The following is a 144,179-nucleotide window of genomic DNA, read 5'->3' as shown; positions in this document are numbered from 1 at the left end:
TGAGCCTTAATCAGTGGGCGAGGCATTCACCCAGGCCAGGGCTTTATAAAGCAGCGCACAAGCGACCTGGGAGCTTTTGCGAACAGGGGCTGCTAATAGGGAGTTTCGCAAGGGAGTTAGGAAGGGAGCATGGGTCCCTTGCCAGTTCTATCTTATACCCTTTATTCCCCTTAAAACCTACAGCCCAAACTACATTCAAAACTTCTTGCTTTAAACAACCCCTTCATTAACTAGGAGACAATGCAGGCAGAAGCCCAGCTGCAGAGTGGGGGCTATCCAGTTTATTGCACTGAGTGTAGCATGTATGATTACCTGCCCCGTGGGCGGGTGGTGTATGTGTGCATTCGGTGCAAGGAGCTCCTGGCCCTCAGAGACCACGTACGGACTTTGGAGGCCAGGGTGGCGGAACTGGAGGAGCTAAGGGAGGCAGAGAGGTATGTTGATGAGGCTTTCCGGGACACTGTAGAATTGTCCCACCTCTGGTCAGACAGCCCCTGCGCTGTTGAGGAGGATGAAAGGCCCAGGGAAGCAGAGCAGTCAACGGGAACAGAGGGAAACCTTCCCATAGTTGGGACCCTCCTTCCAGACGGTGCTGGAGTTGGCTCTCATACTGAGGTTACCTCTCCAGGGGAGGGAACTCCAGTTGCTAGGAAAAGGCAGGTATTAGTATTGGGAGGTTCGATCATTAGAAACATAGATAGCTGGGTTTGTGATGACCGGGAGAACCGTATGGTGACTTGCCTGCTTAGTGCAAAGGTTGCAGATCTCTCGAGGCATCTAGACAGACTTATGTGTAGTGCTGGGGAGGGCCCGGTGGTCGTGGTACATGTAGGTACCAATGACATAGGGAAGGGTAGGAGAGATGTCCTGGAGGCCAAATTTAGGCTGCTAGGGAAGAGACTGAAATCCAGGACCTCTATGGTGGCATTCTCAGAAATGCTCCCAGTTCCACGTGCAGGGCCAAGTAGGCAGGCAGAGCTTCAGAGTCTCAATGTGTGGATGAGACAATGGTGTAGAGAGGAGGGGTTTACATTCATTAGGAACTGGGGAAACTTCTGGAATGGGGGAAGCCTATACAGGAAGGATGGGTTCCACCTAAACCAAAGTGGAACCAGACTGCTGGCACTTGACATTAAAAAGGCTGTAGAGCAGTTTTTAAACTAGGAGATGGGGGAAAGCCGACTGCTGCAGAGGAGCATGTGGATTGGACAGAGACTTCTCTTAGGGGAGAGTCTAATGATAGAGAATCTCCAGGTTATAGTCAGGAGCAGAGGATGGAAGAGGATAAAGTAGGGGCCAGATCAGATGATAAACATTCACATAAAAAAGAATCTGATACATCAGAAAAGGGCAGACAAATAAACAGTGGCAAATTTTTAAAGTGCTTGTACACAAATGCTAGAAGTCTAAATAAATAAGATGAGTGAACTAGAGTGCCTTGTGATAAAGGAGGATATTGATATAATAGGCATCACAGAAACCTGGTGGACTGAGAGCAATCAATGGGACACAATCATTCTGGGGTACAAAATATATCGGAAGGACAGAACAGGTCATGCGGGGGGGGGGGGGGGGGAAGGGAGTGGCACTATATGTGAAAGAAAATGTACAATCAAATGAAGTAAAAATCTTAAGCAAATCCGCATGTTCCATAGAATCTCTATGGATAGAAATTTCATGCTCTAATACGAATATAACATTAGGGATCTATTATCGACCACCTGACCAGGACAGTGATAGTGATGATGAAATGCTAAGGGAAATTAGAGAGGCTATCAAAATTAAGAACTCAATAATAGTGGGGGATTTCAATTATCCCCATATTGACTGGGAACATTTCACTTCAGGACGAAATGCAGAGATAAAATTTCTCAATACTTTAAATGACTGCTTCATGGAGCAGCTGGTATGGGAACCCACAAGGGGAGAGGCAACTCTAGATTTAGTCCTGAGTGGAGCGCAGGAGCTGGTCCAAGAGGTAACTATAGCAGGACTGCTTGGAAATAGTGACCATAATACAATAGCATTCAACATCCCTGTGGTGGGAAGAACATCTCAACAGCCCAACACTGTGGCATTTAATTTTAAAAGGGGGAACTATGCAAAAATGAGGGGGTTAGTTAAACAGAAGTTAAAAGGTACAGTGACTAAAGTGAAATCCCTGCAAGCTGCATGGGCGCTTTTTAAAGACACCATAATAGAGGCCCAACTTCAATGTATACCCCAAATTAAGAAACACAGTAAAAGAACTAAAAAAGAGCCACTGTGACTTAACAACCATGTAAAAGAAGCAGTGAGAGATAAAAAGATTTCCTTTAAAAAGTGGAAGTCAAATCCTAGTGAGGCAAATAGAAAGGAGCATAAACGCTATCAAATTAAGTGCAAGAATGTAATAAGAAAAGCCAAAGAGGAGTTTGAAGAACGGCCAGCCAAAAACTCCAAATAACAAAATGTTTTTTAAGTACATCAGAAGCAGGAAGCCTGCTAAACAACCAGTGGGGCCCCTTGATGATCAAGATACAAAAGGAGCGCTTAAAGACAATAAAGTCATTGCAGAGAAACTAAATGGATTCTTTGCTTCAGTCTTCACAGCTGAGGATGTTAGGGAGATTCCCAAATCTGAGCTGGCTTTTGTAGGTGACAAATCTGAGGAACTGTCACGGATTGAAGTGTCACGAGAGGAGGTTTTGGAATTAATTGATAAACTTAACATTAACAAGTCACCGGGACCAGATGGGATTCACCCAAGAGTTCTGAAAGAACTCAAATGTGAAGTTGCGGAACTGTTAACTAAGGTTTGTAACCTGTCCTTTAAATCGGCTTCTGTACCCAATGACTGGAAGTTAGCTAATGTAACGCCAATATTTAAAAAGGGCTCTAGAGGTGATCCCGGCAATTACAGACCAGTAAGTCTAACGTCTGTACCGGGCAAATTAGTTGAAACAATAGTTAAGAATAAAATTGTCCGACACATAGAAAAACATAAACTGTTGAGCAATAATCAACATGGTTTCTGTAAAGGGAAATCATATCTTACTAATCTATTAGAATTCTTTGAAGGGGTCAACAAACATGTGGACAAGGGGGATCCAGTGGATATAGTGTACTTAGATTTCCAGAAAGCCTTTGACAAGGCCCCTCACCAAAGGCTCTTACGTAAATTAAGCTGCCAAGGGATAAAAGGGAAGGTCCTTTCATGGATTGAGAACTGGTTAAAAGACAGGGAACAAAGGGTAGGAATTAATGGTAAATTCTCAGAATTGAGAGGGGTAACTAGTGGTGTTCCCCAAGGGTCAGTCCTCGGACCGATCCTATTCAATTTATTCATAAATGATCTGGAGAAAGGGGTAAACAGTGAGGTGGCAAAGTTTGCACATGATACTAAACTGCTAAAGATAGTTAAGTCCAAAGCAGACTGTGAAGAACTTCAAAAAGGTCTCACAAAACTAAGTGATTGGGCAACAAAATGGCAAATGAAATTTAATGTGGATAAATGTAAAGTAATGCACATTGGAAAAAATAACCCCAACTATACATACAATATGATGGGGGCTAATTTAGCTACAACAAGTCAGGAAAAAGATCTTGGAGTCATCGTGGATAGTTCTCTGAAAATTTCCACGTAGTGTGCAGAGGCGGTCAAAAAAGCAAACAGGATGTTAGGAATCATTAAAAAGGGGATAGAGAATAAGACTGAGAATATATTATTGCCCTTATATAAATCGATGATACGCCCACATCTCGAATACTGCGTATAGATGTGGTCTCCTCATCTCAAAAAAGATATACTGGCACTAGAAAAGGTTCAGAAAAGGGCAACTAAAATGATTAAGGGTTTGGAACGGGTCCCATATGAGGAGAGATTAAAGAGGCTAGGACTCTTCAGCTTGGAAAAGAGGAGACTAAGGGGGGGATATGATAGAGGTATATAAAATCATGAGTGATGTGGAGAAAGTGAATAAGGAAAAGTTATTTACTTATTCCCATGATACAAGAACTAGGGGTCATCAAATGAAATTAATAGGCAGCAGGTTTAAAACAAATACAAGGAAGTTCTTCTTCACGCAGCGCACAGTCAACTTGTGGAACTCCTTTCCTGAGGAGGTTGTGAAGGCTAGGACTATAACAGAGTTTAAAAGAGAACTGGATAAATTCATGGTGGTTAAGTCCATTAATGGCTATTAGCCAGGAGGGGTAAGGAATGGTGTCCCTAGCTTCTGTTTGTCAGAGGATGGAGATGGATGGCAGGAGAGAGATCACTTGATCATTGCCTGTTAGGTTCACTCCCTCTGGGGCACCTGGCATTGGCCACTGTCGGTAGACAGGATACTGGGCTAGATGGACCTTTGGTTTGACCCGGTAAGGCCTTTCTTATGTTCTTATGTTCTTATTAGAAGGGAGTGACTACAGTGGGAGCAGGAGGGAAGTCATCCCAAATAATCATTCAAATTCTAAATTTTGATTTGAGTATGTTCCTGGCTCCTTTGAGTTAGCTGACCACAGGCATTTGAGTGCCTTTGCTTTAATAGCATGCATATTTGTGTATAGCTAATATTTGATTTGAATGGTTAAATATTCACTGAAACCAAATTGTAATTTTATATCTGATTGTAAAGGACATAGTTTAAATAATCTGCAGACCAAGAATTATTCAGTGAAGAAATTCACAAATAATTTCAAGTGAGGAATATATTTGACAATTTCTTTATATTCCACAGAAATTTGCAGACAGAGAATAGGTGAACAAGAGCAGAAAACGGGAGTTTTGAAGAGTGTAGCTGCAGATGCTGTGTTTGGAGGTAGAAGGGCTTAATGAATGGTATGTGTCACAGTTCAGGGCAAATGTACCAGTATTTCCCTGTCTATGGTCCTGTATGGGCACCTACTCTAAGCTTCCCAGATATCACTCTTGGTCAGAGTCCAGCATCTCTCTCCCTCCCAACTGAGATATTTTCAAATTGCACAGCTTCCTGCCTGTACTGTGAATTCCCCAGTAAAGTCAGATTGCCTAAGCATGCCTGCTTTGCTTTCTTCTTCAGAGACAGTAAACAGTGTAATTTCCACAGTTAAATTACCACACAGATCTTTCTAACAAGCACATTCATTCTTAAGGTAAAAGCAATACAGAGAAAACATATTAAAAACAATAAAAAGAAAAAAGTACATGCATACTACTAAGCTTACCAATGATCGCTTCCTCACTCAAACAAGGGCTCTTGTTAGTGGTTAGTTCTTCCAACACAGGGGTTTCTCCTGTGGTCACAATTTATCACAGCTTCAGGTCAGAGCAAGTACCTCATGAAACAATGAGTCCCTCCTTTATCCAGTTTGGGTTTTTGAAGAGACTATGAATAGGTAATAAGTAGGGCTGTCAATTAATCACAGTTAACTCATGCGATTAACTAAAAAAAAATTAATTGTAATTAAAAATTAATCACACTTTTAATCACACTGTTAAACAATAGAATACTAATTGAAATTTATTAAATATTTTGGATGTTTTTCTACATTTTCAAATATATTGATTTCAGTTACAACACAGACTACAAAGTGTACAGTGCTCACTTTATACTATTATTTTTATTACAAATATTTGCATTGCAAAATAATAAATAAAAAATAGATTTTTTCAACTCACTTCATATAAGTACTGTAGTGCAATTTCTTTATCAGGAAAGAGAAACTTACAAATGTAGATTTGTTTGGTTACATAATTGCACTCAAAACCAAAACGAGGTAAAACTTTAGAGCCTACAAGTCCACTCAGTCCTACTTCTGTTCAGCCAATCACTCAGACAAACAAGTTTGTTTACATTTACAGGAGATAATGCTGACCGCTTATTATTTACAATGTCATCTGGCACTTTTGGGGGGAGAATTACATGTCTCCTGCTGTTTTATTCTGCATTCTGCCATATATTTCATGTTATAGCATGACCGAGCACATATTGTTATGATGATGACCCAGCACGTTATTCATTTTAAGAACGCTTTCACTGCAGATTTGACAGAACACAGAAGAGATACCAATGTGAGATTTATAACTCAGGGATTTAAGATTTAAGAATCTGAAGTGCCTTCCAAAATCTGAGAGGGAGGAAGTGTGGAACATGCTTTCAGAAGAGTTAAAAGAGCAACACTCCATTTTACAGAACCCGAACCACCAAAAAAAAAATCAATCTTCTGCCGGTGGCACCTGACTCAGATAATAAAAATGAATGTGCATTGAACCTCTCAGGGCCGGCTTTAGGCCGATTCCCCCAAATCGGGCCCCGCGCCTAAGAGGGCCCCGCGCCCACGCCTAAGAGGGCCCCACGCCCTAAAGAAGAGCGCCTAACTTAGGCACCTTTTTAATTTTTTTACTCACTCGGCGGCGGTCTGGGTCTTTGGAGGCACTTTGGCGGCGGGTCCTTCACTCACTCTGGGTCTTCAGTGGCATTTCGGCGGCAGGTCCTTCAGTGCCGCAGAAGACCCGAAGCGAGTGAAGGACCCGCCGCCAAAGTGCTGCTGAAGACCCGGACCGCCACCGGGTATTCGAATCGGGCCCCGCAGTTACTAAAGCTGGCCCTTGGTCCTCACTGCTTTGGATCGTTATTGATCAGAACCTGTCATCGGCATGGCCACATGTCCTCTGGATTGGTGGTTGAAGCCTGCTGGGACGTATGAATCTTTAGTGCATCTGGTTACAACAGTGCCATGCAAACACCTGTTCTTACTTTCAGGTGACATTCTGAACAAGAAGCGGGCATGTCTTATTTACGTAGCTGAAGTTGCGTAACTTAGATCGATCCCCCCAGTGGAGACCAGGGCAAAGAAGTGTAAAGTGTATTACTGTGCACTCAGACTAATTTACTCCTATGCTAATAGAAATCAAAGGACTGTCAAAAGGTATTGTAGTGTAATCAGGCCAATTCTCTTGTGTCTTAGTATAGTTCAAAGGTAATGTTAATGGTATTGTTTTTAGTTATCTATACCTTGTTGATTGGTATCACATTACTTTATGTATATCCCTGTAATTAGATAACCCTAGATCAGCTCTCTACATGTAATGTAGGATGCATCCACACAATATATATACTACCTCTATGGTTCTGAGGATGTCACATGGATGCCAGCTCTGTGCTGATTGGGCCACAAGTGGCCCGTAGGCTGTGGGTTGAGAACCACTGCCCTTGGTCAAAGTGTGTGTTAGTATTAAGAAGAGAAGATGTGTAAACTTCATGAAAACTAATGCAAAATAGTTTGCTGTTACATTACATTTACATTGTCTGTACTCAGTTATTACATTTACATTGTGTGACTAAAATTATACATCAAAGGAGATTGGAGCCTTGGAAATGTAAATGAAGAAGAGTGCTAACTTCAAACAATTAGCCATTTTGATTAGCCATCAGATTGTTGTCTGGAGAAGAAGTTATAAACACTGATTCCAAGGAAGATCCTTTATCTCTGGCTGTTTAGATTCTTACAGGGAAGATACCATATTCAAAGTGGAGATCCACAGAAACATCTGGGTTCCCTGAAAAGACTTTTGGGAAACTGGCAGATTACTACATCTCTCCTATCATTTTGGATTTACAAACTTTGACTCACCCGTTATTATATTTTACTTGCTTTAACCTCTCAATAACTCTCATTTCTTTTTTCTTAGCTAATAAAGCCTTAGTTAGTTTACTAGAGAATTAGCTGCCAGCCTTGTTTTTGGTGTGATATCCAGAGTAGCAAATTGAACTGGGGTAAGTGACTGATCTTTTGAGATGGGGAGTAACCTGATGTGGTGTGATTATTGGTTTATATAATCTTTTATCACTAAATCCAGATTACCTGGGTGGCAAAATAACCTGGAAAGTCTAAAGTGACTGTCTGTGACTCCATGGTAAGACTGGTATAGTGATCCAGGAGTTCACATTTGTTACTGGCTTAGTAAAATCTAATTGTAGAATATATCATCTGTTTGGGGTGTCTGCCCTATTTTCTAACAGTCTTAACTAGGATTGGGACTCATAGTTATGAGCCACACCAGACAACATGACAACCTGTTTCCCTGCTTAATTATCCTTATGATTAGGTTGGGGGGAGGGGAGGAGAAACTGTCTAAATCTCCCTTGCAGCAAACTAAACTGCTTACTTCTTGTCTTATTTTCATAGAATCATAAAATTGTAGAACTGGAAGGGACCTTGAGAGTCCAGTCCCCTGCACTCAAGGCAGGTCTAAGTATTATCTAGACCATCCCTGACAGGTGTTTGTCCAACCTGCTCTTAAAAATCCCCAATGATGGAGATTCCACAACCTCCCTAGCCAATTTATTCCAGTGTTTAACCACACTGACAGTTAGGAAGTTTTTCCTAATGTCCAACCTAAATCACCCTTGCTGCAATTTAAGCCCATTGCTTCTTTCCTAGCCTCAGAGGTTAAGAAGAACAATTTTTCTCCCTCCTCTTTGTAACAACATTTTATGTACCTGGAAACTGTTATCATGTCCCCTCTCAGTCTTCTCTTCTCCAGTCTAGACAAACCCAATTTTTTCAATCTTCCCTCATAGGTCATGTTTTCTAGACCTTTAATCATTTTTGTTGCTCTTCTCTGGACTTTCTCCAATTTGTCCACATCTTTTCTGAAATGTGGTGCCCAGAACCAGACACAATATTTCAGTTGAGGCCTAATCAGCATGGAGTCGAGCAGAAGAATTACTTCTCATGTCTCGCTTACAATACTCCTGCTAAACATTTCAGAATGATGTTTGCTTTTTTTGCAACAGCATTACACTGTTGACTCATATTTAGCTTGTGATCCACTATGACCCCCAGATCCCTTTCTGCAGTACTCCTTCCTAGGCAGTCAGTTCCCATTTTATATGTGTGCAACTTATTGTTCCTTCCTAAGTGGAATACTTTGCATTTCTCCTTATTGAATTTCATCCTATTTACTTCAGACCATTTCTCCAGTTTGTCCAGATCATTTTGAATTTTCATCCTATCCTCCAAAGCACTTGCAACCTCTCCCAGTTTGGTATTGTCCACAAACTTTATAAGTATACTCTCTATGCCATCATCTAAATCATTGATGAAGATATTGAACAGAACCCACTCATTATGCCCTTACGGCATGACTGTGAACCACTGATAACTACTCTCTGGGAATGATTTTCCATCCAGTTATGCGCCAACCTTATAGTAGCTCCATCTAGGTTGTATTTCCCTAGTTTATTTATGAGAAATTCATGCGAGACAGTATCAAAAGTCTTACTACAGTCAAGCTATACCACATCTACCGCTTCCCCCTATCCACAAGGCTTGTTACCCTGTCAAAGAAAGCTAGTAGGTTGGTTTGAGATGATTTCTTGACAAATCCATGCGGATTGTTATTTATCACCTTATTATCATCTAGATGTTTGGAAATTGATTTCTTAATTATTTGATCCATTATCTTTCTGGGTATAGAAGTTAAGCTGACTGGTCTGTAATTCCCTGGGTTTTCCTTATTTCCCTTTTAATAGATGTGCACTATATTTGCCTCTTTCCAGTCTTCTGGAATGTCTCCCATCTTCCATGACTTTTCAAAGATAACTGCTAATGACTCAGATATCTCCTCAGTCAGCCCCTTGAGTATTCTAGGATGCATTTCATAAGGACTTGGTGATTTGAAGACATCTAACTTGTCTAAGTAATTTTTGACTTGTTCTTTCCCTGTTTTAGACTCTGATCCTATCTCATTATGTTAGATGTCCAATCGCCACCAACCTTCTTGGTGAAAACCGAAAAAAAGAAGTCATTAAGCACCTCTGCCATTTCCACATTTTCTGTTGTCTTCCCCTCTCATTGAATAATGGGCCTACTCTGTCTTTGGTCGTCCTCTCGCTTCTAATATATTTGGAGAAGGTTTTCTTGTTTCCTTTTATGTCCCTAGCTAGTTTGATCTCGTTTTGTGCCTTAGCTTTTCGAATTTTGTCCCTACATATTTGTTATATTTTATATTATAAAATATATTATAAAGGATGTTTATATTCATCCTTTGTAATTTGACTGAGTGGACATGTGAACATGTCCTTCAGTGGACATGAAGAACGACTGATCACCATCCTCTTTATAAAAGCCTTTAACATATTTGAAGATTGTTCCCCTCAGTCTTCTCTTTTCTAGACTAAACATGCCCAGTTCTTCCAGTCTTTTTTCATAGGTCATGTTTTCTAAACGTCTTATCATTTTTGTTGCTTTCCTCTGGACTCTGTCCAATTTGTCCAAATGTTGATCATTCAAACTCTTGGTGTGAACTGTTTCCAAATATGAATCAAAATGAATACCAGACCCCTGAATATGCATATCAGAGCCTGCACTCAGCTATGCAAAATGGCAATCTCAGATCAGGACAGAATGAAAACTCTGATGAGTAAAATAAAAATTCATGTATTGAATGTAGGAATTGTTTCTAACAGACATCTTACATTTCTTAATATCGAATCTGTTGGCTTTTTGTCTGCCATGTACTCAGTGCAAGTGATCCTATTTTTCATTTCAGTCAAGGACTTAGTGATATATAGCATGCTCTTTGTGGTATATAGGTACATGTGATGAATCATGTAGAATCATTCAGTCTTTCACTGATAGTACTGTTGCATCTGTATGATACTAGAAATGTGGGAATGAATTGAACAACCTAATAGTCAAAAATGCTTTTGAAATGTGCTAGCTAGATGGATGTTAAATCAGGGATCAAATTCATCCTTTTCTGTGTGCATCTTGGTGGTATTCAGGTGAACTGTTAATGTTCAAGGAGATATTACTATAACGGGAACCTGACTGAAAATGAATGCAGCTTATTTCTCTCTGTGTTCCAGGTGGTTGGTTTGCTTAGTTCTTTGCTTTCCTGCTATAGTTGGGAAAAACCTGTGAAGAGTGCAATTAAGACTTTCTGATGCAGTGATTTTCTACACCAAAATCACCTGATTAGAGATAATATTTCCCATCATTTTTTATTTTCACAAATCTGTATTAAACATAACTGTAGTACAATAAGTCATTTCACTTATAGGCTAGCTCATAAATTTGTTTCCAACATCTTTATGGCCCTAGAAAAGCAGAGATGAATTGAACACTGTGGGGCTGACTTAATTGGCTGAAACGCTTTTGAAATGTGATGTGAGGTGATTTAATCAGCCTATGGCACTAATGGAGTTAAGCACTCTGTCCACTAGGAAATGATATGATCTTTCACTAAGTTCCTAAGTGCTTGTTTATGGCTCTTTTGAAGGTGCTCTATTGCAGCTCATATATTGCCATCCATCATAGGGGTTACAGAAATGAAAATAGCAGGACTACACAACATGTGAGACATGTCTAGAACCATAAGTGGAATATAATTCCAGTGATGACATATCAACTGGTTAAAAACTTGTCCATAATCAGTCAAGTGTCAAATATACATTCTGAAGTAAATGGTATCAGTGATGCCTGTATTCTTCATGTCAAAACAGGAACAGTCACATTGTTCCATTAAGAGTTAGCACCAATTGTCAGTGCTTCCTCAAACTTTTCTTAAAAACAGAACTGATGGGCCAAATTATGATGTTTGAGACTGCACTGATACATAACACAACTACAAAATGGGTGAACTCTCTCTTATACATTCCCTCTTGAGCAACCAAAGTATCTGTATCTGCCTGGAATGTAGAGTAATTGTTGGGACTGAACAGGCTGAATCCCTGTCTTGCACTTAATAGAGATTACAGACCCTAAAGAAGACCCTCTACCACAGACTTCCTGTGTGACCTTGGGCAAATCACTTAAACCCAGATTTGTACAAGTGTTTAAGCACCTAAAGTTAGAAATAGGCCCCTTGTGGAATTGGTTATGTTGTGGCATTGTTTATTTTGCTATCAATGAAGTGGTGAGTTTGGACACTAATTTTATGTATCTTAAGTATTTATATGGTCCCATTAACATAGTATCTGAGTGTCTCACAATCACATTTTTTTTTAATCTTCACAACACCATTGTGAGGAAAGGATGTTCCATTTTACAGATGAATACCTGAGGCATAGAGAGATGATTGGCCACATAGGCCTTACCAAGACACAAACAGACCTGTCTCACTTGGCCTGTTCAGAGGCCCACAGCACTGCCACACAATCTCCACAGCAAACAAGCAGACAGACAGACCAAACACAGTGAAAGGCATTACAATATCCTGTAATATCCTGGACAAATCTTATTGAATAAGTACTCCAGAAGTTCACTGTATTAAAAAAGCAAATGTGTGCGATTAACTTCTTTTAAAGGCCATGCAAATACATCTATTCCAGTTATGCAAGAACTTTTACTTTTGAAGCATTTTCACACAAGCAATCTACCAAATTACATCATTGACTGAATTTCAATTTCTGCAAGTAGAGAAATAAAGAGTTAAATAGTGATACTGCTGCCAGGGCCCAATCATTATCTGGCTTATTACTAGGGCTGCCAAGCGATTAAACAATTAATCACGATTAATCATGTGATTAAAAAACTAATAATGATTAATCATGTGATTAATTGCACTGTTAATAATAGAATACAATATATTTAAATATTTTGGATATTTCGTACATTTTCAAATATACTGATTTCAATTACAACACGGAACACAATGTACAGTGCTCACTTTGTATTATTATTTTTATTACAAATATTTGCACTGTAAAATAACAAAATAATTAGTGTTTTTCAGTTCACCCAATATATGTACTTTAGTGCAATCTCTTTATCATGAAAGTTGAACATATAAATGTAGAATTATGTACCAAAAAAACCTGCACTCAAAAATAAAACAATGTAAAACTTTAGAGCCTACAAGTCCACTCAGTCCTACTTCTTGTTTAGCCAATCACTCAGACAAACAAGTTTGTTTACATTTGCAGGGGATAATGCTGCCTGCCGATCCAGTGGGTAGTGAAGACATACCCTTAGATATTCACATACAAGTGAATTGGTCTGTGGCACTGATCTGTCAGCATCACACAGGTTACCTAGGGAGGCTGTGGAATCTCTGGAACTGGCGGTTTTTAAGAACAGGTTAGACAAACATCTGTCAGAGATGGTCTAGGTCAGTGATCTCCAAACTTTTTATGCCCAAGATCACTTTTTGAATTTAAGGGCAACGCAGGATCCATTCCCCGCTCCCCTGAAGCCCCGCCCACCTACTCCAACCCCCCTTTGCTTGCTCTCCCCCACCCTCACTCACTTTCACAGGCTGGGGCAGGGGTTGGGGTTCGGGAGGGGATGCGGGTTCTGGGCTGGGGCCGAGGGGTCCACAGTATGTGAGAGGGCTCTGGTATGAGCCTGGGGCAGGGGGTTGGAGTGCAGGAAGGGGTGAGGGATGCAAGTTCTGAGAGGGAGTTAGGGTGCAGGAGGGGCTCAAGACTGGGGCAGAGTATTAGGGTGCAGGAGGGGGTATGGGGTGCTGACTCTGGGAGGGGGGGACAAATTCTAAGGCTGTTAGGAACAGTGCTGGTAGCTCAACTGGGTGGGCCCTGGCAGCAGTATCTCCTTATTTAACTCTTTATTTCTCTAATTGCAGAAATTGAAATTCAGTCAAAGATGTGACTTGGTAGGTTGCTTGTGTGAATGATATATTATAAAATTAAATAGTTTTGTATTATACCTTCAGCCAAGCTTAAACTTCTTGAAAAGATACTTTTGAGATCCGCAATATCATTTCTTGGTTGACCTTCTTCCTTATAATACATCTGCTGGTCTCAGTCTATGTCTGGTCTGTCAGTCTTGGCCTGTGTTTGCATGTGACAAACACAAAAATACATTGCATGCCCATCAACTAGTGTACCCTCACAAAAGATGTGGTATTCAGCATAGCTGCAGATGAGCATCTAGTTCCTCCTCTGTACATGCTGAACACTAAAATATGAAGCACATTTGTTTGCAAAGATTTGCTGCTGAGTGTGACAGTGTACCCCATAAGGCTTTATGGGGAGGGGGTGCTTATAAATGTATGTATGACATAACTGGAATATGTTTTGTGCTGCCTGTGCCATGTAACATATCTCCGTAAGGGTTATGGTCTACTATATCTATTCATCCTATTTGTACACATATATCATTTTCTACTCGAGGTTAAGAATATGGGCTGTATGCTTGCCTGATTTCTAAGTAAGCTTTGTGAGGCATTTGGTCAGCTTCTTTAGGAAGGAATTTGCCAGGTTAAGTACCTGATCAGGAGACACTTAGGGAACAATGCATCTTGGAATGCTCCAATCCACATGAGAAGTCTTCCTGGAGACATGCAAGATGCCATGTGGACAATGGCATCGGCCTGCAAAGACTGAGTCATGCAGGGGCATGTGACTTGCCCAGGTGACTCCAAAACTCCATCTTGGAGCTGGGCTTTGCATAGGAGGGAGGAGGGGGGTCTCCACCCACAAGAGAGAGTCTACTTAAGCCTGTGGGAGACCCCTCCAGGTTGTCTTCAGCTGGCTAAAGAAGGAGCCTCTCCACCCCCCCCAGGATACTTGAAGGAGACTGAAACAAAAGACAGTAACTACAGGGGGTGTGAGTGATTGCTGGACCCAGGCTAAAAGGAGCTTAGCCTGTAAAAGGGAGCACTCTGGAACTGGTGAGGAAATTATCTGTATTCAGTTTGATTAGGCATAGATCTGCGCATTTTATTTTATTTTGCTTGGTGACTTACTTTGTTCTGTCTGTTACTACTTTGAACCACTTCAATCCTACTGTCTGTATTTAATAAAATCACTTTCTATTTAGTAATTCACTCAGAGTATGTATTAATACCTGGGGGAGCAAACAACTGTGCATATCTCTCTATCAGTGTTATAGAGGGCGAACAATTTATGAGTTTGCCCTGCATAAGCTTTATACAGGGTAAAATGGATTTATCTGGGTTTAGACCCCATTGGGAGTTGGGCATCTGAGTGCTAAAGACAAGCACGCTACTGCGAGCTGTTTTCAGGTAAACTTGCAGCTTTGGGACAAGTGATTCAGACCCTGGGTCTGTGTCTGGAGTCAGACGGGAGTGTCTGGCTCAGCAAGACAGGGTGCTGGAGTCCTGAGCTGGCAGGGAAAACAGAAGCAGGGGTAGTCTTTGCACATCGGGTGGCAGCTCCCAAGGGGGTTTCTGTGATCCAACCCGTCACAGTGGCGTAGTCGAGCAGGGTCTGTGCACAGCTGATTGCTTTGAGATACTGGTAGTGATTTTAAGTGAGTTTTAAGTGTGGTGGCTGGAGAACAGACAAAGTGGTTACTGGTTTGTTATTTTCTGTTTGCTTATTTCGGGAAAGGGAAGTAGGGACAGAAAAGGAAGCAAAATAAGTAAGAATGAAGATCAAAAGAAGCTAAAACTACACAAGTTGCAAATTGCCCAGAAAGACTGAACAATGGGCGCTGGGAATGTCTCTGTTAACTAAGAAGCCCCTGAGCTGAGTGCATCTCAGTTTCAGTGAACTGCAGATGGGTGTGGCCCAACCTCTGTCTGTGCTGAAGCTGACTGGGGTGTCTAATTTAGCAAGACAGGAGTGGAGGGGTGCCCGTCCTGGCAGGAGGGTGTTCTCTGTGGTATCCCAGCTCATCAAGTGATGGTCTCAAGGGAAGACAAATGGAAATTGATGTACAATTTGCCTGGGGAAAGCCTTACCTGGAAAAAGAAAAGGCTGCCCACCAGCCTGGACTTAAGAGACAAAGCAATTAAGACCCAGAAGCATGACCTGGCTGTAATGGAGTGGAAGAGGTGCACAGAGACATGTATCCTGGAGCTGGAAGTTGGGGTCCTGGTGACTGCTGCGGTGGGAACAAACCCCAAGGACTCTAGCTGGAAGCAAACCCAACCTGAGTGAAAGGGGGGGGATTTTGCTGGCCAGTGAAAGGTCCCTCATAGCTGGAAGCTGTGAGCCTACAGCTGGGTCAGTGTCTCTTTCCCTTTTGGGGGACACAGGAGTGTCTGCCCCATAGGGGAGCCCAAAAACGAATTTTAGGTATACTGCCTCCGCCATGGTCAGTGTCCAAGTCTCTGGCAGTAAGTTCAGGAGGAGGGTGTGACGTTGTGCAGTCTATATGGTTTTATAAAAAACTTGATAATAAGTCAATATAATGTAACTGAGATAGTTTTAGAGAAAATATGGTAATAAGTGAATGTAAGTAACTGGGATATGCCTCATGCAAAAGGTCTCTTGTAAGGTATCATTACAAAGCTTATAATCTACTGAGTGTGATCATCTGATTTGTATAAATGTACCACTCTTGTATCTAAAACTAGAAATATAAAATGTAACTCTGAGGGCCTATTGTAATTGTGTAAAGTGTGGACCATTAATGATGGTTTGGAATCTTGATGACTCCCATTGTTTGCAGATGGCTGTATTTACCTGTGAGTCTTCCTGTATATGTGTGGGCTGGCAAGTGAGTAATGAAGTCTTGCAGTGACATGTGATCATGTCACCTGAACTGGAATCCATCTTTAACCTGGTGCTTTTCCAGTGAGGGGGGGTGGAAACCCAGAGAGACAAAGAGTTCCTGCCTTATGCAAAAGATATATAAAGGGGGGAAGAGAACAGAGAGAGGGAGAAGCCATCATGAAGAATCCCCTAGCTACCACCTGAGCTGCAACAAGAGCTGTACCAGGGGAAAGAATTGTGCCCAGGCCTGGAAGGTGTCCAGTCTGAGAAAAACTTACTGAAGCATCTCTGAGGGTGAGATTATCTGTATTCAGTTTGATTAGGCATAGATTTGCGCATTTTATTTTATTTTGCTTGTGACTTACTTTGTTCTGTCTGTTACTACTTTGAACCACTTAAATCCTACTGTCTGTATTTAATAAAATCGCTTTCTATTTAGTAATTCACTCAGAGTATGTATTAATACCTGGGGAGCAAACAACTGTGCATACCTCTCTATCAGTGTTATAGAGGGCGAACAATTTATGAGTTTGCCCTGCATAAACTTTATGCAGGGTAAAATGGATTTATCTGGGTTTAGACCCCATTGGGAGTTGGGCATCTGAGTGCTAAAGACAAGCACGCTACTGCGAGCTGTTTTCAGGTAAACTTGCAGCTTTGGGACAAGTGATTCAGACCCTGGGTCTGTGTCTGGAGCCAGACGGGAGTGTCTGGCTCAGCAAGACAGGGTGCTGGAGTCCTGAGCTGGCAGGGAAAACAGAAGCAGGGGTAGTCTTTGCACATCGGGTGGCAGCTCCCAAGGGGGTTTCTGTGATCCAACCCGTCACACTGAGTTATTTCCAAAACCAATCCCCTGGCTTAAAAAAAACCCAAACCCTGACATGGGAAAGACAGCATTGCTATAGAAATAGAATTTTCCAGATTTCTTGCTGTTTTAAAATTTCAAACAAATTGCTGTATAGAGCCATATATTTCTTGAGCTACTTAAATAAAGTGAAATATTGTTTAGAATCCTGTGCAAAGTCTGCCTGTCTGTTTTCACTATCACATGCCCCTGGAGAGAAACTGTAAGCCCAGGGTGTTCACATGGCTGATGAAGTTCTATGGGGTTTAAGCTACCAGGAAGGCTGTAGCACTAATCATAAGAACTAGACAGTTAGCCCCTATGACTAGTGCGTGCCTAGAGACCCTAGCCATGTGCAGTGTTTTGATTCTCATCAGAGTCTGGAGGCTTAAGGACCACTTGGAGCCCAACCTCAATAGCCTGGAGAGTGTCCAGCCAGCAGAGGAGCTCTAACAGAGCTCTGTGTTTGTGTATGAAACAGCATAGATCTTTATTTTAAATCAGACAAAACTTTAGCTGTGGACACTGTTAAAACATATCCAAGGCTCTGGAACTCTAGGTAGAGGACATATCTCTTCAGACATTTAAAACTAGACAGAACAAAGAACTAGAAAATATATAGTAGGGAATAGCTCTTTCTTGGAAGGAGGCTAGGCCAGATACCATAACGCTGTAGAGATGAAATCCTAGGTCCTTGAAAGTCAATGATAAAACTGGGATTCACTTCAATGAGACCAGGATTTTATCCAAGATCTTTTTCATCTCTAATTTTAATTATTCTGATCAAATATTATGAGAGCAGATGAGCAGAGAAAAACTGACATAGTTTGGTGCTAACTCATGTGTGCTGGAAAAATGAGAAGGGTTGTTACCAGAAGTACAAGTAATGATATCAGTTTACAAGATCTATGGTATCCTTGGCAGTAATATGATATAACAATATGGTGCCTGAGCCTGATAACATGTATATTGTCTAGCTATGTTGAAAGAAGGACAGGAGACATTTGACATGGGTTTAATCAGGCCGCAATGTTATTATTAGATGTCTGGGACTACCCAGCAGATAACAGTGTACAGTGCAGGTAACCCCATGTTTATTCTGTAATTACCCAGGAGGCTTTTACCAGTGCCCCCTCTTTGTCCCTCCAGGTCCCTCCAGCAAATCCATTGCTGGGACCATAACATCCACCCTCCCCTAGTAGGAGGGTTAAAGTGGGCTATATGAATGGGGGTTTGTCTCCTGACTGTACGAATCATAGGAGTCCCCAACCACCCCCTTTGGTTCCTTTAATGAACACCTCTTTTTAAGTCCTTTTCCAAGCCATTTATCCGGTCACCATATACCTTCCTTATGGAGTACCTGCACTGGACATCCGCCTTACACTTAAATAATGAGTTGCAACATGTGGCCTGTTGCACATCATGCCATGCATGAGCAGAGCCCTTCCTGAAACGCGCTGTGGGGAAGGTGAAAACCCAACTGCACCCAAGCCAATATGGTGGTAAGGGAAAAATTCCTTCCCAGCCCCCCTAAAAAAGGGGCAAATAGCATAATGCCCACAGCAGATGTTGACCAAACCTGGTATTTTACCACCTAAAAGGGGATGGAGGGTGGGTCCTGCTTCAGTCTTGGTCCGTGTAAAAAGGGAGGCTTCAGGCACAGAGCTGCCCCTTTTAAACCCTGAATTCCCAGGGGATGAGTCAGCGACCACACTCACTCTTTTTGCAGCAGTTTTCATCTCCCCCGCCCCCCACCAGCCATGAAGCACTGTGTGACATTCTGTACCTTGGGGGAGGACTCTGTAACCCCATAGTCCTCATTTATATATAATTGTGATCTTGCATATAAAGCAGTCCGTGTGAGGTATCAGGGGAAAGGTTATGATCTGTTGAAAGTCATTTTTTATCAATATATTTATATCATTAATGCATATGGAGTTATGAGAATTGTGTTGTATGGTTGTCACTAAAACATGCTGTAAGTTGGGGAATCAGCCAGATATTAGCCCCCCAGAGACAACAGCAAGGAAAGTAACCCATGTCTAGGCGGGGTGTCAAACAACCCATCAACAGCCATTCTCCAGCAAGAGAGCTACAATTCAATTACTAACTTTCATGAGTCCATACCAAGGAAATTGCTCAGTGTTGTCTGGAGACTCAGTAATGCCAACCAGACATGTCTGGACTTATGTTCTCCAAGCACATGGGACTGATGGTATAAAACAGAACACAGCAGACCCATGCTTCACCTTTTTCCTGTCCCCACCTATGCTGCAAGCAACCAAGACACTTGGAAGAAGACTGAAGACTCCAACAGAGGAGGCTGGCCCAGGTTTCAGGGACAAACCTGTATATTAAGGACTGCAATATCCAGTGGGGTGAGAAAAACTGCTCAGGTTTGCAAAGGCTGGTGTATATCCACTTTCCATTGATGAAGTGGTGAATCAATTAATAAATTTGCACTGATCATCTTGAGCAGTGCAAGACAGTATATTCCTGAGGTACAGTGCTGGGAGCTGAGGGGATTTGGCTCTGGTGCCTTTCTCTGTGTGATTCATGAGTGGATCTAGGAGCATTCATGCAATCTAGCTGGGAATGGGGCTGCACATGCGCAGGGCCGCCCGGGGAGGGGGGGGGGGGCAAGTGGGGCAATTTGCCCTGGGCCCCTCAGGAGCCCCCATGAGAGTTTTCAGGGGCCCCCACCAGAGTTTCCAGCGGGTCTTCGGCGGCAGGTCCTTCAGTGCCGCCGAACACACCTGGATTGAGTGAAGGACCTGCTGACGAAGACCCAGAGCTTCTTCCACTCAGGGTCTTCAGCGGCAATTCGGCAGCGAGGGCTTCTTCCACTCCGCGTCTTTGGCAGCAATTCAGTGGCGAGGGCTCCTTCCGCTCTGGGTCTTCGGCGGCAGTTCAGCGGCATGCCCCGCCAAAGTGCCCCGAAGACCTGGAGCAGAAGGACCCCCACCGCCAAAGATCCCAGGCCCCCTGAAGCCTCTGGGCAGCCCTGCACATGTGTTTGTGCTGAGCGATAACAGCACTTGAAGGGATTTGCTGCTGGTCACTAACAAGGCATTGTGAGAGACAACCCAGGCTGGAGATAGTTAAGGGTGCACATCAGTACCACAGTCCCAAGCTGCAGTCCGGGGATCCCGTCACACACTGTTCACTTCATTCGGCCAGCCAGCCAAACATCCCCCTCACCCCACCCTTACAGGTTCAGGGCAGTCATTACCTGGCTATGCCAAAAGAAGTACTGGAGACATTTGACATGGGTTTAATCAGGATGCAACTTTATTATTAGATATCTGGGACTACCAGCAAATAATAGTGTACAGTGCAGGTAACCCCATGTTTACTCCATAATTATCGGGGGGGGGAGGGCTTTTACCAGCTCCCCCTCTTATTCCCTCCAGGACCCTCCAGTACATCCATTGCTGGGACTTTACCATTCACGACCCCCCGTTAAGGTGGGCTATAAAAATGGGGGGTTGGCGCCCTGCTATACCAATCATAGGAGTCGTCCCCCCCCCACATTCATTCCTTTAATGAACATCTCTTTTTAAGTCCTTTTCCAAGCCATTTATCTGGTCACTGTATACCTTTCCTATGGAGTACCTGCACTGGACATCCGCCACAAGGAGGCATCAGCAAATATCTTGTCTGCCTCCTCCCACACCTAGTCAGGTTCCCAGACATCTCCTAATGTTGTCTTTTATATCAGTTAAAAACAAGACAACAACTAAGTCAGACAGGTGAACCCCAGCCTCCCAAAACAACTCTGCTGCCCCATATACTATGCCAGGATGTGAAATTACTGCGCCTCCTATGGTCCCAAGGAATTTGGCCACCTCCCTGTTCACATACCTCCTTGCCTTGTCCACCCTGGGGGAACTCATGGCTCCCTGCCAGACCCTGCACTGAAGCATCTCTGACCAAACAACGTTAATTCCTGGAAAAAATTCAAGGATCAGCCCCAAGTCCCTCCTTGCTCTGAGCATTAGTTCAACCCCTTTAAGCATTCTCAAATCGTTTCCCTGAAGATGCACCACAGTTATATCTGGTCGCCACTGACAGGCCAGCACAGCATTGGAAAGATGAGAAGGGTCGTTACCAGAAGTACAAGTAATGATATCAGTTTACAAGATCTATGGTATCCTTGGCAGTAGTGTGATATAGCAATATGGTGTCTGAGCCTGATAATATCCATATTATGAGAAGTTTGAAGGGAATAGCCTGACAAACCACCCAACATCAGCTGCATTAGCATGAAAAGATGTATGCATCTATCTTTTAGTTGCTGCTAAGGAGATCTTGACTTAATCAGCAAGAAATGCTAGATTGCCTTCCTATTTTGGGTGAGCTTGAGCTCCATTCCCTTCCCCTTTCTTCCTAAGAATATGTTCCTAGTTTTGTAACTGGGGGTAGTGCAGTGCACAAATTAATGTGCTGCAGTGGTTGTGATGCTTGCAGTCAAAGAGTTACTCAATATATTATTTATGGGTTACACTGTGGGCCAGCAGAGAGAGGGAAAGAGAAAACTTGCATACTAAAATCAATACAAATAATAATAGCCTCTCACAAGGGAAGCCCCAGGGGTTGAATATCTCTGGTTTCTTTCTTCACACAAATGATCTCCCTGGACTACTGTTTCAGTGTTTTGCACTGTCGGTCATAGTCAACTACTATATTTCTTGTTTCATGGAAATCCTCTCATTTCTATGTGCCAAAATAAAACAAAATCACATAGCAGCAGGCAGTTCTTTGATGGGCTCATTCTCCAGCTGAATGGTCCTGCAATGACAGTAGCAGTAGTGCATGCTGTATACAGGCAGTTCCATACACACAGAGACCCTATCAGTCAATTCTAAAGTGACCAACTGTATTCCCAGACTGTATCCAAGCCTGCATGCTTCCCATTCCTTAGCAGCTTGTGGTACTGGCTCAGTCATCTTATTTTTATTTTATTCTAAGCAGCCTTTACATATGGATAAATAAAAATCTCTGCCTTACATCTTACATACATTGTTCTTAGCTCTCCCTCCATGCACATCCTCTCTCTCTTCTACACACACCCTGCTCCCAATCAAGGACATTTTTAAAGGGAAGTCTACATTAAATAAATAAGTCAGGTGATTCATTTGTACAAATACGTTCATTTTTCATAACGCTCCTCTCTGTGTTTAACAGGACTGTGTGTTAGGGTATCTGAATAACTCTGAAAATCTTAATATTTAGGTAAACTCAAATATCTCTTTTTGTGCATAAAAAGAGTTAATAAAAATACTGAGCTCTTATATATTTTCCAACTTGCATTCTTTGCCTCAGGGCGCCATTTAGGAAGCCATTGTTGTTCTACTTAATATTTCTTCTTTCCACAGTGGAAAATGCCAATTTTCATTCTTCTTTTGGTATCCTCATAATAGATATTCTTTCTTCTTGATAGTCACATTTATTTTAACTGCCTTTAGCTATATTCATTTCAAGGTAGTTTTATAGAAATGTATTGGGTACAAAAACTTGCACAAGGGTAATTACATCTCCTTTCTTAAAAATAAATTACAGTAACACTCTCCCTTGAATCTCATTTCTCTGCAAATATAGATGGTATTAAAATTACTGCTTTTTGAACTTTTAAATTGTTACCATTTCACTGAAACTGTAGCATTATCTCATCAACATCAGTAGGTGCATTTTCATTAAATTGCTTTCAGTTTCTACTTGTTACCTACATAATGGTGGGGCGGGGTGAGGGAATGGGAATTTCTGGTGAAACTGGTGAAGATGTTGGCATTGGCAGGATTATAAAATGTGAAATAGCTGGCATTTTGGTTTGTTTATTTATTTATTACAATTTTCATAGGCAAAAGCTGTTTTTTTTTTTTTTCCCCCATTTGATGGACACTATGGGCCTATACTTTTTTGGTGCTCAGCATATCAAAAAACCTGCTTTTACCTAAACGCAAGTAGCTTTTCAAACCCATATTACTCCTGTTGATGGCTAACTGTGTAATAGCTATTTTGTTTTTTTTTCTGTTTGGTATTTAATGTCCATTCCAATTATAGAACCTATTTCTGGTATTGTATATACCTAGCTGATAACAGGAGTCATCTTGGACATTCTACATTTGCTGATTATATTGATACCAATTACCAATATTGTCCCAAACCTTTTCTCTCCATCATATAAGGTTGAACTTTACAGCCATACGTTGGCTCAAATTATTGATACTTTTGCATCCGTATGCACTTGTGTGATGAATCCAATTTGTCATGCTCAGTGGTATACTGTGAAAGCTCTGGATATGAACCAGAGAGGACACAGTGTAAGGTAATGCTGTTTTCTTTGACTTGCTGGTTATTTTCAAGGCTGGAAAAAATCACACTAATTTGTACAAAGATGTTTTGAAACAAGATAAACTGATTACTATACAGAAACCTAATTTCAGTGCAAGCTAATTGCCCTTCTTTTAGTTTAATGCCATCAGTAACATCTTTGATACAAGAAATGCATCCAGGTTTTCTTTTTTTGCCTTTAACCAAAATTTATCAGCTTTTCTCATTTTGGGATTAGAATTAAGAACAATTGGAACTTTCTGTTTTATCACAGTAACACTAACATTAAACTTTTCTTACATTCACAGATTTAGATTAGCAATCTCTATGAAACTTGTCTCCTCATTTTCTCATTCCTTAACATGACACCTAAGAAATCTATGAATTAGTAAAATAATCTATATAATCTGGATCCAGACCATATTAAGATACGACTCTTACAAATGTGACCAGTGCACTGATTCTTTATTAGTCTATTGATTAAGATTGATCATCCCTCATTCTGTATCTTTGAAAAAATAAAATATTGAATGTCTGAATATATAAACCAGCTCATATTTTATGGACCTGCAGAAAAATAGTTGATAACAAAGCTTTGTCAGTTCATTCCACACTATTGAGATACAGTATGGCTCATGGGACAATTTGAAAATAAAATTCGACATAGATGAAATAATGTATGTATATAGTATTTTCTGCACCACTACACATTTTTCTACCTGTGAGTATTTAATGAATACAGGATTTTCCTGTTTATTCCTTTTCTGAAGTCTTAGTCCTCTGTTCGTGACAATATGAGTTGTGATGGAGATGCTGTCAAAATAGAGACTCATGTGCCAAATTAAACCCCACCATAAGTAGCACACCTCCCATTCAGCTAAGTCTGAATTTGGCCATATGACTTCTAGTGAAGAATAAGTAGCTGGAACACTTTGAAGCAACAAATATCCAGTTTTCATGAAAATCTCTTCATTAATTAACTACAAACAAATAAAATACATTAAAAGAAAAGCAGAAAATACTGAATTTAATCAGATAATGGTTATATGAGAATTAATAGACTGTTCATCTTTCAATACATATATAATATTTTATTAGAATATGATGGGAAGCTGTAATATTTTTGTAGCTCATATGGACAAAGCCCTAAAATCAAGGAAAATATTAGTGTTTTCAAATCAATTACTTTATTTTAAAAATATATTGTATTCTGACCTTATTAACTTTATTGAAATATGTCTTTTTTTCTCATAACTATTTTAAAGGTTTTTGATATCTGGTGTTTATGTTCTTGGAGTATCTAAACTCCAGGGCATGTATTATAAAGGGATTTTTTTGGATAAATATAATTAGTAACGTATCAGGGGGTAGCCGTGTTAGTCTGTATCTACAAAAACAACAAAGAGTCTGTTGGCACCTTAAAGACTAACAGATTTATTTGGGCATAAGCTTTCGTGAGTAAAAACCTCACTTCTTCGGATGCATCCGAAGAAGTGAGGTTTTTACTCATGAAAGCTTATGCCCAAATAAATCTGTTAGTCTTTAAGGTGCCACCAGACTCTTTGTTGTTTTTATAATTAGTAACATACATCACTTGCCCGACCCAAATCATACGCAAGTCAGTAGGATTCTTTTTGTGGGCTTTGAATCAGTCCATTTGAGTGGTTGTGCAACAATAGTCCTCTAGGAATTTCTCAACTCATGCTTGCAGCTTCATATAGCTACTTGCATATGGTAGTGGCTAAGTTGGGGAAGTGGTCCCCATTAATGTTTGAAACCAAAGCTAGGATAGTTAACTGCTAAGGGCACCATGTGTCTGTTTGTTTATTTAAACACAACTGCAACTCTCACCTTATTAATCTAAGTGTGTGTAACTCTACCCCTGTGTGTGAAGAACCAAACCCAATATAATCAGTGGAACTTGAATGCACAGGAAAAGGTATATATATGTAGGAACAGAGGTAGTGGTACAGAGGGCACCATAGTGCAGATATACATAAACTGGATTGAGGACACTTACAGGAATTTTAACAATATGCTGGAATTTTGCAAATACACTCTTATCTTGAGTTTTGTTTACCCAGCATAGTAAGACTGAGTCTGTGTGACCTGTGTCTGCAGACTCAATGTTTCCAAGCCCATACTGCATTGGAAACCCAGATCTCACAACCCTGCTGGCACAATCATGCTGCAATACACAGACCTGAATCAGAACTTTAGCTTCTATGGTCATATATTATCATGTCCCTGGGTTCCTATGACCCTCTCCAGCAGTAGCCGCTCTTGGGCTTGGTTCATATTAGTGTGACAGGGTGTACCAGGCCCTTTCAGGCTTTATTATGGAGTCCTCCTGGTCCCACCACACCTCATCCCAGAAAAGGAGCGGCGAAGGTGGGTCCTCCAGGTCTTCCTACAAAGGCTGCAGGGAAGGAACTCATGAGAGCTCACCAACAGATCCAGCCAAGCCATTTTGTGCCTGTATGCTCCCAGCAGCCAGAGCCATCACCGTGTATCCCATCTCCATCTCACTTTGTCAGTCCTATTCTGGGAATCAGGCAAAGCATCTGTAATATGCTGGTGGACATTTTGGTGGCAGTTTTTGATGTTAAAGGCACCTCTCATAGGGGGGTACTGACATGCTAGTTGTGCCCCAGCTGCTGCTGCTCATGGCTTTTGCCTGTGCTTCAGATTCCCCCTCTACAGGAAGGAGACTGGAACTTTTGGAGCAGGGCCACAAGCACAGACTGGGATTCCATTGTGATGTGGAAGTGGGATGATCAGTACTGAGGTCCAGAACTTTCATGTGAAGAAGTAGATGTTCCTGGAGATTTGTGATCTGCTTATCCCAGCCCTACAGTACCATGACACCCATATGAGGGAGCCCATGCCAGTCCAGAAGCAAGTCATTGTGGCCATCAGGAAGCTGACTATTCCAGAGTGCTACAAGTCCATGGCTAACCAGTTTGAAGTTGATAAATCTGTTGTGGGGATTGTTGTGGCAGCGGTTTGTGACGTGATCAGGACTGTGATTTACTCAAAGGTAATAGACATTGTCACATTTTAGGGTGCAAACCAGACCAGTGAGAAGTCAACACCACTTGGCCTGCAACCTTGGGTGCCTCACAATGCTTTTCTGTTGTAGCTCCCAACCTGGACTGCTCACAAACAGCCTAACAGCATGCAGGTCACACCTTGTGTGTCTGCGAGTATAGCTGCAGCCCTGGTCCAGCAGTTCTGACCCCAGCAGCCTTTCAGCAACCCTCCGGTCACACTCTGGCTTCTACCAGCCTGGGTTACTAGAAGGGTGACCCCAACACACTCCCAGTCCTGAATTTTCCCAAAAACTTGTTTTCTGCACTGTTCAGATCTTTTCTGGACAATTCAGCTATTAAATGTTTGTTGCCTCAGTAAAGGATTAATATTCAAAAGTTTGCTAATTTAACTGGAGTTATCAAACCGTTCAGTTTAAACACAGCACTGCATTGGTTTGGATTAAAATAAAAATGTTTATTAACAAAAGAAGAGAGAATTTTAAGTGTATTAAAGTATAGGAGATAAAGTTAGAAATGATTACAGGCCAATAAAAGTGAAAACATATATCTAAAAGAGAGAGAACTTGGGATTCTCTGACTCTTTCTTTTACAGTCTGGTGAAGTGGATTCTTCTGAAGGTTAACGCTCAAAGCAAAGTTTATTCTAAAAGTAAAGAATGTTATATGAAGTCCGGTGGTGACGGAGGCTCCATGGTCTTTCTTCTCACCTGTGTTTGCTGAAATGCAAATTTTGCTTTGTCTCCTGCCATTTCCTCTCACTGGTGTCTCAGGATTTGTATGTAAATTGAAGTAAACTCACATTTCTTCATTTAGGATAGACCTGTTGAACTACTTCTGCCTGGGCAGTGCTGTGTGGTTTTGAACATGTGCAAAAAAATCATACCAGGGGATTTCATAACTTTGCATATAAAGTTTCTACATACATTTCACCATGATATTATTGACCAGGAAGTTATTAGCAAGTTTCAAATGATAACTCACAAGGCATATTTTTACAAAGATTATTACAATAGTGTGTAGGGTGAGAATACAGGGGTGCTTTTGGTCACAGGCATTACAAATGTTCCTGAAATAATTGCAGGTTTTGAGAGAATGGGCCACTGGTGAGACTCGCATGCTTATAATTTGCTCTCTGCAAGGACACATGGGTACCTAAACTCAAAGGATACTACTCCATCATTATGCAGGCCCCAGTCAACTGCAGGGGCAGATTCATGGACACTAATATGGGATGCACTGGCAGAGGGCATGATACCAGGGTGTTCCAGAGATCAGAACTTTACCTTCACATGCAAGCTGGGGCATTATTCCCACCAAATGATATTGTTAGAAATGGAATCACTGTCCCAATTGTTATTCTAGGGAACCCAGCTTATCCCCTGTTGCCATGGCTTAGGAAACCATACCTGATTTCAGAGGATCAACCAAAAGAATGTTCAACTATACACTCAGTAGCTGTAGGATGGTAGTGGAATGTAGATATGAGTCAACAGTGTCATGCTGTTGCAAAAAAAGCAAACGTGATTCTGGGATGCATTAACAGGTACGTTGTGAGCAAGACAAGAGAAGTCATTCTTTCCCTCTACTCTGCACTGGTTAGGCCTCAACTGGAGTATTGTGTCCAGTTCTGGGCACCACATTTCAAGAAAGATGTGGAAAAAGTTTTCAGATATCTAAAAAGGTGTCATGAGGAGGAGGGAGGAAACTTGTTCACCTTAGCCTCTAAAGATAGAACAAGAAGCAATGGGCTTAAACTGCAGCAAGGGAGGTTTAGGTTGGACATTAGGAAAAAGTTCCTAACTGTCAGGGTGGTTAAACACTGGAATAAACTGCCTAGGGAGGTTGTGGAATCTCCGTCTCTGGAGATATTTAAGAGTAGGTTAGATAAATGTCTATCCAGGATGGTCTAGACAGTATTTGATCCTGCCAGGGCAGGGGACTGGACTCGATGACCTCTTGAGGTCCCTTTCAGTCCTAGAATCTATGAATCTATTTGACAGATTGCAATCCTGTTGGTGTTGCCTTCAAAACAGTTTGGGTGCCAGTTTTGCCAATGGAGTCCTTATTATTGTGGCCTTCTGTGTTCTGCACAATATCTGCAAGAAGTGGAAACCTCACCAGGAATGGATTCAAGATGCTGCTGGATTCCTGAACAGGCATACTCAACCAGATGGTGCACCTGCCATGACTGGTGCTGGATCCACATACGCAGTATAATCAGAGATGCTTTGTGTGCCCATATAATGGGTTTGCACAGTTTCATGCATGAAGGAGCATAAAATGGTATTTGAAGTTGTGCTGTTTATGGCTGTGGGGCAGCTGTGTGGGATTTTTTTTTTTAATGTGTTGGTATTATGTAAACACTTTCCTGAAATGTACGGAGATGTGTTATGCATGTTATAAATGCTGGCTATGAACCTGAACTCACACTTTATGGATTACTGTGATGACAGTTATCAAATTTTATTATGAAATGTATTGAGAATGGGCATGTGCTGTTTGTTCCACTTATCACTACATATAATAAAACTTGCTATTGTAGGCTTGTGTGAAAATTCAATAATTTATTTATATACCAGTGTAAGAACCAGAAAAGCAAACCAGCTGCAATCAAAACATGCAACACAATAACTAAATTCAGTGCAAAAGCAGTGGAAAGTGCATGTTACCAAATGACATGGACAACTATTTCTGGGTGTCTCCTGTCCTTCAGTTTTCCTGGGCCTTTCGGGTGTGTTTTATGTGTGCAGGCTGCAATTGAACTGGAGTGGATGAACACACTGGATACATTTGTCTATTCCATGTGCTAGTGTTCTTTGCCTGAGACATAGTCCAGCTAACTCCTGAAAAGACTGAATAATCTGCAGGACAGGATACCATGGAAGGGACTCAGGGCACAAGCTAGAGCAAGCACTGAAGGTGGTAGTGAACTTTGCAGTCTAATAGCCATGAGTTGAGATAATCACTCAAACAGCTCCTTCTGCTGCTCTGTCTTCTTCAACTTGAGGTCATGTTTAAAACTAAGATTTTGTCATGGTTATTTTTAGTAAAAGTCATGGGCAATAAACAAAAAATCATGAAGCCTGTGATCTGTCCTTGACTTTTACTAAAAATAACTGAGAAAATGGGGAGGGAGGCTCGGAGGTCCCCCACTCCAGCGTCCATGGCATCTGGGAGTTTTGGGGTCCCCCCAAAATGTGGCTGGGGGCGCTAGGGTCCCCCTGCCACCTGCAGTAGCTGAGAGCTGTGGGGGGGGGAGTGGCTGGGAGCTGCGGGGGCCCCTACTGTCTGACAGCTCCAGTCCCACAGCCCTGGGGCTGAAGTGGAGATCTCTGAAAGTCATGGATTCAGTGACTTCCATGACATAATCTTAGGGTATGTCTACACTACAAAATTAGGTTGAATTTATAGAAGTCGATTTTTAGGAAGCGCTTTTATACAGTCGATTGTGTATGTCCCCACTAAGCGCGTTAAGTCAGCAGAGTGCGTCCGTGTCTAGTGTCGACAGTACCGTGTCTAGCGTCGACTTTCATAGCGTTGCACTGTGGTTAGCTATTCCACAGTTCCCGCAGTCTCTGCTGCCCATTGGAATTCTGGGTTGAGCTTGCAATGCCTGATGGGGCAAAAACATTGTCGTCAGTCACCCCTCCCTCCATGAAAGTAAAGGCAGACAATTGTTTCATGCCTTTTTTCCGTGCAGACACCATACTGCTTTCAGCAGACGATGTAGTAGGGCTGCTAACCGTCATCATCCAACCACTGCTTCCCCTGCAACTCTGCTCTCCAGCTCTCCTGGTGCCATGAATCCACCTCACAGGTCCTCTCATCGTTCTTTATAAATATCTATTCTCGTGGCATCCCGTCGTCAGCCACCGCTTCCGCTGCAACTCTGCTCTCCTGCTTGTGTCTTGATAGCGAATTTCTCCATGTTGTCTGTCATAGGCTCCTGGGAACGTGTGTTCTTCCTTGGGAAATGTGCCCCATGCTAACTGTCGTCCTCCACCGCTTCCGCTGCAACTCTGCTCTCCTGCTCTTCTGCAGACGCCATACCGTGGCAAGCATGGAGCCCACTTAGCTCACTGCTGCTGTTGTGAGCATTGTAAACACCTCACGCATTAGCCTACAGTATGTGCATAACCAGAACCTGCAAAAGCAGGTGAGGAGGCGACGACAGTGTGATCACGATAGTGATGAGGACATGGACACAGACTTCTCTCAAAGCACGGGCCCTGGCAATTTGGATATCATGGTGGTAATGGGGCAGGTTCATGCTGTGGAACGCCGATTCTGGGCCCGGGAAACAAGCACAGACTGGTGGGACCGCATAGTGTTGCAGGTCTGGGATGATTCACAGTGGCTGCGAAACTTTTGCATGTGTAAGGGCACTTTCATGGAACTTTGTGACTTGCTTTCCCCTGCCCTGAAGCACAAGAATACCAAGATGAGAGCAGCCCTCACAGTTGAGAAGCAAGTGGCGATAGCCCTGTGGAAGCTTGCAACGCCAGACAGCTACTGGTCGGTTGGTAATCAATTTGGAGTGGTCTAAATCTACTGTGGGGGCTGCTGTGATCCAAGTAGCCAACGCAATCACTGAGCTGCTGCTATCAAGGGTAGTGACTGTGGGAAATGTGCAGGTCATAGTGGATGGCTTTGCTGCAATGGGTTTCCCTAACTGTGGTGGGGCGATAGATGGAATGCATATCCCTATCTTGGGACTGGACCACCTTGGCAGCCAGCCAGTACATAAACTGCAAGGATACTTTTCAATGGTGTGGCAAGCAGTGGTGGATCATAAGGGTCATTTCACCGACATCAACGTGGGCTGTCCGGGGAAAGTACATGACCCTCGCATCTTCAGGAACTCTGGTCTGTTTGAACAGCTGCAGGAAGGAACTTACTTCCCAGACCAGAAAATAATTGTTAGGGACGTTGAAATGACTATAGTTATCCTTGAGGACCCAGCCTACCCCTTAATGCCATGGCTCATGAAGTCATACACAGGCACCCTGGACAGTAGTAAGGAGCTGTTCAACTATAGGCTGAGCAAGTGCAGAATGGTGGTAGAAACTAGACGTTTAAAAATGTGCTAGCACAGTTTACAGACTCGGTTAGACCTCAGTGAAACCAATATTCCAATTGTTATTGCCACTTACTGTGTGCTCCACAATATCTGTGAAAGTAAGAGGGATATGTTTATAGCGGGGTTGGAGGTTGAGGCAAATCGCCTGGCCACTGATTACGCACAGCCAGACACCAGGGCAAGTAGAAGAGCACAGCTCGGCGTGCTGCACATCAAAGAAGCTTTGAAAGCCATTTTCATGACTGGCCAGGCTACGGTGTGACAGTTCTGTTTGTTTCTCCTTGATGAAAACCCGCCCCCTTGGTTCACTCTACTTCCCTGTAAGCCAACCGCCCTCCCCCCTTCAATCACCGCTTGCAGAGGCAATAAAGTCATTATTGTTTCAAAATCATGCATTCTTTATGAATTCATCACACAAATAGAGGGGTAACTGCCAAGGTAGCCTGGGAAGGGTGGAGGAGGAGGGAAGCACCAGGTGGGGTGGTGGATGAGGGGAGGAGGGAAGGACAAGGCCACACTGCACTTCAAAACTTATTGAATGCCAGCCTTCTGTTGCTTGGGCAGTCCTCTGGGGTGGAGTGATTGGGTGCCTGGAGCCCCTCTTCCCCTCCTCCCCCGTATTCTTGGGCGTCTGGGTGAGGAGGCTATGGAACTTGGGGAGGAGGGCGGGCAGTTATACGTGGGCAACAGCGGCAGTCTGTTTTCCTGCTGCCTTTCCTGCAGCTCCACCAGACACCAGAGCATATCAGTTTGATCCCCCAGTAGCCTCAGCATTGCATCCTGCCTCCTCTCATCGTGCTGCCGCCACCTCTCATCTCATTCGTCGCTCCTGTCCTCTCATTCATTTTCTGCTTTCTTGGACTCTGACATTGTTTGCCTCCACGCATTCTGCTGAGCTCTTTCAGTATGGGAGGACTGCAAGAACTCAAAGAACATTTCATCGCGAGTGCGTTTTTTTCACCTTCTTATCTGCACTAGCCTCTGGGACGGAGATGATAGGGGAAGCATTGAAACATTTGCAGCTGTGGGAGGAAAAAAAGGGATTTAAAAAAACAGATTTTAGAGAACAATGGGTAGACTCTTTCACAGTGAATCAAACTGTTAACATTACATAGCAAAGCTTGAGATACAGATATAGACCTTGTTTGGAAAAGTGGGACGATTTCTGTTCCATGCTGAGCGGGTTTTTTATCCCCCTCACCTCCAGTGAGCTTTTTTTGAGGTTTCTCATGCAATCTTTAAATGAATTCCATGTTCTCTCATAATTATTGCACTTTTATAAAAATCTCTATTCCCCTTTTAAATGTGCTACTTACAAATGCACAAAGAAATCTGTCTAATCACTGTCTAAAATGCATGACTTAATACATAAAATATAAAAAATGGATGAGAAATATATATATAAAAAATACCCCGAATAAGTAATGTGACATTCTGTTCCAAGCCAGGACAAAAGCAACCAGAATCTGTTAGAAATATATTTATAAGGCTGAATGAGTAAATGAACTCTACAAAATGCTAAAATAGCCCTGTCATTTTCAGAGTAGCAGACAATTAAAATAAAATTAAATAAGAAACTTTGTTTGGGTGGTGTTCTATCTTATCTCCAAGTGCCAATAGCAGCCATATCTAATTTGAACCATACTATGAAGTTCTATATTTAATTCATCCTAAATGACAAAATGTCACTTATGATGGCATTGGAAGGTACCTAACAAAGAAACTGCATAACAGAGTCTTTTCTTGTGCTGTTCCCAGCCTTTGTGCATCACTGAATGCAGAACAAGATAAATTCTAGAAGTAAGCACCTGAATTTACAGCTCCAAAGACCCAATGTTCAAGCAGTCATTTAGATTTCTATACAGTCTGTTTGCTCAACCCTGCAGGCTTTGAAGTTCATCCATGCTCAGCTAGAAAGCTGCATGTATGCCATTTTAAATTGCTTCTTAAACACCCACCAACACTCGTAAATACTCTTTATGATATCCATTGTAGCAAGTTAAAACTAACTAAGATAAATGACAATACTGAACTGTTTTCTTTTGTTTAGTGTGGGAGAACAAAAAATTCCCATCAAACATATTGTTATTGCTTCTTGTCTGGTATAGTGTATGCATTATAGGAAGAGCTATTTTTCTTATTAACTCTCCATTTAAATCATGTAACCCATATTTTTACTCAAGATAAGATTCAAATTCAGACTTGGAGTCCTTAGATGGAAAAAAGCATGCTAATTTGTATTGGTTGTGATGTTACTTTATTCATTTTTGAAAGCGACTGGGATCTGAAGTATTTTCTGTTCAGTTTAATATAGTATCTACCTGTAAAGTATGCAAAACATTTAAATATATCTAGCCGAATGCAATCTTCACAGTTTTTAAAATCCAAAGCAGTTTGAAGAGTTCAATCTTTTTAATGTGTTATTCATAAACTAGGCTAGTTTTGCTTGTTAATATAGTCCCTTTGATTTTTCAAAATAGTTATCAAGTTAAGGAAGCAAACATTTAGGTATATTTAGTTTTATCTGGAAGATAAATTAAGGCACTATAAAAAGCAACAAAGAGTCCTATGGCACCTCATAGACTAACAGACGTATTGGAGCATAAGCTTTCATGGGTGAATACCTACTTCGTCAGATGCATGTCTGCCATGTGTCTGACGAAGTGGGTATTCACACACGAAAGCTTATGCTCCAATATGTCTGTTAGTCTATAAGGTGCCACAGGATCCTTTGTTGCTTTTTACAGATCCAGACTAACACGGCTACCCCTCTGATATTTAAGGCACTATAGTTATTATCAGTTCTCATTAAGCTATAAAGTTTAATTAAAATTACATAATCATGTGTTTGAAAAAAACATGTAATTGCAGTGAACATCACAACATCAAACATTTAAAAAAAATTATTCAGTGAGGTCTGATCTACACTAGGAAATTAGGTTGGTTAACTACATCGCTCGGGGGTGTGAAAAATCCATTCCATTGAGGAATGTGTTATATCAACCTAATCCCCCCATGTAGACAGCATTAGATTGACTGGAGAATTCTCCCATTGACCTAGCTACCTCTTGGGGAGGTTGAGTACCTACCAATGGAACAAACCCTCCCATTGTCCTGGGTAGCGTCTTATCTGAAGCGCTGCAGTGTTTTAAGTGTAAACAAGCCCTTAGTACTCTGTGTTTTAATACTGCGCTCACTGAACTTAATCACATCAAATCTGTATCTCAAGCTTTGCTATACTATTACAAGCCATATCTTGAAAGTGTTGTGTTGTACTTTCTCTTCACCTCTATCCCCTTAAGACACTTTTGGTCTAAATCCTCTTTGAAATGAAATTAGATCAAAGTACACTAACAAACTGCTAATGCATGTCAGCAGGATCCACATGTATAGTAAGTGTATGCCAGGCTGATGTGGGGTAGATGCATACCCTAGCTTGCCAAGAACTAAATGTTCATGTAGACAAGACCTAAGTCAGTGAAGTCTCACCCCGTCCTTGCTCAAATGACACTTTTACTGAAGTCAATGGGAGACTTCCTTGGGCAAGAACTGAGGTCTTGGATGTAAGGATCCATACTTACTAATTCCTTTGCAGAATCAGAATCAGACAAGGCTACAGGATTTAGCTTTGGATATATTTTCTTCATGTAAAAGGCTCATTTTGCTCAGATGCGCCATCATTTTTTTCACCATACTTTCCCCATCAAACCTACACAGAAATATTACAAATGTGCATTTTCTTTGAAAGCTAAAATATAATTTTATAAACGAAATAACTTTATAAAAATAAAACTATAAAAGGCAGTGGTTTTAGGGAAAAGTTGGACAAATTTGTTCAGCTTAAATTAAAAAAAAAAAAAAAGACCATCCCTGAAAAATTCAAATGACCTAAAGCTATTTATTAAAGGCATGAAAAAGTTATTATATTTTTTAATAACATTTTATTTCTTGTGTTGCTGGACTTCCTTTTTCTGTCTAGTGTGAGAATCCAAAAACTGGAAAAGGGTCTTGGCATGGAGGGACACCACAGCTGATATTACTATAGTTAAAGCAACCCTTGTCTGGAGGAAGATTATTTGCCAGAGGAGAGTGTGAATATTGTAGCCCTCTGAGTATTTTATGAGAGTGCCTTTGGCTAAAATCCACCTTAAGTGGAAGGAATTTGATGTTATGGTAGTGGATATCAGAAATTTGATTTCTGCAGATATTTTGATTAGGATTTATATTAAAGTTATGTTCAGTCAAGTTAGTATTATAACCCAGTCACAGGAGAAGTATGAATGTATTCCCCATGCCTTCTCTGTACCAATGTGGAGAATAGTACAAGGAGGGAAATGTTCCTAAGCTTGTGTCTGTTAAGGGTAATGACTTGCCAATTGAGGAAGTTATCCCACTCTCCAAACAGTTGTCTCTAAACAGCCATGCATGCTGGGACCAGGGAGAGGATTTCTCCGATTGTTTAGTGCCTGCTGACGGAGAATGCATATCCAGTCTTTTGTCTGTTGAGAAAAGCAGACAAGAAAAGTGTAAGCAAACAGAAGGTGCCTCTCAGCTTATGCTGGTTGAGGATTTGTCAGTTGTCTCAGAGTTGGTTCTAGACTTAAGTGAAACCCAGAAAGAGTTTGTTGTTGCTCAGGAAAATATTTCATTAAAGCAAGCCCCATATGAAGAGGGTAAGGGCAGAATTTCTGTGAAAGATGAATTGTTGCTTAGAGAAGCCCCTGAAGGGAAAAAGCAGCCTCATGGTAGGTTTTGCAAGCAGTTTGCTGCACCTGAGGGGAGTGGAAATGATTTTATTGAGTTACCTCAGGGCTTGTCTACACCACGCAGCTTTTAGCGACAAGGCTCTGTCAACACAGCCTTGTTGCTAAAAGTCAGCATGTATAAGCACTCTGTTGGTACTTTGTCAGCACTTTTGAGGACAAAATACTTCCAGCCCCGTGAGCAGCATTAGCTTTGTTGGCAGGAGAGTGCTCCTGCCGACAAAGCCGAGTTCACACTGTCACTTGCATCAGCAAAACTTTTGTCTTTCACAGGGGGGTTTTTTTAAGTACCCGTGAAAGACAAAAGTTTTGTCGACCACTTTGCAGTGTAGACATACCCTCAGAATGAATCACTCTCTGTAGAAAGCAGTGGTTTATTTGGTGAGAGAATTGTTTCAGTTTCTAATTGCCAAAGTCTTTCAGATGTATATGGATCCACTGACCTTGCTTTGGAAAGCTCCAGTGTAGATAGCATAGAGGAGGCTTCAGCTGGAGAGAGAATTGTTAAAGAGTTTGAACAGCCCTATAAGCAAGTGGCTTTGCTTGGCCAGCATTTGGGGACACAATGTTGTTGGAAGAGGAATGTTTCTGTTAAGTCTTTAAATTAACAGTTTGTGTCTCAAGTTCAGAGGGGAGGCTGAGTAGCTGAATCTGCAGAGCAGAACAGCTGTGTAGTTGATCTCTCAAGAATAGAGGGCTTGGCTGGCAAACTCTCACCCCTATACATGGATATGTCTTATAGCCTCTTAGTGGATTTGAGTACATTTGATTCCATGTGGAAGCAGAGATTAAGGACATCATAACAGTGGTTCAGACATGCTAGTGAAAATTGGTGGTATCTCTTTTAGACAGAATCAAGACTTGGAATTGGCAATAGTTGAAAATTTGAAAACAAGCAAGTAATCTAGACTCTGTCTATGCAGATTACTTATCTGATGGAGGAGGGAGGGGAGAGAAGATTTGCCCAATGCTTTTAGCATAAAGGACACATTTGGCCAGCTAATAAATTCTGTTATACAAGCTAGATCAGGAAAGGGAAAAAGAAAAGGACCCAACCCAGCAAATGACCCAGGTTAACCCTAAAACACCAAAACCCAGGACGTGATTAAACTAAAAGCCTAAAATAAGGAAATCCTGAGTTAGAGGAAAAGCTAGAAGCTAAATATGTACAAAACTTCAGAAAGGATATTGAGCAATCTGACCTCAGAGACTATCTGAACAGAAGGCGTGGTGTGACAAGGATACTCGTAAATGCCCATTTGTGACAGATTTGATGTTGATATTAATGCTCATGTTAATCCTTGTTGTAAATTTGTTGCTAATAACAAGAACTGTAAAAATGTACAATACGTATGATCTTTTGGAAAAATCCCTTGAACATGTTAGGAGCGGTACTTGAGAACACACTGTGCTAGAAACCTTTATGGTTATGCTGTTTCATTACATGAGAACATACTTTATGTTAGAAAGCCTTATGATATTGATATTTCTCAGCTTGTGCCTGTAAACAATCTTAGAACTTTTCACAGCAGAAAAGCCATTACAACCCTGATTTGCTGTATGAAAAGGAAAACTGAGGCACACCACCACATTGCTTTCATAGCTAAATGCCAAGACACCTACACTATGAAGACCATTAATATCTACATTGAAATGATGTTGAATAGGTTCCAAACATTTGCCAGAGCGTGTGTGGCTATATTAGTTATTTTCATTAGCTCCTAGCAAGATCACATAAAATATGCAGGGATTATGCTGCAAGAGCAGATCCAATCTACTATTGGTCTAACCAAATATTACCATGGTTTGTAAAGAGATTCAATCACGTTGTTACTTCCATAATAGACCTGACAAAGAAAAAGCCTGTTTTAGTCAAACATGATTTTGATGAATCATTTCTGCCCATGTCCAGCTCATTTTGGAGCTGCCTGCTGACCTACGTTCCCCGAGGCATGAAAGCAGGGAAATGGGAATATTTTTGTTTGGGTTGAGGAGCCAGGGTTCCCTCTCTGCAGCCTACATACTTGTTGGCATCTTCCCTTGCTTCAAGGACCCAGTTCCTGAAGCCTGAATGCTACTGCTGACTGAAACTGTTATTGTTCCCTTGGCTTCTTTCTAAAGACTGCCAATTGCATGCTTCATATTTCCTGTTAGTTCATCTGGATCTCTTCCTTGTCAACTCCATTCCCTTCAAGGCTTACTACTATCTTTCCATGACTTTGCACAATCTCTCACAATTTTAATTGTGGGTACGGGTTAACTTCAGCAGGCCCCAGATATGCTGGAACCAGCCTGCCCTATAATAGCCTCAACACAGATAGACATCTGTACCTATAACTTAACTGTGTAGTGTAGACGTGGCCTAAGTCAACTTTATGTAAGTCAACATCGAGCCTCTAATTTAAGAGAGTCAATCTTGCACGTCCACACTACACTCATTGTGTTGGCAGAGTGCATCCTCACTAGCAGGACTTGCATCGATGCACGGAGCACTGCACTGTGGGTAGCTATCTTGCAGTGCTGGTAGCCAAGTGGAATTTTGGGCTGGGCTTGCAGTGCCTTATGGGACCAAAACATTTTCATGGGTGGGTATGGGAACATGGTGTTAGACTCCCATGATGCACTTACCTCCCTCCCTCCCTGAAATCAATGGCAAACAAACCAAGCCTTTTTTGTGCCTTTTTTCGTAAGCCTGGGTTACCCATGCGGACACCATAGCATGATAAGCATAGACCCCGCTCAGCTGTACACTGTTGTTGTGAGCTTTACAAACACCTTGCACCTTATCCAGCAGTATTTACACGGCCGAAACAAGAGCTGCCACGCAGAACAATGTGATGCCACACAAGCAACCCTGCTGGAAGACATAGAGTGGAGCAATTCATAGTAGCTGGCATCACCTTCACAAGGTTGAGTGCCGTTTCTGAGTCTGGGAAACAAGCACTGACTGGTGGGACTGCATCCTTATGCAGCTATGGGATGATGAGCAGTGGCTGCACAACTTTCAAATGCATAAGGCCACTTCCCTGGAACTGTGTGAAGAGCTTTCCTGAACCCTGAAGCACAGCAATATTAAAATGAGAGCTGCTCTGACAGTGGAGAAGCGAGTGGCAATAGCATCTGCATCTAGCAGACTGCATCGCAATTTGGAGTGGGTAAATCTACATGGGATCTGTTGTGATCCAAGTTTGCAGATGTGACACTCTGTATCTTGGGAGAACACCTTGCACCACTATATTCATCCAATGTGTGGTATCCAATGTAAAGCTTGTCATGTCAGGTGTCTTGGGAAGGCTCATGATGCACTGAGCATTGTTGTTAGGTTGTAATTGCAATGAGGCTGAAAATGTGTCCTCATGGCTTAAAACAAGCCCAGGCAAAACTCTCCAGGAACAGAGGGGCAGTTCACACCTCATCAGGGCATGTATGGGACAAGCCCAGCCCAGCCTCACAGGAATAAAGGGCACTGGCCTAGGCAGCAACAAAGGATCTGTTGGACTCTCGAATGAGTCACCCCCCCTTCCCTTGGTCAGTGTGGGACTACGATGAGGAAATGCTCACCTGACCCTCAAGGGGGGGGCAAAGCCAAGAGGGAAGAAAGAACATGATAAAAGGGAGAGATGTTTGCCAGGCGCTAGACACCACCACCAAGCAACTGAAGCGCTGATCAAAGCAACCAGCCTGTCTGTGGTGAGAAGCATCTAAGTTTGTAAGGGTACTGAAAGTGTTAAGATCAGCTTAGAATGTGTTTTGCTTTTATTTCATTTGACTAAATCTGACTTGTTGTGCTTTGACTTGTAATCACTTAAAACCTATCTTTTGTAGTAAATAAATTTGTTTGTTTATTCTACCTGAAGCAGTGCATTTGGTTTGAAGTGTGTCAGAGACTCCCCTTGGGATAACAAGCCTGGTACATACCAATTTCTTTGCTAAACTGATGAACTCATATAAGCTTGCAGCATCCAGCAGGCATAATTGGACACTGCAAGATGGAGGTTCCTAGGGTTGTGTCTGGGATTGGAGATATTGGCTCTGTCATTCGGTTGCACAATCCAAGCAGTAGTAGCTAGGAGCAGCTTTCATGCTAGAGGCTGTGCATGAACAGCCCAGGAGTGGGGGTTCTCACAGTGGAGCAGGGTAAGGCTGGCTCCCAGAGTCGAGGATTGGAGTGACCTAGCAGCTCACCAGTCCAGATAACACCAGGGAATGTTACAGCAGGGCCATTAACAGACTTCTGCTACGAAGGGTAGTGATTCTGGGCAACGTGCAGGACATAGTGGATGGTTTTGCCATGATTGGGGTTCTCTCTAGGAAGCTTTCATGGAAGTACTCTGCAATCTTTTGCAGGTTTATGGGAAGATCTGCCTTATTTCATTCACCACAGTAGAACACTTTCCTGCACCACTCTGGTTTAACTCTGCTGGCATTACAGCACACAGCATAAGGACCAGGTCTGTACCCAGACACTTGCAGCATCTGTGCCCTTGTAGGATTCCCAGGCCATCTCCATGCATACAAACAGTCTTTTTTGGAGACCACCCTCTGTGTATCTGGACTGACCACTGATACCCACTACACCTACTTTTTTGTTCAGATTAAACATTAAAAATAATAGCATGTAACCCCTACAGTTTGATTGGAAATGTGTACCCACCAAAGGTGCCCATCCCAGCATCATGCTCCACTGCCAGCTGGTCCTCTGAAGGGATAGGCTCCAGGCTTAAAAACAGTTCTTGGCTGTCAGGAGAATGGATCCTCCCCTTGCCAGCCTCACATTCTCCTCCTCAACAGTGTCCTCCTTGTTGTTGCTCGAAGTCGCCCGGGTCTCCCCAGAGGTATCCACAGAGCGTTTTGGGGTAGTGGTGGGGTCATCACCAAGAATCTCATGCAGCCCCTCATAAAAGCAGCATGTCTGTGGGGCAGAACCAGAACAACTGTTTGCCTCCCTGGTCTTCTGGTATGCTTGCTGAAGCTCCTTTATTTTCATGTGGAACTAGTTGCTCCATGTCCCTGGTTTAGCTCTTCTCCCCCATGCTCTGCATGACGTTGGCATAGATGTCAGCATTTCTTCTGCTGGATCAGAGCTCTACCTGCACAGACTCTTCTCCCTACACAGCAATAACATCCACCACCTCCTGTGTACTCCATGCTGGAGCACTTTTGTGGCCTTGAGTCTCCATGATCAGCTGTTCTGATGAGCTCTCCACGCTCATCAAACAGGAAATTAAAATTCAAAAGTTCCAAGGGATTTAACGGGAGCAGCTATTTCCTGTGTACCTGGCTGACCTGAAGTGGAGTTGAAAGCGCTCTCCAGAGCGGTCACAGCGGAGCACTGTGGGACATCTCCTGGAGGCTAATTCATTTGAATTACACAACGCGGTGCCTACATTAGTCCCATGTCAACCCATGGATGTTGAATCAAGCCTTACACCTCTCGTGGAGGTGGACTACAGAAGTTGACTTTACAGGCCACTTAGGTCAGTGGAAGGGACTCTGAAGTGTAGATGTAACGCCAACAGCCCCCTGGTCGTCAGCGGGCAGGATTGAACCAGGGACCTCTGGAGCTTAGTGCATGATGAGCTAAAAGCCAACTGCTTGTTAGCTAAGGGTGTAGAGCACACTCATTAATTGCTCTCTTTCTCTAAGTGTTCTCGGTGCTACTAGTTGGGACAGAACACCAGACCCAGGAGGTGTGTGGGTTACATAGACACATACATTATTATATTGACTTAACATGGCTTATGTTGACCTAAGTTTATAGTGTAGACCAGCCCTTAGAAGCACTAAACTACATCACTACCCTTTCTGTTAAACTTTGCCTTTTCCAGTTTCACCTCATACAGTCCTATCTGAAAAATGTGTCTTGACTCACAGGTCTTACCTTATACAATAGGATTTTGTGGAGTTTTTAAAAAGATTTGTATTCTCCCCCAGTCTTAATGAAAAATCAAATTTAGCATCCACTTTCATGTAAGAAGGAAATAATTGCTTCTCTTCAGAAGTTGCAATCTACTCTCTCTCTCTCAGTCCTGGAAGACGCTGCAACATGTTTGTTTCATGAAAGTCCCTCTACTATTTTTGGGGAAGTCCATATCATACAGGCTAAACTATTCTCCCCACTGCATTTTTTCTCTCCTGTTTCACTGTTTTTCCTTTCTGTCTTTTCCTATCTTCTTCCTTGTATCTTCCTCCTCTTCAGTTTTCATTTAATGAAGTGCCATAAATTGTTAACTGTTTTTTTATTAATCCACACAAGTATGAGACTGCTTTCATTTTATCAAGGTACCATCTTTTTTCTCCCCTAAATAATGAAAAACACTTTAGACCACAGTTGTGGTGTAAAATATTCTAAACTAAAGTAAATCCTTTTTGAAATGTTGGGGTGGTGTGGAAACTTGGGTGATTCTAGGAGAGATTGGAAGGACAGAGACAAGGAGACACATTGAGGGAAAAGTGGGACAAAGAGTGACATAATAGAGGAGTGAAAGGGCAGAGTTGATTCCCCACAGTTACCACTAAGCAAAGGTTTGGATCAGTTCAGATTTTCAAATTACAGCTATATTGAACTACTCACATCTGGATCCAGGAACCCTCATATACAGTAGTATGTTTAAATAGGTTGGTTAAGAAAAAAAAATTTCCACAGTATGTACACTTGGCTTCCATCCATGCTTCAGCTGCTCATCTTAGGGAAGTGTCTTGATTTAGCACTTATGTGTAACTAAAGTGCAATATATATTGATTTAAATAATTATGTCAGTGCAGCAAATTTTTAAAGGCAGTTCTGTTTGGAATTAACCCTTTGCTGCTGGGAAATCAGGATTTCAGTATAGGTGAACATATTTTGCATTAAACCTTAATAGGATGAGAAGTAGAAAAAGGCTAATGTAGCCAAATGAAACAGCCTGGGGAAACACTTCCTGAAGGTTTCAGATAACATGATAATGAGCCTAATTGAAAAATGCAGATTAGAGAGATTGAACATTGGCCGGCAGAATGTAACTTTTCCATCTGGAAACAGGCCACGACATTTGGGCTAGAACCTCAATCCTTTTGAAAGGATCAAAGGATTTTATGACTGAGTAATCAGGATCTCAGCTTTACCTCTCCTCAGGGAGATGCCATGTATAAAAGCCTCTAGAGGAGCAAGTATCAGAGGGGTAGCCGTGTTAGTCTGAATCTGTAAAAAGCAACAGAGGTTCCTGTGGCACTTCTTGCATCTGAAGAAGTGAGGTTCTTACCCACGAAAGCTTATGCTCCCAATACTTCTGTTAGTCTTAAAGGTGCCACAGGAACCTCTGTTGCTTTGCAGAGGAGCAGACTCACCACTGTGGCAGCACCTCCTGCTAGTCATCCAGAGAATTAGCTCACCAGCCTCTGGAGTGCCCTCTGCAGGCCGGTGATCTGACTTGCTGTCCTCTGGCACCCATGTCCCTCCCAGGATCCAGTGCCCCTATTACTGGGATGCTGCCCCCCAGCAGTACCCCACAGATCTGGGTCTCCCCTCCCTGGGGAACCCCCACCCACTATCCCCACCTTGTCTCAACACCATCTAGCCCCCACACCCTGGGGCAGACTGCAGTATAGGCCACTCACCACTGGCAAGCAGGGGGTTGGACCTGCTGCCTTAGCCTAGCCCTGGGCTGGCCTCTGCAGCCCCCAGTACTCCTTGGCCTCCCACTAGGCCACAGACTGGGGCTCCCCAGCTCCTCAGCCTGTCCCCAGCCCTGCTCCACTCAGGTACACTATCTCTAGCTTGCTGTAGCCAGGCCCTTCTCTCTCTGCACTCAGAGAGAGACTCCTAAGTGCCTGGCTTCCAGCCTCTTTATACAGGCCAGTTGTGGCTTGATTGGGGTATGGCCCAGCTGCGGCTGCTTCCCCAATCAGCCCAGCTTTTAGAGCTGCATCCCTCTGCAGGGCTGCTTTCAAGCCCTGCCCCAGGCAGGAGCGGGTGTCCACCCCACTACAAATCCCCTCTTGCCTTAACCATTATACAGGTTTATTGACTCAGGAGGAGGAGGGCCAATGTGTGCTATTTTCCTCTTTTAAAAGCTATCATTCTCTTATGATGTCCTTGTCTTACATCAGAAATGGCTTCCTTTCCTAATGCTAAACTCTGAAAGCATCACTTTAGATTTTTTGATTTTTTTAATGTCTGCTCCAGAGGAATAAAATAGAATTCTGCAATGTTATAATCTCAGGTGGTACATTTTAATCCCCTTTTCCAGTGTGCTATTTTTGCCTGTATCACACAGGATCAAACATAAATAAACCAGCCCCACTTCCAAAGAGGTGTATGAACAGCATGTATGAAGAGTGTTCCTCCTTCTCTTTGGAACTGAGTCTAAAATAATCTTTTCTGAATTATGCTTCCAAACCTTTACATTTTATATACTATACAAAAGATCAAAAATGCTTCATATTTGGCTTAGGAGATGAGGTATGCTTTCCTTTAGGATTCTATAACATGACAGATTAATTTCATACTAGACAGGTAAAGTCTTGTAAGGGAGCTGATGAGGGCATAGTGATCTAGATTATACCGCTGACCCAGGCAGATTTTCAGTGGCATTTCTTACTAAAATTTAAAACATTAAAAGTTTATTGCAAGTAAGATTGCTTAGGATAACAAAAATACTGTATATAATTCTGATATATATTTTCAGAGCATTGACTTGTATACTTAATTAGACTTTTTATTGTTGATATAGTGTAGTGCCCTGTGAATAATTTTACAATTTGTTATATTTTAGAACCAATAAATTACACATCTGAATTATCAAAGTATCAGCACAATGATTTTTTTACCAGGCTCAACTGTGATATCATTACAATGAATTATGGATTTTAGCAGGTATCTGCCTTTGATGTGGCATAATAAATCATGATCATTTGACTGATTCTGATCTACATACTGACTTTGAGGAATCATATTTAGGCTAGAATGCAGGCAAAGTAACACTTTTAAAATAAATCAGACACTGTTAATGACATCATCACTATTTTGAATCAAAAGTTTTGCCCTCTGCACAGCATGCAGACCCTAATAAAAAGAAGAATTAATTAAAAGTACCTCCTGCAACACCTTTCCATTGTCTATATATTTGTAAATCATAATAAAATAAGTGCTAATTCATGGAGTCACTTCAGGGGTCAAGGTGAGACAAGAAAAATTCTTACCTATATTTCACAGAAACAATGGGGATACTGTTGTTGACAGCCATTTCAAAGGTGCACCTGAGGAAAAAAGATCTTTATGCCATATGTAAATGTAAACATATTCCACATCTGACATGAATGTCAGAGAAAAATTAATCTTCTCTTAGCCTTGACTTCCTTCTTTCTTATATCTAGTTTTTTTTTTTTTTTTTCTCTGTTCCCATGATTCTCCAGTCACTGGGGTCACTGAAGTCAATGGGAATTTTGCCATTTACTGCAGTGGGGCCAGGATTTTTATGATAATTTTCTTTTATCCTTGTTTATCATTCTTCCGATCTGTTATCTTTACCTCTGAACTTCTACTTTTCCTGTACTTCTCTTTGTCACTTGAGCTGGATCGTTCCTTCTTTGTGATTCTAAATTTGGATTTCAGGGAAACAGCTAGTCTCAGCATGTGATGAAGGAAGAAAAATGGTTTCTCAAAGCCTGAGTTCAGGAGTGGTGTGTGCTGCCAAGTTATAGTACATGATTAATAGAAATTGTTAGGTAACTGGTATCTTGTATATTACAATGTAGAATCGTCATTTTATTCCTTCCAGCTTTCAACAGACCTTTGTACTGACTCAAGTTTGGTCTGTTCCTTTTGATACCTAGCACCTTTTCTTTAGAGACTGAACTGTACAGTTAGTAGATTGTATTGGGACACAGAGAGCTGTCTCAAACTGACAGAATCTCTGACATCTCCTCACTCAGGGGCAGAGTTTGTACTGGCATAGAGGAAAGGAAAGACACAGCTTCTTAACTGTCCAGAGCCCTAAAAGTGTGGGAAAACCTACCACTGCTCTGTGGAATTCACGGCATCAGTAGAGTCGCATCTAGATTACTCTTTAGCATACTTCTTCACTGGCATCATGTCTAGCTCAGTCATTGTGCTGTCATTGATCCACCCTGCCATGCTTATTTCTATGATCCTTCTGAGTAGACTCACTGAGTGTGAAGTGGAATGCTACTCTGAGAGTCACCATTCCTCCCTTGCTCCATTCTTGCTTTGGGGTGGATTAAGTTACTTTACCCCTTTTTGAGTGTAATGCATCAATCAAGAGGAAGTATTGTTCCTCAAGCAGAGGTGCTGCTCCATCTTATTGGAGGATGCAGGGGCTGCTCCCCAGGGAACCAAATCCCATGGCCTCTGCTAAGAGAAGTTGACCCATTGCTTTGGGACATTAGTCCCCCTCTCCATTTCTTTTGGCATGCTAACACTGCTAACCAGAAGCAGTCATCATGATTAAGAAAGTGCAAAGGCAGCATTGTGCCCAGCTCCTGCACTAGGGAATAAGGAGGAAAGTTTAGCTCTCCCAAACCTTTTCATACTTATGCTAGTCTGGGCAGAATTGTACCCAAAGTTATGAAGACTATGTTTAGTTTCAGAAACTCAGTTACAAAAATTTGTGTTGATATCCTTATGAATTTCTGATCATAGGATTAATTTAGAGCACTGTTGCATAGACTAGGTGTCCTGGTTACAGGAAAAGCTGTGCTTTAGAACCCTTTTAGTTTCTCTCAACTGACCCTCTTTGGGGACAGGTTTTGCTACCTTTATCCCTCTTGGGGTGGGACCACACAGGCCTATCATTCTGGGACTGGATCTCTAGGCTGCACCCCTTATTCAACAACAGGGTTAATCCAACAAGCCCAAATGTGTTTGGCACTTGTAAGCCATTTTCCTCTGTGAGTCTGTGACAGCAGATGATTTATGTGATTCAAAACCCGCTTCTTCAAAATAAGGCATTATTTATTTATTCACCCAAAAGTTCATAGCAATCACAGACAAGGGTTAAAACAATAAAGGCCTATATGCATATTTCAATTTACCTAACCCTTAATCTTTTCTTGCAAGCTTTGGTAAATTGCATTCATAGATTCATATATTCGAAGGCCAGAAGGGACCATTGTGATCATCTAGTTAAACCTCCTGTATAACACAGGACATAAACTTCCACAAAATAATTCCTAGTACATATCTTTTAGAATGTTTTGCTATCTTAATTTAAAAATTGTCAGTGATGGAAAATCCACCATGATCCTTGGTAAATTGTTCCAGTGGCTAATTACCCTTGCTATTAAAAATGTATTCCTTATTTCCAATATTTGAATTTGTCTAGCTTTAACTACCAGCCATTGGATCATGTTATAGATTTCTCTGCTAGACTGAAGATCCTATTATTAAATATTTGTTCCCCATGTAGCTACTCGTAGACTGTAATCAAATCACTCTTCTCTTTGTTAAGCTAAATAGATTGAGCTCTTTGAGTCTGTCATTATAAGGCATGTTTTCTACTCCTTTAATCGTTCTCATGGTTCTTCTCTGAACCCTCTCCAATTTTTCAACATTGTTCTTGAATATTTGACACAGAATTCGAGACAGTATTCCAGCAGCAGTAACACAAGTTCCAAATACTTAAGTAAAATAACCTCTCAACTCCTACTTGAGCTTCCCCTATTTATGAATCCAAGGATCACATTAACCCTTTTGTCCACAGTGACACACTGGGAGTTCATATTCAGATGATTATCCACCATGACCTCCAAATGTTTTTCAGAGTCACTGCTTCTCAGGAAAGAGAGCCCCTTCCTGTAAGTATGGCTTACATTCTTTGTTCCTAGATTTACATATTTACATTTAGATGTATTAAAATGTTTGTTTGCTTGCACCCAGAAGATAGCCAGTCTGAACAAAAGACAGGAGGACTTGCAGCCAGAAATTATAGAAGCAGAGATGCCAGAGAATTGCAACAACACTAGGAAGAGGTAGGTCTATGTGATTGGGAACTCCCTACTAAAAAGAACAGACAGACATGTCACTAAAACTGATCTGAAGAACAGAAAAGTGTGCTGTCTGCCAGGAGCTCAGATACAGGAGGTGAACCTGAGGCTGTAGAAGATCCTAATGGGAGCAGGAAAGAATCCACTGATTGTCTTTCATGTGGGAAAAAATGATACTGCTAGATTCCCATTGGAATGCATCAAGGGAGATTCTGACAGGCTGTGGAAGAAGCTTAAAGAAATTGAGGCTCAAGTGCTCTTCAGGGGGCTTCTTTCTGTCCCTAGAAGATGAGATCAAAGGCAAGGCAAGATTATCAAGATCAACAGATGGATCAGGCAATTGTTCTATAAGGAGGACTTTGGGATGTTTGACCACTGGGAAGCATTCCCAGAGAGGGGACTGTTCTCATGGGATGGCTTCCATCCTGAATAGGGAAGAAGTTGGCACAACTGATTAAAGAAGCTTCAAATTAGGAATTCAGGAGAGATGGTTTGGAGATGCTCATGTAATCTCCATGCCTGATTCTACTAATGAGCAAGAGAAAAATCAAGTAAGAAAGAATAAGGCAATGGAGAAAGGAACAACAGAGAGTAGGAGAATGGACATCAAGAGGAAAGATAGTGTTATTGGTATTGGCCCTAATGGTAAGATAGGTGAAACTGAGGTTATGGGTCTATTACAGGAGTAGGTGGTTGAGGTTCTATGGCCTGAAATGTGTAGGAGATGAGACTAGATGCTTCTAACTAGCCCTTCTGGCCATAAAGTCTATGAGTCAGTTTACCAAGCAGTCCAGATAGTTCTGTATCAGTGACCTCTATTCTTCATTATTTACAACTCCCCCAATTTTTGTGTCATCTGCAAACTTTATCACTGATCATTTTATATTTTCTTCCAGATCATCGATAAAAATATTAAATAGCATAGGGCCAAGAACAAATCCCTGTAGTACCACACTAGAAACATACCAGTTATAATTACATTTTGAGACTTATCAGTTAGCGAACATTTAATCCATTTAATGTGTGTCATGTTAATTTTATATCTATCTAGTTTTTTTATTAAACCGTTGTGCGGTACCAAATCAAACACCTTACAGAAATCCAAGTATATTACATCAACACTATTACCTTTATCAACCAAACTTGCAATCTCATCAAAAATAGATATTGAGTTAGTATGACAGAATGGATTTTCCATAAACACATGTTGATTGGAATTAATTATATCCCCCCCCTTTAATTCTTTATTAGTCTAGCCCCATATGAGCTGCTCCACTATCTTGCCTGAGAATGATGTCAGATTGTCTAGATTATAATAACCCTTTCTAAATATTTGCACAACATTAGGCTTTTTCCAGTCTTCTGGAACTCCCCCCGGGTTCCAAGATTTATTGAAAAATCAATATTAATATTCCAGTGATTTCCTCAGCCAGCTATTTTAAAAATCTTGGATATAAGTTATCGGGACCTGCCGACTTAAAAATATCATATAGCTGAGTCACCAGCATATCTGGGTTGGGAGAAGCAGATGGCTCTCCTGCAATCTCTGACTCCTTCTATGTGTCTGTGTCAATGTCTCCCCCTACTTTCTAACAGCTATTGATCACCCACTCAAGACCTTCTTCCTACCTAGGCCTGGTGTCCTTAAATAGTGTGCAATATCCCTTTTATCCTAGGCTCAGCTCTTGGAAGAAAAAAACCTTACTAGCCTGGTTAGAGCCAGGGGCATTCCCCAATTAATTGCTCCCCCCATTGTTTCCCTTAAGGACTTTATCTCTGTGATTGATGTGCTTCCTGTTTGTTTCCCTCTAAATTCTCCTTGGATTTAATTCTGTGAAGTCAAGCAGGATAATATCACACAAGTAACTTGAAGTGTGTGATATTTATAAAAATTAATACATATAACTCTTTCTCCACACTTGGCATCAGATTGAGTTAAATGTTTTATGCTGAAAATGTTAACCAGATTATTAAAATTTCAAGCTAGAAATCTGTTAAGACCTTTGGTTTCATTTCAAGTTTCAAGACTTTACAAAATGCCTGTTTCTGCCTCCATACACAATAAACCATGCAACAATTTCCCAAAAGTAACAAGTATACATACCACTTGCTTTGGCTCATGATTTTATTAGATTAAATATTTAAAGCTAACAATGAGCTGCTGTCGGTGATTCCCTTGAAAAATGAAGTTTTATATACAGTTTGTATTACCAGGACCTCCGAATCTCAACCTGAGCCTTCCTGATGGCATTGCCAAATACATAGCAGCTGCACCTCTAAAGCCTTCAGCAAAATATTACCATCAAAAATTGCTTGCAGCTCACATCTGAGATCCAGTGTGGGCTTAGAAAAATACTGAAAGTTTTTTTATCATTCTGTTGGCAGTTGCAAAATATAACAAATCTAAATCACGATATTCCCTTTGGAAGATCAATATGTAGATTTTTTTCAGTTTTCAGAGGCTATTGAAAACTCTCAAATTAGAGTTTAGAACTAAAAGAGTTCATGGCCATGGGCATAATCATTTCACACAGTGCAAGAATATGTTTAGTAGCTGCTAAATACAAATAATGAGATTTGTATGCATAACTTCTCTATACGGCTATGATTTTTTCTTCTCTCATTTGCTGGCAGGTAGCCTGAGGAATGCAAATGTGGCAAAACCTTCTATTTAATCTGTGGTGACTAAATGATGTTATCCCATTTGTTTTCACTCCACTAGCATAATAATAATAATAATAATTCAGCATCTTAATCCCATATAAGAGGCTAGAACACATTGCAATGATCACATATTTAACACTTGTATACATTGCACATAGAAGCAAAATAGTTCAGAACTAACTGTAATTATGGTCAACATATCTCAAGATCAGCAGCAGAGGCCCTAGATGGCATTACAGACTCACATGAAATAGTCTGTGGTGGTACTTAAAACAAAGATTTTAGCCCCTTTTTGTGGCTTTGGAACTGATGGATATGGTGCTGGTTTTTTTTTCCCCCTTTAAAGCAGAGCTGCTCTTGTCTCCTGGAAAATGTTCAATACATAATGTTAAGATACTCCAAGCAAAAATACAAAAGCAAAAACATGGGACTGTGCCTGGGGTACCCTCTCATGCCTAAGCATCTATTGGATATTTGTTCTCTTATACCTGTAAACTGTTACCGGTCGTTCTGTGAGACTTGCAGTTTTGAAAGAGTTTTGCATATATTCCCATCCATAACTGCTATAACTAAAAAGTATTTGATAAAGATTGAAGGTACAAATTACAATATCACAGATATAGTAAAAAAGTACACAGGACCAGGTCATGACTCACAAATTCTCAGCCAGTTTATGCTAGAAAATTCATTTTAAACTCTTATATCTAAGTCACTGAGCTATTGGGCAAATAAAATAGTTCATTAATGGTTACATACTTACCATATAAGTATTTTCATAAAACGTGTAATTTATTGCCCCAAAGAAGCTACTGTGTCCCTAAAATCTATGTATTTCATGGGATGGCTGTTATCTTTAGCAAATTTTGCTTGTGATTCCTGTTTCATGTTCTTGAACTCACTGGGAGATAAATTCTAATGAAGCTCAAAGAGTCATCAGAATAGTAATCGAAAGGACATATGGCAAGTGTATAAGTGTGTTTTAGATATCTACATAAATCTGGTGTCATGTTGTTATACTGCCCATATAAAATTTGCAAGATCCTCTATTACCAACACCTATATTAAACAAGATTGTCTTCAAACATAATTTTTTTTACAGGAAGAGGTGGAGGCTAATATATGATAAACCACTAGTGTATTTGGATGAACATCATTGCCCCTGAGGTCTGGCAAGATGTTCCAGAGGTCAAAGCCACAAGAACCTGACTTATCAATCAGAATTATTTAGTTAAGTGAAGGAAAGAAAGCAATTCATACTAAAGAAAACTCTTATATGCCATATTTACTGCATGAAGTGGTATTAAAAGTGAAATTAATGTGTTTGCTTTGTTGTTTTCAGAGCTCTTCTACTCTGCTGTGAACTACCTCTCTCTAGCTAGGAACTCCATGTGAACAGAAGACACAATTGGTAACTTCTGAGAGGACCATGTTCACAACAAGTTTTCATCCAGGCCTACAAATGAGTCCTCACTGAGGCATATGGAGGTAGATCTCATCTCTCCTTCAGTGGAAGCCTATAGGAGAAACACCATGCTGTTATTGCTCCTGTTTAATAGGTAGGATTTCAGAGCACCTCTCCTGAACTGAACACATAAATACTACTATTCACAGGCCTGATTATTTGTGCTGCATGTGTCATGATAAAAAGATCAATGTTATCAATGCCCAGGATTTAGGTTCTATAATAATTTTTTTCATTTTTATCCCAAACTTGTCCACCAAATCTTATACAGATCTGGTCCTTACCTTCCATAATCTTAAATATGGATGCACAAATGACTCAGTTCAGTTTTTGAAAGAATGTGCTTATTATTATTTGCTGCATCTGTGAATGAACAATTGAGCAGCAAATAATAAGCACATTCTTTCAAAAAGGCTAAGATTGGTCTTTCACTGAAGGCTAAGTATGTCTAATAGTGCTTATAGTAGTATAAAAGTCTGTGGACAAGATGGTAACTGCATAGAGTACTGGATTTGGAATTTTCTAAATCAGCCATTCTTATTTGTGTATGGAATCGTATGAAACTTGTCCAATATTAAAGTGTCCTGGAGTAAGAGGTTTTGAGGGATTACAGTGTGTTTCAGAGTAGCAGCCGTGTTAGTCTGTATCCGCAAAAAGAAGAACAGGAGTACTTGTGGCACCTTAGAGACTAATAAATTTATTAGAGCATAAGCTTTCGTGGACTACAGCCCACTATATGCATCCGAAGAAGTGGGCTGTAGTCCACGAAAGCTTATGCTCTAATAAATTTGTTAGTCTCTAAGGTGCCACAAGTACTCCTGTTCTTCTTTTTACAGTGTGTTGTTTCCCTTACAGTGTGTTGTTTTCGTTACATACTTGTTGTTTCCCTTACATACTTGGATCTCACAATATAACAAGATGTTTATATAATAGCAAACATAGTATTGACATTCATAATGCACATTGTAGTTTTCTGTCACTAGCATGGCACTACAGTAATAGTTAAGAAGGCACTTTTCTCCTAAGCCACTTGTTTCAGTTGCTTCCTGGCTGAAACATCTTATACTTGGAGAATTTATCTTGTGAAGTTTTGGGGAAAAAATAATTCAGTCATTTTTGGGTTCTCAAGCATGGGAAACATGCTAATCATGCTTTAAGAAAACTATGTGGGATTTTGTGACTTGGATCATCAAAACCAGATTGGATATAAAACTTCACATTTGGCAAATAGTCCCTAGTCATCAATGTAGAATGTATTTTGCTACATTTGGGGAGGGGAGAGGCTAAAAAGTAGAACTGGTTAGAAAACTGGACATTTATATATATATATATATATATATATATATATATAAAAATAAATGTCCAATTTTATTTCTATCTATCTATGTCCAAATTTCTATATATATAATACACACACCCACACATACACAAATGCACGTGCACATATACTCATACATACCCTCCCCTTGGAAAATGTTGACTTTCTCAAAACTATTAATTTTGGCCAAAAACGGAAGGTGTTTGTTTTATTAGCTAAACTATTTTATAATGAACACTCATCTTCCATGGAAAGCAGATATGTTTTGCAAAAAATAATAGCTTTTATTAAAATTTTGAAATAAAACTTTCAACCAGCCACACTATGAAACAAAGACAGTTGAAACAGCTTTCTGAGGTAGAATTTTTCTACATTAAGTATTGGATCATGCCTTTGGTGAAGTAAATGAAAAGACTCCCATTGGTTCAGCAGGCTTTATATTAAGCTTTAATACTATGGAACCTGCTTATTCATCTATAGTCAAATTCTATTTACAAAGCCAAATCATTAAGTCTTTTGTTCAGCCAAAATTCTCACTGATGTCAATAAGTAAAAGCTGTGTAGGATATACAAAATTGACCTATAAGTAAAATAGAGAGGGCGTCCTGCATTGTTTCAGTGCTTTTCAAAGGACTTTCTCCTTTTACTGTGAAGCTTCACTCTGCTTATCATGAAGTTTAATGCAATTATGTCCATCTTTTGACTTTGAGCACAAGCATTTACCCAATGTGCTACTGTAAAAGTGGTTGTTGCATACATAAATATGGGTACACACCTACGCTTGCATTTCTGTTATAGGCACAAGTCAGTTAAGAAGTTTAGAGAATCTGGTCCTAAATATTTAATGGAGCATTGTTCCATCACATAAACACATCAGTTTGGCATGATGTGTGTGCTTTTTCTCTTGAAAAATCTATTCTATGCAGGTTTTTTTGGCACATTCATTATCTATTGTTCCTTTGACTCCAATCCTCAACATTTTAAAGTGCATCACTCATCAAATAATCCCAATTCCCAACATCATCATTAAAACAAACTCTGCACATTTGTACCAGTCCAAGTCTGATTCTACACTGCTGTTGATCCTATATTTCAGAGCAAAAAAAGTAATCTATGGCTTATTTAGATTCATGAATAAACAAGTGTTGAATTACTTTGTAAATGATTCTATTTAAAATCAATTGAAAGTTTAGTATACAGTGCAATCCTGTTATATCCAGCTGTTCAAGATCAATATGATACTGGGATTAATCAACACTAGCTCATATGCCCCAGAGGATAGAACATGCTTCAAGTGGCATGATGTCTGAATGATGAAATTGTAAAGGGATAATTGTAACTAGATATATTGGGACTCCCCCCTCAATTTATATTAAAAAGAGAAAGGAGCAATAAAGTTATATATCTGTGCCAGCACTGAGGTCTAGCAATATCTATTTCATTCCCAGATTATTTTCATTGTACATCTCTGATGCTACTGTATGCTAACATTGGTAACAATTTATTGTATATAGTCAGACAAATTAATTAGGTATGTACTTTTCTTGTGGTAGTCATAATAAAATCAATAGGTAATCACAGAGTAACCATAATTACTTCTAAAGAAGTTCCATTGTAATTCAAAATTCATGAAGCTTAAGCAGATGGGCACTGGGTGTAAAGTTTTTTCCCTTAATGCAAATACATTCTCAGCTTTCTAACATGAATTGGTTATTCTTTCTATTGAAAGAGTTGTTTTAATGAAAGCTCTTAAGACTCCTTTCTTTATTTGAAAAATATGCCACTGAGACAGAACAATGTGAAAACAGAAAAATGTCCTTTCTTCCCCTAGCTGTCAGGTTTTTTTTAATTGCTAGAGTAGAAATATAACCCATAGTCTAGGAACAGTCATTATTAGAGACACAGAGGCAAACAAAATCAAAACTATTTTTAGTGTCTGACCACAACTTTTGAATCAAACCCCCAATTTTAAATTGAATAGATAGCTATGAGAGAGATTAATCAATTTGTAGGTGGCATGTATGCATTTCTCTGCCTACTGAGGTGTCTACTCATGTGCTTCAGAAAGATATGTCAAAGAATGACATCTCCCAAAGGAAGCATATAGATGAGGAGTAATTTGGGAATCAAGACAAAGCACTTAAGAGATGTGAAGTTTTACTCTAATAAATTGGTCACATTTAATATGATATGAACAGAACTAGTTCAGCAAATGCAAAGAATATGCCTACTTATCACATTAAAGTGCCTAAGGGCATTATTCAGTTCACACACTCTGTGATGCCTATAAAGTTCCAACATGAGTGATACTTTTTTTTTTAATTCAGTTAAGAAAAAGAGGAATTCTGTTGGTATAGGGAACCTTCCAGCCATTTGCTTTAGAGATGGACTGACAGCATAAACATCAATTCCCTGCTTCTAGTTCAGATGATGTCTAGTAATTACCCTCTTCTCACTGACACTATAATTATTTGTTTCTGTTGAGTATTGTGTTTCTTTTTTAATCTTATCATGAAACTCAATAGTAGCAACAGATTAGACACCTGGTTACATCTGATTACATTGTGTGGGTTATCTCTAGGAAGTTAAAAACAACCCAGGAAACTACAGACCAGTTAGTTTAACTTCTGTGCCAGGGAAGATAATGGAGCAAGCAATTAAGGAAATCATCTGCAAACACTTGGAAGGTGGTAAGGTGATAGGGAATAGCGAGGATGGATTTGTAAAGAACAAATCATGTCAAACCAATCTAATAGCTTTCTTTGATAGGATAACAAGTCTTGTGGATAAGGGAGAAGTGGTGGATGTGGTATACCTAGACTTTAGTAAGGCATTTGATATGGTCTCGCATGATATGCTTATCAATAAACTAGGCAAATACAACTTAAATGGGGCTACTATAAAGTGGGTGCATAACTGGCTGGATAATCATACTCAGAGAGTAGTTATTAATGGTTCCCAAACCTGCTGGAAAGGATAACAAGTGGGGTTATGCAGGGGTCTGTTTTGGGACCGGCTCTGTTCAGTATCTCCATCAACGACTTAGATATTGGCATAGAAAGTATGCTTATTAAATTTGCAGATGATACCAAACTGGGAGGGATTGCAACTGCTTTGGAGGATAGGGTCATAAGTGAAAATGATCTGGACAAATTGGAGAAATGGTCTGAGGATGAAGTTTAACAAAGACAAATGCAAAGTGCTCCACTTAGGAAGGAACAATCAGTTTCACACATGCAGAATTGGAAGAGACTGTCTAGGAAGGAATACGGCAGAAAGGGATCTAGGGGTTATAGTGGACCACAAGCTAAATATGAGTCAACAGTGTGATGCTGTTGCAAAAAAAGCAAACGTGATTCTGGGATGCATTAAAAGGTACATTGTGAGCAAGACACAAGAAGTCATTCTTTCCATCTACTCTACTCTGTTTAGGCCTCAACTGGAATATTGTGTCCAGTTCTGGGCACCGCATTTCAAGAAAGATGTGGAGAAATTGGAGAGGGTACAGAGAAGAGCAACAAGAATGATTAAAGGTCTAGAGAACATGACCTATGAAGGAAGGCTGAAAGAACTGGGTTTGTTTAGTTTGGAAAAGAGAAGACTGAGAGGGGACATGATAGCAGTTTTCAGGTATCTAAAAGGGTGTCATAAAGAGGAGGGAGAAAACTTGTTCACCTTAGCCTCTAAGGATAGAACAAGAAGCAATGGGCTTAAACTGCAGCAAGGGAGGTCTGGGTTGGACATTAGGAAAAAGTTCTTAACTGTCAGGGTGGTTAAACACTGGAATAAACTGCCTAGGGAGGTTGTGGAATCTCCATCTCTGGAGATATTTAAGAGTAGGTTAGATAAATGTCTATCCGAGATGGTCTAGACAGTATTTGGTCCTGCCATGAGGGTAGGGGCCTGGACTTGATGACCTCTCGAGGTCCCTTCCAGCCCTAGAATCTATGAATCTATGAACAAATTGATAGTGGTGTTGATGATGTATTAATTAACTGTGCCTCACCCTTTGCAGTAGCTGTGGCTGAATTTATAAGACTTTTTATTATCAATAGTACTTGTAGCTATGCATGCGAAGGGAAAAGTAATCAAATCTCATATGTTTCATAGTAGTAAGCTGATCGCCTCCCAACCCGTCCCACATCTGCAGAGTTACACAATTAGCTAAGTGCACTTTAAAATGAGGTGAAGCTGAAGCATCAAGTATTGGCCAGTGCTACCAGCTGAATACCATACTTAGAACATAAGAACATAAGAAAGGCCATACTGGGTCAGACCAAAGGTCCATCTAGCCCAGTATCCTGTCTACTGACAGTGGCCAATGCCAGGTGCCCCAGAGGGAGTGAACCTAACAGGCAATGATCAAGTGATCTCTCTCCTGCCATCCATCTCCATCCTCTGACAAACAGAAGCTAGGGACACCATTCCTTACCCCTCCTGGCTAATAGCCATTAATGGACTTAACCACCATGAATTTATCCAGTTCTCTTTTAAACTCTGTTATAGTCCTAGCCTTCACAACCTCCTCAGGTAAGGAGATCCACATGTTGACTGTGCGCTGCGTGAAGAAGAACTTCCTTTTATTTGTTTTAAACCTGCTGCCTATTAATTTCATTTGATGACCCCTAGTTCTTGTATTATGGGAATAAGTAAATAACTTTTCCTTATCCACTTTCTCCACATCACTCATGATTTTATATGCCTCTATCATATCCACCCTTAGTCTCCTCTTTTCCAAGCTGAAGAGTTCTAGACTATTTAATCTCTCCTCATATGGGACCTATTCCAAACCCTTAATCAATTTAGGTGCCCTTTTCTGACCCTTTTCTAGTGCCAGTATATCTTTTTTGAGATGAGGAGACCACATCTGTATGCAGTATTCGAGATGAGGGCGTACCATCGATTTATATAAGGGCAATAATATATTCTCAGTCTTATTCTCTATCCCCTTTTTAATGATTCCTAACATCCTGTTTGCTTTTTTGACCACCTCTGCACACTGCGTGGATATTTTCAGAGAATTATCCACGATGACTCCAAGATCTTTTTCCTGACTTGTTGTAGCTAAATTAGCCCCCATCATATTTTATGTATAGTTGGGGTTATTTTTTCCAATATGGATTACTTTACATTTATCTACATTAAATTTCATTTGCCATTTTGTTGCCCAATCACTTAGTTTTGTGAGATCTTTTTGAAGTTCTTCACAGTCTGCTTTGGACTTAACTATCTTGAGCAGTTTAGTATCATCTGCAAACTTTTCCACCTCACTGTTTACCCCTTTCTCCAGATCATTTATGAATAAATTGAATAGGATCGGTCCGAGGACTGACCCTTGGGGAACACCACTAGTTACCCCTCTCTATTCTGAGAATTTACCATTAATTCCTACCCTTTGTTCCCTGTCTTTTAACCAGTTCTCAATCCATGAAAGGACCTTCCCTTTTATCCCTTGGCAGCTTAATTTACATAAGAGCCTTTGGTGTCGGACAATTTTATTTTTAACTATTGTTTCGACTAATTTGCCCGGTACAGACGTTAGACTTACCGGTCTGTAATTGCCGGGATCACCTCTAGAGCCCTTTTTAAATATTGGCGTTACATTAGCTAACTTCCAGTCATTGGGTACAGAAGCTGATTTAAAGGACAGGTTACAAACCTTAGTTAACAGTTCCGCAACTTCACATTTGAGTTCTTTCAGAACTCTTGGGTGAATGCCATCTGGTCCCGGTGACTTGTTAATGTTAAGTTTATCAATTAATTCCAAAACCTCCTCTCGTGACACTTCAATCAGTGACAGTTCCTCAGATTTGTCACCTACAAAAGCCAGCTCAGGTTTGGGAAATTCCCTAACATCCTCAGCCGTGAAGACTGAAGCAAAGAATCCATTTAGTTTCTCCGCAATGACTTTATCTTCTTTAAGCGCTTCTTTTGTATCTCGATCATCAAGGGGCCCCACTGGTTGTTTAGCAGGCTTCCTGCTTCTGATGTACTTAAAAAATATTTTGTTATTATCTTTGGAGTTTTTGGCTAGCCGTTCTTCAAACTCCTCTTTGACTTTTCTTATTACATTCTTGCACTTAATTTGGCAGCGTTTATGCTCCTTTCTATTTGCCTCACTAGGATTTCATCTCTAAAACTATAGTAAGTATCCCACTTTTTAAAGGAAGTCTTTTTATCTCTCACTGCTTCTTTTACATAATTGTTAAGCCATGGTGGCTCTTTTTTAGTTCTTTTACTGTGGTTCTTAATTTGGGGTATACATTAAAGTTGGGCCTCTATTATGGTGTCTTTAAAAAGCGCCCATGCAGCTTGCAGGGATTTCACTTTAGTCACTGTACCTTTTAACTTCTGTTTAACTAACCCCTTGATGGAGCAATGATCTAAGCAGTACAGCAAATCTTATGTTACCTGTATTGCTGAAGCAGAACATTGTGCAAGTTGACTTGGAAACATCTTGACAGTGTTTAAAAGGTCACAAAGACACTATCAGAGTCCATTACACCAGCATGAACATTTGGAAGTACATTTCCTGAGAGACAGTCAGGAAAACTATTTGTGTTAGAGTGGGAAAAAGTAAATTTTATTCGGTTTTACTACTGAAATGAAAATAGAGGCATTTTCTATTAATTTGGATTGGCTAGAAATAGAAAAAAACATATTTCAAGGGAAAGCAAATAATTTTCTGAAAGCATCCAAGCTGAAACTAGAATGTTTGAATAAAAAATTCTAGAGTGAGGTATGGAACTCAATAAAAAGAAAAAAATATTAACTTCTACAAGCCAGGCTGAGGCAACAGTTCTTGTTTTGGTGGGCTATTACACTAGCATTCTCTCTTAGGTCTCATAAATAGTGTAAAAAAAAAAAAACTGCAGTAGATGAGATCTGTATAATTGTAGCACCAAATAGGCAGTATGTTAAAAGGGTGACAATGGAAGATGATTATTATGAAATTGCCTACTATAGCTTTAGAGATGTATGTTCATTTTACATGACTGTGGGAGTGATGAGGATCATGGCACAGTATATAGATGGATTGTCTAAAGCTGTCAATCGTGCTAGTGGGTTTGAGATAGGAATAATAAAGTTGCATATTGTTGAAGGTAAAAATGAATAGTTAAAACTACTTAACTTTTTAACATTCAAGCTGTTAAATATGATTAAATGTAGCAATTGCTATAGGGCATGTAAAGAGCATAAAAAGATTAAAGGGACATGGAGTGATAACCCAACAGTGCATCAGCAGCAGTGGTAGAGACAGTAATAGGCTGCATATTCTTCACACTGCTCCCTTGCTGCTTGAACTCTTCTCTGTTGCAGAGTAGATTAATGAAACCAAGAAGAACTTTATAAAGGTAGCACTTTGCTGTTAAAACCAGTTAACTATCTTATCTCCCCATGACACTAATGTTACCTTTTCAAACTGTAAATTCTTCCTGCGTTCTCCATGTACCTGGAGGCCCTGATTGTTACAAATTATTTGCTCATTGTAACTAGCAATTTCATTGAGTTCTAGCTATTCCATTCAAGCTCAATGGATTCAGGGGGAAAATGCAAGCTGTAGCTTGTCAAATTTTAATATGCATTTTTCCTTGTCACCTATTAAGCTGTTTCTGTCTACAGTTCTGTAAATTAATTTGCACATTTTTCTTCATCTCTAACTCTTCCTGAGAATGAAAAAATAGTAATGAAAAATATTGAAAACAGGTTTGCCTTTTATTTTCAGTATTTTTCAATACTCTGCTCATCTGTACTTTCTGCTACTGGGTTTATCTTATTATTTGTGCAATAGCAGTACCTAGTGACCCCAGTTAAGGATCAGGGTGTCATGGTAGCAGGGCAGTGTACAAAGAAATAAAAAAGAGATTATAACAAGAAACACCACGTGACTGAAACAAATTAATAGAGTTGGATGCAAGGAGGAGGTAAAAGTAAAATTTAGTGGCTAGATCCAGAAGTATCAAGATACAATGGCAGTGGTTGTTCTCAAAGTATTTCTTGAGTAATCCCAATCATGAGGCATGGGAACCTTCATAATTTCAAAGATTTGAGATTCAGATTACCACTCACTTCTGGGTCCCTACTTAAATCCAAGTCCCAAATCACTAGGTACTGAAGGTATTTCAGGTATTGCCCGTAAGAATTAAAATGGATGGGCAGAGCCTTGTTCCATTAAGAACTAAACCTCAACACTTTGGTGAACTGTTCTCCCACTGCTTTCACACACTAACATATGTAAAGAAGATTCTACAATTAAAACTCTAGCTCCTTGAGCTCCAGTTGACCTGATTAGCCCTGTATTTAGCTATCTTGTGAATGGACTGCTAATATATCAGCTAGTTAAGTCTCCCTGCTTAGAGAGGCTGGCTTGGTGACTCCACAGTTAGGACTCATTTTAGAGTTGCCAACTTTCTGATTGCAGAAAACAGAACACCATTGCCCCACCCCTGCCACGCCATTCCTTGTGGCCCTGCTGCTGCCCCACCCCTTCTCCACACACCCCTGCTCACTCCATCCCCCCTCCCTTTGTTGCTCGCTCTCGCCTACCCTCACTCACTCGCTCATTTTCACTGGGCTGTGGCAGGGGGTTGGGATGCAGGAGGGGGTACCGGGTACTGGCTCCAGGTGACGCTTACCTCTGGTGTCTCCCGGAAGTGGACAGTATGTCCCTGTGGCCCCTAGGCACAGAGGTGAGCCAGGGGCTCTGCACACTGCTCTTGCTCACAGGCATCACCTCCACAGCTTCCATTGCCCACAGTTTCTGGCCAATGGGAGCTGCGGAGCTGGTGCTCGGGGCAGGGACAGTGTGCAGAGCTTCCTGGGCCACCCCTGTGCCTAGGGTCCGCAGGGAAATGCCAGCTGCTTCCGGGAGCAGCGCGGAACCTGGGCAGGCAGGGAGCCTGCCTTAGCCCCACTGCGCCACTGACCAGACATTTAATGACCCAGTCAATGGTGCTGAGCAGAGTCGCCAGGGTCCCTTTTTGCCTGGGTGTTCCAATCAAAAACCTGATGCTTGGCAACCCTTACTCAGTTGTACCTTTATATCATTGTCCACATTGTGTATCTGCCAACCCCAGCAGGAGCTATGGGAAGCATTGTGGTTCAGGCAGGCACATTGTCTCTAGGAGCAACCAGATGAGTGCAGGGGAGTGTACCCACTACTACATCCCTGAAGAGGATCTAGTGTATGTTTTGGGAAACGGTGCACTCTTCCCCACCACTCTGCCACTAACATTGCTAGACAGGAGCAAGCACTGCAGCACTGTCAGAATCATGTAATGGGATTAGGATGCAATTGCAGGGAGGGAATCATTTCACTTGTCCCCACCTTATTCCCAGGCACAAGTGGGGCCTTAATGATTTGCTGAATGTTTTCTTTAGTTTTTTGATACACCGTGGATAACGTGAACTCATGTACCCTGAATAAATGTACTTTTCAGAGACATTCTCTACCACCCTACTTAACTACCCTCTACCATGCCAGGGCTGCCTCTCTAATGTTCTGTGGGAGGCCCACAAAAGAGGGTTTTTTGTCCAGCTGGACAGCCAAATCTTTGCCCTATAGCTGTGGCCTTTGAGACCCGTGGAAAAGATTTATAAAAGGAAGAATGGGAAAGCATACAAACAACCAGGTAAACAAGTGATTGCTTGAGTAGTGATGGATGAACCTTAAAAATTTCAGAGGTTTTGTTTGGGTAAAACATCTTACTGTTATGATGATTATCTGAATGATGGACTGAGAAATCACTCTTGGAAACCCCACCAGAACATAAGATTTCTAGCCCTACTTTGTTTCATTTGGTTCACAAAAACTTTGAAAATAGATTTTATCACAGTATTTTACTTCATTGTCAAATGTTTTCAAGCCTCAAAAATCTTTAAAATGTAGGTAAAGTTTTAGTTGATTCTTGACTTTAACAGTATATTAGTCTCTGTTAATGCAAATGGGACTGAGAGCGAACGTTTTTGTATGCTGAAGAGTGGTCTCAGATGGTTCATCTTTTAATGTGCAATTAGGGGACTTGTGCTATCCACTCCTAATGTTAAATCATATGAATGGTTTGGGACTGACTAACATAAAATCTGTTGGCTGAGAAGTGATAACACTTATAAAATTTATGGATGACACCATGTGAGAGGGAGTACTGCATTTAGGAAGGAAAACTCAAATACACAAATACTAAATGGGGAATAACTGGCTGGGCAGTAATACTGGGCTGAAAAGGATCTGGGGATTATAGTGGATCACAAATTGAACACAAGTTAACAGTGTGATGCTGTTGTGAAAAAGGCAAATGTCATTCTGGGATATATTAACATCAGTGTTGTATGTAAAACATGGGAGGTAATTGTTCCTGTCTTCTCAGCACTGGTGAGGCCTCAGCTAGAGTATTGTATCCAATTTGGGGCACCACATTTTAAGAAACATATAGATAAATGCGTGGATGAGATGATGGTGTAGAGAGGAGGGGTCTAGATTCATTAGGAACTGGGGAAACTTTTGGGATGGGGGGAGCCTATACAGCAGAGATGGGCTCCACCTAAACCAAAGTGGAACCAGACTGCTGGCACTTGACATTAAAAAGGTTGCAGATCAGTTTTTAAACTAAGAGATGGGGGAAAGCTGACTGCTGCAGAGGAGCATGTGGATCGGACAGAGACTTCTCTTAGAGGAGAGTCTATTAATAGAGATTCTCTAGGTTTTCGTCAGGAGGAGAGGATGGAAGAGGATAAAGTAGGGGCCAGATCAGATGAGAAACATTCACATAAAAACGAATATGACACATCAGAAAAGGGCAGACAAATAAACAGTGACAATTTTTTAAAGTGCTTGTATATAAATGCTAGAAGTCTAATAAGATGGGTGAACTATAGTGCCTCATGATAAAGGAGGATATTGATATAATAGGCATCACAGAAACCTGGTGGACTGAGGACAATCAATGGGACACAATCATTCCGGGGTACAAAATGCATTGGAAGGACAGAACAGGTCTCGTGGGAGGTGGGAGAGGGGGAGTGGCAATATGAGTGAAAGAAAATGTAGAATCAAATGAAGTAAAAATCTTAAATGAATCCACATGTTCCATAGAATCTCTATGGATAGTAATTCCATGCTCTAATAAGAATAAAACATTAAGGATCTATTATCGACCACCTAATCAGGACAGTGAGAGTGACAATGAAATGCTTAGGGAAATTAGAGAGGCTATCAAAATTAAGAACTAAATAATAGTGGGGGATTTCAATTATCCCCATATTGCCTGGGAATATGTCACCTCAGGATGAAATGCAGAGACAAAATATCTTGATACTTTAAATGACTGCTTCTTGGAGCAACTGGTATGGGAACCCACAAGGGGAGAGGCAACTCTCAATTCAGTCCTGAGTGGAGCACAGGAGCTGATCCAAGAGGTAACTATAACAAGACCGCTTGGAAATAGTCACCATAATATAATACCATTTAACATCCCTGTGGTGGGAAGAACACCTCAACAGCCCAACACTGTGGCATTTAATTTCAGAAAGGGGAACTCTGTAAAAATGAGGTGGTTACTTAAACAGAAATTAAAAGGTACAGTGACTAAAGTGAAATCCCTGCAAGCTGCATGGACGCTTTTCAAAGACACCATAATAGAAGCCCAACTTAAATGTATACCCCAAATTAAAAAACACAGTAAAAGAACTAAAAAAGAGCCACCGTGGCTTAACAACCATGTAAAAGAAGCAGTGAGGGATTGTCATAACTATAAAGGGAAGGGTAACAGCTGTCCTTTGTACAGTACTATAAAATCCCTCCTGGCCAGAGTCTCCAAAATCCTTTTCCCTGTAAAGGGTTAAGAAGCTCAGGTAACCTGGCTGGCATCTGACCTAAAGGACCAATAAGGGGACAAGATACTTTCAAATCTGGGTGGGGGGACTTTTGTTTGTGCTCTTTGTTTGGGAGTTCGTTCGCACTTAGGACTGAGAGGGACCAGACATCAATCCAGGTTCTCCCCATCTTTCTAAACAAGTCTCTCATATTTCAAACTTGTAAGTAAAAAGCCAGGCAAGGCATCTTAGTTTTACTTTGTTTTCTCAACTTGTAAAGCTACCTTTTACTAGAGTGTTTATCTTTGTTTGCTATACTTGAACTGAGGCTAGAGGGAGGTCCTCTGAGCTCTTTAAGTTTGATTACCCTTTAAAGTTATTTTCCATACTGATTTTACAGAGATGATTTTTACCTTTTTCTTTAATTAAAAGCCTTCTTTTTAAGAACCTGATTGATTTTTCCTTGTTTTTAGATCCAAGGGGTTTGGATCTGTATTCACCAGGAGTTGGTGGGAGGAAGGAGGGGAATGGTTAATTTCTCCTTGTTATAAGATCCAAGGGGTTTGGATCTGTATTCACCAGGAGTTGGTGGGAGGAAGGAGGGGAATGGTTAATTTCTCCTTGTTATAAGATCCAAGGGGTTTGGATCTGTATTCACCAGGGAATTGGTGAAAGTTTTCTCAAGGCTTCCCAGAGAAGGGAATTAGCTTTGGGATGGTGACAGCGGACCAGAGCTAAGCTGGTAGTTAAGCTTAGAATTTTTCATGCAGGCCCCCACATTTGTACCCTAAAGTTCAAAGTGAGGATACAGCCTTGACAGGAATAAAAAGGCATCTTTTAAAAAGTGGAAGTCAAATCCTAGTGAAGTAAATAGAAAGCAGCATAAACAGTGCCAAATGAAGTGTAAAAATGTAATAAGAAAAGCCAAAGAGGACTTTGAAGAACAGTTAGCCAAAAACTCAAAAGGTAATAACAAAATGTTTTTTAAGTACATCAGAAGCAGGAAGACTGCTAAACAACCAGTGGGGCCCCTGGATGATAGAGATACAAAAGGAGCACTTAAAGATGGTAAAGTCATTGCGGAGAAACTAAATGAATTCTTTGCTTCAGTCTTCACGGCTGAGGATGTTAGGGAGATTCCCAAACCTGAGCCAGCTTTTGTAGGTGACAAATCGAAAGAATTGTCACAGATTGAGGTGTCACTAGAGGAGATTTTGGAATTAATTGATGAACTTAAGGGTAACAAGTCCCCGGGGCCAGATGGCATTCACCCAAGAGTTCTGAAAGAACTTAAATGTGAAGTTGCGGAACTATTAACTATGGTTTGTAACCTGTTCTTTAAATTGGCTTCTGTACCCAATGACTGGAAGATAGCTAATGTAATGCCAATATTTAAAAAGGGCTCTAGAGGTGATCCCAGCAATTACAGACTGGTAAGTCTAATGTCAGTACCGGGCAAATTAGTTGAAACAATAGTAAAGAATAAAATTGTCAGACACCTAGAAGAACATAAATTGTTGGGCAAAAGTCAAAATGGTTTCTGTAAAGGGAAATCATGTCTTACTAATCTATTAGAGTTCTTTGAAGGGGTCAACAAACATGTGGACAAGAGGGATCCAGTGAACATAGTGTTCTTAGATTTCCAGAAAGCCTTTGACAAGGTCCCTCACCAAAGGGTCTTATGTAAATTAATTTGTCACGGGATAAGAGGGAAGGTCCTTTCATGGATTGAGAACTGGTTAAAAGACAGGGAACAAAGGGTAGGAATTAATGGTAAATTCTCAGAATGGAGAGGGGTAACAAGTGGTGTCCCCCAAGGGTCAGTCCTAGGACCAATCCTATTCAACTTATTCATAAATGATCTGGAGAAAGGGGTAAAAAGTGAGGTGGCAAAGTTTGCAGATGATATCTCAAGATAGTTAAGACCAAAGCAGACTGTGAAGAACTTCAAAAAGATCTCACAAAACTAAGTGATTGGGCAACAAAATGGCAAATGAATTTTAATGTGGATAAATGTAAAGTAATGCACATTGGAAGAAATAACGCCAACTATACATACAATATGATGGGGACTAATTTAGCTACAACGAATCAGGAAAAAGATCTTGGAGTCATCGTGGATAGTTCTCCGAAGACGTCCACGCAGTGTGCAGCAGTGGTCAAAAAAGCAAACAGGATTTTAGGAATCATTAAAAAGGGGATAAAAAATAAGAGGGAGAGTATCTTATTGCCCTTATATAAATCCATAGTACGTGCACATCTTGAATACTGAGTACAGATGTGGTCTCCTCATCTCAAAAAAGATATACTGGCATTAGAAAAGGTTCATAGAAGGGCAACTAAAATGATTAGGGGTTTGGAACGGGTCCCATATGAGGAGAGATTAAAAAGGCTGGGACTTTTCAACTTGGAAAAGAGGAGACTAAGGGGGGATATGGTAGAGGTATATAAAATCATGAGTGATGTAGAGAAAGTAAATAAGGAAAAGTTATTTACTTGTTCCCATAATACAAGAACTAGGGGCCGCCAAATGAAATGAATGGGCAGCAGGTTTAAAACAAATAAAAGGAAGTTCTTCTTCACACAGCGCACAATCAACTTGTAGAACTCCTTGCCTGAGGAGGTTGTGATGGCTAGGACTATAAAAGTGTTTAAAAGAGAACTTGATAAATTCATGGAGGTTAAGTCCGTTAATGGATATTAGCCAGGATCGGTAAGGAAGGGTGTCCCTAGCCTATGTTTATCAGAGGGTGGAGATGGATGGCAGGAGAGAGATCACTTGATCATTGTCTGTTGGGTTCACTCCCTCGGGGGCACCTGGCATTGGCCACTGTTGATAGTCAGGATACTGGCCTAGATGGACCTTTGGTCTGACCCAGTACGACCGTTCTTATGTTGTTATGTAAATTGGAGAGAATCCAGAGGAGAGCAACAAAATAAGAGACATAGAAAGCGTCATCTATGCTGAATATTGAAACATTGAAAGAACAGGGTATGCTTGATTTAGAGAAGAGAAGCCTAAGGAAGACCTAAGACACTTCAAATATTTGAAAGGTTTTTATAAAGAGGATGGTGATCAGTTGTTCTCCATGTCCATCCAGGGAAGGGAAAAAAGGAATCAGATTCTTTTCAGCCAGGGAGATTTAGGTTAAATGTCAGGAAAAAGCTAATTAATTACTGGAATAGGTTACCAAGGGAGGTTGTGAAATCCCCCATTATTGGAGGTTCTGAGACAAACAGACAAACACCTGTCAGGAATGGTCTAGGTATATTTAATCCTAAATCAGCCCTGAGCTAGATAATCTCTTCAGGTCTCTTCCAGCCCTACATTTCTAGGTTCTATATTTATTTAACCTTAACTCCTATTCGATATATTTTTTATCTGGGAGTCTAAATAAGATCAAAAGGACTTCCTGTCATATGGCTGCTTTTATCACTATGAATGCCCTATATGGGAAATACTTCTCCATTCCCCTCTTCCTCTCACTATATAATCAGTTCTACCCTTCCTCTCGCTTCCAAATCATTATATTTTCTCATACATGAGACACATAAGCACATTCAGTAAGGGATCCTGCAAGGCTACTCAAAATAATTTCCAGGATAGACCATGAGCAAGAGAGATGCCATGAGACACCCTGTGAAACACTGCAGATTTAGGGGCCCATGAGAGTCCTGAGACAGAACACAGGCTAAATATCCTTGTGATAGAGTGTTTACCCCACATAGATGTTGAAATGATTAATGTGGGCCTGAGAGCCAATTAATTTACCTGGAGAATGGGCCAGACCTAATTAAGGATGAATCCCAGCTGGGGGATGAGGAGCAGGAAGCACAGCATAGAAGTGGCTGGCAGGGATAGAGGAGAAGGTTTCAATAGTCTGTCTCTGATTAGCAAAGGAGTTTCAAGAGAGAGTTTATACCCTAGCCCTGGTGAGAGAGGATAGATATCAAGAGTTAAAGAGACTCCTGAAGTGGCCCTGAGAGAAAACCAACCCACAGACAGATGGTACTGGGAGTAGACTAGAGTTGAGGGTCCAGACTAGTTACTCACTTTAGTGGGAATTTACTTTCTAAATTTAGATTCTGATTAGTTTTTAACACTAAACCCTGTAGGTCATGGTATTGGCTAAAATATTTCAGCAGATAGGTAGACAAATTAAACAGATAAACAGATACCTAATTGAACTGTGAAATGTTACTATTGTTATTGTTCTCAATTTACTTTGTTGAATTTTAATGTTAGAAGATTATCAAAGCGTAGCCATGAGAAAATGCCCTGCATTTCAAATGCATATGCTGAATGGCATGAATCTTAATTATCTTGGGTGAGCTAGACTCTCAGGTTGGTCCTACTTTTTGGCTTTATACTTTAATGCAAATGTGTATTTCATGTGAAAAACTTGGAACAGAATGTTACGTGTTCACCAGCTGCCATGATAGTAAAGATTTCACTCTAGTGCTACATATTTTAGCAGGGAAAATAGTGCCAGTGCTGTTTGCAGCTTCAGAATTGATTTTTGTTGTTTAGGGAGAAACACTGTTTTTGATGTCAGAGAAGTTGCATCTGTGTTCATCTGAGCTGTCAATTATGCATTACAATTCAAGAGGCAAACTACATTGTTATTGCAGATCCTGGGGAGGGGGAGGGGGGGAGTTAAAATGCCAGGAAATGTAAAGAGCTTGAAGAATATGTGTTCCAGTCTCATTTGACAAGAGAGATTTGTCAAACTGTCAATAGTACTGATTAACCAAACAACCACCCAGTATCACTTTTTATCTTCCCTTTTGTATAATTTATTTTAAACAAATATTTGCTGATAAAGGATTTGTGTTGTGGCAATTGTAAAACATCCAAGCACAAGCTGAGATGAACTTTTCCCAGGTAGCTTTTGTTGTATCATTATTTTATTTCATTTTTTAAATTCAGAATCTAGCACAATTTGAATTTGCACTTACACTGCAGCACGTGCACTCTACTGGGTGTATGGTGTGATTTAAATGTGAGGTAGAAAAATGCTAATGGAAACAGGTGGTATTTTCAAAATAGAAAACAGACAATACTGAGCTCATCTATATTAAGTAATTACACTTCTCATTACCTCTTCCTTCTGATACCAGATTGGTTGTTACTCCACAGGGAATATATGTAAGGTTGTATATTCAAAATTACCTCATATCAGTTTGTTAGTAAAAATAAAGTTGGCATATAAAATTTTCCTGAATTTGAACAAGGGGTATGGTAATTTAACTGTCTAAAAAAAGAACATATTTTATCCACAGCACCTCTGACCTTAATCATGAACAGAATATCTCTTTATTCTGATATCAGAAATCCTGTTAGTTATCACAGTGCACAAGACTGGTAGGAAAAACATTTATCAAAATTGTATCTAAGCCAGCAGCCATCTAGAAAACATCTCAGCTTTAGGATGCTCAGCTTTCTAATACTCAACTGACAGAAACTATCTTGCTAAAGCTAACTAGCTATCCCACAGTCCCTCCTAGGCACTCATTTTCCAAATTTCTAATGCCTATTTTTGAGAGAGGTGAGAATGATAGACAACATAGGTCATTTCCAAATCCAAGGCTAGAATCAACTTGCCAGTGTTTGAAGAAAGTTTTAAAGGTCAATGACCCCAAAAGCTAGTAGGTCCTTCTGAGCTCAACTCAAAATGTACTTAATTTTTAGCTGGCCCTGGTTTTGTCCCTGTGCAAAATGCGTTCATGTAGCTATTTGTTTCAAACTGGGCTAAGCTGTACTGAGGCAAGTCACACAGATGCAGCACATGTGTACTAGGGGGTTGCACCGGTGCACCTATATCAGTATAGCTACACTGGTGTAAAATGCAAACACAGCAACCCCAAAACAAAATAATAATACAAATCAAAACATTGTAGAAAAAGGGTAATTTTTTCAAAAACATCTAAGTGACGTATTGAATTTCAGTTATTCTGAATGATTTTCAATGAGGCTTAGGTTACAAAGTGTTTAAGGCTTAAATCTTTAATTTCAATGGGAGCTAGGTGTCTAAATACCTTTGAGGCTCTGGACCTAACTCATTTTTGAAAAGGGAACCTAAGATCCCAAACCTTAGGCACATTTGAAAATTTTACCAATGCTTTAATATTATGAGGTCTCATTGCAGTACCCTGCTATTAAATCTAGACTATGAAGGACCATTTTTATGAGATGTTATTAGGTCTGTGGATTAGTGAAGTGAGAATTAGTGAGGTTCTACTGAATTCCAATTCCATCCCATGTTTTCACAGTTGATTCACATCCTACACATTTTAGGCATAAAACAAACATAGATTTTCTTAAAAGATGTTAATGTTTAAGGGGCCTCTTAGCCCTGAAGCAATTTCATCTCTAGGATGTCATCTAGAAAATATTTTGTTAATACATTCTCTGCAGTTTTGTTTTTTGCCATGAACAATGAGCAACCTTAATTCTTTGAAATAAATCATAATTCTCTTGTTTACTTTTCTGTCACGAACGAGAAAGTTTTTGCTTTTTCTTTTCTGTTTTGTACTATGAAACTAATAAATTATAATAAATGTAATTCCCTATTGATCCTTTTTCCCACTCCCAATCCTTTCTTGCCTAAAATGCCTGTCAGCACTTTCAACACTTCCTTGTTTCTCCAACATGTGGCCTTAGGCTGTAGCTTGACAAAGATACCCTAGGTACCTCCATCACTTCATAGGTGGCAGCTGTCACCTTGCCATAGGTACTTCTACTGAAATTACATGTTGCTTCTAGGTCCTTTGCTATCCACCCTGTATTCTTACATGCAGAATAGAATGCTTCAGATATGGTAGTAACACAATTCCCTCCCAATTATTACTATAATAAAGCAGAAGTTGTTACTTCTGTTTTCCAGTGTATTTTATGGAAATGTTGGCTTTTGGTTTACCAGGCACTGGAATGACACAAGATCAAAATGCATAAAGTGTCCTGCTTGAAAGGGAACTATAAAATGTCACGACCATAGTGCTGAAAAAGAGCTCATTACATCAATTACATCAGCGCAATTGCTCATTTACCTCAATATGAGCACCCTTCTCATAGCACATACATCTGAGCTCCTTTTAAAAGTCAGCACATAAACCAAACATTCAGCAATTAAAAGATTGGAAGTTACAGACTACTTGAAGGGTAATCAATTTATCTGCCTAATCATTCAGATTAGAGCATTTAAAAGCAGCATGTATTGCACTAGGCTGACAATTTCACTATATTTCACAATGTACTGCCAAAGTTTGAACAAAGGGTTCTCTCAAAATTTTTCCACTTCAGTTGGCAAATATATTTCTCAGATAAAATACTCCCTCTCTCCCCTCCAATTCCAAATTATTTCCCCAACTCCCAAATGTCCCTCCCCGCATTGTCATACTCTCCTCACAAATTCAGTCAATTCCATTCTCTTCCCTCACATAAATTCCATATTTTCCTCCATCTGTTAATTTATTACTCTTTCCCACGTGCATACACATTAAATTAATCTATTCCACACTGTGGCCACTCCAGATCTCCTCTGGCTGTTCAGAAAATTGAGTTTTTGTCTGGTAATGGGTGAAATAGAACTGATTTCTCTGGGATAGTATCCTTGGGCAAGTAGGGACATAGGATATCTTAGCCCTTCAAATGCTGGACTGGGACTGGGTATGCATAATTATTACTCCATGATATTCTCTGCCATAGGGCAATATTGATAACAAGAGTTTTTTAAGGATTCCAAGAAATCCTTCAAGATGTTTAGACATTTATATGGATAATGATAGAGATGAATACAAAATTGAGAAGGGGTATAAATCTTCATTATTCAGCTCATGAGCCAACTTCTAAATGATGTCTTTAGGAAGAAACTTTTCCTATAACTAGTTAATCTATAATTGTTTGCTTTGGGATTTCATCCACTTTGTCTGAAACATCTGGTACTGGTTATTATCAGAGGTAGGATACAACACTCAATGAACCGCTGCCTTGATCGGGTATGGTAATTCCTGTGTTCCTGTACAGAGGACTCTGCAATGATTTTGGGGATTCATTATGATATATCTCAAACCTAATCAACACATTTTATATTACAAGCATAGCAGGGGTACTGGTGAGGATCATTAGATTCCCCCAGTCTCTTTCAGCAGAAGTAGAATGTGTCAACCCTAGTGTTAGATTTACAAATGTTTGTTTTCAAGGCTAGAAATATTTTTTCCAAGGACAATTCATATGTTTCTTCATGAGGCCCAAAGGCCAGCTCTGTTGTTAACAAGGGACTTGCACAAGCTCATAAGCTTCCTTCAGCTCTGGAATGACTATGGATAACAAATTTGATGTTATTCATATGTTCTTCAAATGAAATGCATTAATGCATTGCAAAACCCTTATTGATCCAACTGAACTCAGCAATCTGAGTGCCAGCTCCCTCCTCCCATAATCTCTGTAATGCTAATTTAAGTGCCAGATTGTAGTTGACCATGCTGAGAAGTCCAATGGGAGGGTAAGTATGAAAGGCCCCATCCTCCCTCACCACCACTTATACACAGGCTTAAGATACATTCAAGTACAGCTCTTGCAATGTTATTGCAAGTCTCACAATATTTGGTGTTTTCATAAAATCCTAGCTCTGGGAACCAGGTGAGAATCTGTTTTCATTTATCATAAAAAAATAAATTTTTAGTCCTTACAGTTTTGAAGAATAACTTCAACACTTGAACCGTACAGACACACAACATTGAAGGCAAATACAAAGAACCCCAAAATGACATTTTTTTTAAATATCTCATGATATTTGAATGGAGTTGTCATACTGAGTCACAATTTTTGTGTGTTCTGACCTGAAGGAGGAGGCCAAAGTACAGTGTCAACAGTAGTACTATTCTTTCCAAAGAGGACTGGTGCCCTTCTACATTGCCAGTGGACTGAAGCAGATGTCAGCAGTGCACATTGCCTCTTTTCAAAGTGTTTATACTCCCCAAGTAATTTTCAGACAAGTCTTCCCTGACCCTCAATAATGAAGCATTCAGAATCTCTCTTTGATCTTCCTCTTGTACAGAGCCCACCTTTCCCTCATACGTATCTATGGCTATGGCATTAAATCCCATATACAGCACTGTATAAATACTGTAACCTTCTAGTTACATCCTACTCAGCCCCAATGCTGTTTCAATTAATTCTCAGTTTTGTTTTCTAATAACAATGAATTTTGCAAATTACAGACAAGCAGCTAACCTCTACATCAGAATGTTACAGGGCTGCCAATCAACAATAAATATTGAATAAGAATAATATATGCATTCAGAGCACATCCATTTGTTCAGGGGAATTTCAAAGAAGTTACTATACTTGACTTTACTGAATTCATGATCCTGGATCCTGACCTTACAGACGAACCTCCAAAATTCCCATACAGTGTTCTCCACTGAGCAATCCTGCAGCTCATAAGTATTTGATCAGACCTACAAAATGCACTAAAAAACTAAACTTCTAGCCAAGAAAATCCTTTTCCATATGTCTTGGGGAAAAAAAAAAGTACTGTATGTGAAAACTTGAATGCAGTGCTTTAGTAAAGAAAAGCTTGTATCTTGTTAGAAAGCTCCACATAACACTTGGAAAATATTCTACCAGTAGGACAGCCTCAGAGGATTCTCTAAAATTAAATAAATAAAATCCAAAATGAAAAATGCATATTTGTCCATCTGTGCATTTTGTAATTGTAATGACAAACTTGTTGTTTTGATACCATGGGCATTAATAAAATCAAAGACGTGCCAGTACAATCTTTGTATTTAACAGATTAGACTAATTATCTTGTAGGGCCAAATTTAAACTCTCAGTATTAACTCTTATTTTTCCAGCTGGAAAAGATAAAAAATATTATATGCAAGGAGCAAAGCTAGGAAATATCCACAATAAAAAGGGATTAGTTTTTAATAAAAGTATGTGCTTGTAGCCCTGCATGCCCAAAATATCCACATGCACACAGGTTGCTGTACCATGACATTCCAGAAGTAATGCTTTTGAATAGGCACTTTAGAATACGTTTCTAGGGATGTCCATCACAATGCTAATCAATCATCATTTTCTCTGGCTGCAGAGTCTTCTCCTTAATTGTAATGAAAACCTCAGATGCCACTGTGGTGTACAGTCTCTGATTTTATTTTTATGTTTTCCCTTCCCTATAGGTCTGAATATATCAAAGTTGGGGTAAGACATCAAGTCCTTCTGCTCCAAGAAGCACAGGCCACTAATATGTGAGTTACTGCCAACTGTGCTTAAGCTATAGTGCTACTGAGGCTTATAACATGAAACTATGCAGCGCAAGCTACTGCTAAAATCTTTGGGCCAGATCCTTTAGGGCAGGGTTGCCCAGCCTCCAGCCGGTGGGCTGTACGCGGCCAACAAGAGAATTTCATAATGCCTGTGACCTGCTTCAACGCAATATACTAACAGCTGATTCATTAGCGTTTTGTTGTCATGTTTACATCATTATAGTTTACACAAGTGTGTAAACAGACAGTATTGTACACAGAAACATCCTATCTAAATACATACGAAACAAGTTGAACTTAAAATATAAAGCAATACAAGTGACTTTAAATCTTATTAAAATACATAGAATCTGTTTGGCTCACACAAGGTGGTACTTAGGTTTATGTGGCTCTCCTGTGTAATATAGTTGGGCATCACTGCTTTAAGGGAACACTGTAGCTGGCATAATTTAGAGCAGCTCTGAGCCTACTTCAGGACTGGAGGAGAGGTAACGTGTTTTGTGGACATGGGGATCTAGCATATCGTCTTCACTTGCCCCCTATATTGTCTTTGGTCTTCAGTAATGTACTCAAACTTTTTATCCTCACCTTCAGGGCCCTGCACAGCTTTACTCCTGCCAGTGTGTTGGGTCTCGTTCTTGAAGGGGAGGACAAGAAATATAAACTCGATTCATTTGGCTGAGGTATTATGGTCTAAGTGACAGGCAAGCAAGGTGCTTTTGGCGGCTATATTGTAGGTAGACTGCAGAGAGGAAAGATGGAAATGGGGAAGTCAGAAAGGAGCAATCTGAAAAGATAATTAAGGATAAGAGTTTATCTGCAGGGATGTATCTTTTTATACAGTGTAAAGAAGAAATGGCATATCCTCCCTGATCCACTACATTATGCAGTCACACACTCTTAATCTTCAATTCTTCCTCAAACCCCTCTTCTTTTGGTTGGTCTTTCTAATCTATGTCCTGTCTTTTGTTGCTGGTACTCTTCATACACTTCTTTAAATACCTTGAGGCCAAGAGTTTAGGATTTACACAAGGATTAGACATTTATATGAATAACAAGAACAACCACAGTTACAATACAGAAGATTAAACCTTTTTAATTTTTTTAGATTGAATATAAGCCTCATGTTGAATGGGATGAGCCAAGCTCCAACTGTCATGATTTAAACAGAAACTTCCCCTATGGGCAGATAATTTCAGAAATGTATATTACAGGGATTCTTGAACCTTCTGCTCAAGCATCTGATCTTGGTCACTGAGAGAATTGTAGATTTCATGTTACCTGTAGTAACCGTAGATTTCACCTGTCAAAACACAAACAGACTTAAATTAAGGTATATGTGAACTCCACTATCTTCAGCTTTATTAAAGTTATATGGAATCCAAATGATAAGACTAATACACTGTAAATTTACCAATACAGGCCTCACCTTCCCTGTGTTGAAGGCAAAGATGTTGTTTTGACACACAAAGCACCAGGATAATTGGAGTATGTGGGCAATTCTTTTTCATATACTTATTGCCTATCTTACAGAATAGAGACAAACCCCTTGAGTGTCGCTTCTTGGGGTTGATTCTGATCTTACATCATTGGTTTTATATTAGTGTAATTCAATTTAATTCAGTATTGAATTACCCCACAAATAAGATCAGAATCAGGCACCATGTGTATACCCAAGAGCCACGAAGTTGGATAAAATACCACCTCAGGCAGATGGACCCATGGACTTGTGCATGTCCAGCTTTTCTAAGTAGTCCTTAACCTGTTTCACAACTGAGGGCTGCTCACCTCCTCCCTGTACTGTGTCAACCTTAGCAGATTGATGAATATAAATCCCTGTGTCTGGCAAAACCAGTTTTCCCCCTCTGCTTTGCAGTAACATCTAGCTACAAGGATATATTTTCAGTATATAAACAGAATTTTTAAAATATCATCCGTACGTACATTTCACAATGATTTTAATGACCACCATGAGACTCGCTTTCATTTAAGATCTCACACAACATTCTTTATAGAGAAATACTATGACATAAATGTGACAGATATAGGGATTTTGTCAAACCTGTGAGGGGCTTCATTGTCATTGAGGGATTTTTAGGGTCACACCAATAAATTCCTGTAACCAGACTTTCACATTACTCACAATATGGGTTCCTTACATGCCATCTGATGGTGCCTTAAAATATGCCTCTTTAAGAGAGATCAAAAATTTTACCACCTCCTCATTTACTCCTTTTCTGCATCAATCTATCCTGCCTGCCCCATGACAACTGATTGGGAACAAGAAAGACCCAAAATGACTTTCTGATTGCTGCTTGGGAGCCACAATACTGCCCTTCCTCAGGTGGCCAGCTCTTACAAAACACACCACAACCATGGGAGCCAAGGAGGATTGACTTGGGTGCAGTCTGTGTCCCCATACTCATATAAACCCAGTCCCTTCATGAGGTGCATGAGATAAGGAACTTACAACATATGAGTGCCTGGTGAGGAAGCGGTGCTAATCAACTGATAGAGGCCTAGCAAACATGGTCCCTTCTTAAAAGAAAAACTACCTTTCTGTTGAAATCAAATAACTTATAAACAGAATCCACAGCTTAGAAGATAAAGTACTATTAGTAATATTCTGCCTGGTAAGAGAAAACTATTGGCCTGACGTTGTCATCACCAAAATGTGAAAATATATCTCGGATCACAGAAGGGACATTAGCTAATAAAAATCACATTAAAAAAAAACTTCATATCTAAATAACATTCTATTAAAAATGGGAAAACTTTTAAAATATAGTTTATCATTATTTACTTTTTCATTCTCCTTAGTTTGGACAATGAAAATAGACTAGGCAATCTAACTTTTTGTCGCAGTCAATTTCATTTTCAGATATTCTTGCACTGTGCTAGTGTAAAGTGACCAAAATGAAATAATACGATCCTTGTGGTAAATTGACCAATCTACCGGCTTCCAATAGCTGTCGATTTTGCCAAGCCTTTCAAAGTCCATACAAATAATTTGGTCCAGTATACCTAATTTAAAGCTTCTTTTAGTTTGCTAGACAGTATATTTGCTTTTACTTAATCTTATCATTTAAAATCTGGTTTAAGTTAAAATAATTGTTCAATATGAAAATTGCTAGTTATTAACGTATGTGACCTCTCTACATAATGATTCTGTTGTTATTCCCTTTGCAAATTGCAATTTGATTAATGAAACTTCAGAAAGTTATGAGCAATTGAAAGCAGTGGCTCATAATGGAAACATTTTAGAATTTTTTTTTTCTTTTTAGCAGTCCTTAGCACTATAACTATAATAAATGGAAGTATTGCAATGGCCAATATTAACAGTTGTTCTGCTCCTGCATGTATTACGCTGAATATTATTTACTAAACATACACAAATAGAGGCAAACAGTATATAGCAATAATAATGAGTTCTCTTCTGGCAACTTTAGAGGCAGCACAATGTTGTCTACCCAAAGTTGTAAGAATCTGTCACAGAATATGTCCATTCAGCCATCCTGACCCTGTCATTCAGCATATGAGAGACAGGCTGCTACTAAAATATGAATTATGTTTGACTCTTGCACACTGCAATATTGTGTAGTAAGGATTGTGATATTTTGTGGCATCTGGCATTCATGTCACTGAAATGAAAATGTACCACAGATATTGGGCACATATCTGCTCCCTCTCAGTCAATGGCAAATCTTATATTGACATCCGTGGGAGCAGAAGTGATCCCATGTTTAGTGATTTAGCTGTGGCAAATTACATAGATTGTACCACAACACTGCTATCTTGTCACATGACACAGCCTAAAAACATTATTGTCTATGTGACATGTCTCTCACTTCATTGACAAGTATGCCATATGTCATCAAATGCTAATGCCTTAGCTCATATTTGAATTTACAATTCTCTATCCAGTGTAAGTCTTTATATAATAATTAACAGAATATCCTCAGTTTTCCTCATTTTAGAACTATATAGTTCTAAAAGATGATGCCAAAATAATTCTTCAGTAAAGTTCTGCATTTCTTCATTCATAGAAGTGCTAATCATTTTTTGAAAATTTGTAGAGCTGCTGTTATGGAAATGGATACAGTTTTCCATTAACAACATGAACAAGTTTGGAGCAAGTCTGTGTATCACAGGTAAAAATACCATTCTCTGCTCCACTATATTTATGTCTCATTAGTTTATGGACCTAAAGCCCTCCAGGGATTGTCACTCACAAATCCACAGAATCTTTTGAGCACTAGAGTTTGCATTTGGATCTCTAATTTAGCCAACAGATGTGGAAAATTCATATATGGATGGAACTCCCAAGTGATTACAAAGCTGTGGAAGCTAATGAAGTGGATAGAAGAATCACAGAATAAAGCTAAGTAACATTATACTGTACCAATTAGAAAAGAGGTTCTGGAAGAGAAACTCTGAATCTATTCCACAAAAAGTTAACATTAATTTGGTCTCAAAATTTTCCTTCTAAAGCTGCCTTTTTCTAATCATATTCTATTGTTTTGTGTTAATCCCACCAGTGGCTTCAACTCTCAGAAAACTCATAATAATTGTGAAAGAATTGTGAAAATATTACCAGATTGTGGAGCTGTATAGTGGGTTTATGAGAACACAAAATTCCAAACAAATGGGTTGCCAAGGCAACAAAAACCTGTGAATGGAACCCACCATTTTTGGTTCATGAAACAGACATGAACCAAGGCCTGGTCTACACTATGACTTTAATTCGGATTTAGCAGCCTTAATTCGAATTAACCCTGCACCCGTCCACACAACGACGCCATTTAATTCGAAATAAAGGGCTCTTTAAATCGATTTCTGTGCTCCACCCAGATGAGCGGAGTAGTGCCAAAATTGATTTTAGCATTTTGAATTAGGGTTAGTGTGGCCGCAATTCGATGGTATTGGCCTCCGGGAGCTATCCCACAGTGCACCATTGTGACCGCTCTGCACAGCAATCTGAACTCGGATGCACTGGCCAGGTAGACAGGAAAAGCCCCGGGAATATTTGAATTTCATTTCCTGTTTGCCTAGCGTGGAGAGCACAGGTGACCACAGATAGCTCATTAGCACAGGTAACCATGCAGGCCGATAATCGAAAAAGAGCACCAGCATGGACCGTACGGGAGGTACTGGATCTGATCGCTATATGGGGAGAGGATTCAGTGCTAGCAGAACTTCGTTCTAAAAGATGAAATGCCAACACTTTTGAAAAAATCTCCAAGGGCATGATGGAGAGAGGTCACAATAGGGACTCAGATCAGTGCCGCATGAAAGTCAAGATGCTCAGACAAGCCTATCAAAAAACAAAGGAGGCAAACGGTCGCTCCGGGTCAGAGCCGCGGACATGCCGCTTCTACGCCAAGCTGCATGCAATTCTACGGGGGGCCGCCACCACTACCCCACCTGTGACCTTGGATTCCGGGTCGGGGATAGTCTCATCAGCTACACCTGAGGATTCTGCGGATGGGGAAGAGGAGGAGGAGGAGGAGGAGGAGGAGGACGAGCTTGCAGAGAGCACCCAGCACTCCGTTCTCCCCAACAGCCAGGATCTTTTTCTTAGCCTGACTGAAGTACCCTCCCAACCCTCCCAAGCCAGTATCCAAGACGATGACCCCAGGTCATGGGGTCACCCCAGGGACCTCAGGTGAGTTTACCTTTTAAAATATCAAACTTGTTTTAAAAGCAAGCGTTTTTTAATGATTACTTTGCCCTGAGGACTTGGGATGCATTCGCGGCCAGTTCAGCTACTGGAAAAGTCTATTAACGTGTCTGGGGATGGAGCGGAAATCCTCCAGGGACATCTCCATGAAGCTCTCCTGGAGGTACCCCAAAAGCCTTGCCACAAGGTTTCTGGGCAGTGCAGCCTTATTCCGTCCTCCATGGTAGGACACTTGACCATGCCATGCTTGCAGCAAGTAATCTGGTATCATTGCCTGACAAAGCCTGGCAGCGTATGGTCCCGGTGTTTGCTGGCATTCAAGCAACATCCGTTCTTTATCTTGCTGTGTAATCCTCAGGAGAGTGATATCGCTCATGGTAACCTGGTTGAAATACGGGAACTTAATTAAGGGGACAGAGGTGGCCATTCCTACTGGGCTGTTTGCCTGTGGCTGAAAAGAAATCCTTCCCTGCAGTTAGCCAAGCGCAGGGGGGGAAATTGGCACTGAGCTTTTTGCGTTTGGCTAGCAGGGATCTTCCCTGTTACCAGCCACGTGGTGGGGGGAGGGGTACAGTGATCATCCCAGAGAATTCATGGTGGGGGGGGCAGGGGGGTTAGTTTGGTTCCTGCAGGGATCTTCCCTGGTACCAGCCACGCGGTGGGGGGAGGGATAAAGCAATCATCCAGAGAATTGGATGGGGGGGGCGTGGTTAGTTTGTTTTCTGCTGCTGCTGAATGCTAACAGAAAAACCACAGCACTCAACGGGCTTTGCTTGGTATGTGGGAAAAGAGGGTGCAGAAGCCGAAAGACAGTGGCTTACCATGGCTGCATGCAAGCCGAATTCTGTTGCCCGGACCTGTGATCTCTAGCAGCAAAGCCACAGGCACTCAGTATTAAGAGGCGAAATGCGACCTTGCACAGAAATCACATGTGCTATGTAATGTGAATAGTGTTGGTCACCGTGAAAGAGTATAAGCATTGTTCTGCAAAATGTATCTTTTTAAAAAATTCTCTCTTTTTTCCCCTCCCTACAGCAGCTGCAAATTCTTCAAGCCTCCCTCCTCCGTCTCGAAGGTTATCACAGATAAGGCGTCGGAGAAAGAAGACGCGAGACGAGATGTTCGCAGAAATCATGGAATCCACCTGCAGTGACAGAGCTCATCTGAATGAGTGGAAGGGCACGGTTTCAAAGTATAGGAAAGAAGCCAGTGAACGTGAGGACAGGAGGGACCAACGTGAGGACATGAGGGACCAACGTGAGGACAGGAGGGACCAACGTGAGGAGAGGAGAGACGCTCGAGATGAGAGGTGGCGGCAGGAAGATCAGAGGAGGCAGAATGCAACGCTGGGGCTGCTGCATGAGCAAACAGACATGCTCCGGCATCTGGTGGAGCTTCAGGAACGGCTGCAGGAAAACTGAGTGCCGCTACAGCCCCTGTACCCCCCTCCCCATGTTCCATATCCTCCTCACCCAGACGTGTAAGAACGCGGGGGAGGGAGGGAAGGCTCCGTACACCTTCCCATTCCACTGCAGTGGACAGCCCAAGCAAAAGGCTGTCATTTTTTTAACCTTTTTTTAGTGGCCTTTTCCTTCCCACCGATCCTCCTCCCAAACCCCACCCGGGTTCCCTCCCTCTTTTTATAATCTATTAATAAAGAATAAATGATTTTTAAATGATAGTGACTTTATTTGGTTTGAAAGCAAGCTGGAGGAAGGGGGAGGGTGGGTTCCTTACAGAAAATGAGTCAATAAAGGGGGCGGGTTTTCATGAAGGAGAAACAAACAGATATTTCACACTGTAGCCTGGCCAGTCATGAAACTGGTTTTCAAAGCTTCTCTGATGCACAGCGCTTCCTGGTGTGCTCTTCTAATCGCCCTGGTGTCTGGCTGCGCGTAATCAGCAGCCAGGCGATTTGCCTCAGCCTCCCACCCCGCCATAAAGGTCTCCCCCTTACTTTCACAGAGATTGTGGAGCACGCAGCAAGTAGAAATAACAATGGGGAGATTGGTTTGGCTGAGGTCTGAGCGAGTCACTAATGAACGCCAGTGACCTTTTAAACGGCCAAATGCACATTCTACCACCATTCTGCACTTGCTAAGCCTGTAGTTGAACAGCTCCTGACTCCTGTCCAGGCTGCCTGTGTATGGCTTCATGAGCCATGGCATTAAGGGGTAGGCTGGATCCCCAAGAATAACTATTGGCATTTCAACATCCCCAACGGTTATTTTCTGGTCCGGAAAGTAAGTCCCTTGCTGCAGCCCTTTAAACAGAGTAGTGTTCCTGAAGACGGGAGCGTCATAAACCCTTCCCGGGCATCCCACGTTGAAGTTGGTGAAACGTCCCTTGTGATCCACAAGTGCTTGCAGCACCATTGAAAAGTACCCCTTGTGGTTTATGTACTGGGTACCCTGGTGCTCCGGTGCCAAGATAGGGATATGAGTTCCATCTATCGCCCCACCACAGTTAGGGAATCCCATTTCAGCAAAGCCATCCACTATGGCCTGCACATTTCCCAGAGTCACTACCTTTTGTAGCAGCACCTGAGTGATTGCTTTAGCTACTTGCATCACAGCAGCCCCCACAGTAGATTTGCCCACTCCAAATTGATTTCCGACTGACCGGTAGCTGTCTGGCGTTACAAGCTTCCACAGGGCTATCACCACGCGCTTCTCAACTGTGAGGGCTGCTCTCATCTTGGTATTCTGGCGTTTCAGGGCAGGGGACAGCAAGTCACAAAGTTCCATGAAAGTGCCCTTACGCATGCGAAAATTCTGCAGCCACTGGGAATCATCCCACACCTGCAACATTATGTGGTCCCACCAGTCTGTGCTTGTTTCCCTTGCCCAGAATCGGCGTTCCATGGATAGAACCTGCCCCATTAACAACATGATCTCCAAAGCACCAGGGCCCACGGTTTGACAGAATTCTGTGTCCGTGTCCATGTCCTCATCGCGCTTGTCGCTGCGCTGCCGCCGTCGCTGCCTCCTCGCCTCGTTTTTCTGGTCCTGGCTCAGCATTAACTCCACAAGAACGCGCGAGGTGTTTACAGTGTTCATGACTGCTGTCTTGAGCTGAGCGGGCTCCATGCTTGCCATGGTATGGAGTCTGCAGTGTTCACCGAGGAAAAAAGGCGTGAAATGGTTGTCTGCCGTCCATTGCTTTCATGCAGGGAAGGAGGGAGGGGTGAGGCTGTACCCAGAACCACCTGCGACAATGTTTTTTGTCCCATCAGGCACTGGGATCTCAACCCAGAATTCCAATGGGCGCGGGAGATTACGGGAAATATGGGATAGCTATGGGATAGCTACCCACACCAGAAATTGACGCTAGCCCCGGTACTTGGACGCACACCGCCGAATTAATGTGCTTAGTGTGGCCGCATACATTCGACTTTATACAATCTGTTTCCCAAATTCAAATTATATAAATTCGGATTAATCCCGTAGTGTAGACATACCCCAACATCAGCAGAGTTCTAGTCCTGAATACTTTTGGTCACCAAATATGGTGGTGATTTTACATTAAAAAAAAAAGGAAACAACAAATTCTGTTATATACAATTGTAAAGCCTCACTTTAGTGTATCAGCAGCAAGGTTTTAACTTAGATCTTTAAATTTGCAGCATATAATGATAACTGTATTCGGAAGTAAGGTGTTATTCTTTATAGATCACCCAGAAGAGGAGGTCACATAATAATAAAACAGTAAATTATATATGCATGGATTGCCCACATTTTAGACAGTACAGCTTGGTACATATATTTGGAAGATTCTTTCTGAGAGCCAAGCTGAATAAGTAGAGGAAGAGATTTAGGTCTACTATTTTAGAGATTTGGGCTCACTTCACAACTCTACCAGAAATGTCCTTGTATAACCTTTTAGATGGATCTAGTAGAAGATGTGACTCTAGAACTCAAACTCCTGTCTCCTAATTCAGTGCTCTTTTGTCTACATATTTGAAGGGAGAAAAAAAGCAGAAAGGTGATAATCTATTTTAACTCTGCCTTGTCTAGTTTAGTTTGGGGAGATGCTGAGTGGTATAATCAGTGCAGTTGGAATGTTCAACCATTTTAACAGGAATCCTCTAAAAAGTTCTGATGAGGATGTGATTTTTGAAAAGGATAATATGAACTAATTTTAATTAAACAAGTCATTTGACCCCAGCATTTTTTCTCTGTCAAATTTCTGTTGCAAAACTTGGAGGCACTAAGGCCAAGATTCTCAACAGTATTTAGAGCCCTCATTCCCAGCTTCTAACTCTCCAGAAGAGTTAGGGATCTAAAAACCTTTGAGGTTCTGAGCCAAGAGCTCTTCAAAAATCAAACATAAAGATAATTATAATTGAAAGTATAAGTTGGGCAATCTTAAAGTCAGGGGCACCATCACTCCCCTATAATACAACTTTTCCTCATTTTCTCCCTCTTTACCTCTGCTCCCCTCAATTTCTCACTGCTTTCTTTGCCTGTCACTCAGTAAATGCCAGAAAAGCCATGCACTCAATACTCACTTATAGGGCCCAGCCTGCACTCACCATATGGATTTTCCATGTATAGTTTACAGAAATGAATACTAGAAGAGGTGGGATTTAGTAACCATTCTCATTGGAGAACAAAAAGTGAGTAGAGGAACAAGGGGCAGTGAAAAGAAAATGGAAGCAATAGGATGGAAATTTAGCAGAGAGATTTTGGGACTACATATCAGTAATACTATCCAAAAAGTCAATACTATTAAAATAAGAAACAATGTCTTGGAAGCCCCACTGCTTGATTTATCAAAAATTAGACTGGACAAAGCACTCAAATACAAATAGAGGATACAATCCTGCATTGACATGGCCTAGGCAAGTGGAATTGTAGGGCTTCCCCATCCATTATTTCCATGACTGAATGGGCTGTCTGTACAGTATACTCTATCAGAACACTCAGAGTAAATGGGATGAACCAATACAAACTCTAAATATTTTGGAAATTATGAGTATTTTAAAATACATATTTAAAGTCTTTGTGTAAAAAGTATTTAAAATTATCTAATCTAGTTAATACCTCTATTCCTTCTGGTAAACTCTTTAGAAATATAACTTTTATTTTCCCCCATAGATATGAATTGGTTTCCTGGATGATTCCCAGAAAAGTCATGCATTTTACACAGGTTATTTTATACAGCTAGAAATTTTGAAATCCATAGAATATACATGTAGACAAGGATGATCCAGTTGATATAGTGTACTTGGACTATCTGAAAGCCTTTCACACCAGTGGAAGGTCACAGCAGTGGCTCTTAAGCAGAGTTAAGCTGTCACAGGACAAGAAGGATGGTCCTCTTATGGATCAGTAACTGATTAAAGGACAGAAAACAAATTATAGGAATAAGTGGTCAGTTTTCACAATGTAAAGAGGTAAATAGAAGTCCTGTACTGGTACTTGTGCTGTTCAACATATTCATAAATTATCTGGAAAAGTGAGTAAATGGTGAGGTGACAAAGTTTGCAGGTGATACAAAATTTTCAAGATAGTTAAGTTCAAAGCTAATCTTGAAGAGTAACAAACGGTAAAAACTGAGTGATTGGGCAACAAAAGGCAGATGAAATTCAATGTTGATAAATACAAAGCTATGCACATTGGTCTCACCTATACATACAAAATGATGGGGGTCTACATTAGCTGTTACCACTCAAGAAAGAGCTCTTGGGGTCATCATAGTTAACTCTCTGAAAACATCTGCTCAATGTGCAATGGCAGTCAAAAAAGCTAACTGAATATTAGGAACCATCAGGAAAGGGATAGATAATAAATCAGAAGATATCATAATGCCACTATGTAAATCCCTGGTACACCCCCACCTTTAATTCTGCATGAAGTGTAGGTTGCCCCATCTCAAAAAAAAGATGTTGAATTAGAATTGGAACAGGTACAGAGAAGGGTAACAAATATGACTAGGGGTATGGAACAGCTTCCGTAGGAAAATAAATTGAAGAGACTGGGACTGTTCATCTTAGAAAGGAGATGATTAAGAGGGATTATGATCTATAAAATCATGAATGGTGTGGATAACAGGAATAGGGAAGTGTTATTTATTGCTTCACATACCACAAGAACCAGGGGTCACCCAATGAAATCAATAAGCAACAAGTTCAAAACAAACAAAAGGAAGTACTTCTTCACACAACACACACTCAACCTGTGCAACTTGTTGCCAGGGGATAATGTGAAGGCCAAAACTAGAACTGGGTTCAAAAAACATTTAGATAAGTTCATGGAGGATAGGCCCATCAATGGCTATTAGCCAAGATAGTCAAGGACCCAACCCCATCCTCTGGTTGTCCCTGAACCTTTGACTGCCAGAAACTGGGACTAGATGACAGGGAATGTAGCACTTGATAACTGACATGTTCTGTTCATTCCCTCTGAAACTTCTGGCACTGGCCACTGTCAGAGGCAGGATACTGGGCTAGATGGACCACTAGTCTGACTCAGCATGGCCATTCTTATGTTCTTGTGTACTGCACACCACTTGCATTTACAAACCAGTCTAGCAGAATAAATAGAGGACATTAATACTATTGTTCTGTCTGCACTGTGTCTAAATGAAGTCCAAAAATGAATGGTATTGCCTTGATAAAAATATTCAGATATAAAATACATAATCTACATATCTACACAATAATTCTTTGAAGTCAGATACTGTGGCTAGTAAGGTAAAGCATTTAATAAAAGTAGTCTTTATAGTAACACTTGGTGGCACTGACTACTTAGCAGCAGATGTGGTACTGTAGAAAAAGGCATATAATGATGGTTCACTGCATTTAGTGCACAAAATTGCACTTGCAATATTTTCTGGTTGAGTTCAAAAATAAACAACTATTTCCTTGGTTTAGGGAATGGTCACCCAGCTAAATAAAAAAACATTGAACATGAGTGTTAAATGAGGCATCAAACGATTAGCAGATATAAACAAGCTTTGTTTCTTGAAAAACTGATCATTTACCATAATATAACTTCATGCTGTGAAATGATAGACTCACAGCTGAAATATTTCGCTAGAGATGATATCTTCTATAAAGTAATGAATGATCCTTAAGTGATGACAAATACTATAGAAATATGTCTATGATGAAAAGATGGTCTGAGTTTAGGTCTGAAAGTTGGGAAATATTGATTTGATTCTGTCAGAAACTTTCTGTGTGATCTTGGGCAAGTGAATTTCTCTATACATCAGTCCCCTATCTTTGAAATGTGGATAATAATATCTCCCTACCTAACAGGGACTGTGTGAGGGGAAAATTCATGAATGATGTGAATTGTTCTGATACTCAGATAATGTGATACCTAAATTAGATTATATTTAACCATTTGGGGCTTGTTAATATCTCAGTCAAAATAAGCCAAATGTGCTTTTCCAACTACAGTGACATTAATTGGAGGAGCATAACAATGATAAGAAAATGAAATATATTAATCAAATGAGCACAATAAGGGGTCCTTATTTACAAGCAAGATCCAGCCCACTCCATTCTGGAGGTAAATATCCAACTTCTGCACAAATGGAAAGATTCTCATTGATTTCAATGGGTATTGAATCAAGTCCCCAAATTCTGCCACACAGAATGTTCCATACTGAAAAGAACATGGTCAGCAACTGGTGACACTGGAAAATTTTAATTTATTCCCTCATTCAGTGCCTGCATTCTGGATGAGTTGGTGGCAGGGAAAAAAAATCTAGAGAAAATATTATAGAAATCATAGACTCATAGGACTGGAAGTGACGTTGAGAGGTCATCTACTCCAATCCCCTGCACTCATGGCAGGACTAAGTATTATCTAGACCATTCCTGACAGGTGTTTGTCTAACCTGCTCATAAAAATCTCCAATGATGGAGATTCCACAACTCCATCAACAATTTATTCCAGCGCTTACCCACCCTGACGGTTAGGAAGTTTTTCCTAATATCCAAACTAAACTTTCCTTGCTGCAATTTAAGCACATTGATTCTTGTCCTATCCTCAGAGGTTAAGAAAAAGAGTTTTTCTCCCTCCTCCTTGTAACAACCTTTTTGTACTTGAAAACTGTTATCATGTCCCCTCTCAGTCTTTTCTTTTCCAGATTAAAAAAAACTCATGTTTTTCAATCTTCCCTTATAGGTCATGTTTTCTAGGCCTTTAATCATTGTTGTTGCTCTTCTCTGGACTTTCTTTAATTTGTCCACAGCCTTCTTGAAATGTGATGCCCAGAACTGGACACAATACTCCCGCTGAGTCCTAATCAGCACAGAGTAGAGCAGAATAATTACTTCTCGTGTCTACTTATAACATTCTGCCAATACATCCCAGAATGATGTTCACTTATTTTGCAACTGTGTTACACTATTGACTCATATTTAGCTTATGGTCCACTAAGACCCCCAGATCCCTTTCCACAGTACTCCTTCCTAAGCAGTCATTTCCCATTTTGTATGTGTGCAACAGATTGTTCCTTCCTAAATGGAGTACTTTGCATTTCTCCTTATTGAATTCCATCCTTATTCATTCAGACCATTTCTCCAGATCATTTTGAATTCTAATCCTATCCTCCAAAGCACTTGCAACCTCTCCCAGCTTGGTATTGTCCACAAACTTTATAAGTGTACTCTATATACAACTCTACCTCGATATAACGCTATCTTTGGGAGCCAAAAAATTGTACCACGTTATAGGTGAAACCACATTATATTGAACTTGCTTTGATCCACCGAAGTGCGCAGCCCTCTCACCTCCCACCCCACCTCCCGGAGCACTGCTTTACTGCCTTATATTCGAATTCGTATTATATCGGATCACGTTATATCGAGGTAGCGGTGTACCATTATCTAAATCACTGATGAAGATATTGAACACAACCAGATCCAGAACTGAGCTCTCTGGGACCCCACTCATTATGCTCTTCCAGCATGATTATGAACCACTGATAACTACTCTCTGGGAACTGTTTTCCAACAAGTTTTGTACCCACCCTCTTCTAGCTCCATCTAGGTTGCATTTCCTTAGTTTGTTTATGAGAAGGTCACGTGAGACAGTATCAAAAGCTTTACTAAACTCAAGATATACCATGTCTACTGCTTCCCCCCATCCACAAGGCTTGTTACCCTGGCAAAAAATGTTATCAGGTTCATTTGACATGATTTGTTCTTGACAAATCCAAGCTGACTGTCACTTATCAACTTATTATCTTCTAGATGTTTACAAATTGATTGCTTAATTATTTGCTCCATTATCTTTCCAGGTACTGAAGTTAAGCTGACTGATCTGTAATTTCCCGGGTTGTCTTTATTTCCCTTTTTATACATTGGCACTCTATTTGCCCTTTTCCAGTCATCTGGAATCTCTCCTATCTTCCATGACTTTTCAAAGATAATTGCTAATGGCTCAGATGTCTCCTCACTAAGCTCCTTGAGTATTACACTGGTCTACAATTTTTGAGAAGTCATCTGCTTTAGAGATAAAATATGCTATTTATTATGTATTTTGATGTGCTGAAATCAAATATGACAATTAAAACAACTGATTGGCTACTGTTTCTAAGATATTTAAGTTTTTACATTTTATGTCTATGTATATTGTGTAGATAGTAGAGTTTTAATCATAAATCGTAAACCTAAGTCTTTTCATGTGTTTATGGTTGCTTTACATGATAATAGTTCACCTGTCCTGTTTATGTAACACTTTAAAAATCAGCAAATAATAAAAATCAGGGTTATATAAATAAAATTTATTGTGAAACAAAAGGCAAAAAACTATTCTGTACATAGTTTAGTCCCATTTCAGTGTCTACTCGGCGCTTCTTGGCTTGTCTCTTGTATTCATTAAATGGAGCTTCTCTTGTCACTGACCAGCAATAGTCTGCAAGCATTGATGGGCTCCATTTGCCCTGATAGCGTTTCTCCATTGTTGCAATGTCCTGGTGAAATCGCTCACCGTGCTCGTCGCTCACTGCTCCGCAGTTCGGTGGAAAAAAATCTAGATGAGAGTGCAAAAAATGTATCTTTAGTGACATGTTGCAACCAAGGCTTTTGTATGCCTTGAGGAGGTTTTCCACCAACAACCAGTAGTTGTCTGCCTTGTAGTTTCCGAGAAAATTTATTGCCACTAACTGGAAGGCTTTTCATGCTGTCTTTTCCTTACCATGCAGTGCATGGTCAAATGCATCATCTCGAAGAAGTTCACGAATCTGAGGACCAACAAAGACACCTTCCTTTATCTTAGCTTCACTTAACCTTGGAAATTTTCCACGGAGGTACTTGAAAGCTGCTTGTGTTTTGTCAATGGCTTTGACAAAGTTCTTCATCAGACCCAACTTGATGTGTAAGGGCGGTAACAAAACCTTCCTTTATTCAACAAGTGGTGGATGCTGAACACTTTTCCTCCCAGGCTCCAATGACTGTCAGAGTGGCCAATCTTTCTTGATGTAGTGGGAATCTCTTGCACGACTATCCCATTCACAGAGAAAACAGCAGTACTTTGTGTATCCAGTTTGCAGACCAAGCAAGAGAGCAACAACCTTCAAATCACCACAAAGCTGCCACTGATGTTGGTCATAGTTTATGCACCTCAAAAGTTGTTTCATGTTGTCCTAGGTTTCCTTCATATGGACTGCATGACCAACTGGAATTGATGGCAAAACATTGCCATTATGCAGTAAAACAGCTTTAAGACTCGTCTTCGATGAATCAGTGAACAGTCTCCACTCATCAAGGCTACAAGATCACCTTCCATGAAGAAGAATGGGACAAAATCCTTTTGATGGTCACGGAGCATGGAAACCCTAACATCACCTGCCAGGAGATTCCACTGCTGTAGTCTGGAGCCCAACAGCTCTGCTTTACTCTTGGGTAGTTCCAAATCCCTGACAAGGTCATTCAGTTCACCTTGTGTTATGAGGTGTGGTTCAGAGGAGGAGGATGGGAGAAAATGTGGGTCCTGTGACATTGATGCTTTCAGGACCAGAAGTTTCATCCTCTTCCTCTTCCTCGTCTGACTCAAGTGAGAATGATTCTGGTGCATCAGGAACCGGCAGTCCTTCTCTGTGGGGTCCTGGGCATATAGCTGATGGAATGTTTGGATAATGCACAGTCCACCTTTTCTTCTTTGACACACCTTTCCCAACTGGAGGCACCATGCAGAAGTAACAATTGCTGGTATGATCTGTTGGCTCTCTGCAAATCATTGGCACTGCAAAAGGCATAGATTTCCTTTTCCTGTTCAACCATTGGTGAAGATTTGTTGCATAAGTGTTGCAGCTTATGTGTGGGGCCCACCTCTTGTCCTCATCTCCAATTTTGCAGCCAAAATAAAGGAGTTAGGCTTTCTTAACCATAGTGGTTATACTGTGCTTTTGTGATGCAAAAGTCACTTCACCACAAACATAGCAGAAGTTATCTGCACTGTTCACACAAGTACGAGGCATCTCTGCTCACTTTGGCTAAACAGAAATGTGTCCCTTTGCAAAATCAAACACTGACAAATAAGAGAGCACGACACTGTGTGATTTCTAGAGCTGATATAGGGCAATTTGTTCAGCAGAGTGATGTAAGCTTCATTATGATTGCATCATCCATGACGTCTAGGAATAACATGATGCAATTCATATCATTTATGACGCAATACCAGCTTCAGATTGCATAATTCATTGTTTTGCCTAAAAAGCAAGTACTGTCCCAACCCAGTCATAGATTTAGTCATAGATCCAGTCAAAGATGTATTTTAGTCATTTCTGGTTTAAATTGAGGTCCCTTCCCTTTATAACTCACTTATCCTCTGCCATTCCCAAGTAAAGGGTCATATATACTGACCCAATAGCATATCTTGAAAACTAGAGCCAATCAACTATTTTAAGCATCATTTTCGTTCTCAGTGACCCAGAATTAGTAAAGTTTGACTACATTTATTTCAGAAGCATTTTGGCTGTAGAGCAGTGTTATAGGATTCATTTCATCAGGCCCTGGTGACTTGAAAACATCTACCTTGTCTAAGGCTAGGTCTATACTACCCACCTGAATCGGCGGGTAGAAATCGATCTCTCAGGGATCAAATTATCGCATCTCATCGGGACGCGACAATCGATCCACGAATCGACGCTTTTACTCCACCAGCGGAGGTGGGAGTAAGAGCTGTCGACGGGGAGCCGCGGAGGTCGATTTTTGCCACCGTCCTCACAGCGGGGTAAGTCGGCTCCGATAGGTCGAATTCAGCTACGCTATTCATGTAGCTGAATTTGCGTATCTTAAATCGACCACCCCCTGTAGTGAAGACCTGACCTAAGTAATTTTTAACTTGTTCTTCTCTTATTTTAGCCTCTGATCCTACCTCATTTTCACTGACATTCACTATGTTAGACGTCCAGTAGCTACTAACCTTTTTCGTGAAAACCGAAACAAAGAAATTATTAAGCACTTCTGCCATTTCCACATTTTCTGTTATTATCCCCCACATCCCCTTTTCATTGAGTAAAGGGCCTACCCTTTCCTTGATCTTCCTCTTGCTTTTAATGTATTTGTAGAATGTTTTCTTGTTACCCTTTATGTCTCTAGCTAGTTTGATCTCGTTTTGTGGCTTGGCCTTTCTAATTTTCTCCTTACATACTTGTGTTATTTGTTTATATTCATCCTTCGTAATTTGACCTAGTTTCCACTTTTTTTGTAGTATTCTTTTTTGATTTTTAGATCATTGAATATCTCCTGGCTAAGCCAGGGTGATCTCTTGCCATACTTCCTATCTTTCCTATGCAGTGGGAAAGTTTGCTCTTGTGCCCTTAATAACGTCTCTTTGAAAAGCAGGCAATGGTCTTCAATTGTTTTTCTGCCTAGACTTGCTTCCCATAGGGGATCTTACCTACCATCTCCATGAGTTTGCTAAAATCTGCCTTCTTGAAATCCTTTGTCTTTATTTTGCTGTTCTCCCTCCTACCATTCCTCAGAATCATGAATTCTATCATTTCATGATCACTTTCATGCAAGTTGCCTTCCACTTTCAAATGCTCAACCAGTTCCTCCCTATTTGTCAAAATCAAATCTAGAACAGCCTCTCCTCCAGTAGCTTTCTCCACCTTCTGAAATAAAAAAAAGTCTCCAATACATTCCAAGAACTTGTTAGATAGACTGTGCCTTGCTGTGTTATTTTCCCAACAGATGTCTGAATAGCTGAAGTTCCCCATCACCACCAACTCCTGTTTTTTGGATTATTTTGTTAAATCCTCATCTGCCTCTTCTTCCTGGTTAGGTGGTCTGTAGTAGACTCCTACCATGACATTACCCTTGTTTTTACCCCTTTTATTCTTACCCAGAGACTTTCAACAAGTCTGTTTCCTATTTCCATCTCAACCTCAGTCCAAGTGTATACATTTTAAATATATAAGGCAACATCTGCTCCCTTTTTTCCCTGCCTGTCCTTCCTGAGCAAGCTGTACCCTTCTATACCAATGTTCCAGTTATGTGTATTATCCCACCAAGTCTCTGTGATGCCAACTATGTCATAGCTGTGTTTATTTACTAGCAATTCAAGTTCTTCCTGCTTATTCCCCATACTTCTCGCATTAGTATACAGACTTCTAAGATATTGATTTGATTTCCCCCTCCAGTTCTGTCTTGTCTCTCCTTTATCCCAGCTATAACAGCCCATGCTCCCCCAAAATTCTGACCCTTCTCCCAGGTCTCCATGTTATTGACTTACCTGTGCGCTTAGGTCACCTGCCCTCTTTGAACCTAGTTTAAAGCTGTCAAGGCTGGATCCCCACTTTGAACTTTAGGATACAAATGTAGGGGCCTGCATGAAAAACTTCTAAGCTTAACTACCAGCTTAGCTCTGGTTCGGCTGCCACCATTTCAATGGATTCCCTTCCTGGGAAGCCTTGAAAAACCTTCACCAAATCCCTGGTGAAAACAAATCCAACCCCCTTGGATCTTAAAACAAGGAGAAATTAACCATTCCCCCTCCTTCCTCCCACCAACTCCTGGTGAATCAAGTTCCAACCCCCCTGGGATCTACAACAGGGAGAAATTAACCATCCCCCCCTCCTTCCTCCCACCAACTCCTGGTGAATCAAGATCCAAAACCCTTGGATCTTAAAACAAGGAAAAATCAATCAGGTTCTTAAAAAGAAGGCTTTTAATTAAAGAAAAAGGTAAAAATCATCTCTGTAAAATCAGTATGGAAATTAACCTTACAGGGTAATCAAACTTAAAGAGCTCAGAGGACTCCCCTCTAGTCTCAGGTTCAAAGTACAGCAAACAAAGATAAACACTCTGGTAAAAGGTACATTTACAAGTTGAGAAAACAAAGGAAAACTAACATGCCTTGCCTGGCTATTTACTTACAAGTTTGAAATAGGAGAGACTTGTTTAGAAAGATGTGGAGAACCTGGATTGATGTCTGGTCCCTCTCAGTCCCAAGAACGAACACACTCCCAAACAAAGAACACAAACAACAGCCTTCCCCCCCAAGATTTGAAAGTATCTTGTCCCCTTATTGGTCCTTTAGGTCAGATGCCAGCCAGGTTACCTGATCTTCTTAACCCTTTACAGGGAAAAGGATTTTGGAGTCTCTGGCCAGGAGGGATTTATAGTACTGTACACAGGACAGCTATTACCCTTCCCTTTATAGTTATGACAAAAGCCCTCCTCACTAGGTTAGCCAATCTGTATCCAAATATGCTCTGTTCCTTCCTCAATAGGTGGACATCATCTCTGCTTAGCAGTCCTTCTTCTTGAAACAGCATCCCATGGTCAAGGAAACCAAAGCCATTTTCACATCCAGGCATGCATCCGCCTCTGTCTGGGCCCCTACCCTTGACCAGAAGAATCGAAGTAAACACCACCTGCACTTCCAACTCCTTCACCCTTACTCCCAGAGCCTTGTAGTCACTTCTGATCTGCTGAGGGTCATACCTTGCAATATCGTTTGTGGATATGTGGATGAATAGCATAGGATAGTAGTCAGAGAGCTGGATGATCCTCGACAATCCCTCCGTAATGTCACTGATACGGGCCCCTGGCAGGTAGCGTACCTCCCAGGATGCCATGTCAGGGCAACAGATGGGTGCCTCCGTCCCTCTCATAAGAGAGTCACCAACCACCACTACCCTACGTTTCCTCCTGGGAGTGGTGACTGTGATCATCCCAGCCTTGGGGGTACATGACTTCTCCTCCTCCACCTTTGTGGGTGATTCCTCATCACTCACTGCCAGGGCAGCATATCATTTTGCCATCACCGAGGTGGGTAGGTTAGGAGTAGGGGTGGAACACTGTCTACTGCCAGAAGTAACCAGCAGCCAGTGTCCTCTCTATGACAGAGCCATGTCCTCCTCCGCCGGTGGTGTGATAGCAGTCCTTTCTAGATGGATAGCTTCCTCAGCCATGGATGTCTCCATATGAATACTCACGAGGAATTCTGTCTGGATACAAGTGCAGATAAAGGAGACAGGAGCAGCATTGGCACTGGTGATGCATCCTTCCTAACTATATCAATTATATTAGGACTCCCTCTTACAAGCCTCCTCTCAAACCCCCCTGTTTGTGGTCCCCTGTTCACTAGCTCCCCTTGCTCACTTAGCCTCTGGCTTTTAAGGCCTTCTCTCCTCGGTCAGCCCTACACACTCGTTAATCACATAGGTGTAGGGTGATCACAAGGCTGATTGAGGCTGATCAAAGATGGTCAAGGATGATCCAGGGAGCAAAGGCTCAAATATTCCCCAGACACACAATCCCAACTGATCCAGTAATATGACTGACAATTATTATTAGTTACTAATTAATTAATTATTAGTCAGTAATATCACTGACAATTATATGAACAAGGATTATCTGGGTATAGACTATACAACTGTCAATGCAGATTAGTTTTCAGGTCCACCAATAGTGCTAACTTCCCATACACAAAATCACTGCTTAGTCACAAATAACTAAAGTTGACCACAAGGTACCTTTGCAAGGAAGATAGAAAGAACTTGATCCTAATATTGTATTTCACCAGGAAGTGGGGAAATTCTAGATGTTGTCTGTGCGTTTTTTCTGTTTTTCAGTTTGGTTTCAACAAATTTTTGCATGTATTACCCTAATTTACCAATCCCTTGTGGTAGTGTTCAATATGTAAAAACATTTTTTGCTTTTCCTAAACTGTCATTTCTGGTTACTGATCTTGCCCTGCTTTAAACCATTTTTACCCACAGTTCCTTACAGCAACCTTGAATTTATCAAGCAGATAATCAAGCCTGAGCTTATTTTATGCAGAAGAATAATGATAAAGAAAATGATTTTATACTCAGGGCTTTGACTAAAATTAACACGAAGGACCAAATTGATTGTTGGTTTAATTCCACTGACTTCAGCAGAGTTTTTCCACTGATGACTTTGGCCCAGAACTACTACAGCTATATCATTTTCTGTTCCTTATTTTCTCCCATATATATTTTTCATATAATTTAAAAATGTGAACAGATGCACAATACAAAATATGTATAACTACAACGAGTTAGTATATTCCCTCTGCAAATAGTATCATTTCATTGTACTCTTGCTTTAGTAGGCTAGGACACACAGAACTGTCTGGATTCACATTTTCGAGCTTTTCTCAGCAACCATGGAGGCTAGCAATTTGGTTCTTTTTTTAATGATGGCTGACTCCAGGGGCTCCTGCCTGCAGAAAGCCACTAGCTTTGTTTGCACTTTGACTTCATTGGGTCCATGGGTATGTGTAAGGATCTGCTCAAGCGGCATATCCCTGCTCCTGCAATTTTTTTATGTAGATCTTCCACTGAACTCAATGAATATACTCGTGCATTAAGTTAAGCATATGTGAAATGTTTACAGGGTCAGGCTCTATGTCCTTATTCTCTCTGTACACAGCATGAACAGCTATAATGTTATATGCAAATGTTAAATAATAAATTGTTTAAATTTACATTTATCTTCAGAATGAAAGTTTTACTTATGTAAGGATTACATGACAGACCCCATAGTTTATTCTAACTTAGTTTACTCTGTCATTCAGTGAAATTAGCCTCTGCAGTTTACTCAAGTAAAAAAAAAAGATCATCTGCTGACAACTGAACAAACGTTAAAACTAGGACTTTCCAATTTAATTGGTCACCTTGCCTCATCTTCCTTTGCAAATGTGAAAGCACAACGCAATAATGAAAAGAATTGCTAAATCTGGAAATTAACAAGAGCTGTTGCATTAACCATATTATGTGTAATTTGGAATGACAAATATGTAGGTTGAATGGAAATATCAGTTGTCAATACAGGTGAGGAAAATAGGAGATGGGCAGAACTAGGATTGAATTGATTTTGCAAAAACAAAAGTGATATGGGTCCGCAAGTCAAGATTTGATTTGAATTATTGTTGTAGCTTTGATGCATCATTTAAAAATACAAGAGATAAATTCAATCATTATCATTATTATGAAGACTTTGCACCAACACCATTCTCCCAACAGCTATAATACCTTTCCAGCTTTGTAGATACTGAAACTACTGTTTAACATGGTATCCCTGATTTATAGCTAGGTATCAATCAGTGTCCAATACTGCAAAAGCCATTTAGCCCCTACAGCTAAATTCTGGTACAATTGTTTGCACTTGCAATTGTGTCCATTTAATATTTATTGGACCCAATTTTAGTTAGATAGCTAGGCTTCTAAATAAGTGTAATCACTTATCAACTATAGATGACTATTTTGGCCCCATTGAAGCCAATGGGAGTTTTGCCACTGACTTCAGTGAAGTCAAGATTTCAGCCTATGTCTGCAATTTTGCATCTTTATTGAATAGCAGGGGCAAAATTGTGCCCACAGTATTGGGTGCTGATTCTGAAAATGTAGCTGTATCTGTACCATCACATTTGTCAGTTCATAGTAAATGCGCACACAAACATGCAAATTACACATCTGAAACTTTTATTTCCAATCTTTCCTACTGTCCTTATCTAGTAAAGTGAGGCTCTCACCCTGAGGAAGGCATTTCTTGATATTCCAGCTGTACAGCACTGTCTGTCTGCAGAGCTTTTGCCTTTCATTTTTTGTACCTTCAAACATACCTTGAGTGAGATGATTAGATGGCATCATCTGTAAAAACAGGAATTTATTTATAGCAGGAAGTATTACGGGATCATAATTCCTTTTATCCATTGTTCTTTTAGTTTCTAATGTCCACCATGAACATTTAAAATGTAGTGTTTACATTTGTGAAAGAGGGAGGTACACAATTTATAAAATAAACCTGTAGAAACCAGTCAAAGGGTGTGTTTTCAGAGGAAATGGTGTCCTACTTTAGAGTGATAGCTGAAGATTTGAGAAAAAGCCCTTTGCATAGGCTGCTTTGTATATTTCTGGTATTATGCCCTTGTACCTACTAATAGCTGTTTCAAACAAACCAGCCTATACTGGAGGCACCCAATTAACCACGGATAATAAGCTTTATATTTCAACATTTTTATCAGGGGTAGCAGCATTTTCTTTAACTCTTTGTTTATATTTAGAAGTGATTTCGACGCTCACATTTCCTCCCCAAGATGCTGATATTTTTCTTGTTTTATGCTAGGAAATTTATGGCGGTTTTCCGTTTGCTGTCTTTGTAAGATTCATGTGTTATGAATATGAGCCATCTTCACAGAGGAATATGTTGATTTCACATCCCTTCAAATATTCTGAATTTTGTGTTCTTTTGGTTAGTATTTGCAGCATTCTGACTCTACCCACATTTATGGAGATGGTTTCCTTTGACAGGCATAAGAGCTGAGCTTCGAAACTGAAATATGAAATATCTCAATTTATGAGAAGAGATGTTACTATTGTCAGCAAAAATTTCAGCACTGGTCGAAGGACAACTTCCTCCTTTAAAAAATTGCATGCATGGTGTGTAAAATAGTTCTACCAGAGGGTTTGCTTCTCTCTTTGGGGGGCATGCATGGAGGCTTCTGCAATTTCTATTAAAAAGGTTTTCCTATAAAGTCTTAACATGGGGATAGATTCTAGTGATTCAGGGTGGTTTAGGAAATTACTTGATAAATGGTAATAAATCCTAAGGAAGGATAATGTGTCCTTAGGGAGAAATTCTGAAAACTTTCCATATGTTTAGAAAGATGCTAAGTGGCTTGAACTCATGTTATAACCAAAGCTGGAAGATTGCAATTCAGAAACTTTTACTTGTTGATGCTTTTATTGTTATTGTTTATATTCATGTAAGAGATATGCCTCACACCAGTGATAGTGAATATATATTATGTAATGTTACTATTAATTATACTATGTTACTGTTATTAAATATATTCAGCAGCTTTGAAAAAGTTTGCCTACAAGATACAATGACACTTAAAGGTACCCAATATCCAGAAGGTTCCTTATATACTTACTAGACTATTGTTGAACTCCTGACTTTATTGAAGTAAATGAGAATTTTGCTGTTGACTTCAGTGGGGGCAGAATTTCACCATATATTTCTATATATATATAGATACAGAAATACTTGCTCAGAATTGAAATGCAGCCATTCTCTGTGTTAGCAACATTGTATATAATATTGGGTTTTTGTTTGTCTGTCTGTTTGTTTGTATGTTTATTTAGCACAATGAAATGAACAGTAATGTATCTAATTGAAACAATAGGGGTGATTTTAGATAGGCTGTATTAATCATACAGGAATTTGCTTAGGGCAATAAGGTTAAAACTTTTAGACTTAACAAAAACGATCATGCAAACTTGAAATGACCAGTAGCAGTCAAGATCATGGTCTCCTCTGAAAGATAGCCCTTCCAGTAGTCCCCAATCACCATCTTGATGCACTGGTAACTCAGAAAAAAAATCACCAAAACTACTTTCTGCAGCAACTACATTTTCTCTGGGAATTTCCAATTCAAACACTGTCTAAACTTGTCCTGCTTAGCTTATGAAAACTGCACAGATCTCAACCCAGTGATAGGGATGCAGACATATGGCATTCCTTGAGACTTGGACTTGTCTACTCAAATTAATTATCTGATTTTACAGCATACAATACATTCAACTGTATTCCACCCCTGTCATCCCTGAGCTGTACTGATTACATAGTGGTTTCCAGATTAGATATTGGTTTTAACCTATAAGGCCTTAAACGTCCTGGGACCTTCCCATTTGAAAGACCATCTCCTTCCTTATTGCTTGGTATTTAAGATGCAGTCCGTTGAGGCATTCAAACTGGTTTCAGAAGATAGTCAGCTGGCAGTAGCGTGTTTTCTGAGAGGGGGGTCTCTGCCCTGGAACAAGTTCCACTCCACCAAGTCCAGAATAGCACTGGCATGCTCACCTTCAGGGAATGGTGGAAGGTTCATCTACCTACATGGGCTGCAGCAGAATGTGGGTTTTGATGAGAATCTGAAAAAAAAAAAGACAAATAAAATAAAATATACCCAGAGAACTATACACTCAAGTAATTAAGGAAACTTATTTGTTTGAACCTGAAGAGGAATAATTTTAATATTGCAGGTGAACAATCTTACAAATTAGAGGAGCTATTTCTTTGCTGAGGAATTATCTTTTAAAAACTGTTAATTATTTCTTGTACAGCGGAGATGCTGTATGTTATTTAAAACTACTATTTTTAGTGTTAATTTTTAGTTTAAAGATTTCTAACTTCTCCCTTTTAAAGTTTTTAATCTTTGGGTTCTTGAGATACAGGGCAGAGTTGCAGTTTGCTGGTATGAAGGTGTTTGTGAGTTGGCTAGGGTAGAATGAAAAAAAATGAGAAATTTACATATTGCTGGTCTTGCTTTCAACACAATTTTGTCATGAAAGATTTGAAGATTTTTTGCAGAAAAAGCTCATTTTTCAGCTAGTTCCAAAATTACATATACAAAATTGTCTTTTCATTTCTCTGTCAGCTGTAATTCTAGCAATATTTTTTAAACAAAGAACATACTAGGTTTAATTTTTCAAAAGTGTTGAATACAGTACTTAAAATTCCAGTTGAACCCAATGGAGGCCTGAGTACTCAACACTTTTGAAAATAAGTCCTAATGGCATTGGTCCCTGCAGAGTGTAAAAGTTGCTGACCAGAAGTCTCTGTCAGTTGAACTCAATGGGCAGAGTTCATGATGTGAAGCAGGAGGGCTGCAGCCTAGAGGTTCAGTCTCAGAGGTGTTAAAGACACTTGGCCTACCCTTAAGGAAGCGTGGGACCCTTTGGGGTTCTGGCATACTGAAGGAATTCCTCCAAGGGATAGTTTAAAAGATGGGGCATTACATTGATTCTGTGGATTTGTGACAGTTTGTACGTAATAAGGGTGTTTAAGATCACTTAGTATGAAGGAATTTCCTGGAATTCTTTACAATTCTAAATACTATATATTAAAGTTGCGTGCACAATCTTAACTTTGCCACCTGGAGTATCTGCATACATTTAGAGCCCAGATTCTTAACTGGTGCAAATTGGCATAGCTGCACCCATCTACACTAGTACACAATCTGTACTACAGCTTTTATTAATTACATCACAAGCTATTTGTCAAATAATACAGTATAACAAAATTGCACTGTTTTAGGTACACATCTTGGCATCCTGTAATTTTTTTTATTCTTTTCTGTTTATAGTAATTTCATTGCCATAATGTTTGTCTATTTTTATTGACTTAAATATTTCTATACGTTCCCTTTTCTCTAAGTTATGTATTTTAGTAATGTTGTCAGCACCCATGATCCAGATTCTTTAGATTCACTTTTATGTAATGAGGTGGACAAACACAGAGCTAACTCAGCTGTGCATATTTCTGGCATACACAGATCGGAACACAGAATTATTATAACAGTTCTCTTTCCGGTTCTGAAACCTCAATTGCCGCTCTGGCAGTACAAAAGAAATAGAATTTGGCCCTATGTCCCTAGCTGCCAATTTCCTTGGCATAAGGGAATTCCCAGTTGGTATAAAGCTAGCATTTCCAGCTCCTGTGACAAAGTTCCCTCTATCTCCTGGCAAAGGGAATGTGTGATGGTGATGCTGGAGGCAGAGTACACTGTGCTCTGACTATCCTGATGGTGGACAGGCTCTGAGGTTCACTGCCAGCTGGCACAAGTTAGAGATGCCTTCAGGTTGCTCTAGTCTGTTCTGGGCCCAGGCAGAGAAACAGGGAAACTTGGCAAAGGAGATGATTTGGACTGTTATGTACAATTAAAGGATTAGCAATTATGAAGCTAATTTAGCAGTGAACTTAGGTAGCCATTATACGTCAGCAAATGTTAAGTAGTACTTAAAGTATTAAAAGTAGTTGTTATTATTCTAGTTTTTTAAATGTAACCATCATAATGTACATGTTCAGCTTGTACAGAACCACATAATCTTATTGTCCTTGCATTTCTCCTTGTCCTCTAATTGTGTGTTACCGCCTCTTGTTGTTTTGACCTTAGTTACCATGCTATTCTGCTGCCCTTACTCATGTTGGGGAGTAAGTTACTTCTCAGCAGTAATCCTGTTGGAATTAATAGGACTATTTGAAAAGTAAGGAACTACTTTACACAAAGATGAGTGAATCGAGGCCAAAGGAGCAACATGAGAGTGTTGTCAAATTCAAGGTCTCGGTTCTTGTCTTCAGGCATACAATGACTTGGGGCCCAATGTATCTAAAAGATTGGGGAAAGACCTGGGATGAAGACCATGGTCAACAACCCCTCTCCTCTAGCACAATGGAACTTCCTACAGTAAGAGTAAAGTTCACCAGTGCAATTCTGTGATAGGGTGTTTGGTCCCCTTCAGATAAAGTGTGGGAGGAGGGAGTCCAGTGCACTTATGTCTGATTGCCTGCTGCCCATTTGGGCCTATGGAAAGGCTCCTGGTCCTTATAAAAGGTGGAGAAGAAAGCTGCCACAGAGTTGCTTAAAGGATTCCTGAAGGAAGCAGCTTGAGAAGTGGCTGAGTGAGTCTAAAAACACAAGCCCAAAAAAGGAGGCCTGTGCAACATTCTGACTCCAAAGATGGGTGACTGCAGGCCCAGAAATAGATGTACTCAGGGTGAGCTAAGGGAAGAGACTGAACAGAGAATGGAAGAGCTAAAAATTGTGCACAGTGGAGAAGCTAAAAGCTAGGCAGAACTCAAGGAGGAGGTGCTGTACTTAGTGGGAGACTAGGGCGGAAGAGACAGAAGAGACTTCATTTTGAGTTTGTTTTATATTAATTAACCAGTCCCGCAAAATGGGGATTGTTACATACTGGACAGAAGCCTCTGTAGATTATTCCTGGGTGTCAGTGAAGGAGAAATAGAGGCAGGATACTGCAGAGACATGCTTGGCCAGCAGGGGGCACCACAGGACAGGCATACCCAGGACAGGGAAACAAAGCTTTCTCCAGGACCAGACTGAAACTGTGAAATAACCTCTTACAGGAACTAAGAACCCTTCCACTCCAAATGCAAGATGCAGTTCTTTGACCTTGCCTTCTCTAATATAAACACTAAGGCTTGGTCCACACTGGGGCGGGAGATCGATCTAGGAAACGCAACTTCAGCTACGAGAAGTCGACGTTTCCTAGATCGAACTAAGTTTACTTACTGCAGGTCCACGCGGTGCAGGCAAGCTCCCCTGTCGACAGTGCTTCCTCCTCTCGGCAAGCAGGAGTTCCGGAATCGATGGGGGAGCGCTTCTGGGACCGATTTATGGTGTCCAGATGAGACACGATAAATCGATCCCAAAAGATCGATCTCTACCCGCCAAATCAGGCAGGTAGTGTGGACCTAGCCTTAGCAACATATACATGAGAATAGGGGGAAAACAACCTGGAAACTCCTACCAAAACAAAAACACTTCACTGACTACTCAATTCTCCCCCTGTGGAGAACATGAAACAACAAACTACATTGACAGATGTTAACCATATCACGTAATGCACTATGGGAAGTCACTCGGGATGAGCATGGCACAGAAACCTATACATAATAGACTAGAATAAGTAGAATAACTTATTAAGAATAATTTCTGCCCTGGTGCAGATCTCCACTGACTTTATACATTGTTTGTTACATGATTGGTTTCTTAGTTTGCAAAGACTTTTGGTAGGGAAATCTTATCTTTTTATATATATATATTTTGTTCCATGAAGCACTTACACATCTATGGAGTTACATAAATAATATTTTGTAATGCACATTAATATAAAGTAATGATTTTCATGGACCATGTCTGCTGGCATACATGCCATAATATTTACCACTACAGATTTTAGGGGAGAAAAAAGATACAATACATTATTTGTGAAAGCGTATTTGATTATGTAATTGCAGTCTGTGTGCAAAGTGGGAGTGAAGCTAAATTAAGGTTTTGTTCTTAATCATAACTTTGTATTTCCTTACTTTTGAATCCTCAAACATGCAATCTTCATAACAATATAGTTTTTAAATGTAATTTCCTATTTTTATTATCAATAACAGTGTGAAGCACATAGCTACTGGTACACCATACTAAAAATTATAGAGAAACATGTTCCTTGCATATGTATAACATCTACACTTGGTTTTGAAAAAGCATATGCTCATCCATGCAGATCTAAACAGTCCAACATGAGAATATATTTTCTTCAATGGACCTTTAAAGATAAAAGGAAGTTTGTTCCATGGGTAAACAGGAGCTCAACCTTTTTGTCCAATCCAGTACTGTAGAAACAGCCTTAGTTGGCCACTGATCCATTATTAGTAGTATAAACAAATATTCTGACTTAAATGATAAGTGTGGAACAAGAACCTATGCAGAATAGAATAGGATATACTACAGTAGGATAGGTGTCAGAATCCCAAGCAAAGTACCTAAAACACAAATTTAAAAAGGGAAACACACATCAGGCAACATAGTAAACAAAGAAAAATGTGTCCAGTACATTTGCATTGCAAGATTGTCCAGAACATATGGAAAACTGGTGCAATTTCAATTTTACATTTGGCACCCTATTCTGCTTGTTCATAATTACACTGTGTAAGTTGAAGATAATAATAATTTGCATAAAACAAAAATAGTCCATATATCAGTTCATTATATGGTTTGTTATATGCTTTATGTAAAGAAGGATTACCCCCTCCTTTTTCTTGAGTTATATGAAGTGTTTTTAACACAGTCCTAAATGTATTGTTCCATATTTATTTATTAAATAAACTTGTCTCTATTTATAAATAATATTTTGTCTGTAGATCATGTGGAAAGATCTGGAGCAGGTACATCAGAAGGGGTAAAAAGTTATTAATGCACATCTACACCATAAGGTTAATGGGAGATTCATCTGTTTTCTATATTTTGTACTATTGTATTCCAGAAAGGCTTGATTCCAGAAAGATTGATTGTGCCTACATTCTTCAATATTTTGTGGCTCTCCTGGCAATTCAAAATGCAAAATAATTCCTCTTCTCTTTAGAATGAATTTTTTTTTTAAATAAAGAAAGTTGCACATTCCAGAATTGTGCAACTCTGAACTGTAAAATATTGGGAATTTTGCATGTAGATTTGATCATCTGGAATCAGATTGTCAAATCAGGGTCTAAACACCACTGGCACACCCTTTTCCATCTTCTTTGGGAGACCTGCTGGAGAAGTCTTTCTCTTGCTCATCTTAGGAGCTTTGCAGAGATCCTCTGCATCTTTCAGAAAATTGCACAGGAACTCTCCTTAAACCATTTATCACTTAAAAAATCCAAAAGGATAAAACCTAGGATTTTGGGTGAACAGTTGCCTCTGCCCAGGCTCACCTTCAATATTTTTTGCTGTGCAGCTAAGTTGACCTTCTGCATGTACAGCATAATTTCTTAGCTATGTATGTACGCGAAAGTGAGACCCGTAGAATCTCAGCCCCAAAGGTGAAAGTCATAAGTCACTAAAAAATACAGGGATAGAATGGAAGTGGATGGGCAGTGTTAACAATAGCAGTGACTCTGACTATAATATACTGTATATACTTGATTATATTTGAGATCTAGTTGTATCATTTATACATGTACTGTAGAATCTGCATAATAGCAGATGCGTATTCCGCTTGACATACTTTATTTGGTTAATGTTACATGAAGGTGGCTCTATTTTTACAGGAAAGAATAAACTTCATATTGTTATCCAATATTTCAGCCTAATCTTCAGTAGCACTGATTAAGTTATTGTAGCGTAGGAGAAAGTTTGTTGTGCTTCTGACTCCAGATGAAATATTTTTCCCAAGGCCTGAGAGAATTTTTTTTTCTGCTGAATCTGACACCTCCTAATTATTATTTTTTTTCTAGAGGTCACTTGAAAAGGTAGCAAAGCCAATACTTTTTTCTTATTTATTGTGCTCTCCAACATTTTGGCTATTGATATTTATTTTTGTAATCTTATTAAAGCTGTTATGCAAATTTTAATCAATCCTGTACAATATCACATAAAGATATTGTATAATCTATTTTCTGCCAAAGCGCATGTTGATTCTGTTGAATGATGGCAGCAGCTTTTTAATCATTTAACATCTTTCTGGAGATAGTTTTCCATTCATTGTTGTTGCTGATTATAAATAAGCTTAAAAAAATAACACAAGGAAGAAGTGGTGAAAGTCTTTTGTATTACTTTTAGGATAATGGGGAAAGCTAAAATCCCTTGCTAAGTTTGTTGCTTCATAAAGCATCAGGAAATGGCAAAAGTCACATAAGCCCACTGTAGATTCAGGATAATAAGTGTGTTTGAAGGGGGAGAGAAGAATAGCGGAAATTATTTTGAAAGGCACAAGACTCCAGATAACCATCAAGACTCCAGATAATAATCATGGGAAAGGGAATGTCAGAGAACTGTGAATCTGTATCAGGTTTTAGAATAGTTGAAAGCAACAATTGTTTTGCCTGTAGTAAAGGCACTTCCACAGATAGCTGATCAATGCTGTAGGTAGGTGATTAGGATGCTAGATGTGGGGCAGAGTAACAGCAGAAAAAGGTGTCAGTCTCATAGTTAGCTGCCCTGTAGTTCTTCAGTGTCTTCCTAATCAGAATGACATTGCAGGAATATATTCCAGTATAATAAGTTGTATTCTACAAGAAGAAATGTAGATGATTTGAAAGAAGATGATTTGATGTGGTGGACCAAATTCATCCTAGGTGCCCTGTCTTGTCACTTTTTGGATTATTCTCAAAGGAAAACCAAATGTCTACTAGCAGTAGGAATTCATGGCCAGTCTTTGACAAATACAACATTAGTGGGCCCAACCTTGAGGGACAGATACCTAAGGCTAGGTCTATACTACCCGCCTGAATCGGCGGGTAGAAATCGACCTCTCGGGGATCGATTTATCGCGTCCCATCGGGACGCGACAATCGATCCCGGAATCGGCGCTCTTACTCCACCAGCGGAGGTGGTAGTAAGCGCCGCCGACAGAAAGCCGCAGAAGTCGATTTTGCCGCCGTCCTCACAACGGGGTAAGTTGGCTGCGATACGTCGAATTCAGCTACGCTATTCACGTAGCTGAATTTGCATATCTTAAATCGACTCCCCCCTGTAGTGTAGATGTACCCTTAGTGATATCTCAAAGCAGGTACTTAGGTGCTTTGCTGAACTGGGGACTGTTGTGAAGCGTTGAGCACTTTCTGCAACATCATGCTCTATGATTCAATATGTCATATAAAAACTTTCCAGACCCAGTCTTTAAATTAGAGTGTTTATGTGAGAACAGTAAAGGTTAGTGTGGTGACAAAGTAGCATACTAATTACTAGAAAATTGTATGTGTAAAACAAACTATAAAACCAGTTTTCTGTAGGACACATTTATGATATTCCATATTGTAACAGAGCAGCTTGCCCTCAAGGGCTGGAGGATCTAGGGTTAGCCAACCTTGATTATGAAGGAGCCATATCTGGGTTGGATCAGGTGGTTCCACTATAAATGCAGCAGGAAGCTGGAAGGAGAGGAAGCTGCAGAGAGACAAAGAAAGAAAGCAGCTAAAGAAGTGAAGGGGATGGTGAATGTTGCTGAGACTTCCAGAGACAGGAGGACTGGCAGTAAGCTGGGGAAGGAATACCCCCAAGGACAGAAATCAACACCCCAGCAGGGTAACTGGTTATGTTTTTGTACTGGGAAAGTGAAAAGGGAACTGGAGACTGGAGACTATTTGTTTGGTGGGAATGTAATGGGAAAGCCCTGAAGAGCAGAGAAATTGTTAGCAGGGCATTTCTGGCCATGAGGGGCTCATAGTCAGGAGGTACATCCATGCAAAGAAGGGAAGATGGGAGGCTGGTGTCTCTAGGGAGCCAGAGTTAAGGCAGTTTAGATACCTTGAAAGTGAATTTCCATGCCTGCAAAATGTTTGGGTTTGTTCTACATTTAACCTTAAGTCTGAATTCTCTGGCTTTTTAATAGTGTTTTATACTAACTACAGTGTTTTTGTAACTAAGATTTATATTATTAAATTAGACAATTACTCTTAACCTTTGCTTATGTTCTGTATAGCATAATGTGTTTGAAGAATACCACTGGCTGGGGGCCGGGGGAATATCAGATCTTATCTTTCTCCTTTTGGTGGGCATAGAACACCAGAAGTGCTTGATAAAACAGTTAATATGTTAAAAATATAGATGCAATAAATTTTATTTCTTCTTTCAACTCACTCTTGACATACTCAGGGGCGGGATGACTTGAATGGAATTTAGGAAGTAGTAATGGAAATATTATGTTCTGAGATGACACATTAACAACCTAGTAAATCCCATCATAAATTAACCCACTGATTGAGGTGAGCAATACAGCTAGTTGGAAATTTTCTGAAAGAAGAGTTTTCTGTTGACAAATTCTGATACAATGGAATCAAAATGTTGAACAAGAATATGCAGTGACACTGGAACACTTTTAATAGTGGGGGTGCTGAAATCCTGCCCCATTATCTCTGTCCACACCCTCCACCCCCGGGCTGTGTCCAGGAGGGGGCCAAGGCTGGAGCCACAGCTGGGGGAGGGCGCAGGGCCAGGAGCGGAGCCCCTGGGTGGAGGGGGGCCAGCAGCAGAGCCCTACGTAAAATCTAGGGGTGCTGCAGCACCCCCTGCACCCCTAGTTCCCATGCCTATGAGAATAAGGCAATTTGTGAAAACTTTTGAAAGAAATGTGCCTGGTTTCCTGCCAGCTCCAAATGCCAGACAGTGCTCCCCAGCAGTTCACCTGACAGCCTGCAATACAACCAAATCTCCTGGGTGCCAGCAGGAGCTGTTGAATCAGGTTTAGTTTTTGCCTTCAAAATAGACCACTAAACCTTCCAGTCCTAATCCAATGTAGGGGTTGTCCACCCCATAAAAAATGATAAACAGCAAGTGACAGTGAAGTTCTTAGAGCAATGTTACATCAACTTTATTTACTATGTGCTCAAAACTAAGAAATAACAGTAGGGTTTTTAAGTAAGTAGGATAAAGTTTTCTGCAGCTAATGTACTGTATGCCTTGTTCCTGCAGTCCACAGATTAAACTCCCATTGATTTGCGTGGGAGTCTTTGTCCAAGTCAATATAATTTTTAAGGACCTGATACTGCAGTCCTTATACTATCCACCAGAACTGGTTGAATTATTTGTTACAAATACAATTCCGAATAAACTTCACCACTTTTCTTGTTTTGTGAATTGTTTGCAAACTGATTCTGTTTTGTGCAAATGTATTTATCCACTGGAGATTTTAGACAAACTTTCAGTTTAGGTTGTCCGCAAACTACTCAGTTTGACTAGTCATTTTTCATGGTGTCTCATCACTTAAATTGTATGGTATTCTTTCTGGATGACTGAAAGAAATCTTTGGCAGAGGAGAATGAGAGAGAGAATAACCAACATTCAAGTTAATGGACAAATATCCTGTGTGCAGACCAATATGAGTATTTGTACTGGGAACAACCATTATGAAAACCTGTTCACATGGATGTTCTTGGATAGCAAATAACAAGGGGGCATGGAAATGGTCAAACTGAACAGTTTGAAATTCAAAAGTGTTTTACAGTATTTGACAAGCTTACTAACACCGTAAAAAGTGATCACTTTGTTTTAATATAAATATTAATGATAACAGTGAAAGATTGTAGCAGTTTCACCATTTTGAGAAAGTTGCATTTATTTTCTACTAGTACTGAAAGAGATGAAATTGGAATGATACGGATTTTCAAAGCATCTTCACTGAAGAAGTCATGAAACAGAACACTTTTTCTTTATATAAAATGTTTTATTGCCCTCTTGATGGTATTTATGTAACTTTTGTTTCAGCATTAAGGTGGTTAAACTTGCTTTTTCTATCCACCTTACTAGAATATTTTATAGGTAAATCCACTTAGGGAACCTATTGTGCTGTCTGATCAAAGTGGAAAGTGATGCCAGGGCATAATAAGCAAATTAATTTTTAATGAGCTTATTGAGGCCCAAGGTCATAACAAAGATTTGAAAAAGAACAACAAAAATTCTTGTGCACAACACTGGCAATGCCCTAAATATGACCAGGGTAAAATAATATTTGGCAGACCAAGTATTCCAGCGGTGGTTTTTATTCAGTTTCAGAACTGTGACTAAGCCCAAGTAAGATGTAGCATATTAAATAATAAAAAAGTTCATTAATTCACGAGACTTTTTTCTAAAAATAAATTAGGTAGGCTGTTTATTGAATTTAAATTTCCAAAGCACATGTTTAAATGATGCTACTGATTTGTTAACCCACAAATACAAGATTGGAAGGGAGTAAACTGATATTGTGGAGTCTAATTCTGCCTTCAGAGACATGCAGGTAACTTCCATTGACATACTTGGGATTTGGCATGTACTAGACAAGTCTTCCTCTTTTTTTTGCTTTTCTTTTTTTTTTAGCAAAGAAAAAATTAAAAGGATCTCTTCCTCTTCTAAGCATGTTGTCCTGTCTTCCCTTGAAATTTGTAAATTAAATACTGGACCAGTCTTCAGATTTTCCATTTTCAATACACAACTTTTTAATGTCTTCGGTCTCCTGATATCCCTTCTTTATGAGATTCCTTGGTGTTCACTAATGGGTTTTACTACAGCAACCTCTAGGAGTATTCATGCCATGTTACCCTGCAAAGTTAAAGCTTTGCCAGAGAGACATGCTGTGAAGAATTTTTCACATCCCTTAAAACATAAAACAGGAGCAAATATGTGTGTATCATGTTATCCAGACAAAACAGCTATAGTAAAGTAATAGTATTGACTTTATGGAACACAGTCTCATGAAAGTTATAAATTACAACTTCTTTTATATCCAGCAAAATATAAGTAATAAACAAATGGCCAATACGTGCTCTCAGTGGTTTCCAAACTTCTTCACAGTGTGGCTCAAATATTAATAGTATCTTGTAAACCTTCTTCCCTTCTATTCACAACTGTATCGCCCAACTCTTCATTCATCTGGCAATCAAATAACATCCCTATGGCAACTACAGCAGTTGCTTATGTGGAAAATTAATATTAGGAAAATGTTTTAACACCTTTTTAATGCAATTTAACAGGTAGAAACAAGGTGAAGAGCCAGCACTAGGTGACGAGGCAGATGGACCACAGACCACGATTTGGGAATTACTGATGGTTAGGGAATTACCCTAACCCTAACCCTACACTACCATTTACTTCAGTATAATTTATGTCACCCAGGGGTGTGAATAAGCCACCCCCTGAGCGACATAAGTTACATTGACCTAAGCACCAGTGTGGACAGCACTATGTCATAGGGGACAACCTTGGGTCAAGCGATCATGAGCTAATTCAGTTCAAACTAAATGGAAGGATAAACAAAAATAGATCTGTGACTAGGATTTTTGATTTCAAAAGGGCTAACTTTAAAAAATTAAGGCAATTAGTTAGGGAAGTGGATTGGACTGAAGAACTTGTGGATCTAAAGGCAGAGGAGGCCCGGAATTACTTCAAAGTTGCAGAAACTATTAGAAGCCTGCATCCCAAGAAAGGGGAAAAAAATCATAGTTGTAGACCAAGCTGGATGAGCAAACATCTCAGAGAGATGATTAAGAAAAAGCAGAAAGCCTACAAGGAGTGGAAGATGGGAGGGATCATCAAGGAAAGCTACCTTATTGAGGTCAGAACATGTAAGGATAAAGTGAGAAAGGCCAAAAGCCATGTAGAGTTGGACTTTGCAAAGGGAATTAAAACCAATAGTAAAAGGTTCTATAGCCATATAAATAAGAAGAAAACAAAGAAAGAAGAAGTGGGACCGCTAAACACTGAGGATGGAGTGGAGGTTAAGGATAATCTAGGCCCAATATCTAAACAAATACTTTGCCTCATTCTTTAATGAGGCTAATGAGGATCTTAGGGTTAATGGCAGGATGGCAAATAGGAATGAGGCTACGGAGGTAGATATTACTACATTCGAGGTAGAAGCCAAACTCGACCAGCTTAATGGGACTAAATCGGGGGGCCCAGATAATTTTCATCCAAGATTAAAGGAACTGACACATGAAATTGCAAGCCCATTAGCAAGAATTTTTAAAGAAATTGTAAACTCAGGGGTTGTACTGTATGACTGGAAAATTGCTAACATAGTTCCTATTTTTAAGAAAGGGGAAAAAAGTGATCTGGGTAACTACAGTCCTGTTAGTTTGACATCCGTAGTATGCAAGGTCTTGGAAAAAAATTTGAAGGAGAAAGTAGTTAAGGACATTGAGGTCAATGGTAATTGGGACAAAATACAACATGGTTTTACAAAAGGTAGATTGTGCCAAACCAACCTGATCTTCTTTGAGAAGGTAACAGATTTTTTAGACAAACAAAACGCAGTGGATCTCTAATTTACCTCGATTTCAGTAAGGCATTTGATATGGTTCCACATGGGGAATTATTAGTTAAATTGGAAAAGATGGAGATCAATATGAAGATTGAAAGGTGGACAAGGAACTGGTTAAAGGGGAGAATACAACGGGTCATACTGAAACGTGAACTGTCAGGCTGGAGGGAAGTTACTAGTGGAGTTCCTCAGGGATCGGTTTTGGGACCAATCTTATTTAATCTTTTTATTACTGACTTTGGCACAAAAAGTGGGAGTGTGCTAATAAAGTTTGCGGATGACACAAAGCTGGGAGGTATTGCCAAGGATGAATTCAAACCAGAACAGGTACAAAGAAGGCCTGGTAGGATGATTCGAGGAATGGAAAATCTGTCTTATAAAAGGAGATTCAAAGAGCTTGGCTTGTTTAGTCTAACCAAAAGAAGGCTGAGGAGAGGTATGATTGCTCTCTATAAATATATCAGAGGGATAAATACCAGGGAGGGAGAGGAATTATTTAAGCTCAGTACCCAATGTGGACACAAGAACAAGTGGATATAAACTGGCCATCAGGAAGTTTAGACTTGAATTTAGACAAAGATTTCTAACTATCAGAGGAGTGAAGTTCTGGAATAGCCTTCCAAGGGGAGCAGTGGGGGCATATCTGGCTTCAAGACTAAGCTTGATAAATTTATGGAGAGGGTGGTATGATGTGATAGGATAATTTTGGCAATTAATTGATCTTTGATTAATAGCAGTAAATATGCTCAATGGCCTGTGATGAGATGTTAGATGAGGTAGGATCTGAGTTACCACAGAGTATTCTTTCCTGGGCATCTGGCTGGTGAGTCTTGCCTACATGCTCAGCGTTTAGCTGATCTCCATATTTGGGGTCAGGAAGAAATTTTCCTCCAGGGCAGATTGGCAGAGGCCCTGGGGATTTTTCACCTTCCTCTGCAGTATAGGGCATGGGTCACTTGGAGTATTCTCTGTACCTTGAAGTCTTTAAACCATGATTTGAGGACTTCAATAGCTCAGACATAGGTTAAGGGTTTATTACAGGAGTGGATGGGTGAGATTCTGTGGCCTGCGTTGTGCAGGAGGTCAGACTAGATGATCATAATGGTCCCTTCTGACCTTAAAGTCTATGATTCTATGTCGGGGGGAGAGAGTGGTGCAGCTGCATCAGTGCAGTTATGTGATGTAGCACTTCTAGTGTAGACTAGCCCTGAGCTATCTGAGTACACATTTGTCCTTTAAATATATAAATAATCCACAACTGTAACAATATATATCCTACTTCATCTCAGGACTTTTAGGGACAGACTTTGCCTAGTCCTATGAAATGTAGGGGAGAGGTCTACAAGGAGTCCTTCCCCATTTGTACTGTAACACAGAGGCTATGAACATTCTAGTCCTTGTACTCCTCTACGCAAAAACAACTGATCTTCTGTATAAAACATCTCTTCTCAACTGACATTGGATGCTATCTACTGTGTGTACTTTCCATTATCTTCTGTAGTCACCTCAGGAATATTGCCCCTGAGAGCAGCAACCTATTTCACTCCCACTGTCCATGATCCCTAATTTATACTTTAGAGGCCTAGCAAATAACTTTTCCTGAAAAAAAATGACACATTGGACAACAGAATAGTTGTCTAAGGATTCACCATAGCTCCATAGTGTTCATTTTTCTAGATGAAAACATGCAAGTATAAGACCATAAAATCAAGTATCAATTTTGAAAAGAAGTTTGAGAGTCTTCTTTCCTGGCAGGATATAGATAATAAATATACAAAATCATATCAGAGTCGTTTTATATCAAGTCCACCACATCAGTATCCGTGAAAATGTGGGTGTTTATTGTAATCTACAAAACCTCTCTTTTCCTTTTATTGTGTTACTGAAAATTCTAAACATCACTTTTTTTGGAGGGAAGGAGGGAAGCAAGCAACTTGGTGATGTAGAATGAAATTTTCTACTGTGGTCCCCTATGTCTATCTTTGAATTCATAAGGATTAATTTTTTATCTTAATCTTATCTTGGAGCCCAATTACAAAATACTTGCAGTACAATTAGGGCAGAGCTCATGACTGTAAATTGTCCTATTGACTTTAATGGTAATAAGCATTCCCTTGATAAAAGGACTGGAATTTTAGGTACCTGTTAAGTATTTCTTGAACAGAGCTCTATTGACTTGTTGAGAATTTAGTATTATCTTTCCAGTTATTATAAATAGTTTAATTGATTCAACATGCTATCAAATAGTCTTTTGATACACCAGTCACTTGCATGTGTTAAGACTAAGGACTTATCCAGAGTGAACTAAGAATCTTGCTACTTTTAAAAAATGTAATAACTGTAATACCTTTGGATATACTTCTCATAGGACTTCACATTTTGCAACAGGCAATGCAAGAATCATCTTCACAGATGTATATGTGGTACCTAGGGTGATAGTATTTATATTCATTTTACAGATGGTGAAACTCAGCAATATTAAGGCTTTGATTTAGCAAACGCATATTATGCACATGCTTAACTTTATATATGTGAGTAACCGCATGGAAGGACTGGATTCTTACTCACCCAAGGTCATACATTGCATCAATAGAAAACCCAGAACACAAATTCTTGGCTCCCAGCCTCATGCTTGCTTTAATAAATGTTTGTATAATACCTTGAATAAAAGTGTTGATTTTTTTATTATTATTATAACTGTGTGGATTTTTTTAACCTTGTATTGGCTAAAGAGTCTATTAAATAACTGAACTCCAAAAAAAATATGCCAACTAATGTATAGGCTGCACTAACAAAGCACATTCTCCTAGCAGAATAAATTACCTCTTAGATAGGACAAGGCAGAAACACTTTTTGCAGATAAGTGGTCTTTTGTGTAGCATTATTTGTGAGATGAGAATATTGGTCTTTGTTGGCCTTATTCAACACAAGACTACTCAACTGTCCATTCCTGACCCTCTAAATTGGATATTACCAGTGAATATGCTCTGTGAATATCTGAGGTTATGTGACTGGAAAAATTGCTTGCAGGAGCCAGTCTTGTCTCTTTCAGATGCAGTGACTTTCAGTGCAAGGACAATCTTTCTTTCTATACATTATAAAGCTCAGAGTACATTGTCAGCGCTAAAAAATTAGTCAACAAAACAAAAACATTGACCAAAAAGGTTTGCCTGATTACAGAGATTTTTTTTTCACCTAATAGCACAGGCTTAAAACAAACCTGGGTAGAGCCTTGCTCTGGAAGAAGCTTTCACTTTCCATGTCTACCATTAGACTAACTCCTTCACTGCATTTTCAGGACCTGTTCTTAGTAATTCTGTTTTCTCCTGTCAACTATTGTTTCACTTGGAAAATGGAAGGGAAAAAGTGTGAGAGGAACTGGATACTCCTGGGGTGGTGCTGTTCTGCTGAACCCTCTTAAACTGTTAAATCCTTCCTCTTGTACTCATGCTTTCTTGGCAAGACCTCTGGGTTGAAATAGTCTCTTTCACATATGCACTCTGTGCTTTAGACCATTGTGATTACATTTTTTTTTTTTTTGGTCTCGTACTTAAAAACTTCCTTTCTCCTTTTCCCTCCTCTCTTGCTTCCAATCTGGGAAAAGAACTAAGGCTCTTCTGAGGGGGATGCCAGATCAGAAAGAAAAAAACAGAAAAGTCACTTATTCCATAGCCCCATTGCAGGACTGGAGCCTTACTCGCCCAGCGCATGCAGTGAATCAGTAGAAACCCAGAACTAAAATTCTGACGTCTCAGCCTCATGCTGGCTTTAATAAATGTTTGTACTTCTCTCTTGATTTTTATTGCAGACAACTTACCCACATTGGAGAGTGAACCCTCAATTATTCCCTGAGATGACTTCTGCCTGACGTGGGAAATGGGTCACCAGCAAGCTGTCTTTGGAGATTACTGAAGTTCCACTTGAATAAGCAATCCTCTATGAATCTCTCTAAAGATTCTCATTTATTTGTGGGGAGACATGGGAAGTTGAATCATGGTCAATAGATAGTATTGTTTGAAAGTATTGCAATCAAAATAGTGATGGTACCAAGTGATGTCAGGTGGGAAGCTTCAGTCTGGGGCCTTGGGATTTTCTGGCAAGTAAGGAGGGGGGAGGGAAATGAGCTGGCAATGGAGGAAAGGATTATGGCTGTAATTAGGGACAAGGTAAATCAGTTCCTTTGAATGGTGTGTGTGTGTGTGTGTGTGTGTGTGTGTGTGTGTGTGTGTGTGTGTGTGTGTAAAAGTGAAACCTATTAAAAAGAGTGCAAACAAGGATTTAATAATATCTTTTTTACAATTTGCATAATGTATTTAATCACATTAAATTAGGCCACTAAATAAAAAAGTTCTTTTAAACAGCATGGTTTCAAGATCATAAATTGAATAGCAAGCGTAAGGATATACTGTCCCAGAATATATCTGCTAGTATAATGAAAATTGATGTGATATACTTGTGATGTAGTGGGGAATTTTTTTAATGCTTTGTATGAATTCCGTGTGTGCCTCAGTTTCTTGTATGTGCTGCATGTCTAACCACGTGGTGGAAGAGTGTGTTTTATTGTTGCACAGGGCAAGACGTAAAACTCTGGACACCAGACTATGGCCTGGACCCTTTGTAACTTAGCAATGATGACCCAAAGGCCCATCTCAACTTGGAGCCAGCCAATTTTGACCAGTAGAGAGAACAAAGAGCTGAAGATAGAGTGACCTGGTGATCCGTTTGTCTAGGAGAGTGGTTCCCAAACTTGTTCCGCCGCTTGTGCAGGGAAAGCCCCTGGCGGGCCGGGCTGGTTTGTGTACCTGCCGCATCCGCAGGTTTGGCCAATTGCGGCTCCCAGTGGCCGCAGTTTGCTGCTCCGGGCCAATGGGAGCTGTTGGAAGTGGTGCAGGCTGAGCCGCCACTTCCAGCAGCTTCCATTGGCCTGGAGCAGCAAACCACGGCCACCGGGAGCCGCGATCGGCTGAACCTGCGGACGCGGTAGGTACACAAATCGGCCCGGCCTGCCAGGGGCTTTCCCTGCACAAGCAGCAGAACAAGTTTGGGAACCACTGGTCTAGGAAAAAAGACAAGGACTGGGAAAGGTTTTTGAGGAGATGATATAGGGTGGTCAGCTGGAAGGAGGAACATTTCTGGACTGGGGACAAAGAGGAGTCTGAGCCCACCTGCACTTAGGGCAGCCCCAGTTGGACTGTGCTGTTCTCAAGGCTATCCCAAAACTTCTATGCTTTGTTCCAGACTTACAATTACCCCTTTTGTTCTGAACACCATGTGAGAGTCACTCCAGTGTAAAGAGATGGGGTGACATTGCTTCCTCTGGGTGTGGAAGCCTCCTCCCAGAGTCCAGTTTGAGTGGATTTGCTGAGGGAAGCTCATGAAAGAGACAGGCATGCTGAAAGCTCAGAGGTGCGGACTCAGGCAGCAGAGGAGTCAAAGTGCGAGAAAGTGTGACCCTACAGAGGGTTAACTCTCTAAAAGGATCTTTCCAGGGTCCTTTACAGAGCTGTGAGAGCGCAATTGTCTGTGGTTCCATGACAGTACTACATTTTTATATCCTTTTAAATCACAATTTAGACAAAGTTGTCTCTCTCTCTTTTCCCCCAGCGCCATCCCATATCCTCTCTAATTTACTTTTGCTTCATTTTGTGCTTGCAGCCCCTCATTTGACCCTCTAAAATAGTCCTTCTTTTCTTATAGAAAACTCTTCTTAAGAAGGTTTTACTCTTAGTCTCTGGGAGGAGGTGCCAACTCATCAAAGTGGGAACACAGTAGAAGAACCAGGACAGAAGCAAACAAGCATTTATAAAATGAGTTACAAAGTTGTAAGTGGTTTTAATCTAATGGCCTGGTTTCCAGAAGTACTGACTAACTTCAGCTTCCTTTGACTTCAGTCGGAATTTTAGATGCTTAGCACTCCTGGAAATCAAATTCCAAATAAGGGAGAATCAACTGAAAAGAAGGAAAAGAAAGAAGAGACCTATTTGAAGTGCTATTTGGAAAAGGACAAAATAAAGTGGTTCTTGACTTCCTGATCTCAGATGTGGCAGAACAATATTCAAAGTTTCTTGATTTGCAGCCAAGAGTGGCAAAGCCCATCTAAAATGCATGAAATTAGGAATATGAACAGGGAAAATATCATTCCAATCTTGAATACTTAAGTTATCTGTGGTGGATAAACTTTAAAAATAGCAAAAGACTTAGTTCATGATATACTGTCTTTAAAAGCTTTAAGGAGCTGCTGATGGATCATGAAGAAATTAAAAATATTTCTATGGAAAATCAATGTTGCTTATACATGACAGAATACACTTTTAAAATTCCAATTGCCTTTCCTTCTTCTTTCCTGGGGCTCTTCCAAGAAAGCAGGATATTTGGAGTTTCCTTACTCTGGTGTTCCCTGCTGAATCACTACTGGTTGTTGTGGAAAGGAGTTTGATGTCACAAATTATGGATTATGATTTCAGGTAAAATACTTAGGGAGCAGATTGAATTTAAAACAAAATTCCTGTTTCTGAGAGTCCCTTTCTTCTCTTATCCCACTTCCATCAAGTGGTTCTAGATTCTTTTGATGAGGTTAACTTACAGTGTAAGATACTCCAGCGGGATGCTTCTCAGGTAAACTCTCCCTTTTGCTGACAGAGTTCTATGCTCTAGCAGGTTAGGAGAAGAGGATGGTCCTTGACAAAGGAAATGTATTTAACAGTAAAGTAGTTTATTGAGTCTTTCCTCTTCTCATCCTCCTTGCTTTACCTATTCTTTTTTTCCTCTTCCCTCTTGGATTTCTGGCTTATGGATTACCTGAAGTGGACTCTGCCTATATGTACTCCCAGGCTTTCACCACACTTTATATGCCTCTTTGTTTCCTGGTATATGGTGCCATGAGACTGGCTGTTCTGAATTCTGGCAGTATGGAAGAGGGAAGACTTTGACAAATTCCTTTACCAGTGAGTAAATTTCCCTTTCATGTAAAATCTTTTAGCATAAGAAAATGCAGAAAATGTAATAAGTAGGTGGAATGGTTTCTAAATATATTATTTTAAAATGAATTTAAATTTGCATCAGGTGTTTCTTACATATATTTAAAAAATAAGTGCTCTAAACCTCATTTCAAATAAGCTAAAAATGGCACATTTCCATCTTTCACTTTGAGTTTGGATAACACTTTCACCCATTGTTTTTCCTTTTTGTATGGCTTTGCCCCTTAGCCAGTTTTAAAATGGAAAATGTGGTATGTAAAATATACACTCTTGTTTTGACATAAAGACAAATTATCTAATTTATTTAATCAATCCCAGCCTGGAAACTGCTGGAAACTTCCTAGGAGGCAGAAATCAAGACTTGGGAGACCATATTCACCACTTTGAAAGTCAGAGCACAAATGACCTTGATATAACGAACAATATAATGGTCTCTGCCAGTTTTAATGAATCACTTACCCCTTTCTACTGAGTAATTTTATCGGCCTGGATTAAGTTTAAGGTAGCTCTTCATCAAAGTTCTTTTTTCACTGAAATATTGGGACAAGTGTTGCCAGCTGCCTTAATAAGAAAAAGCATATCGCTGGAAGTCAATTTATTGATTAAACTTACGCCTGTATTGACCCATATTCTCCTCTAGTGATCTAAAATATATTTTGAATAGGAGAACAGATAGGACTGAATCATGTGGAATTGGAATGTGAGAACTTTTGGGGAGGCGATGCAGTTGCTGATCATAACACTTGAAAATATGTCTGAAAGGAATAAGCAAAATCAGCTTAAGGCTGCTCCATTGAACTAGTCTGCATTGTGTAGTTGAGCCAGTAGTACCACAAGTGCCCATGACAAAGGACAAAAAAAAGGAGTCATCAGCATGGATATGTGGCCTGGACAACTGGTGACAACGTGATTGTTTTTAATATATCACATACATGAGATTGTGTGTTTAATTACACTGTGTAATTCTGAGGATTGTACAGTCTTTGTTTTTTTATTAGGAAATCTTGTACTCTGTGTCTGTTGTCTAAAAGCTGGTAAGCTTCTGAAATTCAAATACGCATCTACTGTGCTCCTTTCTATCATGGCAGAATTTGTCAGTGATTTCTACGGACAACATTCTGGGAAGGTTGGGAAAAACCTAAGCAACGAACTTACAGAAATAAATTATCTGACACAGGATGAAAAGGGCTAATGGCTACTGCAGACATACCTAAAACAATATCCTTACCAGAATGGGGAACTTTTCTATTGCTATATTGACAAAGCTACCAGATAAGATAGGCAGATCCAATGATTAAAGCTGGCATAAGAAGCAGTGCAAAGCATCTGGAGCACACTAGTGAACTATTATTGCTGTTGTATCTTATTTGTATTGTCATAGCAACTAGGAGTTTTAGCCCAATATCTTTAGACATGTGTGTGCAAATTTCCCACTCTGGTAACGGTGCTGGATTAAGAATAACAGCAGTAGCTGTTATCTCCTTCTGAATCTATGTCAAATAATTTATTCAGTTTATAGCATAATTTCTTTACAACCTGTTTATAGAAATCAGCACTATCTGTCTGCTTAGCATCACCAGAGCAATGCAAAGCAGCTGGAATGTACCAGTTTATCTGGCCTTCTATCTTGACTTTAATTAATATTTGTAGCAGTTATAAAAGCTAAAATTGGGAAGAATCTAACAAAGTTGCCTGCCAAATACACAAACTTTACTTTAGCTTAATAGCTATTTGTTGCAACAGTACCAGGAATTCTGAATCTGACTAAAAGGCTTGGTTTACTTATTTGCATGTCAATATTCAGAATACACTTTCAGCTCATGTTACAGTTTCTCCATAGCAATCCTGAGGTCTGGGAACAAACCAAAAGTTTTGGGTAAACACAGATCTTCTCTGTCTACTTGGATTTCAGTTTAAAATGCAGATTAAACAAACAGATTTTCACAACTAAACATAAACACACAACTTAAAAAAACACTGAGCATATCGTTTTCAGCCATGTTGGAACAAATACACTGTATCTTGCAGAGAAATGGTCAGATGATTGACTGGTATGTATGCAGAGTTTAATACCAAGCTATGGGGATTACATCCACACTGATAAGGCAGGCATTCTACTGCACAATAAGCTAATCCACAGATGTTGATAGTCCTAAATATCTTCACTGCCTTTTACTTCTCCATGACTAGAAGAATCCTGGATCTGAATTATGACATCATAATTCTATGCTAGTACACCATGCTAATACAGTTAAGGTCCCTTTTTAGTTCAGCCACATAAGGTGAATCCTTTCAAAAATACTCAAATTATTTCATAAAACACTTTGTACCAAATAGCTTGTATTTTATCATATCGTCTGTGTAGGTAATGTCTGTGATCTATTTCCTGTAGTTGGCAACATTCTACAAGTGAAGACCTGTATACACCTCCCTTACTGAGGACATATAGTGTTCCTTTAGCACCTGATCATTAAAAGGGGGATAGAGAATGAGACTGAGAGTATATTATTGCCCTTATATAAATCGATGGTACGCCCACATCTCGAATACTGCGCACAGATGTGGTATCCTCATCTCAAAAAGGATATACTGGCACTAGAAAAGGTTCAGAAAAGGGCAACTAAAATGATTAGGGGTTTGGAATGGGTCCCATATGAGGAGAGATTAAAGAGGCTAGGACTCTTCAACTTGGAAAAGAGGAAACTAAGGGGGGATATGATAGAGGTATATAAAATCATGAGTGATGTGGAGAAAGTGGATAAGGAAAAGTTATTTACTTATTCCCATAATACAAGAACTAGGGGTAACCAATTGAAATTAATAGGCAGCAGGTTTAAAACAAATACAAGGAAGTTCTTCACGCAGCGCACAGTCAACTTGTGGAACTCCTTACCTGAGGAGGTTGTGAAGGCTAGGACTATAATAGCGTTTAAAAGAGAACTGGATAAATTCATGGTGGTTAAGTCCATTAATGGCTATTAGCCAGGATGGGTAAGGAATGGTGTCCCTAGCTTCTGTTTGTCAGAAGATGGAGATGGATGGCAGGAGAGAGATCACTTGATTATTGCCTCTTAGGTCCACTCCCTCTGGGGCACCTGGCATTGGCCACTGTCGGTAGACAGGATACTGGGCTAGATGGATCTTTGGTCTGACCCAGTACGGCTGTTCTTATGTTCTTATGTACCATTGAATCAATTAAAGGACTTAAGTCTCACCAGTGTCCAGTCTTGCCAACATAAAGCCAGCAAATCATAATAAGGCTTTGTCCTTCCTCAAAGGGAACTTGATTTTTCATTCAAACAAATTCAGTCATGTTTCTGGGGTTGTTAAAAGGTAACTTGCCTTTTATCATCTTTTATAATCCTCTTTATTGTCCTTTATGTCAGAGAGGACTATAAAGATACTATACAGTAACAATACAATAGGTTGGTCATTCTGTTCCCAGCTGAAGTTCATTAAAACCATTATTTAATTCACATTTTCCTGTAAATCACACAACCCTTGGTAGTCAAGAACAGTTCTACAGAAAAGATCTATGTTCATGTGTGTAAGAGACTTGATGGAGTGTAGTAGAGTGAGAAATCATGTTTAGCCCACAAATAAAGATAACTAATGACCTACGAAGCCATTAGTGGTTTATAGAGGTCTTAAGTCATGAATGACCTAATTTATTTTACTTTCTATTTATTACTGTCACTTTGAAATTATCTATTAGAAACAGTGATTTAGCATGACTTTTATATGATCACATCTTCCACCATGACTGAAGTTGTACCAGAAAAGCCTTACATTGAGTTTAAGTGCTCACTGGCCTATAGTTCGTTTGCAAATAAACTCAAATATTCCTTTATGAAATTTTGTATGTTAAGCTAATTATTTCTGAAGACTGCTCACTTCTCTTCTAAGGCCCAGATACCACCATGTAATCTGCCTGCATGTCTTGAAAACTTGACTTACTGAGACTACATTACAGGAACTAGCATCAGGCTCTGTGTGTAAATGAAGATCACTTGTATTTTCCCCATCTCTCCATATTTGCACTCTACCACCTTTTATACACCTATCAATACCGTGTTCTATTGACGAGTCCTCAAACAGGACCTGATTTAACCAAAGTAGGTGAAATTAGAAGAAAAACAGCCCTCATATATTTGATGCCCTCTGGAACAATTTGATTAAGAAGGAAATAATTTACCTAAAATGGAGCATTTAGGAACTTTATTTGGATTTTGGACACCATCATAAACCATTGGTTACCATAAACCAATGAATAAATATACTGATATACTTGCGCTGAGACATAAATACACTATTTTCATTTGTGAGTGACAGATACAATCTTTCTCCAATATATTCAATCTTTCTCCAATAGAAAGAAGCATAAAGTGTGGCAGGTTAAAATATAATATGGAAATTAGGGCAGCTTGAAGATGGAATATGAAAAGTAAATAATCAAAGACCTAAAACAACAAAAAAACTGTAAAAGTATTAAATAAGCATGTAGCTCAAGAGAGAACTGACGGGTCTACTGACTAACTTCATGAGAAAAAGGACATTTCAGAAAAGATAAATTATAAGTTTGTCTCATTCTTCTCCACTGATTGATGTTGAAGGGGAATACACTTGACCTGAGCATAAGGAGTCAAAGGCAATGCTGGAACAAATGGATAAATTAAACAGTAAGTCAGAAGGCTCAGAGTATTCATCCAAGAGTTCTGAAGAAACTTGACAGGGATCTGTTGTCTTGTCTACACAGTGCTGCAATTTGGACTATGAGGGTGTGAATTTGTGAAATGCCTTGGGGTACAACCTGGACTGTGGAATTACTGTATCCCCTTATCTCTCCAGTCAAGGCTATCTCCTACACTGCTATGCTAGTGACAAATAGCCCTTCCAGGCTTTGCTCTCATACAGCATCAGCACATAGAAACACACCCAGTAAACTTGTGTGAATGCTCTCCCAAGCCACTCATGAACTGTATACAGGAAGACACCAGCAAATTCCCCCAGCCCCAGCCTTTCAACTCAGAAACATACATGAGCCTTTGTAACCAGAGTAGATTCCCCAAACTTCAATCAAAAACACACTAGTTTAGATGAAACATTAAAATAAATTTATTAAATACACAATGATAGGTTTTAAGTGATTTATAAGTAGTATGGGCATAGATGTTCAGAATTGGTTACAAAAAGAAATAAAAGATAAAATAAGTCTAATTACTAAACTTTATCAAACTAAGTCAAATGTGAAGTAATAAGGTTTCTGTTACCCCAAAACTTACAGTAGTCTGTACTAACTGGGAAGCTTTTCCAGTTAGGACCATTCCCCCCAGTTCAAATGTTTCTTTGTCCTCCAAATGTTCTTGTTATCTTCAGTGTATGGAGGAAGAGGGCGGGGTAGGGGGGAGAAGAGGGGTGATGTCACTGTCCATTATTTTACTCTCCTCCAGATGCTGGAAAGATCCTTGCTGTGTCTTGGGGTTTAGGCAGCCCCATAGTATACATGCTTGAGCAACTGTCTTTCATGTGAATTGTAAATCTCTTGTTTACAATTCCCCCACTGGTGAATGGCTTGTGATGGTCACTTTACAGCTGGCTAGGGGTCATTCCTAGGTTGCTACTGAAGAGCTAGTCTGTGGGTATTTCCCAGACTCACAACATTTCAACAACAAACATATAGCAAAATCTCATATCTTCGTAGACAATGATGATACATATATTTTGATAGAACAATGATGCTCAATAGATTATAACTTTCCAAATGATACCTCACAAGGCATACTTCATACAAAACATATAATTATATAACAGTGATGAACATGGGGGCTCTAGGATGCTATTTTGAGGTATAGAGCATCAAAGAATTGTAGCATGCTCTAAAGTGTTACACTCTAAAGTATGGTTTCAGAGTAGCAGCCGTGTTAGTCTGTATCCGCAAAAAGAGTATGCATCTGAAGAAGTGGGCAGTAGCCCACGAAAGCTTATGCTCTAATAAATTTGTTAGTCTCTAAGGTGCCACAAGTACTCCTGTTCTTTTTACTCTAAAGTATTGCACTCTATGTACACTTCTGGTGCAAATTAACGGGTACCTAGTTGGCATTAACATAGTCCTTTGAACTAGGTACGTACATAGGGCCATTAGAGCTCGCTTTAGAGCGAATGGCAATTCACATGTAGATAAGCATTTGCTGAGCTATGAACAATATATAATATTTCATTTAAAAGCCAATAACATACCAGAGGATAGCAGGATAGCAAATGATATACCTCTCTTTAGAAAAAATGCTAGGTATGATCCCTGGAATTCAGACCACTGAGTCTTACATCAGTACCAATAAAACAATTATTGAAAACAGATTTGTAAAATCCCTAGAGGAACATTATAATACAGAGAAGCCAGCAGGGCCTCTATTAGGAATTTCTACCCTTTCTAATGTATTAGAATTTTTTGAGCATATCATCCATGTAATGGGTTAAGGAGAACTTGTTGAGATAATGTATTTGGACTTTTGGAAAAAATTGCCTGTAGGTGTACCAAGAAACATCACTCACCCAATCGGCACAATAACTCACAATAAGTATAAGGCCCTAAATCCTTAAAAGCAAAAGCAAACCACTAAACAACAGCAGTCAGGAAGAAACTTTCTTTATAGGAAGTTTATTCCATAATTGTCAAGTATGAGCTTTCTTGCACCTTCTTCTGAAGCATCTGCTACAGGCCACTAACAGATACTATGTCCATACTGCCCCACAGTTTGGACTGTGGGGGTGTAAATAGCTGTGTGCACCAAAGTGCTGTGCTGTAACTCCCTCCTGGGGATGCTATGGGCGCAAACAAAAAGGTTCCTAGTTGGTGTTAACATAGTGCTCTTCAAACAGGATTATGTTAATGTGAACTAGGAACCTTTTAGATTGTGCCCACAGCATCCCCAGAAGAGAGTTACAGTACAGCACAAACTGTGGGGCAATGTAAACAAGCCCAGTGCCAAAAAAAATATTCAAGTAGATATAGTATGGAAATTTTTATGTTAATTTTGCAAAAAGGAAAATTATACTCTTTCTTTTCTGATCAGCATCAAGAAATTCCAAAAGCACCTGTCAATCAAAAACTTGAAAATATCTATAAAAATAACTTGGTATCTATTGTAATTTATTATTCAAATATATGAATATAAGATATGTTTTGTTTTATTTATTGAAGTTTAAACCATTTAACAACAATTTAGTTCAAGAAAACATCATAGAGTGGAAATAAGTTATTCACATGTGAGATGGGAATATATGTATCATTCATATTGTATGCCTGCTTTTGGGCTATGTAATGGCAATTAGGATGTTATGCCACAATATAAAAGTATTATGGCACACATCCATGTGCCTGTTTTAAAATAATTAATTAAGATCACATGCAGCACAAATTCACAATGACGGCAAAAAATATTCAGTTGTATTAATAGTATTTTTCATAGATTTCATAGATCATCTAGTCTGACCTCCTATATACCACAGGCCATTACATTTCACCTTTGTATTTAGCCCCATTATTTTCATTTGACTAGAACATAACTTGTGTTATGCTAAAGCATATCTTCAAGAAAGGCACACATTCATGATATGAAGATATCAAGAGACAGAGAACGTCCCACTTACCTTGGTAATCTGTTACAGTGTTTAAATAATTGCCTAATTGTTAACAATTTGTATCTAACTTCTAAACTTAAGCTGTCTGGCTTCAGCTTCCAGCCATTCGTTTTTGTTATCCAGATTAAAGAGCCCTTTAGTACATGGTATTTTCTCTCTATGACGATACTTATACATTGTAATCAAGCTACCACTCAATCTCCATTTAGATAAGGTAAACAGATGTATCCCTTTAAGTCTCACTATAAGGCATTTTCTCCAGCCCTTGAACTGACACAGTATTCCAGTGCTGGTCACACCAATGCAACATACAGAAGTAAAATCACCTCCCTACTCACTTTCCCCATTTATACATCCACGCATTGCATTAGCCTTTTTGCCACAGCACGGCACTGGGCGCTCATGTTGAGCTGCTTGTTGATCATGACCCATAAATCTTTTTGAGGCTCTGCTTTCTAGGATACAGTCCTCCATTCTGTAGGTATGGCTTGCAATCAGTGTTCTTACATGTATAACTTTGCACTTGGCTGAATTAAAATATATTTTGTTTGAATGGGTCCAGCTAACCAAATGATCCCATTCATCTCATTTTTTACCATTCCAACAATCTTTGTGTCACCTGAAAATTTTCTCACTCTTTACATCCAGATAATTGATTAAAATGCTGAATGGCATTGAGCCTAGCACAGATCCCTGTAGAATCCCATTACTTAGTTACTAATGTCAGAGTAACAGGTCTATAGTTACCTTTGCCATCCTGCTTGCCCTTTTTGAATATTGGTGCAATGTTAATACACTTTCAGTCCTCTGAATTTCCCCATTATTTCAAGATTAATCAAAAATTAACATCAACAGACCAGATATCTCTTTAGCCAAATATTTTAAGACTTTTGAGTGCAAGTTATCCTCCAGCCCTGCGGATTTAAAAAATGTTTGTCCCTAGTAGCTATTGTTTAACATCCTCTTTGTTTACTAACAGACTGAAAAGTACTTCATCATCCTCATGTGATGCAAGTTGCTAATCTTGCCTGTTTCCAAATACAGAACAAAAATATTTATTGAACTTTTCTGCATCATTAATAAGCTTGAAAGATTTAGATTTTTATCATTAAATTTTTGGTAAACATCAAGTTTACTGTCCACACACACACAAAGGTGAAAAAATATTTCCATCAATAAAAATAAAAAATGTACAGATAGGCAAAGAAACAGAAATGCTGTTTTACAACTTATTACAGTTTGATTTAAGGATATTTACTTTGTATAGTTTTGCATGTGATGTTGACAACTTGTGTTTTACCAGTTATAAAGTTTTAACTTTTTGAATCTCAGTGTCTGTCATTAAATAATTATTGTTTAACACCCCCATAATTTCCTGCAATTGTTAACATTTAAATTAATAAAATGCTTAAAATATTGATATCCATCATGATTGAATTCTGCCAAGCATAATCATTAATAATGTTGCCATCTCTATCTAAAAGGGGGCCTATACTATTACTAGGACTTTTGTTCCTAATACAGTTGTAAAACTTAAAAAAAAAAAATAGTCATCAGGCCTCCAAGGTACATCCAATAGTTCTGAAGGAGATCTGTAAAGAAAAGCTATGTCTCACTAATCTCATAGAATTCTTTGAATGTTTCAATTAAATATTGGATAATGGAAAACCAGGGTTGATGTAAGTTATTTAGACTTCCAAAAGACCTTTGACAAACTCTCTTATGAAGAAGCTGAGCAGTAAAGGTGTCAGAGGCAATGTATTGTCATGACTCAATACCTGACAAGGAGGAAGAAAACAAAGAGTAGGATTAAATGGTCAATTTTCATCATCCCAAAAAGTTAAGAGAGTGGAGCCACAAAGTTCCATACTAGGCCCAGTATTGTTTAATTAATTTATTAATGATCTGGAAAGATGGCTGAGCTGTGAGTTAAATAACTTCGTGCCATCTCCAAATTTTGTTAAATTAGGCTATGTCTACACTAGAGAGTTAAGACAACGTAAGTTACATCGTCAATCATAAACTTCTTTAATTACATTGGTTGTGCATGTCCACACAACACTCCTTGTGTCGGTGGAGCCTGGCCACAGTCCATGCTCTTGCATCCACAGAGAGAGTGGTGCATCATGGGTAGTTATACCACTATGCCACTCACCACCTTCTGACACTGGAATATTTGGGAACAGATCACAGTGCATCCTGGAGGCATGCTCACTGTCTCATGAGGCACTTCGTTCCGTCCCATCATTCCATAGGCTTCTGATTTCGTTTTGTGCCATTTTTGAAAACACCTTGTAAACTGTGCACCTGCCATCTCTGTCTGAAAGCATGGATCCTGAACTGCTGACCAGCCTGGTGATGTGCGTTATGAACACAACACAGCTGGTCCTGAACGGTGAAACAGAAAGCAAATCTGTGGTGCTTGCCCTGCTGTGTGCAATAGAAAGAAACAATTGAAGATTGCTGTTGGCATTCACAGAGCAGCTTCACATGGTGGACCGTCAGTACTGGGCTTGGGAAACAAGTACATATGCATATATGGGATGACGAGCAGTGGTTGCAGAACTTTCGGATACTCAAAGCCACCTTCCTGGCACTGTGCGTGGAGCTTGCCCCTGTCCTGTGGCACAAGGACACCAGAATGAGAGTTGCCCTCACAGTGGAAAAATGAGTGCCAGTCAGCCTCACCTCAGTCCCTGGAAAAATCATGGAGCAGGTCCTCAAGAAATCAATTTGAAGCACTTAGAGGAAAGGAAAGTGATCAGAAACAGTCAGCATGGATTCACCAAGGGCAAGTCATGCCTGACTAACCTAATTGCCTTCTGTGACGAGATAATTGGCTCTGTGGATGAGGGGAAAGCAGTGGACATGTTATTCCTTATGTGACGGGTTGGATCACAGAAACCCCCTTGGGAGCTGCCACCCGATGTGCAAAGACTACCCCTGCTTCTGTTTTCCCTGCCAGCTCAGGACTCCAGCACCCTGTCTTGCTGAGCCAGACACTCCCGTCTGGCTCCAGACACAGACCCAGGGTCTGAATCACTTGTCCCAAAGCTGCAAGTTTACCTGAAAACAGCTCGCAGTAGCGTGCTTGTCTCTAGCACTCAGATGCCCAACTCCCAATGGGGTCTAAACCCAGATAAATCCGTTTTACCCTGCATAAAGCTTATGCAGGGCAAACTCATAAATTGTTCGCCCTCTATAACACTGATAGAGAGATATGCACAGTTGTTTGCTCCCCCAGGTATTAATACATACACTGAGTAAATTACTAAATAAAAAGTGATTTTATTAAATACAGACAGTAGGATTTAAGTGGTTCAAAGTAGTAACAGACAGAACAAAGTAAGTCACAAGCAAAATAAAATAAAATGCGCAAATCTATGCCTAATCAAACTGAATACAGATAATCTCACCCTCAGAGATGCTTCAGTAAGTTTTTCTCAGACTGGACACCTTCCAGGCCTGGGCACAATTCTTTCCCCTGGTACAGCTCTTGTTGCAGCTCAGGTGGTAGCTAGGGGATTCTTCATGATGGCTTCTCCTCTCTCCCTCTCTCTCTTCTCTTCCCCCCTTTATATATCTTTTGCATAAGGCGGGAACTCTTTGTCTCTCTGGGTTTCCACCCCCCCTCACTGGAAAAGCACCAGGTTAAAGATGGATTCCAGTTCAGGTGACATGATCACATGTCACTGCAAGACTTCATTACTCACTTGCCAGCACACACATATACAGGAAGACTCACAGGTAAATACAGCCATCTGCAGACAATGGGAGTCATCAAGATTCCAAACCATCATTAACGGTCCACACTTTTCACAATTACAATAGGCCCTCAGAGTTACATTTTATATTTCTAGTTTTAGATACAAGAGTGGTACATTTATACAAATCAGATGATCATACTCAGTAGATTATAAGCTTTGTAATGATACCTTACAAGAGACCTTTTGCATGAGGCATATCCCAGTTACTTACATTCACTTATTACCGTATTTTCTCTAAAACTATCTCAGTTACATTATATTGACTTATTATCAAGTTTTTATAAAACCATATAGACTGCACAGCGTCACACCTTAACTTTAGCAAAGCTTTTGATATGGTCTCCCACAGTATTCTTGCCAGCAAGTTAAAAAAGTATGGACTGGATGATTGGATTATAAAGTGGTTGGAAAGCTGGCTAGATCATTGGGATCAACGGGTAGTGACCAATGGCTCCATGTCAAGTTGGCAGCCGGTATCAAGCAGAGTGCCCCAAGGGTCGGTCCTGGGCCGGTTTTGTTCAATATCTTCATTAAGAATCTGGAGGATGGCATGGATTGCACCCTCAGCAAGTTTGCAGATGACACTAACCTGGGAGGAGTGGTAGATACCCTGGAGGGTATGGATAGGATACAGAGGGACCTAGACAAATTAGAGGATTGGGTCAAAAGAAATCTGATGAGGTTCAACAAGGACAAGTGCAGAGTCCTGCACTTAGGACAGAAGAATCCCGTGCACTGCTACAGACTAGGGACCGAGTGGCTAGGCAGCAGTTCTGCAGAAAAGGACTTAGGGGTTACAATGGACGAGAAGCTGGATATGAATCAACAGTGTGCCCTGGTTGCCAGGAAGGCTAATGGCATTTTGGGCTGTATAAGTAGGAGCATTGCCAGCAGATCGAAGGATGTGATCATTCCCCTCTATTCAACATTGGTGAGGCCTCATCTGGAGTACTGTGTCCAATTTTGGGCTCCACACTACAAGAAGGATGTGGAAAAATTGGAAAGAGTCCAGCGGAGGGCAACACAAATGATTAGGGGGCTGGAGCACATGATTTATGAGGAGAGGCTGAGGGAACTGGGATTATTTAGTCTGCAGAAGAGAAGAATGAAGGGGGATTTGATAGCTGTTTTCAATTACCTGAAAGGGGGTTCCAAAGAGGATGGATCTAGACTGTTCTCAGTGGTAGGAGATGACAGAACAAGAAGTAATGGTTTCAAGTTGCAGTGTGGGAGGTTTAGGCTGGATATTAGGAAAACCTTTTTCACTAGGAAGGTGGTGAAGCACTGGAATTGGTTACCTAGGGAGGTGGTGGAATCTCCTTCCTTAGAGGTTTTTAAGGTCAGGCTTGACAAAGCCCTGGCTGGGATGATTTAGTTGGGAATTGGTCCTGCTTTGAGCAATGGGTTGGACTAGATGACCTCCTGAGCTCCCTTCCAACCCTGATATTCTATGATTCTATGATTCCACACATCTATTGCCAACTCCAGACTGCTACAAGTCAGTTGCGAATCAATTTGGAATTGGAAAATCCACCATTGGGGTTGTGATAATGCAAGTATGCAGGGCCATTAATTGCCTCTTGCTACGAAGGACTGTGACTCTTGGCAATGTGCAGGAAATACTTGACGGCTTTGTGGCAATGGGTTTCCCTAACTGAAGTAGAGTGATAGATGGCACACATATCCCAATTTTGCCCCCAGGCCATCTTGCAACAGAGTACATCAACTGGAAGGGCTTGCAGGTGCTGATAGATCACCAGGGCCATGTCACTGACATCAATGCAGGTTGGTCATGTGCACACATCTTTAGGAACACTGGATCTGCAAACACTTGTGAAGCCAAAGGGGAAAAGTTTACCACAGGGTGGAGTGCGGAGGTGGATTGGATGGCTGCTGATTTTGAGCAGCCAGATACCAGAGCAATTAGAGAGGTTCAGTGGGCTGTTCAAATCAGGGAGGCTTTGAAGAAGCATTTTGACAATAAGCCCTGGTAATGTGTCTTTGTGTTATGCATTAGATCAGGTAATGTTTACTTGCCATCTTAAATTACCTCTGTAATGCTTTCTTCCTTGTCTTTAACTGTAGTGAGCACATGTTTCTGCCTATAGCCACTGTGTTTGAATTTTAACAGCAACTCCCATGTGCATGACACAAATAAAGACTCATTTTGTTTCAAAAACTACACTTGAATTAAAGGATATACCACTTTTTTTTTTTTTTTTTTTTTTTTTTTTGAAAACAGGGGACATGGCAATGAGGAACAGTTTCTCAGTTAATGCTCTCACAGCTGTGGTAACTCCAGCTTTCACCATGAAACCAGTCTCTAGGGATGGTGTGCAAGGGGTACTGCCATGGAACGGGAAAATAAGAGAAATATGCTGGGGGAGTTTGGGGAGGGCATGGAATGGCGTTCTGTATTAGCTGCAGAAGGAGTCATGCACACGTGTTCAGACTGCACCACTGTGAGGGACTTTAAATCTGTGTCTGGCTTTCTAGTAGCTTTATCATCTGCTCGTGTTCATCTGTCATCCATTCCTGCCCCTGTCTCCTTTCCAGGCTTTCCCGTCTGTGTTTCTCATTCTCTGTCTCCCTCCATGCTCTTGTTTCACTATCTGCTATATCTGTTGACTGCAGCACTTTGCGAAACATATCCTCCTTACTCCTCCTGGTTTGCCTACTTATCTGACAGAGGACCTCTGCCAGTGTGTAGGAGTTGGTCCTCAAGGGCACATCTGCATAAACCAAAGAAACAGTGAACAGAGACAGTATTGAGAGTGCACTCACAGCCATGAATCTTTCTCAATGTCCCTTGGCTAGCACACAGCTCAGTGAGAGTCCCAGATATGGTGAGCTCAGTGGGAGAGGGAGGGTTGGGAAGATGGAATGGGCAAGAAGGGACAAAGGGGTCTGGGTGGTTTGTGAAGAGGGTCACTACCTGGGCCTAGGGAGAGCATTCTCAATATTGGCACCCTTTTCCACAGGCTAGGGTAATCAAATCCAAATCAAATCTCCTGAGGGTAAACCAGGATGCAAGGGTGAATCTCCTTCATGTGTGTGGCTTCAGACCAGGTCCGTATGCTGCTCACCTGTGTACTGCTCTTGTCCCTGTAAAAATAATTGCTGGTTGGCATGGCAAAGTGTCCTACAGCGGGGGTAGAAACAAGACAGCTTTACAAAGGAACCTTTGGCATAGGATTGCAGAGTACCTACATGAAAGTTTCCTAGAGATCTCTATGGAGAATTCCTGGCAATCCCAGTATACATTAACAAACTTTTCTGCCGGGACCCACTCCAAAGCTGCATAGGCCCTGTTGTTAATTTCTTTTAATTCTGCCTAGAAGTGATTTTTTTTTTTTGTAGAGGAGGAAAGAGAGGGATTTTAAACAAAAGCCTTTTAGATATTTTAGGGTAATAAGAGGACAATAAAATAAATTGCCTTTTTTCATGGGCATAACGTGAATGTCTAAATGCTGAAACGTCAACACCAGTGCATAAATGTTTTCAGGATCAGGGCCTCGGTAGGTAAAAAGGCCTGAATGACTGGTACTGTACGTGGTTTACTAAGTTTTGAGAGGGAGAGTGTATTAAAATAGCAATGTTATTAACATTTCAAAATGCGAGTCTTAGTAAGAGCAATCTATTTTACATTTAAACTTACACTATACCCATGTGCACAATTATACATATGTGTATGTAATTATGTCACTATTGGACTGCAGATTACATAAACTCACTTGCTGAAGCAATAAGAGAAAATAAACTTGAGATGTTTACTAGTGTCAGTGGAAAGGTTGGTGGAGTTTGTAGATATAGCAGGTTGCTTAATCCCAGTTTAAGGAGCCTAGACATTTCATGTAGTTCCATAAATTCAGGAAGAAAAATCATGTAAAATCTATGTGTAAATTGAATATGCTAAAAAGATTTGGATTTTAATCCCTCCCCCTACCTTTAAATACAAAAACAAAACAAAAACAAAACAAAACAAAACAATCTAGCATTTTTACAAAGTTAAGGCTGTGGAATAAAGCACTTAAGACAGGTAATTCCAAAGGTTCAGGTTTCTTGCACAACATTAGCAAGGTCATACTGCTCGCATATAGTATTTTTTTCTTCTTGATATCCTTATTAAATATAAGTTTTCATGTATGGCTGTTTCCTATATGTAGCACTTGTCATAGTTAAGATAGCAAAACAATTTCCCTTAAAACCTTCTGGTTTTATATACTGAGGCTTATTTTTTTCCAGACTCGGTCTCTTTCCAAAGGGGGGAAGATTGGTGTATAAACTTTGAGGAGAAATATTTCTTCCATAAGAGTGAAAAAAATGCTTGTCCGTTTTGTGGGTAGTGGAGGGCATCCAACATTGTTTTTTAACAGCCTCCCATACTGACAAAATGTCTGAGATTTGAAAGATGCCATTTCTCATGGAAATAATCCTAAATAAAGGACAGTTCCTGGACTTATTTTAAATTAAACTTTTTCTGATTTGACTGAACCAAATAAGAATTTGACAATGGAATAGTTATTATGTGTGTTACTATTTTTACTGAGCTATTAGATGCATTCCTGAAGTACAATGCACAGCACAGGGTGTGTGTGTCAGAAGTTTATTTTACACTCAAACAGGTTGCCTCTTTAAAGTTGGCTTGTAGGATTTGTCCAGAGAGAGTCCTGGGAGTTGAAGGCTGGCACAGCAAAGCCTGTTGGGAAATGAGGCAACTCCCTTTCCTTAATGAAAAGAACTCCTAGAAAGAGAGGTTTTGTGGTGGGTCTCTCTAGTCGAAGTGGTTTAGGAAAGTGGGTGGGAAGGGAGAAGATAGGTTCTTCTTTAGCTCTGCAGGTGTCTGTTGAACCCACAAAGAGATATGAATGTTTAGACTTTTACTATCCGGGAATGGGTAGCGTTTTGGTTTAACTGGAGAGCTAAACCAGTGAGGGAGCTAGAGGTAACAACCACATTGCCATGCCAATCACTAAATGCACTAAGGGCTTGATCCAAAACCCAGTAAAATCAACTGAAAGATTTCCACTGACTGAAATGGGCTTTATAGCTGGCCCCAAAATTTCTCTTCCCCAGAATGACTTTGAACTGCTCAGAAAATATTTCCAAATATTTTCAGGAGGAGGTGGCAGGAATCTGATAAAAAGAATCTTGTTATATTCCCACCTAAATGCTCCTTTCTCCAAATTCCCTGATCCACAAAGGGATGTAGGCATTGCAACACTCAATGTTTAACTTTTAGGTGCCTAGGAAATCATTGGAATAACACAAAGTCTGGGTTAGGTGCCCAGGCTACTGATACGATGAATGGGGAGGGATAGGTGCTTAAGACTGAGATCTACAAAAGCCAGCACATTAGGTGGGGAGCCACTATACTAGTCAATGGAAGATGCTGATGAGAGCAGTGAGTCCTGCCCTTCTCATGGAGATATATGCCTAAGTCCAGGCTGCAGGCAGGTGCTTATTTCAGCCAGGAAACCCTCTCTGGGAGTCAGACAAATTAGGTGCTTAAGGCATTTCTTAAGAGAATGAGATAAGTGCCTGCCTAACTCCACACAAAATGGGAGTGAGGGAGGGATTATGTGCCTCCCTTATAATTTTAGCCCAGTGGTTAGTAGGTTCATACAGCATGTGGGAGACCAGGGTTCAATAGGGGTCTCCCACCTCTCAGGAGAATACCAGAACCATTGAGCTATGGAATATTGTGATGTGGGTCTTGGAAGCTGTTCCACTGGGTACAAATACTTTAAAATATTATTGTTTAAAAATAAACCTATTTAAAATAAAAATTGTAACTAACCACCTACGTTAAGGCCTAAATTTTCATAATCTATTAAAATAAATACAACAATAATATTAAGTAGTCATCTTATGGGGTAGTTAAGTTCTGGATTAGGCTTCCAAGGGAAGTTGTAGAATCCCCATCACTGGAGGTTTTTAAGACTAGGTTGGACAAACACCTGTCAGGGATGGTCTAGGTTTACTTGTTTCTGCACCAGGACAGAGGGACTCGGTGTCATGAACTCCTGGGGTCACCTTCAGCCTTACATTTCTATGATTCTGTGTTTGCTGCCAAGTTTTAAAGAAAGTCAAAGAACTGAACTGGTGGAAGTCTCTGAGTAAGCACCAGGAACCACAGGTTTTTGAAGTACTATAGGTGCTTTTGACAGCAGTAGCCTCTTCTGAAAGTGTAGAGAGAATATTTCCTTCATTTCAGTTTATTCAACAAGTTCAGTTCAATGACTAGTTCATTTCAAGTTAAGAAACTGATTGGATGCTGAAAAAAACAGAAAAGTTTGTTGTCCTCGTCTTATCTATGAATAAAAACTAGGTGTGAGAGGATGACATCTACTAATCCTAAAATTTTGAACAATATGGTAAACAGATAATACTTCCTTTGTTTAATAAATGCTAATTTTAAATGAAAAACGTGTTTTGGTAGACTTTTTTGATAAACTATTTTTTTCTTATCCTGCACATTTAAGGTAGTTTTATTTAATAAAAAAATGCTTTTGTCCATTTTTAATTTAATTTGAATTTCCATCCAAATAGAGCTTGACAAAAATAAGTAAAAAAAATCTATCATCTAGTAAATAAAAAACGCATCATTCACCATTGTCTAACAGAATAAAGCATATAAAAATGCTTAAATAAATGCATATATACTTTTTCCTCCTGGTAGCGAAAAGAAGTACCAAATTTCATGTAAAGGCCATATTTAGTTGCAAATCAACATATTTTAATAATTATTAATCAGTGGGAATCAACCTTTCTTTAGGAAAATAACTAAAACATACAAGTGTAAAGCATGATTAAAATTCATGATTTCATAGATTCCAAGGCCAGAAGGGACCATTGAGTCTGACCTCCTCTATAACACAGGCCATAGAGCTTCCATAAAATTATCCCTAAAGTATATCTTTTAGAAAAACATCCAATCTTGATTTAAAAATATTCAGTAATGGAGAATCCACCACAACCCTTGGTAAATTGTTCCAAAGGTTAATTTCTCTCATCATAATTTCTAGTCTGATTTTGACTAGCTTCAATTTCCATCCATTGGATTATGCTATATCTTTTTCTGTTGGATTGAAGAGCCCATTATTAAATATTTGTTCCCACACCAATACTTTTAGATTGCAATCATGTCACACCTTAACCTTCTCTTGTCAAGATAAATAGTTGAGCTCCTTGAGTCTATCTCTATGAGGTATGTTTTCTAATACTTTAATTGTTCTAAGTATCAGAGGGATAGCTCTGTTAGTCTGTATCCACAAAAACAACGAGGAGTCCGGTGCCACCAGACTCCTCGCAATAGAGTCATAGACTTTAAGGTCAGAAGGGACCATTATGATCGTCTAGTCTGACTTTCTGCAAAACGCAGGCCACAGAATCTCACCCACCCACTCCTGTAATAAACCCCTAACCTATGTCTGAGCTATTGAAGTCCTCAAATCATGGTTTAAAGACTTCAAGGTACAGAGAATCCTCCAGCAAGTGACCCGTGCCCCACGCTCAGAGGAAGGCGAAAAAACCCCAGGGCCTCTGCCAATCTGCCCTAGAGGAAAATTCCTTCCTGACCCCAAATATGGCCATCAGCTAAACCCTGAGCATGTGGGCAAGACTCACCAGCCAGACACCCAGGAAAGAGTTATCTGTAGTAACTCAGATCCCACCCCATCTAACATCCCATCACAGGCCATTGGGCATATTTACCGCTAATAGTCGTTGTTAATTGTTCTAGTGTCTCTTCTCTGAACTCTCTCCAATTTATCATTGTCCTTGAATTGTGGACACCAGAATTGGACACAATATTACAGTATCTGTTGCACCAGTGCCAAATACAGAAGTAAAATAACCTCTTTACTCCTATAGAACTAGTGCTCTAGGTAGAGGTGCAAACTCTGCATCACTCCAACCAGCAAGTACTGTGCACTGATTGCCCCTGGAACAGACAAGGTTTTCTGCTAAAGTGATTTAAATAATGAATAAAATTGGTAATTTAAATCTTTTTTATTCAAATCAATCCACCTTGATCACAATGGCATCTAAAACTGGGACTTAAGTCTTCTTTTGACTGTTCTTTGTGTGGTGTAAGTCTACTTAACTAAGCCTCAAACAAACCGTCCCAGGGAATAGGAATAATAGCCTTGTCCTTAGTTGAGAGGCAGCTTTTTCCTAAGGCTAGGGTATTGGCCTAGCAGTCAGATAATCTGGGTTCTATTACTAGCTCTGTTACTCTCCTGTTATGGGACCTTAAACAAATCACTTTACCTCTGTTTCAATTTCCCTATCTGAATAATGGGGATAATGATACTTAATTCCCTTTGTAGAGCACTTTGAGGTCTACGGACAGGAAGTGTTACATGAAAGCTAAGTATTAGTACAGATGTGGTAACTGATGCACAGAGAGATACAAATACTGTAGTAGAATTGCTGTACAAAGCCCTGTCTAATCTATATTACATTTTAAGAAAATGTCTTCAAATTTCTGTATTTACCAAGGCCATCTGAAAATGGATAATACAATGCCTGCATAACTTAATAAAATAGTTTGAAATCTATAGACAAAACTATTTAATTGCAGAGTGTTGTTATAGGGCACATTAAACCAGATGGTAAAACTCAAATACCAAAAAGTGGAATGTTTTGCTTTGGTGTAGATTAGGCACACCATCCTAGAACTGACTTCCACCAATTCCAGAACATTATGGAAGGCTCTCAGGATATATAAATTGAAGAAATTTGGTGTGTTGGAGTTGGGAAGAATGTTTGAATGACATTTTTCTGTAGACACAGAAGTTGTACAGTTTTCTTAGAGAAATTGCTGATAAGATACTGTAAATAACCATAAATGATTGCTTCTTGGAGCACCTAGTCCTGAATCCATAAGGGGAGAGGAAATTATTGATTTAATCCTAAACTGAGCACAGGTTCTTGTCAAAGAGGTAACTCTAGCTGAACAACTTGGTAATGGTTACCAGAATGTCATTAAATTTAGCATCCTGGTAGGGTGAAAAATACTGAAAAATCCCAACACAGTAATATTTAACTTTAAAAAAGGGAACTACACAAGAATGAGGATGCTAGTTGGATGGAAATTAAAAAAGAGTAACATGTCTGCAAGCAGCATGGAGACTACTTAAAAACACATAATAAAGGCTCAGACCATAGGCAGCTGGTTTTCTACAAACAAGAGAAAATATTTTTTCACACAACTCACAAATAACCTGTGGAACTCATTGGCATGGGATGCTGTGATGGCCAAAATTGTAACTGGTTACAATAAAGAACTGGATAAGTCCATGAAAAATAGGTCCATCAATGGCTATTAGCCAACAGGATCACAGATGCAACCCTAAATCTCTAACTCCCAGAAGACTGGAGTGAAAGACAGGGTTCGATAATTTCATAAATGCCCTGTTCCGTAGACTCCTTCTAAAGCGCTGGTACAGGCCACTGTCAGAGACAGGATACTGGGTAAGATGGACCATGTCTGACCCAGTATGGCAGCTCTTGTGTTCTTATCTACAATAAGACATTCATTTTAGAGATATCTTCATCCAAATTAAAACAAAAATATTCTGTTAAATACATGCTCGTGGTCAGATAACGCATTTAAAAACATACATCATAGAGAGAAGTGAACTTTACTTGTAAGAAGTTGGTAAAGATATAATGGACCATTATGACAATGAAACAAGCATACATATACAAGAAGGAAAACATATCACTAGGTGCATTGTGTACATCCAAGTCCCTAGTCCTACAATTGTATCTGTGCAGATGGAACTTTGTGCCTATGCAGAGCCCCACAAACTTCAGTGGGTCTCTGTGCAGGTCCAAGGCCTAAAGTTGCAATACAATATGCAATTATTTTATATTTTGGGAAACAATGTGTTCATGTAATAAAACTGTACTATGTTTATGCACAAGGTGATAGCGTTAAGGTGACATGTTCAATTTTAAATTTGACATTCTCTGAATGAGTGCCTAAATGGACAACCTTAAGGGGCACTGTCAACTTAATAATCTACTATTGTTACAAGTAACATCTAAAATGACTATAACTGAAAGATCAAAGAAATATTTTTAAAGTTGTTTACTTTGTAAATTTGGCAGCACTTCATTTGGCAGCACTTTCATTCTTACTGTGCAGGCAGAGAGTTTCCCCTGTTATTTGCATGAGTCTTTGACACAGCAGAAGAAATAGGAAAATATTTTAAATATATTTTAAAATAGGAAAATGTGACTTGTAAAACAACAACAAAAAAGTTATCAGGGCAGGTGTAGTATCTAAAACTACTCTGGAAAAAAAAAGCCTTTAAAAAATTGATTGGATTTTGTCGCAAACTTATGCTCAGTCATGGCGTCTGGATGGCCAATTGTTGGTCAAAAGATCACATCGGTGTCGTGTGCAACACCTTGGTGTCATGTGCAACAAGTTGTAATTCATTCCCCATTAATAAACAACCACCTGTTTTGAATTGCAATCTGTCTGTGCTTCAATTTTCCTCCTTCACTCGAATACTCATTCAAACCTGCATTGGTCTCGGACATGGCGTCACGAACAGGATCGAGTCTGGAGGAAAATCGTCCCCTATCACCAGTGCACTTTAATTGTCCGTGGCGCACTAAGGTCACTGACAAAACCCCCGATGATGAGTTTAATCACCTCCAGCATCATGTGTTATCCGATCGGGGGTATTCTGAGGCAATTAGCTGGAATTGCATTATTGAAGTCGGTTATTTGAGCCAAACTTATACTGTCAGTCTGTCTGTTGGTGCTGCAGGCTGTCTTATGACATGTCATATGGGTCTTCAGCTAACCCCCAAAGAGGCCAGTTATCGGCCAACTTGTACCAAGTCAGGGGAAGTCGGTGCTGGGACTGATCCAATATGTTTGTGGAAGGATGCCCAAAAGATTTTAAAGGTGGCTGGAAGCACCTGTCCACTCACCCAGACTCTCGAGCGGGGGCCCTGCACATGAGCTAGTAATTCAGCTCATCCAGGAATTAGAGTGCGGGAAAAAATCTAAGAAGCTTCATCCTGACCAGTAGAAATCAGAAGTTGTCGCCAGTGCCTATCACAAAATCCTAGGCCTGGCTCTAGGTAAATTGACCATTGTTATGGAGGCCCTAACTTCCACCGCTCAAGAGATGATTGACACCCCAAGACTTCCAGTGTGGCCCAACCGTTACCTGAGATCCCACTTCCCCCCCCTCTACCAGATCTTAAAATCCCCGAATCCTCCCCTCCACCATACCCGTCAGCTCCCAATTTATACCCGGCTCTACCATCGTCAACCCCCGAAGTAATAACTCCCAGTCCTGTTGAGGCTATGCCAGTGCAGTTAACACGCACTAAAGTGGACCAAACCAGGGCGCGAAATATTACTTATGA

This window comes from Malaclemys terrapin, chromosome 5, assembly GCF_027887155.1.
Source record: "Malaclemys terrapin pileata isolate rMalTer1 chromosome 5, rMalTer1.hap1, whole genome shotgun sequence".
NCBI lineage: Eukaryota > Metazoa > Chordata > Testudines > Emydidae > Malaclemys > Malaclemys terrapin.
This window is presented reverse-complemented; position numbering follows the sequence as displayed.